The sequence below is a fragment of the Schistocerca americana genome, chromosome 2, assembly GCF_021461395.2.
Source record: "Schistocerca americana isolate TAMUIC-IGC-003095 chromosome 2, iqSchAmer2.1, whole genome shotgun sequence".
NCBI lineage: Eukaryota > Metazoa > Arthropoda > Insecta > Orthoptera > Acrididae > Schistocerca > Schistocerca americana.
Genome location: NC_060120.1, coordinates 769,515,243 through 769,643,216, shown reverse-complemented (window position 1 = coordinate 769,643,216; position 127,974 = coordinate 769,515,243). Strand labels below are relative to the sequence as shown.

General features: G+C 41.5%; 1 protein-coding gene and 1 pseudogene across 1 annotated transcript; both read right to left on the bottom strand.

The window, feature by feature from the left end:
- Nucleotides 1-33,771: 33,771 nt before the first annotated feature.
- On the bottom strand, nt 33,772-127,521 carry LOC124595327 (homeobox protein Mohawk). Its single transcript, XM_047134029.1, has 6 exons — nt 127,227-127,521; nt 87,133-87,232; nt 61,771-61,936; nt 51,594-51,774; nt 41,936-42,421; nt 33,772-34,313 (listed from the first exon to the last, which is right to left on the bottom strand). Exons 2-6 carry the CDS (start codon nt 87,186-87,188, stop codon nt 34,213-34,215), a joined length of 990 nt encoding a protein of 329 aa, XP_046989985.1. The 5' UTR covers nt 87,189-87,232; nt 127,227-127,521; the 3' UTR covers nt 33,772-34,212.
- On the bottom strand, nt 98,904-99,022 carry LOC124597736 (annotated as a pseudogene).
- Nucleotides 127,522-127,974: the final 453 nt, after the last annotated feature.

The following is a 127,974-nucleotide window of genomic DNA, read 5'->3' as shown; positions in this document are numbered from 1 at the left end:
GGAGTAGGTATTAAAATCCATGGAGAAGAAATAAAAACTTTGAGGTTCACCGATGACATTGTAATTCTGTCAGAGACAGCAAAGGACTTGGAAGAGCAGTTGAGCGGAATGGATGGTGTCTTGAAGGGAGGATATAAGATGAACATCAACAAAGGCAAAACGAGGATAATGGAATGTAGTCGAATTAAGTCGGGTGACGCTGAGGGAATTAGATTAGGAAATGAGACACTTAAAGTAGTAAAGGAATTTTGCTATTTGGGGAGCAAAATAACTGATGATGGTCGAAGTAGAGAGGATATAAAATGTAGACTGGCAATGGCAAGGAAAGCGTTTCTGAAGAAGAGAAATTTGTTAACATCGAGTATAGATTTAAGTGTGAAGAAGTCATTTCTGAAAGTATTTTTATGGAGTGTAGCCATGTATGGAAGTGAAACATGGACGGTAAATAGTTTGGACAAGAAGAGAATAGAAGCTTTCGAAATGTGGTGCTACAGAAGAATGCTGAAGATTAGATGGGTAGATCACATAACTAATGAGGAGGTACTGAATAGGATTGGGGAGAAGAGGAGTTTGTGGCACAACTTGACCAGAAGAAGGGATCGGTTGGTAGGACATGTTGTGAGGCATCAAGGGATCACCAATTTAGTATTGGAGGGCAGCGTGGAGGGTAAAAATCGTAGGGGGAGACCAAGAGATGAATACACTAAGCAGATTCAGTAGGATGTAGGTTGCAGTAGGTACTGGGAGATGAAGAAACTTGCACAGGATAGAATAGCATGGAGAGCTGCATCAAACCAGTCTCAGGACTGAAGACCACAACAACAACAACAACAACAACTTCGCTCAGTCTATTCAGAACATTACTTAGTAAAATGTTAGCTTTCTGTAAGTCATTAATTTCATGCTGTAAAGCCTTAGGAACTGGATTAATGATGTCAGATAATGAATTAAAAAGCGCGACATGCACCATAAAATCGTAGTTCTCTGTAATATTAATTATACACTACTGGCCATTAAAATTGCTACACCAAGAAGAAATGCAGATGATAAACGGATATTCATTGGACAAATATAATATACTAGGACTGACATATGATTACATTTTCACGCAATTTCGGTGAATAGATCCAGAGAAATCAGTACCCAGAACAACCGCGGCATTGATATGCCTGGGCATTGAGTCAAACAGAGTTTGGATGGCGTGTACAGGTGCAGCTGCCCATGCAGCTTCAACATGATACCACAGTTCATCAAGAGTAGTGACTGATGTATTGTGACGAGCCAGTTGCTCGGACACCATTGACCAGACGTTTTCAATTGGTTAGACATCTGTAGAATGTGCTGGCCAGGGCAGCAGTCGAACATTTTTTGTATCCAGAAAGGCCTGTACAGGACCTCCAACACGTGGTCGTGCATTATCCTGCTGAAATGTAGGGTTTTGCAGGGATCGAATGAAGGGTAGAGCCACAGGTCGTAACACATCTGAAATGTAATGTCCACTGTTCAAAGAGCCATCAATGTGAACAAGAGGTAACCGAGACATGTAACCAATGGCACCCCATCCCATCATGCAGGGTGATACGCGAGTATGGCGATGACACATACATGCTTCCAATGTGCGTTCACTGCGATGGCGCCAAACACCGATGCGACCATCATGATGCTGTAGACAAAACCTGGATTTATCTGAAAAAATGACGTTTTGCCATTCGTGCACCCAGGTTCGTCGTCAAGTACACCATCGCAGGCGCTCCTGTCTGTGATGCAGCGTCAAGGGAACCGCAGCCACAGTCTCCGAGCTGAAAGGCCATGCTGCTGCAAACGTCGTCGAACTGTTTGTGCAGATGGTTGTTGTCCTGCGAACGTCCCCATCAGTTGACTGAGGGATCGAGACGTGGCTGCACGATCCGTTACAGCCATGCGGATAAGATGCCCGTCATCTCGACTGCTAGTGATACGAGGACGTTGGGATCCAGCACGGCATTCCGTATTACCCTCCTGAACCCACCGATTCCATATTCTGCTAACAGTCATTGGATCTCAACCAACGTGAGCAGCAACGTCGCGATACGATAAACCGCAATCGCGATAGGCTACAATCCGACCTTTATCAAAGTCGGAAACGTGATGGTACGCATTTCTCCTCCTTACACGAGGCATCACGTTTCACCAGGCAACGCCGGTCAACTGCTGTTTGTGTACGAGAAATCGGTTGGAAACTTTCCTCATGTCAGCACCGGCGCCAACCTTGTGTGAATGCTCTGAAAAGCTAATCATTTGCATATCACAGCATCTTCTCCGAAAATGGTTCAAATGGTTCTGAGGGCTACGCGACTTAACTTCTGAAGTCATCAGTCGCCTAGAACTTAGAACTAATTAAACCTAATTAACCTAAGGACATCACACACATCCATGCCCGAGGCATGGCGGCCGCTCGGTTCCAGACTGTAGCGCCTATAACCGCAAGCAGCATCTTCTCCCTGTCGGTTAAATTTTGCGTCCGTTGCACGTCATCTTCGTGGTGTAGCAATTTTAATGGCAATTAGTGTACTTTTGCAATTTTTATTTATAGTCGATTTGGCCCATGTCTTTAAGACCATCTAATAGGGCATACCTTCTTAAGTGTAATTTTATGTTTTAGATATTTATCATCGGTCAGCATTGACCAGCGTTTTATACTATTGCCAAAAAGGTATATATTTTTCTCAAATTATCGGAAAAAACTCAAACTTCAGGAACACGTTTTGCAGCATCATTTAAATGAAATTTGGTGCATGTGCCATACATTGAATATAATCGGCATTTGGCGCATGTTCTTTTAACGGCTTGTAATACTCCATATACACACGACATAACATTTGCTCCATCTTAACCCTGCCCTCTACATTTGGACAAATCAATTACTTATTCTTTCATAGTATTAAAATTTTCAGTTTTAAGTCCTTCTGCACTACAGTCAGCTACAGTATTTCTTTAGGCACAGGATCATAATTTTCTGCTATCGAGACACATCGAAAAACTACAGAAGGTTGGTCAGTTTGTGATAAGTCTTGAGTTGTATCCAAAATAATCGCCAGAAATAGAGCTTTTTTAATTTCTAAAACAATATTTTCTCTAACTGCGGTAGCAAGTAAATCAACAACCTCATTTTGATTCTTGGGGCTTAAGTAATTTATTTCACATTTTGGCTTTAAAAGAAGTTTTTTAAAAAAAGGATCATAATTCGATAGTAAACGTAAAATTGACATGAAATTTCCAGATTCAGAATTATGGCCTCTTAAAGATAAGTTGCATGAAGCTAAAGTAATTATAACATTAATAAAACGATGCAACACATCTCGCCGGAAAGTAATTTTACTGTTGATTTCAGTGAACTCTTGGTGTGTGTTGATGGTAGAACAATGTGCAGGTCGCCGTTATAAATATTTGCTAGTGAACAGAAAAAAAAATGAATTATGTTACTACTTTTTTTATATAAACTTTAAGAAGAAACCACATTCGAAGAAATGGTATTTGAAGCACCAAAAATGAGGCAAACGCATTGAACCAGGTCATTTCTGCAGCCGACGAAACTGCATTGTGGAATCATACTTCCACTAGACGACTGAAGCCAAGACAAATATCGTCTTATAGACATTTCACGGAATAGGTACTGTCAAGAAATATGCTAAATACAGTATATAAAAATAGTGAGCACCTGATAACCAATTATTAACCTGGTAACAAATTATTAAGTCGCATTTATATGCTGCTGTGAGTTTTCATGGTCAGATACATATTGTGTAAAACTGCTTCAAACTGAAACACCATGAACCCATGCTGAGGAGTATGATTTGCTTTGACCATCTGCAAACAATCGACAGAAGTGACAATATGGTTTGTTTAAAATATTAGAATAACATAGCCGTGGCCTTAAAATTTTTATATCAGTCTTATTGAAATATGAATAGTGATAGGCTGAAAAACATCGGCTTGTTTCTGGGTCCCTTGGAAACTGTCGTTATTGTTTAAATGGACCAAATTTATAAATTAATTTTTTGTTTGCATTCGGTAAGGCTGTCACCAAAATTTCCTCTGTCTGACGAATATATATTATGAAATTCCTCAGACTTATTAAGACCTTCGGTATGGGTTTCTTCTATTTCCCGAACCCTGGCAGGCAATGTGTTCCAGATGAATCTAAAAATAAAATGAAGTAAAATTAATATTGAGAATTTTTGGAAATTTATCAAAACTGTAAGATTAAAAATGTTAATCCAACAACCCTTTAATTCCTTTAATTAATCTTTAAACCAGGCTCGGCGAACCCAAAATGTTCCACAGCCTCTTGATGACGTGCAACGTCAAAGCGGGCCATATTTTAAAGGCTGTTCAGTCTTAAGATAGGTGCGGTATGGGGGGTTGCAAAGTGCAGACGGCGGATGAACAACGGTGATGTGGAAGGAGTGAAATAAATAAACCTAATTTGGGCCATCTTATTCAGTGCAAGAAGAAGGGGAAAAAAAAAAACCATTTTCCTGTCGTGCCGCATGACTGCACATTCAACGAATATAAGTGATATTTCGTGGGAACACTTTCTTTGCAGAGTATTGATATTCGTATGTGTTACATTTTTCTGCCAAAGAATAGGACATTAAAGTAAGCCGATTCTGATATAGATACTTCATGAGTGAGAGAAGACAGACATTTAAAATACGGCACTTTCTAAACTTATACGTGCCCTTGAGGCGTTGAAAAAGTAATAGATAATGTGGCTGGAAAAGTTTCCTCACCCATTTAGTAATATTAGAAATTCAACTTAGCGCCCAACAAAGCGATAACAACAATAAAACACACACGGCGAACCTGATATTGCAGCGCATCACGGGCGAGATTCCTTTGGAACATAGGGGGATCGTTAAAATGTGAATAAAATAGTGGAGTACAGGGCTTAATTTGGGCCAGAACACGCCGGAGAGGCGTTTCGGCACCACTGAGGGACGATATTTTGGAAACGAGTGGACCAAGTCCGCACGGGAGATTGAAAGTAGTACGCTTATTTTAAAAAGTAATGTAAAATAGAATTCACCACTGCGAAGGCACCGGTGAACGTAACAGTTATTGACCTGTGGGTTACGAAAGAGTGTTAGCGATTTGCTTGCAATAAACATTCCACACGAATATCAGTTTGGAATAGCTGCAAAACTGCAATGCGCGTTGATTGACCTCTGTATTTGTGCTGTCTCCATTTGTAATCCTCTGAGTTTAGTGTATATCGAGAGACGTCTTTGTTCACTCATTTTACAGTTTTGAGAACTGTTACTTATGTACGTATACTGTAGTCTTTTGTTCTTTTTCGTTATAAAATGTACCTGTCTTTTCTTTGGTGAGCTATTTTTTCATACTCTCAGTTCGTGGCAAATTATTGTTGTAATAAATACTATGTAAGCATATTGACCTATGTTTTCCAAGATGCATCAAGATTAGAAACAAATATTTGTAGCAGCTCTAAGACGTAATTAATGATCTTGAGGAGTATGTAACCAGCAAAGTCACCAAATCGAACACAACATCCTGGAATTTATATCGTTAATTCAGACCTTTTTTTCTAACCTATAATCCATAAATTCGTCGATCTTACTCGAAAAATTCGATTATCGTTCTTAATCGTAACGAATTTTCCATCGGGCCAGTTCTCCCAAGGAACCATTTTTTTTTTTCTATTGGAGGTATCAGCCCTTATTTTGTTCTCATTAAGCGTGACAAAGCGCAAATATCCATAAAACATACTTTTATAACCTTTGGTTACATGTGCCGTACACGCCGATAATCGCGGCTCCCGACCTGCAATACGTTAGGAACTAGTCAACAATCGGTAGTAAGATCTGTATCTACATTTCTAGCATTCATTTCAGAAAAAATTAATGTAACATTGGAAGTTTCTGTTAAAATAAAATTTAATTTCTTGGGACTGAAAAAGAGTTAGTAATTCGCCTTAACCGACAAAATTTACTTTTAGAACTAGTGTATTCCTGCCTGGACCAAATTATCTTTTTTTTTTTTATGTTAACCATGAGTTCGCCTTGAGCGATTTCGCGCTAATGAGGTTAAACAGTAATGCCGTACTATATTGATTAAAATTTTATTTTATTAAATGTGTACTTAATAAAATCTACATTGACTGATTTTATTTTTCATTCCCTTTCCACACCAGATGTGTTGGCTGGAAGATGTATCACCATCTTATTAATCGCTTACAATAAAATTTTTTATTTAATACACTCTGCATGAAGTGCGTAAAATTAAACATCCATGTACATACACTTAATGTGGGAAAACTTGTATATATAAAACTACGCAAAGTATTCTCTTATAAAGACTAGTACTGTGTGCGTACAAATCTAATGAACGCGCTGCTCGCATGTATTTACCTACTGCAATTTGTTCGAATAAACAATAGACCTAGATACAACTTTTCACACGCAGCTGCTCTCGAGCGACATGCATCGCATGTGCCTCTTAATCTAACCCTATGGTTTGTTACCATAATTCAAATAAAATTAGGTATGTTGTACATTTCTGCGATGACGTCTCAGCATATGATTGCTAAAAAAAAATTTTTCTTTATAACTTCCTCCTTCTTCTGTTTATTTCTTCTTTTCATAGCTCCAATGGGGTAATCTCTTTCCTTTCACTCATTTTTTTTCACAATTAAACTTATTAAACACAATTAAACTTATTAAAGTTAAATTAAACTTATTAAACAACAAATAATCGCTAGATTTACAACGTTTGAATGTCATGAACCGCATGTACAGATTGAAATAAACGTTTATATATATCTCATTCAACTGAAAAGGAGAAATGCCGTAATCGTTGTTTTCTTCTAACGTGCGCCTCGGGAAATCTGAGACGTCCAGTGTTGCCAACATTTGGACGCCCAGTTAATTAAGCGTTTAGGGTACGGCCTAAGACTTAAGCATTCACCTTGAGTGAGATTGTGGAAAACGTTTACGAATTTCTGCTAACACTTGTCAGGGCCCCTGTAGCCCCACTGATACTGCAGTACCTGCACCACTGGGCATAACAGCTCGGTTGAGTAGAAGAGTGAAGTTAGTGGCTATCATCTGTGAACAAGTAGAACGTCCTTCTGTAGAGGTAATGATGACACATGGTTGCACCATAAACGCTCGCCAATGTTTCTTTTTCAGTCACTGCAATTTCCCTGATCCTTTGTCAGAAGTTTGGAGGCAAAAGCTGTTGGCTGAACCGTAGATCTGACATGATGTGACAGTATGGCACCTAGGCCAATAGAAGAAGCATTAACTGCCAACACCACTAGTTTAACCGGATCAAAAAGTACGAGGCACGTGTTACTAAGTAGCACCCATTTCAGCTAATTAAAAACCAATTGACGTTCCTTGGTCTATGCTAACGGAACATCCCTCGCTATAACCCATGAAGTGAAGCTCCAACCTGATCAAGTAGCAGTCCAGTTTCCCTTACACTGCTTGCAGTTCTTTTAGATTTTTGAAGGCTCATAAATGAGTCTGAGTGGAGTGACTGTCCTGGACATTGAGGACATGTCCGAGATATTTCTATTTCTGTCTGGAAAAAAAGAGCACTTGTCTTTGCAACACGTGAGGCCTGCTGACAACTGTACTTGAAAAAGACACACGAGATTGACTAAATATTCTTATGCAGGAAGGCCAAGCATAATTTGAGCAAGAAGGCACCTTGGCAGTCACTTGTTCAAAAAAGCATTGAAAGATCACTGATGCTGAGGCACTACCAAAGGGCAGATTTTGAAATTCAGATAGCCCGAGATGAGTGTTCATAACTAAAAATTTCTTTGAGTAGTCAATAAAAGACAATGGGAGGTAAGTATCTGCCAAGTCTGCTCATTAAAAGACAATTGGAGGTAAGTATCTGACAAGTCTATCTTGGAAAAGTAACGAACCTTGCCTAATCTGTCAATCAGTTCCTCTGGACAGGGCACTGTCAGAGAGTTCACAGTTGACTTGAAATCAACACGCAGTCAAAGGCATCCTGAAGGTTTGGGAAGGATGACTGATGGGAAAGACCACTGACTTGCACTGATTGGCTTGATGGAAATGTCGTGTGGCTAGGGCCTTCCGTCGGGTAGACCGTTCGCTTGGTGCAGGTCTTTCGATTTGATGCCACTTCGGCGACCTGCGCGTCGATGGGGATGAAATGATGGTGATTAGGACAACACCCAGTCCCTGAGCGGAGAAAATCTCCGACCCAGCTGGGAATCGAACCCGGGCCCTTAGGTGATGACCTCATCAGCTTGCCATTGCTATAATTGTTCAGTGATCTGTTCGCTAATGGCAATGGTCACTTACCTAGCTTGACAATACTTTGGTTATGCCTTGTCTTTGAGTGACACATGATCAAAAAAATTGTTCATATAACTGAGATCCTTACGAGGTAGGATTGACGGAGGACATCGAAAGGATGCAAAAAAGGGCAGCTCGTTTTGTATTATCACGTAATAGGGGAGAGAGTGTGGCAGACATGATACGCGAATTGGGATGGAAGTCATTAAAAGCAAAGACGTTTTTCGTCGCGGCGAGATCTATTTACGAAATTTCAGTCACCAACTTTCTCTTCCGAATGCGAAAATATTTTGTTGAGCCCAACCTACATAGGTAGGAATGATCATCAAAATAAAATAAGAGAAATCAGAGCTCGAACAGAAAGGTTTAGGTGTTCGTTTTTCCCGCGCACTCTTCGGGAGTGGAATGGTAGAGAGATAGTATGATTGTGGTTCGATTAACCCTCTGCCAAGCACTTAAATGTGAATTGCAGAGTAGTCATGTAGATGTAGATGAGACCATCACTAAAAAGTTCACAAAATTTGTCACACAGAGCTTGAAACTTTTGCAACACTGACTTGTGGATTGACGATCCAAAAATGCCAAAAGAACCTAAGTCAAAAATATTCTGCAAAGATTTGGCAGAAAGCACTGGGAATACAATTGTCTTTGGTACACCTTGAAAAGTAGCTGGCATACTGAGAGTTCCCAGAAATGGAATTTCCTATCCAATATAAGCTGACAACACATGCCTAGCTGGACTCAGTACTGGTGAACCTAATTGGCTCAAATGGCTCTGAGCATTATGGAACTTAACATCTGAGGTCATCAGTCCCCTAGAACTGAGAACTACTTAAACCTTACTAACCTAAGGACAGCACACACATCCATGCTTGAGGCAGGATTCGAACCTGCGACTGTATCGGTCACGCAGTTCCAGACTGAAGTGCCAAGAACTGCTCAGCCACACTGGCCGGCTTGAACCTAATTGTTCATAAGCAAGTTTGTTCAGAAGTGTAACTGAAGTACCAGTGTCCAGTTGCAATTTGACATCTTTCTTAGCTACTGTCAAAGTAACAAACTCCCTGTCCCATCTACATCCCACATCTAAGAGAGAACTATCCTTCCTGCCTGTTGCTCTGAGCTACTACAATACATGACAGATGAAGTCGGCAAGATTTAGTTGTGGACTTGTGTTTGCATCAGCGTGACATGTTTGGCACATGAAAATCACCTGCCTGGAGTTCACAAAGTTTTGTACATGGGCGACCCTTCACAACATTTACTACAGCCACTGTTCCATTGCAGGATGTGGCATGATATCATTTATGATTTGAATTGGTTTAGTGGTATGTTGCTTGGGTATTTGTTGTCCATGCAACTTTTTCATGCTCACTGACTGAAAATGACCTTTTGTGTTGAAAAAATAATAAGTAGCGTCACAAATTTGGCACCGAACATGCTTATGGTGACTAAAGCACTTTGGGCAAGACTTTGCTCTGTTTTTCTGCCTACAGGCTGTCTGCCACTGCGACATGGCATTCTTTGTCTCTGTACGTGATGTCACATGCCGTATCACACATCCTGGGTGGACACAGGACTGTTTATGTCCTGCATCACTATGAACACTGTCACTATGCAGTTAATTAATAGTTTACATTTGCGTCTCATACTTAGCTAAATTATAAGAGTTCTGAGCCCAGTTGACTGTAACACTGTATCTATAGAATGTCATGTTGCTTCAAAATAGTGGCACAAATTCTCTCATCACAAATATTTTTGGTTATAGAGTCACTCAGCATGATATCACTGTATGATTGTCCACAATAACACAAAATTTGCAATGTCTAGTTAAACCTTGTAACTGAATAAAATGCATTAGAAAATGTCTTGTGATGCAGAAGCCACGCCTGCAAGGAATTATAATTGGAAGCTGCACACAGAATAACATACTTGTTTCAGTAGCAGTGTCTGTCCCGAGTCAAAAGTCCACACACTAATGTTTGTGAATTTGACCTGCTGCCCACTGAAGGTGGAAAAACTTGAACTTTGCAGCAGCCATGAATGTCATCAAAATAAGTGGTTAACTTACAAACTAAAGCCTCAAACTCTAACCGATGTACTAGATATATAAAAAGAAACAGCAAGAAACAAATAACAAGAAACAAGAGTGGGTGGAGGTGGGGAGGGGGGGGGGGCAAAAGCAAAAATTAGTCCTGTTACTTGCACAGATCCTATCCCATCCTTGTCGCAGGCTGTTGTATTGTACTTTTGATACAACTATAGAAGGAGATTTTACTCATAGCCATACTCAATTATTTATAGAGTACTGAGAGAAACACTATGAGAGGAGAACACTGAAACACTGATAATGATTAGTGACAGGAACACACACATTTATTGAGAGATACTCAACTTTTTACAAATCAGCTCAGGCAGCAGATCCTGAGGTTCAACTACTATTCCAGAAGCTAAGGCTGGATAGTAAATAGTTCTTATACCATTAGAATGTTAACAGATGAAGGGCTGGTGTGGACTCACTAGAAGCAGATGATGTGGCACGAAGTACAGAAGTAGAGGGCGGTCTTCTTGGTAGTCGAGCTGATTTGGAAATGCCTGCTCTGCTGTGACACTGGCACATTTCACTTCTCTGTTGGTACCACCACTTCAGCTTCTTGGTTCAGCGATGCTGGATTGTACGCCATCTTTGGAGTGGCTTGTCAACCTATCGCTGCCTGTGCCACTACCTGGTGGCGCATGCTGTGCTTATGATGCCACAATTTTTATCACCTGGTAAGCTTGAAGGCAATAGAAAATTTAATCTTCTCTTTGTAAACCAGTGTTTGGTTGCTGAAGCATCACAGTTTCTACCTGCATAACCAGTTTCAACAATAGTGACCATCAGGATCACTACATGCCATCAATACAATGGGTGATACTGTTACAATTGAAGTTAGTTGAGCCTGTCCCAGGTAATTTTTTAATGGGGATATGCTTCCTCTCAAACACATCTAAGCAATTAGGTAAAACCCAGAGTGAATATAAACACTGATCCGTCTCATTCATTCATTCATACATTTCATTATCTTCCTGTAAATTATTTACATGACGTAGGAGTCGTCACAACAAAGTTATCATACAAGTACTACAAACATAACAGTGGAATATCACTTTCAAGGCATTTTTAAAAGTAAAAGTTTAGACATGTAAATTAAAATTTTTGGCAATACATTTACACACAATCAAAGTATTCATCTATGTCATAGAAAGTTTTGCTTAAAAGGTAACTTTTAAGCTCAGTCTTAAATTTTACTTCATCTATTACTTCCTTCATGTATACTGGCAGAGCATTGTAAAGTTTTATTCCAAAATAACTTACATGCTTTTGGGTTTGTGTTGTCCTTACCCTTTCTACATACAAATTCTTAAGACTTCTAGTATTGTGATTGTGGCAGTCCTCATTTGTACACAGATTTTTCATATGTGCTCTTGTACATACAATGCTTTTAAATATATACAGTGATGGTATTGTGAGTGTTTGTAGTTGTTTGAAAAGGGACCTACAATGAGTTCTTGGAGAATTATTTGTTATGATTCATACAGATCTTTTCTGAAATTTGAAGATATCTATTAAGCTTTTGATTAAGTTTTACCCCAGGACACTATGCCATAAGACACGATGGACTGAAAGTAAGCAAAATACACTAGTCTAGTGCAGTCTCTGCTGCATATTCTAGATAATATCCTCAATGCAAAACATACCAAACTGAGCCTGTGGGATAAATACTTGAGATGGTCTATCCAGGTTAAGTTTTGATCAATGCGCTTCCCCAAAAACTTTGTGGATTGCACACTCTCTATCTCCTTATCAATTAGTTTTGACTGGAGGGTCATATCTTGGGTTGCTTTGCCATACTGTATATAATTTGTTTTACTTAGATTAAGTGTTAAATCACTAGCGTTAAATCATTGTTGTATATATTTCAGGACTAGGTCAATTGTGGTGATTAATGATTTTTTTTTGTCACTTATAATTATGTTCTTGTCATCTGCAAGCAACATTATTTTGGTAGAAATATTTGGATTTTTTATGTCATTTATATAAATCAAGAATAATAAGGGACCAAGAACACTGCCCTGTAGGACACCTATTTCCAATTTCTTTGCATCTGAAACTCACTTGATTTTCTGATTTTTATGTTCTGTGATGATTTCTACCACCTGAGTTCTATCTTGAAGGTACGATTCAAACCATTGCCTCACAACTCCCCTTACACCTCTTACCTCCATCTTGTTTAACAGAATTTGGTGATTTACTGTAACAAAAGCTTTAGATAGATCTAAATTAATTCCCACTACACATTTTTTAGTGTCGAGGTTCCTGACAATCTCTTCAATATAGGCATGGGTAGTTGATTCTGTGCTGTGGCCTGAGCGAAAGCCATGTTGATTGCAGTTCAGAAGTTTGTAAGCATCTAAGTAATTTATGAGTTTGGTTTTCATTCGTCTCTCTAGAATTTGTACGGATCTCCTTTTTTAAACAGAGGTCTAACATTAGAGATTTTCAACCTCTGAGGAAACACACCTCCGCTGAAAGACAAATTGGCAATATGTACCACGGGCTTTATAATTTGTTAGGAAACTTCTTTTATTATAGATACAGGCACTTCATACACACCTGCAGACATTTTTGACTTTAGACCCTTTGTCACCTTTAATATTTCATTATCATTTGTGGGAGTTAACAACATACCACTGTTTACTTTTGGAGCTGTTAATTTCTCATGTTTAGTAAAGTTCTTACTTAATGACACAGATACACTCAAAACTAATTATTTATATAATTTGCCAGAGTTTCATCTCTTAATTCCATGTTTTCACTATTTTTAGTACTATTTCCTGATCCTTGAGGCCCTTACCTATTTCCCTTTTCACAATTTCCCAAGTAGTTATTGATTTATTACCCGATTTGCTTATTAATTTGTCATTACTTAATAATTTCGCTTTTGTAATTACTTTTCTATATATTTTTTGTTGTTTGTTACATGGTCTTTAAACTAGGGGTCAGTTCAACTTTCCAGTTTACAGTGTATCATTTACATAGTCCTGGAGGCATTTCTTATTGTGATCCAGGAGTTAGCATGTAAATGCCCATATGAGTTTGTTTTGACAAATTTTTTTAGGAAAACAAATTTCGAAATTCAACATAAACAGGGAAGAAAAAACATTATATGCAGCATTTGTGCTAGTTTGTAACAGTACTTCTGCCCATGATTAGTTAATCAGCGTATTTATGAAGTGACTGCAACTATTTGTGGAAAATGTTCTTTTGTACATTTGATATTGTTGTTATTGAACCTGAAATAGACACACAGTTACTGTTTGAAAATTAACATAAATATTTTTATTAACACGCACAGAAAGAAAGTAACACAAGGGTAGGCAAAACACAACCATGTTAATAGGAATGTCTATAAGGTGTCCTTAGCAACTGCAGCAAAGATAAATATGTAGCAGAGGAATCAATTCTAAATTCCAACACCCCCACTAGAAGAAAAGTCTCTCAGTACTTCATTCTCAGAGTCCAAATTCTTGTGTTAGTTGCTGATGTCTGGTTCTTGGCAGTGGCTTTGTCATCATACCTGCAAGATTTGTGGAAATTTGCTCCTCTGTAATTTCTCCTGCATCTATCTTTTCCATGATGAAATGATGCCTGGTGTCAATGTGTTTAGTGCGACCTTTGTATCCACTTGTCTTTGACAGATCAATTGCACCTTTGTTGCCACAAAACAATCTTATCGGGCCCTCTTTTGGGAAAGGGGATATCTCTCTTTGCAGACGTTGCAGCCAAAGTGCTTCCTGACATGCAGAAGTTAAAGCCATATATTCTGCTTCTGTTGCTGAGAGAGCTACTGTTGGTTGTTTTTTACTATTCCATGAAATTGCTGCACCTTGTGACATAAATAAAAAACCAGTGGTTGATTTTCTATCTCCTATGTCCCCAGCTCAGTTAGCATCGGTGTTACCTGTGATGTCATGATCTTCTTTGGAAAATTGTAGCTTGAAGTCTTCAGTGTCCTTTATATACCTTAGGATTCACTGTACAGCTTGCCAGTGGGATATTCCAGGGTTATTATTAAACCGACTCACAACTCCAATTGTGTACGCTAGTTGTCATCTAGTACCTAGTTGTGCATACATTAAGCTACCTATGGCTTCTTTATACGGGACTTTCTTCATGGCATCTCTTTCTCTCTCTCTGTTTTTGGGCTCATTTCATCAGTTAATACTTGGTTATTGTCAAGCAGAGTGGATACTTGATTACAGTCTTGCATGTTATACTTTTGTAATAATGAGTCTGATCCAACCATGAAAGTCCAAGCTTATGATCTCTTGTCATTTGGGTCCCTAGACAGTTGGATACTTCTCCAAGGTCCTTTAGTTTAAGTTGTTCCTTTAGTTGTTCTTTAAATGCAATTTTCTGTTGCATGTTGTTACAAAATATCAGCATGTCATCTATGTAAAGAGCTACAATTAATATATTACTTCCTTGGTTTCTGTGATAAGCACATGGATCAGTGGTGGACCGGCTGAAATTTAAACTTAGTAGAACTTTGTCCAGTTTGATATTCAAACAGCAACTTCCTTGTTGAAGTCCATACACTGCTTTCTTGAGTCTTTTAATACCTTCATATTTGCCTGTTTTTGTCACGTAGTCAACTGTGGGAATTTGAACGTTAATTTCTTCTTTCAAATCACATTGCAAAAACGCTGTCACCACATCACAATGATGAATGTTCAAGTCATATTTAGCAGCTAGACTAAACAAATATCTGAGTGAATTGTATCGTATCACTGGTGAGTATGTTTCTTCATAGTCTAAACCTTTAACTTGTGAACATCCCTTAACTACAAGTTGAGCTTTATGGCGAATTATCTGTCCTTTTAACTCTCTTTTCATCTCAAAGACCCACCTAGCATCAATCGCTTTTTTGCCTTGAGGCAGGATAGCTGATTCCCAAGTTTCATTTTCCGCATGTGACTTCAATTCTTCTTCTATTGCTTGAAACCATTTCTCTGAATCGTTGGATTGCAAAACTTCTTCCAAAGTTGATGGTTCTGATTCTTGTGAATCTTATTTAGTACAATAGGTCACATAATCATCCATCTTCTTCGGTATGGGTATTCTGCAAGATCCTCTGAGCACTTGTTGAGGCGGTTCTGATTCTTCTTCTATTTCGACTGAGCCTGTTTCTTCTGAAATGCTGTTATCTGATCTGTTGTCCCTTGAGTCATCTTGAATCATAATGTTCTCCTCCTTATTTGTGAACGGAATAGATATCTGATTTGGTTCCAGTAAATGATCACATGTGTCCTGGCTTGTTATTATATTTCACCATTATGTGTACATCTATGTTGCCTACTTGCAGACAATTGCAGAGATTTGCATACCCTCTGTCTTCCCTGCTACCTTATCAACATACATTGTTCCACATTTCTCTCCTCAGCCTTAATGTTTTTATCTGAACAACATGACAGAAACACCCATCTCCATCAGAGCAAAATCATTTCTGCCCCACTACATCGTTCAGCCACTTTCTCAAAGTTCTTCTCAGTAGCAGGAACTTGACTGTGGAATAACCTCCCACATTGTATTAAAGAACTGAAAAATATTCCTGCTTCAGAAGACAGTTAATGACATAATGAGATTTTCACTCTGCAGTGGAGTGTGCGCTGATATGAAACTTCCTGGCAGATTAAAACTGTGTGCTGGGCCGAGACTCGAACTCAGTGCTCTACCAACTGAGCTACCCAAGCATGACTCACACCCCGTCATCACAGCTTTACTTCTGCCAGTACCTCATTTCCTATCTTCCAAACTTTACAGAAGCTCTCCTCCGGGAGACAAGGTACTGGCAGAAGTAAAGCTGTGAGGATGGGGCGTGAGTCGCGCTTGGGTAGCTCAGATGGTAGAGCACTTGCCCGCGAAAAGCAAAGGTCCCAAGTTCGAGTTTTGGCCTGGCACACAGTTTTCATCTGCCAGGAAGTTTCAGTTAGTGACATATTTACTGAAACAACTACAGTGACTACCATTGTACCTGTATGCACTTATTGCTCCTATATATCCTTCTTTCCAAACACATCTTCCTCATTTACCAGTATTCTTAGCTTTTACAATCTCCTTAAACCTCCTTTTCCCATACCTCACTGTATCAGGAAACATCTATTTTGTACACCTGTATATTCTTTTTATATCTGTCACTATAATTATTGTTATTATTCTCATTATCATTATCATTATTAGTGGCAGCAACAGGAGTTGTAGTAGAAGTACTGCCAGTATTAACTGTATTAGTTCATAGTCAGTATTACTTACTCACATTGTCTCTGTAGACACTCAAATCATTTGAGTACTATTTCTCATATTAAAATTGTTATTTATTAGGTAACTATGAGGTAAAAAAAGGCACTGTATATGTGAAACTCTGGTCTGATGTAAGAGAGGGCCTGGTGTCCTTAATCAAATCAGGTTAAATAAATAAACAAACAAACAAACAAATAAAAATCACTGCATCTCCTGAAATTACCAGCATTAGTACTTGTGAGAGTTGTATGGCGACATCCCACATCAAAACAACACTAACATTTCTCGAACTGACTGCCATTCTTGACACCTATGCATCAGTTTGCACACTTGTTCATTGTGATACGCAAGGTATTTGCTTAAAAAGTTTTGTTCAGAGGAAGATAATGCCTAAGAGGTTAATAAATGAGAGTTTTTGGTAAAATGCATAAAAGTTAGAATTAGTGACAGTTGCATTATATAATTTAAATATATAATATCTTTTAAGGTTAAATAGTTCATTGGTTTCTGCAAGTCCAATAATGTAGTGAACCTCCTGGGATTATACTATTGCATATGTGATTTGATGAGTCATGGTCCAAGTATTGCATTCTGATGTGCTGTGCTAATCATATATTTGAAAATGGCTTTACAATTAAAATCAAATTAAAGGAAGTAAAATAAAATGAAATTTTGCAAGGGATAAGTCCCTGCAGTTGCGCTATTCATCTGTGTCCTCGGTGGCTCAGATGGATAGAGTGTCTGCCATGTAAGCAGGAGATCCCGGGTTCGGGTCCCGGTCAGGGCACACATTTTCAACTGTCCACATCGAGGTATATCAACAACACCTGTCGGCAGCTGCGGGTTTCAGTTAGTCATCATTTATTCCAGGGAAAAGCTGCACGGTCATCAACAGTATTCTGTTCTTTCGATAACAGTTACTGTCTTCACATATATAGTTAAAGGCTACCCAGCCATTGACCTTCGTCTGTGTGAATGCGCACAGGTTGCCCAAACTCTTACGGGAATCTCCAAAGCATGTGCGAGTTATGAGTGGATGGGCAAATGTCTATAAGGTACATTACATATGTAGACTTGTGGACAGTTGGGAATGTGAGTCTCATGGGAAGCGTGCAAGGGATAAGTCCCTGCAGTCACGCTATTCATCTGTGTCCTTGGTGGCTCAGATGGATAGAGCGTCTGCCATGTAAGCAGGAGATCCCGGTATTGGGTCCTGGTCAGGGCACACATTTTCAACTGTCCACATCGAGGTATATCAACAACACCTGTCGGCAGCTGAGGGTTTCAATTAGTCATCATTTAAAAATGAAATTTGATTAATCTAATGACAGCCATTGTAGTAAAATGTTGACATTCAGACAATTTTTTTGTGGCTGTGTAACCTGTTGGAACCAAATTAATAAATAAGAAATGTAACAATTAAACAATTATGTAATTTCCATTTTTTTTTTTTTCTTCGGTGACTTAGAGGATATTATTTCAGGTACACATGAGAGCTAAAAACTCCATTTTAATGTACAATATTTCAATTACTGGCTTAATTGTCTTCATAAGAGACATTTTAAGGTATTTGTATTCCAGCCAACTGAGATCCTCAAAAGAATAAAAAGGAATCCTCACCCTAATTCTACACACAAAAATGTCTTCTATTTTCCAGAATGAATTTTCACTCTGCAGTGGAGTGTGCACCGATATAAATCTCTTGGCAGATTAAAACTGTGTGTCAGACTGAGACTCGAACTCAGGAACTTTGCCTTTCATGGGATAGTGCTTTACCAGCTGAGCTATCCAAGCATGACTCACAACCCATCCTCACGGCTTCAAATTGTGTATTGTGCTTGAGTAGCTCAGTGGGTGGAGCACTTGCCCACAAAAGGCATAGGTCCTGAGTTCAAGTCTCAGTCTGGCACATGGTTTTAATCTACCAGGAAGTTTCATATCAGTGCACACACTGCTGCAGAGTGAAAATTTCACTCCCTTAATATCTCCCAGGCTGTGGCTGAGCCATGTCTCCACAATATCCTTTCTTCCAGTTCTAGTTCTGCAAGGTCTGAGGGAGAACTTCTGTGAAGTTTGGAAGGTAGGAGATGAGGTACTGGTGGAACTGAAGCTGTGAGAATGGGTCATGAGTCATTCTTGGGTAGCTCAATTGGTAGAGCACTTGGCTGTGAAAGGCAAAGGTCTTGTGTTTGAGTCTCAGTCTGGCACACAGTTTCAATCTGCCAGGAAGTTTCATGTCTTCTAGTAATTTAGATATAATTATTTTTTCATATGCATAGTTCTATCAAAGAGTGAATTATGCTTTAATCTGTTCAGTGTTGTGTTAAGCACTGATTTCTCATTCATTACACGAGACTCACTAAGGATTACATGTACATATATTTTATTCAATCTGCAGTTGTCATAGCACTGTTATATGCATCTTGAATTTCTGTTTCTCCTTAGAAACAGCCATCCAATAATATGCCTCCTAAACAAATGTTTTGCTTTCTATTTCTTGGCTGTAATAAGTCATTCTGTTACAGGCTGAAAAGACAGCCTGCATGTATTTCATGCAGCCTTTTGTTGAGGGAGGGGGCACTAGAATCAGGAGCAGATTGGAAAGGAAACTCTGCAAAACACGTCAAAAGTTTGAAACTTGCAAGAGATAAAAATACTGTATGGAAAGTTCTGACAATAAGTAAGCAATTTAGGAACAAAGGTCATTTACTGAACAGCAGAGGATGTTGAGTCATTGATAGGCATGCAAACAAGACTGAAAACTTTATTAGCTTTCAGACAAAACCTATTTTGAGCTAGAATGCGCATACACTCAAATATTTGTGTGTGTGGTTCAAATGGCTCTAAGCACTATGGGACTTAACATCTGAGGTCATCAGTCCCCTAGACTTAGAACTACTTAAACCTAACTAACCTAAGGACATCACACACAGCCATGCGCGAGGCAGGATTCGAACATGCGGCCGTGGCAGCAGCGTGGTTCCGGAGTTAAGTGCCTAGAACCGCTCGACCACAGTGGCCGACCTGTGTGTGTGTGTGTGTGTGTGTATGTGTGTGTGTGTGTGTGTGTGTGTGTGTGTGTGTGTGTTTGTGTTACAATGGTATGTAAAACAGAAGGAAGAGAGTGACTTTCACATGATGTGTTATATCACCAAGTATCATAGCTCAATGAAAGTTGTACCATACATAGGAAGGACTGCTATGGTATTGTATAGAAGGTAACAGAAAAACATACACTATCAGATGAACATAAATGGCATTCTTATTCAAAGACAATAATTAGACTGAAATGATTGCAATTTATGGTGGTCCCCAGGACATTACAAAAGGCTGGACATGGTCCATAATAGGATGCATGACCATGGATGGCAATGCATGCTCTGCAGCATGCTCCCATGCAAGCCACAAGTTTTGTAAGGCATTCTTGTGGTGGGGTGTTCCGTTTCACCACCAGTGCGATTGACAACTGCTGTATGGTTGTTGGTGAATGTGGATGTGGTGCAATACATCTCCCCAATGCATCTTGCAACCATTCAGCGGGATTTAAGTTGGAGGAATGGTCAGATCAGTCCATTCATCAAATATCCTCTTGTTCTGTGAGCTGCTCCACCTGCACTATTTGATGCAGTTACACATTGTCATTCATAAAAATGAAAAGATACACATGAGGAGGGAACACAGTGTCACACTAATGTTGAGTGGTGAGTGTACTCTTTTAAAATATTTGGATGTCAATATAAGCATTATGTCTCCCCACACTGTAACAGCTGGACCACCAAGTGATCATGTTTGTGACTGTTCCCGGGTGCAATATGTGTTCCTATTTCTTACTGTATGTGGTTATGTTCAAAATCACTACTCAGACTGAATCTGCTCTCATCTGAGAAGAGCACGTCTGGCCTCATTACTTGTTTCCCAGTCTCTATCTTTTGACACCAATGCAAACCCTACTCATCAGGTAAAGACAACACCCTGCAGTTGATGTGCCTCCATGGAGAGTGATGTTGCTTGTCTTGCAGTTCAGTTAAAAATGGTTGCAATAGCACTCACTGTTTGACATGGGTCCCTCACTGTCTGTTGCACAATGTAGCGACCATCTTCCTCCTCTTCTATGGGCAGCTGTGCCTGCAGTTTAGAATGCTCCCCATGCATGTGAAACAATGCTCTGAGCAATACCAATCTACTGAACTTCACTCATCATACTTCATTCTTCTTCCAGTTTCCTGACAGTTCTTCCTGATGTGAAGCCATCCAAATGTTGTCTCTGATTCACTTTGTAATGAAGAACATTGCCACATTGCACCATAACTATTTGCTATTTTACTCTCTCTGTCTTGTGATGCCCAGTTTTCTGTGTACAACTGAGAGTCCTCTGGGAATATGCACTTTATTCATTTCCTCTAAATTGTTAATATGCTATGTTATTTTATCTATGTTATCCTTAAATTTTGCAGAGTAGTATGCTATGAATTTTAAAGAATTCAAAGTAAGGTACATCATGTAAATAACTGGGAACACAGAGCAACATCATGAACTTATTGAGACTTTCAATACATTTTACTTTGTTATGTCATAACGTCAGTACTTGATGAACAATCCACACATTACACAAGCAGACGTATCATTACATTTGAGAGTCTTGTGTTTATAATGTGGCGCTGACAAGAAATTATTAACATGGCAGTTTAAAACTACTTTGGTTGCCAAAAACAGTGAAGTGCTTGGAAGACATACTCAGATGTCAATGTACCTGTGTACATGTACACACCATCATCTGCCATGTAAATGATTAGAGCTACAATTCTCTGTGACAGGTGGAACAGCCACCAGAGTGTGCTTATGTTGTTGTTATTTAGTTTTGTCACCAGGCCTCACAGGATATACAAGGGGAACTCAAAAAGTAAAGGGACCTTTGAGTAAAGGAATCTCTGTTCTAATTATAGAAAACTAAAACATACGTTATTTTTCCATACAACCTCCCTGCACTTCAATGTACTTTTCCAACATTTCACAAGTTTTTTGATTTCCCCAGAAAAATTTTTTTTGTCGCACCTGTAACCAATTTTGTACAATATGAATGACTTCTGCATTGGCTGCAAATCTTATTCCACTGAGTGCTCCCTTCAATGGTACAAACACATGGATATTGCTTGGAGCCAGGTCTGGACTATAGGGCAGGGTGAGGGGGAGGTGGGGGGGGGGGGGTTTCCAGCAATTCCAATCCCAAATCCTTTATTGTTTTGGTCATTTGTTTGGGAGAATGTGGCTGAGCATTATCTTGCTGCAGGATCACACCTATTCATAGTTTTTTTGTGGTGTTTGGATCTGAATGCAGGTTTCAGTTTAGTTCGCAACACATCGCAATAGTTCTCAATGTTCACAGTTTCGTGTTGTGGTGTGAAATGAACAGTTACCACACCTTCCATGTCCCAGAATAGTGTTAGCATAATCTTACCAGCTAATAGTTGACATTTAAAATTCTTAACTTTTGGTGATGATGGGTGTTTTCAAACTATGCTCGCAGCCTTACTTTCCAGTTTGTGATGAGGCATCCATGTTTCACCCACACTAATGATTTGCTGTAGTAATCCATCTCCCATGCAATGATGACAGGCCAAATGTTTATGAGAGGTGTCGATCATTTGCCCCTTATCCTGCACTAACAATTATTTTGGTAACTGTCTTGCACATACTTTCCGAAAATTTTGCATGTCATGTAAGGTGGAATATGCTGAACCATGTCTGATATGTGAAGTATTGGCAATTTGTCCACTATGATTCATCTGTTTTCCATCACCATACCCTCAATGACTTCCAAATTGTCCTCAGTTATTGACATTGATGGCCTGCCCAATCTTTCCTTACCACGTAGAGAAGTTATTCCCTGTCTGAAGCACTCTATCCATTCATAGATCTGGCTTTGCAATAAACAGCTGTCACCATTCTGTGCTTGCATTTGATGAATAATTCCTGGAGATTTAACACCTCCCGCAAACAAAAAGTGAATCACTGCCCTCATTTCCTCCTTGGTGCAGATCCACAATGGAGCTGCCATGTTTCACAGTCTGCTACAATACAGTGACTTTTGGAGGAATAAGAATGACACATTGTATAGAACTGTGGTGGACAAAAATACTTCAGCCCTGGATACTATCAGTTTTACCAAGCCTTATGGTGAAAAATTGCAAAAGTCACTCTACTTTGTGACTTCCCCTTGCATAAAAGGTGTGAAAAGTATCAGATGGTGTGAGATCACTGTGAAGGACATGGAAATATCATGTACATGTGTGAGACAGCATTATCAGCACCTGACAGTGTTTGAAAGAGGGCTCACTGTGGGTCTCCATTTGGCCGCTGGTTGGATCATGCAGTATCCGGATTTGTGCATCAGTTGGAGTGATGGGGCCCTAATGTTGGACACATGGGAATGTACCTGCTGTCAAGCTTCTGGTTGACCATGACTGACCACCACAAGGAGTTATCCCAATATTGTGCACCAAGCACATTGTAACACCTTCACATGTGCACCTGCCATCTGAGAACAAGGCATGATTCCCTGCAACATCCTGTGTTACCCTGTACCGTTGGTCAGAGATTAGCAGCAGCTGAACTAGGGAATTACCATCACATGTGTAGGCTGCCATTAACACCACAATGTGGATGGATGTATTTGGGGTGGTGCCATGACCAGAAAGCATGGACAGCTGATGAATGGCATAACACTGTGTCTAGCAGTAAATTGTACTTCTGCACTACACCACATGACCATTGTCAACGAGTATGGCAGCAGCTTGGAAAGAGGTCCTATTTCTCCATTGCTTTGGAGAGGCACAATGGTGTTACTCACGGTTCCATGGTGTGGAGAGCCACTCAGTATGATTTCAGGTGATGGCTGGTAGTGACTGAGGGAACTCTGATGGCACGAAGATATGTTACAAATATCCTGTGTCCTTATGTGTTGCCTCTCATGTGACAGTACTGTGGTCCGGTTTTCAACAGGACAACACTCATTCACACATGACATGTATCTCAATTAAATGTCTATATGATATTGAGGTACTGCCTTGGTCAGTGGGATTTCCACGTATGTCCCTGATAAAACATGTATGGGGCCAGCTCAGGTGCCATCTCCATCCCAGTGGCAGTACCAAAGATATCAAGGACCAGTTACAACAGCTGTGGGCTACCTTGCCTCAGTAGAGAATACAACAGCTTTATGATACCCTTCTCAACCAAATCAGTACAAGCATCCATGCCACAAGTGGTGCAACATCATACTGATAAGTGGGCTCATACTGCCAAGTTCTTCATGAATTTGACTTGATTTTGTAATCACTGAAACAACATCGCATATCTTCTGAATGCATGAAGTTACATTTTGTTTCCTCCTCTTCTTCTGGATGCTTCAATTTTTTTAAACAGACAGTGTAGATTTTTTTAAAAGTTTCATTTTTATCTGAGGAAATCTCTTACTTTCAGTGCAGTTTATTGGTAAGTAACATTTCAATGCAGTCAATTAAATAGTTTACAATTTCTTAGTAATTTAAGACAACACTGTATGTTCTTATCTGTTACAGACAGCTTTCCAAGTTTCCTTAAACACGTATAAGAGTCTGTTTACATTGTAATTCTCCTCTGATATTAACTACATAAGTAAGGTGAACAGAGGATAGTTTATGAAACTTCCTGGCAGATCAAAACTGTATGCCCGACGGAGACTCGAACTCGGGACCTTTGCCTTCTGCAGGCAAGTGCTCTACCATCTGAGCTACTGAAGCATGATTCACGCCCGGTCCTCACAGCTTTACTTCTGCCAGTATCTCATCTCCTACCTTCCAAACTTTACAGAAGCTCTCCTGCGAACCTTGCAGAACTAGCACTCCTGAAAGAAAGGATACTGCGGAGACATGGCTTAGCCACAGCCTGGGGGATGTTTCCAGAATGAGATTTTCACTCTGCAGTGGAGTGTGCACTGATATAAAACTTCCTGGCAGATTTAAACTGTGTGCCCGACCGAGACTAAAACTCGGGAAGTTTGCCTTTTGCGGGCAAGTGCTCTACCATCTGAGCTACTGAAGCACGACTCACGCCCAGTCTCGGTCGGGCACACAGTTTTAATCTGCCAGGAAGTTTATCAGTGCACACTCTGCCGCAGAGTGAAAATCTCATTCTAGAGGATAGTTTAGTTTCACCCAATCTCACAATGTTGCATTTATGAAATCATGTCTATTTGTACAACTGTAGAAGATGTAGTTGTTGTCATCCTCTTCACCACATACACACGGTTTTGGGTAGGAGATGATGTATTACAAATCTAGTGCATATGTCTTGTGAAGTGACTATGTTTGAACCTCTAGAGAACATCATAATTTTTAAGTCCATTGAACATCATCAGCTGTCATACCAGTGTCGCACATCATCAGCTGTCATACCAGTGTTGCATTCATACCTTAGACTGTGTCTGTGTGTAAGTTGTACCTCCTGCTTCAGCTGGACTACTGCCCTTCTTTGTTCCTTGCTTACCTATTTCAGATTGTAACACTAAGTACAAAATATGTCACTAGAATTCCACAGTGACTAGTATCTTGATTGTCAGTGGCCTTCTTCGCCAAAACATCTTGTGACATAGCAGTGTGGATTCTTCCCATCTGTTACATTTTTCTGTACCCCTAAGAAAACAATCTTTTTGCTAATTTTTGTCATATTTTCAATACATTTATCTACTGGTACGTAAAATGTACATAAAAATCTCAAGTTATTATTTAGACTTAATTTCACTGGAATTTATTATTCAGATTCTTCTTTTCATTGTTCTGATTCCATTGATGTAATTAATTTTCATTAGGGCAATCATAATTAGAAAATATAATTAACTGCTAGATTGCTGCGTACAAAAAACCTATGAGCTAGTCAACATATTTGAGAAAAGTAGCGTATACCATTTAAGCATTCCAACTTTCTGGTTACATATTTTAAATTACCAAAAATTAATTTTTTACTGAACTTGAAGTTCAGAGCCACTGCCAATTTTCATTGCAGATTTTGTCATTGCCACTGTTGGATTCCAAACTTTTGTTACTTTCTTTTTTTCTGAATAAAAGACACACAGCATTGACTGATTAACTCATTAATTAATAATTTCATGTAATTTACTGTAATTTGCAATATAGTACTCACATATGTAAACAAGGGAATTCACATTGTGTAAGGATAGCTGTGGCCAAGTATTTCTCTAAATTTCTGACCAGCAACATTTTCTATAAGCCAAAATCACATTAGGCCTTGTAGTTCATCAAAATCGGTAAAATCCAACCTACTCATTTTTTGAAGCATTATATAGTTTTCAAAATAACACTTTGTCCATATGCCCATCTATAAGTAGTCAGACTTCATCCAGAATTCCCAGTTTGTGGTTGTAAGATGGTAAGATCTCTCAGTGCTGACTTCAGCCACAAATGTACATATCCTATATACAAAAATACATACACGTGCAACCATGAAACACAAGAACTTTAATGTGTATAATCTTTCCAGTGATATGTGTAACCTAAATGAATGGACATTTAAATAGAACTGTGTTGTCTATAGCAAGAGTGTGAAGGTTATTTCCATCAGATTGAGCTAATGTTGGACTCAGTAATTTGTGTTATGACTTGACTTGAATGAGCCACTGAAGTGTAATCATCTTTAACAAACTGCCGTAGGGCAGTGTTATGAGCAAACTGTGACTTTTTTGTGTAAATGTGAAATGTATTTTAGTGACACAAGAGAAAAACTGTTAGGTATTGTGGCTTCTGATCTTGATATTTGTGTTAATAATTTCTTCATAGCAGATAAACTGGTGACCATACTTAATAACAGAACTTTGTAAGGAATAAAATGTGTATGTGTAAATCCCATCTAAATTAATGCCATCAAAAATATGGTCTCCTGTACATCTTTGAGCATACACCATCCTGCACTCATTTAAACTTTCAGTTTTAAGGTGATGAAGACTGGTGCCAGCAATGATGACACTACAAAATCTAGGTCAGTACCACTATAATCCCTATTTCATTTCTGTTAAAGCCATACTGTCTTGATTCAGCCTGTAGATGGACATGGAACAACATTAGCAGTACCTGTATGCTATGCACAAGGGGATGATTACTTCTTCCGATGCATAAATACTATTGGAGAGTAAACACTGATCTGAAATCTGATAATATGATAATTGTTTTTCACATATTGGTAAGTGTTACGAAAAGGTTGTAAAATGGATGACATTTCTTCTGTCAGAACATTGGTGTTCAGGGGAAGTAAAAAATTTTAACTTGTTATTTATTTGCAACAGGATCTTCAATTTGCCAAGACATATTAACCCATTCTGCTTGTTTCTCTTCTTAGATATCTTGGAGTTTTTGTTGTTTGCTTTGAAGTTACAAATCATATGTATTACTGAAGGTGGTATTAATTCACCCATTCAATTTTCCATGTCCTATTATAGCAATGAAGATAAAATTGTTATTGTTTAAATGGTCTCTGCATTATTTATGGTGGAAAGTGTATCAACAACATCATCATTCAAATACAGGAGGTAGAGATCATCAAAACAAAAATATTTTTATATGGAACATATGATCTCTGAAGTCAACTTGTAATGTTACAAAACATGTTGTTAGTGATGCTGATGTAAGATGTGTCAGTCTCACTGTCTGGAATGTGTTCTGACATTCAAAACTGCTCTGTAGGCAGATGGTTAGTTTTGATGTGAGGTCTGCTTGGAAAGACACTGATTCATTGGCAAGCATCACCACCTTCTGACAACAAATTGTGACATCCTCGTAAACACACCAACTCAGTCACCACCTTGTGACAACAACAGTGAACATGGGGTGGTTTACATATGCTGAAATGGCTGACAGGCCTCTGATATACTGTTCTGTGAATGGAAATGGATAGGTTGCAGAGAGATAGTATTAACAGCACTTCCCCAACTGATGGGTTCCACAACATCAAAAATTCAGATGTTTGTATCAGCTACTACATGAAATAGGCACTTTCTGTGCAATTATGCATGACACAGATCAGAATTGAACAGTGTGAATAAACTCCCAAAATCGAAGATGAGATTCTGTGACATGTTAAAAACACTCCATCTACAAGTACATGATCCATTGCAGCCCTGCACGAGGCTTTATTCACTCATGGAGGCTGTTTCAAAATCCACAGTTTTCATGTTTGGGCATGTGTGAACCCATGAGGTACTCAACCTTGTGCTCATCATCAGTGGTTCAGTGTTAACATGTGGGCTGGCATACTCAGTGATAAGTTCATTAGACCATACAATGTTCTATTCCATCTCAATGGACAGATAAATCACATCTTTGTGCAACAAGTGTTCTCAGAACTGCGAGGGTGTGCATCTGAATGTTAAGTAAGGGATGTACTTCCAGCACAGTTGGGCACCAGTCCATTTCAGCATTGCTGTGAGGAATCATCTGAGAGCCATCTTTGAGGACTGACAGATCAGCCAATGTGTCCCTGTGGTCTGGCCACCCAAGTCTCCTGATATCCATGTTTGGATTTCTCCTGTTGGGGCATATGAAAGCAGCTGTGTATGAAACTGTTGTGGAAATCGAAAACGAACTCATTACTACAATTGCCATTGCTTCTGGTACAATTCCAGACATGCTGATGATATACTGTGTGCTTACAGGCCAACCAGTTCTTGTGAATGCCACTGCTGTAATTAGCAAGCTAAATTGCATTCTGTGTAAATTATCCCGAGCACCAAAAATTGCCATCAGAGATGATATGCACCATAACAAACTATATTTGTTTTGATGTTCTCTACCTCCTATATGAATTTAAATGAATAGTTTTGTAACATCATGTATATCAGATTGACGACATTAGCACCATTTGTAGTGACTGGTGGCTGTTGCAGTGGAATGTAATATTAATTGATATTGCTGTTCCCAGAGTTGTGACCAAATATGGTGGTCCTTACAACAATGTTTGTGATCTTATTTCAAAACTGGAGTTGCCAATAAATGTCAAAGACAAATTTGTAGCAGAAATATCTTTAGCACATTCTTATACTTTCTTGATGGGAAACTTTGAGAGTGACATCCATAAGTGTATGTTTCAGGAATATGAGTGACAAGTTTAAATATTTATTTTCATGTATTGATACTCTGTGTTGTAACAGATGTTGGTGGATGATTCTATTACAAAGACCTAAAGTTCTTGGCAAACATAATATTCATAACAGGAAAAATGCAACTGAAGTAAAAAAATAATAATTAAATAAATAAAAAATTAAAAATATATTATTTTCAACACCCAGTTAGCTCTTTGCAGTTCATTACTCCACACTTATATTTAAGATAAATTCTTTAAACTTTTCAGATGGTTATCCTACTACTTAATTATGTTTGCCTTTTTTTGTATGAATACACAGGGATGGCATCATCATATGTAATGATTCAAAGTGATATTATGAACAAATTTTTCAGATTCCCCAGATTTTCCTTCCTTTCTCTTCTCCGCATCCCCTGTCCCCTCTCTCTCGCTTGTGCAAGAGGGGAAAGAAAACAATTACATCCTGAGTTGTTATTTTGCAAACAAGGTGGACTTTAAACATTTGAATATCAAACATTATAATTATATCTAAAAATAAAGATGCTGTAACTTACCAAACGAAAGTGCTGGTATGTTGATAGGAGACAATAAAAAACACACACACAAATTTCAAGCTTTCGCAACTTGCGGTTGCTTCATCAGGAAAGACGAAAGGATGCGGGTTTTAAGGGAGAGGGTAAGGAGTCATTCCAATCCCGGGAGTGGAAAGACTTACCTTAGGGGGAAAAAGGGACAGGTATACACTCGCACACACACACATATCCATCTGCACATATACAGACACAAGCAGACATTGTAAAGGCCCAAACTCTTTGCCTTTACAATGTTTGCTTGTGTCTGTATATGTGGGAATGGATATGTGTGTTTGTGCGAGTGTATACCTGTCCCTTTTTCCCCCTAAGGTAAGTCTTTCTGCTCCTGGGATTGGAATGACTCCTTACCCTCTCTCTTAAAACCCACATCCTTTCGTCTTTCCCTCTCCTTCCCTCTTTCCTGATGAAGCAACCATGGGTTGCGAAAGCTTGAAATTTGTGTGTGTGTTTGTGTGTTTTTTATTGTCTCCTGTCAACATACCAGCGCTTTCGTTTGGTAAGTTACAGCATCTTTATTTTTAGATATATTTTTCCCACGTGAAATGTTTCCCTCTATTATATTCAAAACATTATAATTAAATGTACTATTTCTTATTCATTCAGAAATAAATCATCTGAAAGCAACAAAAAAACTTAGAAAATTTGATTTTAGTCTTGTGATTGAGATAACCTGATAACTGTATTTAAAAAAAAAAAAATGTAACTGAAAAGTTATTGGACTGAATTTCTGACCATTACTTACCTTCAGGAGACAAAATTTGTAGTAATTCCAGTAAACACACAATAGAAAGTACAAGATGGCATATCAAAAATCTGGAAATGATAGACTGCTACTCGTCACATAGTTGTAGACAGGCAAAATTAAAAAGAATGCTGCTACACATTCAGTATTCAGACTAAGTTGTTTTTCATAACATGCACATCCACACAAGCACAGCTCAAACACACAAAACTATTGGCATCTTGGTGCTAAGGTCAGGCTGTGACTGCAACTGATGTGAGTAGCAATCTAGTGTGGGTGGATTGTGGGGGCAAGGAAGATGCATGGGTTGGAGAGAGTGAGGGTTGGTAGAGTTGGGGTGGGGGAAGATGTCAGTACTCCCTGTGAGAGCATGCAGGGTTGTGGTGGGAATAGGATAGAGCTGCTAACTGGAGAATCAGGAAGCTGTGCTGTGAGGGGGGCAGGGGAGGGAGTGGAGAGAAAGGGTGAAGGGGAAATGACTATGTAGGTGCATTGGCAGGATAGATGGCATGTGTAGTACAGGTGCAGAAAGGGGATATGCAAGTGGAGGACAGGAACTAGTGAAGGTTATCGGAATGAAGAGGATGTGTAGAATGCAGCACAGTAGATGCAGCTAAGTTGATAGATTACAATGGCTGCTTTCACCAGTGGCCTTGCCTTTGGTGGGGTAGGAGATGTGTGTGACAAGGCTAGAGTTTGATAGTAGTGAGTAGCATTTAGATATATTGCAGGGATATAAGCCATGAGGCAAGGGATTGGGAGCAGGGGTGGAATAGGGATGTACAAAGACGTTGTATAGGTTGGGGTGGGGGGTGGCAGAATACCATTGCTGGATGGGTAGTGAGTTTAGTGGGGAGGGTATTTCTCACTTCAGGGCACAATGAGAAATTGTCAAAACCTTGGCAGAAAATGTGATTCAGTTGGCTCAGTCCTGGGTGTTGCAGAGTGCGAGAGGAGTGTACCTTTGTGGCCAGACAGTGGGTATGTGGGGGGTGGTGGGTGACTGGAGAGACAAGATGTGGGACATCTGTTTCTGGACAAGGTTGGCAGGATAACTTCAGTCTGTAAAGGCCTCAGTGAGACTCTTGGTACATTTGGAGAGGGACTGCTAACTATTACAGATGCAATGACAACAGATTGATAGGCTGTCTAGGCTGTATGAAAAGGACTTCCTGGTGCGGATTGGGTGACAGCTGCTGAAGTGCAGGTGTTGGAGATGTTTAGTAGGTCCAATGTGGATGAGATACTGATGTAACCATTCTTGAGGTGAGTGTTTACTTTGAGGAAGGTGACTTGCTGGGCCAAAGAGGACCAGGTGGAGATGAGATTCAGGAGGAATGTGGATAGGGTGTCATCACCCTTGGTGCAGATGATGAAGATGTCATCAATGATTCTGAATCAGATGAGGGGTTTGGGATTCAGGGTGGCTAGGAAGGATTCCTAGATTGCATATGAATGGGCTGGCATAGGTTGGTGCCCATGCCATAGATTTGTTTGTAGGTGATGCCTTGAAAGGAGAGTTAATTGTGGGTGAAGTTAAAGTTGGTCATGGTGACCAGGAAGGAGGTTGTAGGCCTGTAGTCGGTTGGGCATTGGGAAAAGTAGTATTTAGTAGCAGCAAGGCATGGGGTATTTGGGATGTAAGTGTAGAGAGAGGTGACATTGGCAGTGCTAAGCAGGATGTGGGGTGATAAACAGAAACTCTGGAGAGTTGGTGGAAGAAATTGCTGGTGTCTTTTATGTAGGGTGGTAATAGGCTGAAGGTGTTGTTTCACAAGGGCAGAGATTCTCTCTGTGGGGGCATAGTAACCAGCAGCAATGAGGAATCTGGGTTGTTGGATTTATATACCTTAGAAAGCATGTAGAAGGCAGGAATGTGGGGAGTGCTGGGGATGAGGAGACAGACATTCAGCATGAGGTTTTGGGATAAACTTAAGGATTGGTGGAGGGACAATGCATCCTGCTGGATTTCTGGAATGGGGTCACTGTGGCAAGGCTTGTAGGTGGACGTACCTGACACCTGGTGGATTCCCTCCACCAGGTAATTCCTTCAGTTCATAACAATAGTGGTGGAGTCTTTGTCAGCAGGTAAGGATCAGTTGTTAGGTGGTGGATTGTGGTTCCTTCTGTGGATGTGAGGACAGTTTCAATGTAGACAACTTGGGGAATAATGGAGAAGCAAGGCTTAAGGTTAGCAAATCCTGGAAAATTAACCAGGTGATTTTGGAGCTGTCAGGGTGTATCACAGCTGAATGGAGGAATAAACACAGTCAGGGAGAGTTTGGTATTGGTTTTGGAAAGAGTCTGGTTGGCCAGGAGACAGCTGGATTATCCATTTGCTGAACAAACTGCCCAATGTGATGTGCTTCACGACTTTAATTACTGCTTAACAGCCTGTGCCATCTGGATTCTTCCCACCAACACAAGCTTTTCTGAACTTCACAGCTGCCAACTCTCCCTACAACATATCCTTCATTCGCATAACAGCCTTGGCTTCAACCTTCACTAGTCCCTGTTCTTCACCTTCCTATCCCCTGTCCTGCTCCGACTTTAGTACTATACTACACACACCTTCTATCCTGCCAACATATGTACACAGTCTTTTTCTCTTTATGCTTCTCTCCTCTGCCTTTGCCCCACCCTCCCAACAACACAACCTCTGGATGCTGTGCCTAGCAACCCTATCCTGTCCCCACTATATCTGTGTGCACGCTCCCACGGGCAGCAGTAACATTTTCTCCCATTCTTACCCTGCCATTCTGCCCCCTCCTCACCCAATACCTCTTTGTTACCACTACTACCTACCCCATCTAGATAGCTGCTCCTTGTCAGATGCAGTTTGTAGCTGGGCCTTATGGCTTGGAGACATCTATAACCACGTGTGTGTGAGTTGTGCTTGTGTGAATGTTTGTGAGCTTTCAATTTCTGAAGAAGGACTTTGACCAAAATGCAAAATGTTTCTAACACCGTTTTTCATTATGCCTGTTTGTGGCTCATCATTTCCTCTGTGTGGTGAGTAGAATTCTATCCTTTCCATGTTATTGTTATTTGGTTTAATATTTTGGAAGATGAATGGCAGCTAATAAGTAGCCATAAGAAAGTTTCATTTCGAACTCCATTAAAAACCTCTGTAATATCAATATTCAAATCATTTTCTTGAAAGAAAAACATCTGACTACAATCTTTTTTTTTCTTTTCCCTGCGAGCTGGGGGTGGGGGGGGGGGGGGTGGAGGTGGGGGGGGGGTGTCACCTCCCCTTGCCACTGGGCTTGGATGTCCTTGGTGAGGACAGAAGGGAAATAAAGATCTTAATCTATTCCTCTGTTCTTTGCATGTGTCTGTTGGCAACACGAAAAATTTCACCTTATTTAGGTAAATGTTCTCTCTTGAATTTTTATAAATAATCTGGTACCATATAGTAGATGTATCCAATGTATGCTAATCACTCAGGCTCCTCTATGTGTATTTCCCACAAAGAAAAAAAAAAAGGTATTAAGTCAGACAGTACACTTTAATGATCATTTGTCAAAAGTATTATTTGTTATTGTGTGCCTGGTGTTGTTATCATAATGTCAAGAACAAGGAACTGAGTAAATAATATATAATTCAGTAACTTCAGTCTTTTTTTCTGGTAAGAAAGAAAATACATATTTTACATGAAATGCTGTCAAGTGTTAGTAGACTAATAAACTTATTTGTAAGTGCTATTAGAAGTAGATACTGACAACTAATTTGTGTAACAATTATTATTAACAAATTGTGGCAAAAAAAGACTCAACAGAAAAATAAACGTCTGTCTACAACAGGAACTGTTTGTGTATTTTGCTTTTTACTTTATAGTTTCAAGTAACAAGAAAAAATCTTGAAATGTGCATACAATCTTTGTTTATGCATGGAACTTATTGGTTATCAATGCAAGCCCAAATGTATGATGAGTGATTCAATCTTTTCTCTCCAGATAAAGATGTTTATGTTAGAGTGTAGCAAATATCACAGTAGGCAATCTGAACATCAGACTACAACTGTTAAGAGATCATATATTATGCAGCTGAAGCAGGATCAGAGACTTCAATGCTGTGTTTGAGAGAGGCAGGTAAGTGCAAAAGCAGCATCGAGCTCCTCTCGGTGGTGTCCAGCTGTTGATAACACAGGCTCTTCTGCTTGTAGTGCTGTTGAGAATGGAACCATTTAAGTATTCTAATACAGCCAACACTTGACAGGCAATAAAACTTAAAGCAACAAATTTCATCATATAAGTTCTAATACATAAGTGTGCAACACATACACACAGATATGGAAATTCCAGAATGGAAACCACAAATTAATATAAGAAAAGGCAACTACTTGCCGGTGTGCAGTTGACGGGTCATGTACAGAAATGTAACAGATCAGGAGAATTTTTCTACTTCACAATTTATAAATATAACAGGGATTAAAAAAAAAAAAAAAAAGACTTCAGAATGAGTCAAACCAAAAGTAATTTCATGCTGAGGCACCTGAATGAGATACTGCAGTACTAGTATCAAAGCTTATAAGTTATTTCAGATTTATTAAAATCAAACAACTCTTCTGTTTTTAACTCTTAGATGGTATGTATCTGAATTGTTTCCTCTTCACAAAATAAATCTTTTGGTTACTCTCCTGATACAACTTTGCAGTTTATCCCTCCACTGGATTCAGTGCACCATTTCTGTGCATAAATATTACAAATGAAAAGCAGTTCCATATCAGAAAGATATTCACCTGCAACTCAAGTCTTCGTGACTGATATATTTACCTAGGGGTATAATATCTTGTATACAACTCTAAAGAAACCCCCCGCTCCCCACAAGCTCTTGGTTTGCCTTACTGTCACCATCAGAGATTAATGTTTTGATTCTCTCATACTGGTAGTGCTGATGTGCATTGCTGCCCCACTGATATAAATGCCCACTGTAGTGCCTGTATCTATAATGGTGTCCACATTAGAAGGTGGGTCAATGCGCAGCAGCAGTGGGCAATAAACAGCATGCTCCAACCAACAGCATAGTTCTGTTGTTTCTCTCTGTAGGGCACACTTTAGGGCGAGCATAGAATATTTAGTGTTGGTTGTTAATTTAGGTATAACAAAAATACTTAGTTACTGTGGTGTTAATTACAGTTTGCATAAAGCATACATATGAAGTATTACTTTAACAAGCAATGCCAGTAGTTGTCTAGGTGTAAGAATTTTTGCAGGGAGAGTCAGAATCAGAAGCAGTGGGGCAGCAGGGCACTCACCCCAGCATTATCAGTGATCAGGGTAGGCTACATATAAAGTGTGTGATCTAATACAGAGACAGAGAGCACACTTCTGATGCTGGAAAGTATTTTTCGTCTCTCTCTGTGTATTGTGCATCAGTCAGATGCCTTCTTACACACACACACCACTCTAGTGTCAACTGCTGAGGTATTGAAGTTTACATCAGGAAATGCCTGGAAGCTAAAAGAACATCACATATAGACAAATAGTCTAATATGGCTACAATTATTACCAAAAAGTGATTAGGTTTTGATGTCATCCTGAACTGCATCAAGACCTTCTTTACATTACAGTATCAAATCAGTGAGCATTAGGTGTGTTTCTGTTGTTTTGGATTACAGGCTAAACAGAGGGAATGGCTCTGATACCAGTAAGTTTTTATACTTAGAAATTACTGTTTGAAACACATATCATTTTCATTACATTTGACATGTTCTTTGACATCCATCTACATCTACATACAAACTTTGCAAACCACAGTCAAAAGCGTGAAAGAAGGTATTTCCCATTGCACTATACATTGGGATTACTTCCTGTTCCATCTGTATATGGATATTGGAAAGAATGACTACTTAAATATCTGTGTGCACCATACTGTAATTAGTCTAATCTTGTTTTTGTAAACCCATTCAGAACTTCACGTAAGGGCATTTTGTATATTCCTACATTCCTGATTTAATATACTCTCTTACTCTCCCCTGATTCAGACGAAACTATGACCATGTGTGCTGCCATCTTTTGTATATCCTCAACATTCCCCATTAGTCATATGTGGCATGGCTCCCACACACTTGAGCAGTATTCTAATAGAGGTCACATCAGTGTCTTGTAAACAATCTCCTATGCAGACTGAGTGCATTTTCACAGTTTCCTACTAATGGACTGCAGTCTACAACCTACCTTATCTATAACTGACCCCATGTGATTATTTCACTTCACATAATCAATATCCAAAGCTGTATCCATCCTGGTGTTAATTAGATAAACACTGAAATAGAAACACAATGGTTACCTGATGCTTGTGTAGCCATTGCTGTTAGCACAAGTAAGTAGACCTGTTCAACAAATCTTTTTACTTATTTATAGAGCCGTTCACCATACTTAAATTGCATCATTTGTAATTTGAAGTAATGTTTCAATGCACATTTTGAAGCCTTGTACTGAAAGAGTAATGGGCTTGGTATTAGTATAATTGATTACCGTCAATTATAACAACTCCTGTGAAGAGCAATTTCTTTGTGCTTCTTTCCAGATAGCATGTAAGTTTTCCAGTCATATTGCCATCATAGGAGGAGACTTTAACCATCCAACAATCAATTGGGAAAATTACAGTTTTGTCAGTGGTGGGCATAGCAAGACATTCTGCAAAACATTACTAAATGCATTCTCTGAGAACTACCTAGAACAGATTGTCAGAAAGTATATTGACACTGGAAATATACTGGATCTTATAGCAGCAAACAGACCTGATGCCTTTGGGGATATCTACATACACTGAGCAGTCAGAACATTGTGACCACTGACCTACTATTGATATAAACCCATCCAGCCAAAAGCAGGATCACCTGGCAAGGAATGACTGCTAGTCAGACAAATGCACAGTGCATTAGTATCAGTGAGTGTGCTGTCCATATGTAGAATGGGAAAGGTGTGCGATCTATATGAATTTGACAGAGGACAGATTTTGATGGCTTAGAGGCTTGGCATGAACATTTTGGAAATTGCATGACATGTTGGGTGTTCAAGGAGTATTGTGGTGAGTGTTTTCAATGTGTGGTGAAACAAAGGTGAAACCTTGTGCAAACATCATGGGGTTGGGCAGCGTCCCCTCATTACAGATGTTGGACAGGCTGATAAAACAGGACAGGTAGCAAACTGTAGTGGAACAACATCAGACTTTAATGCTCGGCAGAGTTCAAGTGTGTCTGAATACACTGTGCACTCTGAACAATAGACCTCTGCAGCCGGTGACCCATGCATTTACCAATGTTAATTAACACCACATTGGCAGTTATGACTGAAATGAGCACATGACCATTGGCACCAGACATTGGTGCAGTCACAGAGCATTGCATAGTCATAGTCTGATGAATACTGAGACCTTCTTCAATATGCCAATGGGAGAGCACAAATACATCATTTTCCAGGGGAGAGCTCCTTGTTGCATGTACTGCAGGACCGAGACAAACTGCTGGCCGCTCTATTATGCTCTGGGGAACATTTTCATGGGCATCCATGGATCCAATGGAGCCTGTGCAAGGCACCATGATGGCCAAGGAGTATTGTATATTGGTTGCATACCACATACACCCCTTTATGACGATCATGTTTCCAAGCAGCAGTGGCATTTTTCAGTGAGATAATGCACCACATCACAAGGCCAGGAGAGTGTTGGAGTGGTTTGAGGAACACAGTGGCAAGTTCCAATTGATGTGCTGGCCCTGGAGCTCACCAGATCTGAGCCCGATTGAACACATGTGAGATGTGATTAAAAGTGGTATGAGAACTCATTGCCTCCCTTCCCAGAATTTGTGAGAATTAGGTGATTTTGCAAAAACAGACATAATGTCTTGTGGGATAACAGCAATCAGTGATTTTATAATGTTACTTAAAATCCGTCTTGATTGCAATTTTTTTATTTTTTATTAACCATATGACCGGTTTCGGTTCATTCAGAACCATCTTCAGATCTGATATTACAGTTACAGAAGTAACCAGTCCAAATCCAGCAGACGTAGCATGTGAAAGTTGCTGGATTTGGACTGGTTACTTCTGTAACTGTAATATCAGATCTGAAGATGGTTCTGAATGAACCGAAACCCGTCATATGAATAATAAAAAAAAAATTTGCAATCAAGACGGATTTTAAGTAACATTATGGAATTAGGTGACTTGTGTGTGCAGCTGTGGTGCCACCTACCTTCAGTGACCTACCAAGGCCTCATTGTTTTCATGCCACAATGTGTTACCACTGTTATCTTTGTCAAAGGTGGACACACTGACTATTAGATAGATGGTCATAATGTTCTGGATGATCAATGTAGAAAGGGCATCAGTGGCTATTAAGCAGTTGTAGCGGCAATGATTACCAAACTACAAGTGGTAACTGAAACAAATGGAAGGGTTCATATGTCCAGCAAACTGGATAAAGAGGCAGTAGTATCATATCTCAATAAGGAATAGGGAACATTGAGCTCTGGATACAGAGCATGTAGAACTGTGGCTCAGGTTTATCAAAGTGGACCATACGATTGCTAAATATATACCTAGTAGAACAGTTCATGATATGAGGGACCCTCCATGGTACACAGTCACTGTAAAGTAACTTCTAAAGAAACAGAGACTACTGTGTAATAGATGTAAAACAAAGCATGGGACTGTACATAGGGACATACTGAATGAAACACATTTGGCTGTGAAGAGGACAATACAGGAAGTCTTCAACAACTACCATAGCAAAATATTATTGAAAGATCTCTCACAAACCTTAAAGAAATTCTGGGCATATGTAAAGGCTATTATGGGTACCAAAGTTATTGTCAAGACAGTCATAGACAAGACAGGTACTGAAATTGAGGGTAGCAAAGCAAAAGTAAAAACAATGAACTCCAATTTCAAATATTCCTCTACAGATAAAAAATTCGGTACAATTGCTCTAATTTAATTTTTACACTACTGTGAAGATGAATGATATAGCTAACAGTGTCAGTGGTGTTGAGAAACAGCTGGAACTGCTAAAATTGAACAAAGCTCCAGGGCCTGATCAACTTCATATTAGGTTCTATACCCAATTTGTGGCTGAGTTAGCCCCTCTTTTAATCATGATCTACCATAGATCCCTTGAAGAAAAACCCATGCAGTAGTTGGAGGAAAGCACAGGTCACAGTCATCTTCAAAAAGGGTAGCAGAAGTGATGTAAAAAACTATTGTCCAATATACATGACATCCATTTGTTGTAGTGTCTTAGAACGTATTCTGATTTCAAACGTAATGAGGTATCTCAAACAGAATGACCTCCTCTGTGCCATCCAGCATGGTTGCTGAGAACATTGATCATGTGAAACCCAAATTGCACTTTTCTCACATGGTCTCCTCAAAGTGATGGATCAAGGTAGTCAGGGAGATTAAGCACTTCTCAGTTTCTAAAAAGCCTTTTAATCTGTACCATACCTACACTTACTGTCAAAAGTGTAGTTATATGGTGTATCATGCAAAATTTGTGAGTTGATTGAGGATTTCTTGACAGGGAAGCTGCAGATGTTATCTTGGATGGAGAGTAATTGACAGATGTAGATGTAACTTCGGGTGTACCCCAGTTAAGTGTGTTGGGTACCACATTAATAACAGTCTCAAGACATTTTGCAGATGATGCAGTTGTCCATAATGAATTACTGTTTGAAAAAGCTGCACAAATGTCCATTCAGAAGCTTGATAAGATTTAAAAGTGGTGCAAAGATTGGCAACTTGGTTTAAAATTTCATAAATGTAAAATTGTGCACTTCACAAAACAAAAAAACATATTATCTTATGATTATGGAATTAACAAATCACAACTGTAATTGGTCAACTCATACAAATACCTGGGTGTAACCCTTTTTAGGGATATGAAATGGAGTTATCACATAGGTTCAGTTATAGGTAACACAAGTGGTAGACAGGTTCATTGGTTGAATACTAGGGAAATGAAATTAGTCCACAAAGGAGACAGCTTACAAATCACTCATGTGACCCATCATAGAATGTTCTTCAACTATGGGGAACCTGTACCAAATAGTACTAACAGGGAATATTGAACTTACACAAGAGAAGGACAGTATGAATGGTCACACATTTTTTTTATCCAAGGGAAAATGTCACAGAGATGCTGAAGAAAGTGAATTGGTAGACATTTGACAATAGATGGAAACTACACCACAAAAGTCTGTTTACAAAGTTTGGAGAACCAGCTTTAAACAATGATTTTAGTGTTATATTATAGCTCCTACTGTATCACTTCCATAGGAATTGTGAGAACAAGAATAGATTACTTACAATACACACACACACACACACACACACACACAAAGGCATTTAAACAGTCATTCCTTCCATGCTACATGTATGAATGGAAGGGGAAGAAGCCCTAATAAACTGGTACAATAGGAAGTACCATCTGCCATGCACTTCACAATGGTTTGCATAGTGTGAGGGAAGATGTAGGTGATGTCCACGTAATAACAGTGGGGAATGACCATTCTTAGGCTATCCATTTGTCAGGCTGCACATGTACAGCTTTGGTCACTCAGCAACTGACATACAAGTTTTTGCATACAGTCAGTGCCAGATGTGGACCCGAAGGGAAGCAGACTGTTAATCACAACCTGAGAAATAAATTCAGTGTTATGACAGAAAGAAATTGGGATCAGTGTATCATAATTTCAGGTATTATTAACAGTTAAATACTCAGTGTTTTGATTCTGTAAATCAACAATTTTAAACTGTTGCTTAGACTAAAAATAGTAATTTTCTGGCATCATTATCATTTTTACCGCTGTATTTAAGTCATTACTGTCACAGATAATGAAACTGATTCATCCAATGTGCAAAATGGGATCACTATTGGTTTTTGCGAAAAAGTGAACACTGTTAATCTATGGGCATTGCTTTGCTTATTTCTGTCATTTTACTCATCTGACTGTCTTACCATACTTTACAGTGAGTGTGATGGGAGGAGGGAATGGAAGGAGCAGGTGTTAGCTGCTTTTGTCTGGCACATCTCTCTCACCACACACATCCTTCACCTTAAGTCTCTGTTTTAATCATTTTGTTGTCCATGATGAATGCACTAAAGGAACCATTTGACCAACTATCTTGTCCCTCTTAGAGGTATCTTTCTGATTTGACTCCCACAGGATCAAGTGAATGATGACCTCATAGTTGGATCCCTCTCGTGGTAATCCTTTTGTTGATAAGCACTATGAGTTAGGTGCAGCATCATTGTGTTTTGAATGTTTTTGTTGTTGCCTTTAGGACCATTATCTCTTCTTGAGGCATTCTTGAAGAATTTTTTTCTTGCAACCTGTCCTTGAATACTACATTTACTGTGAAACTAACTCCCTGTGAGAAGGCTGGAACTATTGGCAAAATAGTATGTCTTTCCATATGGTAAAGGCACCTGCAAGCAGCTGAAAGAATGCAATACAGACCTCAGTGTATTTCCCTCCCTAAAAATTTACAATTTCAGTATCTGTGGTAATACATCAACTATCAAATTCACTGTGTGATTCCCCACTATGCTTTATCAACAACTGTGGAACACTAGCCCTAGATACTATGTACATTTGATAACTTCCTGGTAATCTAGCTCCTAGCTGATGCAACAGTTTCTCTGTGTACTATCTGGTGCTCAGAACCATATGATTCAACAATCTACCTTGCACTGTGAGGCTACAGATTTTGATAAATAACACAAATGGCAAGAAATCTAGTCAAATAATTATGGTAGTATGAGAATCACTTTCTTCTTATTACCTGGGACATTCAGCCTGTGAGCCTTCCTGTAGTCTTGATTCGCCACTGCTTTCCATGTTATGTTTCTGGCTGACCATGTCACAAAACTATTACTAGGTTGGAATTTTTGAGCACTTTCAAGCCATTTATCTCTGAGGCACATGTCCGCTTTTGGAGGCAATCCTGTTTCCATGTCAATGATTTGGACAAGTTGATCACTGTTTTCACTCCGCCTGCTGTCATTGAGGAATTTGTGCATCATGTGACTTTTGTACTTGTTCCTTGGTGGTAATGTTCTGAGATCAGACATGTGAGAATCGGTAGGAGGCGAGGTGACGTTGCATGACTGGTGGTGTACACTGGAGGCATCTATGACATATGGCATTTCGGCTGCAGGGAGCTGGTGGTCACGGTGCAGTGCTGAGTAACTGTGATCCATTGCTGTTGCGTTAGCAACATAAGATAGTGCAGGTAATCCATCTGAGACCTCTACTTCACCATCTTGCTCTGAAACCAAAACCACGAAGTCAAAAATTCTACTCAAAATGATTTTGTTAGCTGTACATTAGATAAAAACTGTTAGTACTTCATGGTGAATTAGTCTGCTGAAAAAAGACATTTGAATCTGTGAAGGTACCATAGCATATACATAATATGTACACTACGTGTGACTAACAGTGATATGGAAATGGGAATGAAGTCCCTTGCTTCTTGACAGAGTGTAGGGGAACGATGCGGGAGATCCGCACTGCCGTACTAGGCAAGGTCCTATTGGAGGTGGCTTGCTGTTACCTTCCTCTGACTGTAATGGGGATGAATGATGATGATGAAGACAACACAACAACACTCAGTCATCTCGAGGCAGGTGACCCAGTGGGGAATTGAACCCAGGACCCTGTGCTCGGGAAGCAAGAACGCTACTGCCAGACCACGAGCTGTGGACTATAGTGATAAAAGATGTGTAATTGAAGGTGGAGGGAGGGTGGGGAGGGAAAGGAAAGGAAAGGAAAGGAACTAATCGTATCAACATTGAGACTTTGTGTGGAATCAGAGGCAATGGTGAAAATGTGTGCTGGATTGGGATTCGAATCTGGGATCTACTGCTTAGTAGGCTGTTGTGTTAACCAGTCCTCCATCTGGACATAATGTTATCGCAGATATGTGGACTATCTGGAAATTCTCCCCAGCTGACTCACATTCCCAGCTAGTGCCACTATCTGCTGTCCCACTAGATAGGAATGTGAGTCGATCAGGGCACATGTCAAGAGAGTCTGTGCATTTGTGATAAACATTGTGCCTGGATGGTGCAGTGGTTAACACAAATACCTAGTAAGCAGGAGATCCTGGGTTCAAATCCTAGTCTGGTATAAATTTTCACATGCCACCGCTGATTCCACACAAAGCCTAAAGGCAGCTGATGTCTTTAGTTTCTTCCCTTTACTTTTTTTCTCTCTCCCCCCCCCCCCCCCCCTCCTCTCCTTACCCCCACTCCCCCCTCCTCTCCTTACCCCCACTCCCCCCTCCACTATCAATTACATAACATGTATCACAACTGCAGATTCTGTGAGGTCTCTGTTCTTTTGGACACATTCAAAAGTACAGAAACCACACATTCATATAGTGTTATAAGTCCCTGCCAGGTCATCAGTTCAAACCAAAAGATACCATTTTCATGATTGTTTGCCATATATAAAGAAAGACTGACATAGAGAATGTGTCTCTCTTAGCACATTGTTTAAGGACATATTTTTGCCATATGACTGACTGTAAAGGGTGCTTGTACAATATAGTCTTGTTTTGGTAGATGATCACAGAAACGAAAAAAGAGGGGAGTTGTTGAAATGTGAAATTGGTACAAGGTCCATTCCTCTTGAGTATCAGTAAACTCTGCTGACTTCTTTGTCTTCCATCAACAAAAGAATTACCCTTAACAGTGTTACATGCCCACGCTTCATGAGGTGGTCACTAGAGATATGGAATTTGGCACACCGTATTCATGCATGTTTTGATGAGTAGGGAGCATTTGCTAGCTCCTCCCCAAACACTGTAAATTGTACTTCAAAATCGAGAATAGTGACACAAGCTGTCCCTTAGAGCTCTGTTCTCAGTACTATTCCCTTTTTGCTCTGTCTTAATGATTTGCCCATCAGTGTCAGCACTCCATCAGTTCTGGTTCCAGATGATAGGTCTGTTTTCACTGAAAATTCTGAAGTGGGAAATATCCATGATTGTGTGATGAATACTCTTGATAGTTAAGAAACACATTTCCAGTGAAACAGGTTGCCTCTGAATATCTCAGAATTGTATATGGTACAATACAAAACCCAAAGAGGCAAAGTGCCAGGAAATTAAAATAAGTTATAAAAATAAGGACAGAGCAGAAATGGAATCTGCCAAATTTCTAGAACTAAATATAGATAAAAATTTAAATTGGAATACACACATTGAGTACCTTTTGAGTAAGTTATGTATTTTCACACAAATTTCATGCTGATGTCAATGGTGGGTGGTAATCACCATTTGTATTTATCTCGCTAATGGCATGTTTGTGGATTCATGTTTACTTGAACATTTTTCCTTCTGTTGCCATGTACCTTCAGCTGTGTCAGTTCTCACTATTCATTACACTACTGGCCATTAAAATTGCTACACCACGAAGATGATGTGCTACAGATGCAAAATTTAACCGACAGGAAGAAGCTGCTGTGATATGCAAATGATTAGCTTTTCAGAGCATTCACACGAGGTTGGCACCAGTGGTGACACCTACAACGTGCTGACATGAGGAAAGTTTCCAACAGATTTCTCATACACAAACAGCAGTTGACCAGCGTTGCCTGGTGAAACATTGTTGTGATGCCTCGTGGAAGGAGGAGAAATGCGTACTATCATGTTTCCGACTTTGATAAAGGTTGGATTGTAGCCTATCACGATTGCGGTTTATCGTATCGCGACACTGCTGCTTGCGTTGGTCAAGATCCAATGACTGTTAGCAGAATATGGAATCGGTGGGTTCAGGAGGGTAATACGGAATGCCGCGCTGCGAACTGGATCCTCGTATCACTAGCGGTCAAGATGACAGGCATCTTATCCGCATGGCTGTAACGGATTGTGCAGCCATGTCTCGATCCCTGAGTCAACAGATGGGGATGTTTGCAAGACAACAATCATCTGCACGAACAGTTTGACGACATTTGCAGCAGCATGGACTATCAGCTTGGAGACCATGGCTGCGGTTACCCTTGACGCTGCATCACAGACAGAAACCCCTGCGATGGTGTACTCAACGATGAACCTGGGTGCACGAATGGCAAAACGTCATATTTTTTGATAAATCCAGGATCTGTTTACAGCACCATGATGGTCACATCCGTGTTTGGTGACATCGTGGTGAACGCACATTGGAAGCGTGTATTCGTCATCACCATACTGGCGTATCACCCAGCGTGATGGTATGGGGTGCCATTGGTTACATGTCCCAGTCACCTCTTGTTCGCATTGACGGCACTTTGAACAGTGGATGTCACATTTCAGATGTGTTATGACCCGTGGCTCTACCCTCCATTCGACCTCTGCGAAGCCCTACATTTCAGCAGGATAATGCACAACCGCATGTTGCAGGTCCTGTACGGGCCTTTCTGGATACAGAAAATGTTCGACTGCTGCCCTGGCCAGCACATTCTCCAGATCTCTCACCAATTGAAAACGTCTGGTTAATGGTGGCCAAGCAACTGGCTTGTCACAATATGCCAGTCACTACTTTATATGAACTGTGGTATCGTGTTGAAGCTGCATGGGCAGCTGTACCTGTACACGCCATCCAAGCTCTCTTTGACTCAATGCCCAGGCATATCAAGGCCATTATTATGGCCAGAGGTGGTTGTTCTGGGTACTGATTTCTCAGGATCTATGCACCCAAATTGTGTGAAAATGTAATCACATGTCATTTCTAGTATAATATATTTGTCCAATGAATACCCGTTTATCATCTGCATTTCTTCTTGGTGTAGCAATTTTAATGGCCAGTAGTGTAAGATGGGCCCTGCAGAACATATTGGCACATTCTGATCTTGTTCAGTATTATTCTGCAGCCACTCGAGGTCATTGGTCATCTTATCATGTCACCATCAACACAAAAAGTATTCTCTAGTAATCCAGTGCATTCAAACATCCATTTTGATGCAATCCAGGCAAAGTCTGGTGATACATGGTGCTAAGGCTTTTCTTGGATGTTCATCTGCTGCGAAGTAAGAGGAGCAGTCATCTCAGTCACACTGAGATGACTGTTTCACAGCCTGTGCCTTATGGATCCTTCCCACCAAAGCCAGCTTTTCTGAATTGCACAGGTGGGAACTTTCCCTGCAATACATCCTATGTTCCCGTAACCCTCCTGGGCTCAACCTTCGTTAGTCCCTGTCCTCACCCATCCAGCTCCCTCCCTGTTCCCATTCCAGCACTACACAGCTTTAGTTTGTAATTTAAAAACTGACGTATTCAGAAGAATAATCTGTATGATGTCCTTAAACTGTATTATTTCTAGGGATTGTATCTGATTATTAAATGTTGAATAAATATTATTATTAGTATTATTATTATTTCATTGCCACACCCAGTCTTTCAATTTCTTTTTATTTCTCTCCTTTCTGCTACTTAGCCCCCCACGCCCTCCCCACCTTCTCTCCTGCCCTCCATCTAAACTGCAGCATTTCACTGTCCGCCACTCCCGCCATACTATCCCTCCCCCTCACCACCCCATCCTCCTCCTTACCCCCACCCAGTCACTACTCTCATCATACACTGGTGCTGCTACTTGCAGTATGGTTTCAGTTGTCTGAGACTGCAGATGTGTGTGTAAGTTGTGTTTGTGTGTGTGTGGGAGGGGTGGGGGTTGCGTGTTGTATGTGTGTCTGTGTGTCTGTTGCTGACAAAGACCTTAATGGCCGAAAGCTATAATTGTGTGAATCTTTTTGTTGTGCCTATAGCGACTCAGCATCTCTGCTATATGGTGAGTAGCAACTTTCCTTCTCTAATATTGTTATAGTTGATGTAGCTAGATTGGGTTGTTACACAGTAAATCACGTGTGCTAAATGCTGTGGACTTATAACTAAACACATGGCAACCCACATGAGACATAGCAAGATGAGTTCTACTGACTAAAGCGAAAGCATATAGCTTTACCTGGACAGCAGAAGTTGTTAACTGTTAGAGTGGTTGCCATGACCCCATTTCTACCAAACCAGAATAGATCCAGTGTACAACAAAGTTTATGTTAGAATGAATGTTTTGAACTCATGAAAGAAAGTACAGGGTGTCCCAGTGGGAACAGTCAGTATTCAGAGATATGACAGGAATGTTTGCATGAAGCAAAAAAATTCATATGGACATATGCCCTATTCCGAATGGTTTCTGAGATAGAAAAAATTTAATGTACACTTGCTATAAGGCTAGTGATGCCCAATGTATGTGTATTACTCAAGTAACCTCTTTGATGTTTTATTCAAGCCCAGTCTATGCCATTGTTGTCAGTCTCTTTGCTCACGATGTGTTTCTCCCATTCCTCCTGGGGTGCCCTGTATACATCATAATTACGGTATAATTAATTGTAGTGTCCTATCTTATATTTTTTCTCTAAACCATTAATCTTTTTCTCTTTACCTTTACTAATATGATACAAACTGGAAAATATCATAACATAATACTATGTACACTTAGGTGTATAGTGTCCCCTTTGCTTTTCAATGTGGTCCTCAATTACATCATGACAATCTGGCAAAAAGAAAATCCATGTAAAATCAAAATTGGAGGAAAACCAGCAATAAGAGCAAACTGCCTTGGGTTTGCTGATGATTTAGCTCACTTAGTCTTTGACATGGAAGAATTTCATGCTCAGATCACAAGCCTCCAGAAAAGTGCTTCAAAAATAGGATTACAAATATCCTTTGAAAAAACTGAAATTATGCCTATGAAACCTCTTTGCATAGATAAAATCTTCATAAATGATCACGCAATTAACATAGTTCTACAATTTAAATATCATGGAGAAATTATTTTGCACAACTTGAGTGAGAAAGCAACATGGATAAATAGAATCAACAAAATGAAAAAAAGCACAATTTCTAACCTGGTCAACATATAATAAGAAATGCCTGTCAATAGACACTAAGACCAAACATTATACAACTGTAACTCTCCCGGAAGCAACTTATGCTTATGAAATTCTGTTCCAACTTAAAAATGAAAGAAGGACCAATCGCATCAATAAAAAAATACCAGGTTGATGGAGTTTGGAGAATCCTCCCTAATGAAACTGTCTATTGTGAGATTGACCCAATCACCAGCACAATGAAGGAGAAAAGAATCTCATATTTCTTTCATGTCTTTTGACTGCCTGACAACAGGATTTTAAAACAACTAGTGATGAGGAGTCTCTGGAAGAAGACAGGAGGACAGAGGGTCAAAGAAATTCAGAAAGATCTTGAAGCAGTTGGACTTAGTATTACTGATGCAGAGAACAAAAACAAAATTAACACTCTCCTTAAGAATCATAAATTTCCAGCAGAAATGATGCAAAGAAGACTGGTAGTGATTTCAGATGAGCTAAGAAAATTGCGTATGGAATGAATGAAAAAGCACTGGGCTGAGCACAAGAAGCAAGTAGCCCAATCTTCAAAGAGAAAGTGAACAAGGAATGACTCAAGTGGTCCAATGTAGCCAATCAAGTTAATAATAGTAATAATATACACTCAGGTAATGGAAGTCATGGGATAACAGTACATATATATACAGATAGCAGTAGTGTCGCAGACAAAAGGTATTAAAAGGGAAGAGCATTGGCAAAGCTTCTGTTTGTACTCACGTGTTTCATATGAAAATGTTCCCGATGTTATTATGGCAACATGATGAGAATAACAGACTCTGATTAGAGAATGGTACTTGGAGCTAGATGCATGGGACACTGTATTTCAGAAATTGTTAGGGAATTCCATATTCCAAAACCCACAATGTCATGAGTGTGCTGAGAATATTAAATCCAGTCATTACCTCTCAACATGGGCAATGCACTGGCCAATGGCCTTTACTTAATGGCTTAGAATAGCAGTGTTTGCTTAGAGTTGTTAGTGCTAACAGGCAAGCAACAATGCATGAAATAATCACAGAAATCAATGTGGGACATACATCAAACATATCCTTTAGGATAGCACAGTAGAATTTGGCACTAATGGGCTGTGGCAGCAGATGATCAGTGCAGAGGCCTTTGCTAACAGCAAGACATCACCTGAAGCATCAATCATGGATTTATGACCATATCGGTTTGGTCCTAAATGACTGGAAAACCATGGCCTGGTCAGATGAGTCCCGATTTCAATTGGTAAAAGCTGATGGTAAGATCTGAGTGTGGTGCAGACCCCACAAAGCCATGGACCCAAGTTGTCAATAATGTGCTCTGCAAGATGATGGTGGCTCCATAATGGTGTTGGCTGTGTTTACAGGGAATGGAACCAATCGTTGGATACAAATGATTATGTTTGGCTACTTGGAGACCATTTGCAGCCATTTGTAGACTTCATGATCCCAAGCAAACAATGGAATTTTTACAGATGACAGTACGCCATTTCACTGGGCCAGAGTTGTTTGTGACTGGTTTGAAGAATATTCTGGAAAATTCAGGTGAGGGATTTGTCACCCAGATTGCCTGACATGAATCTCATTGAACATTTATGAGGTGTAATGAAGACATCAGATAGTGCAGAAAATCCTGCACCAGCAACACTGTCACAGCTATGGAGGGCTACAGAGGCAGCATGCCTGAATATTTCTACAGGGAATTTCCAACAACTATTTGAGTTCATGCCATCTTGAGTTGCTGCAGTATGCCTTGCAAAAGGGTGTCTGAGACAATATTAGGAGGTATCCCATGAATATTCTCACCTCCTTGTACGTTTTGTAGAGTAGCAAGTGGATGTGGCATGAACTTGACAAGTCATTGGAAGTCTCTTGCAGAAATACTCAGCTGCCTCTATAGCTGTCCATAATTGCAAAAGAGTGTGGTGCAGGGATTTATGTATGAACTGATCTCTTAATTATATTCCATAAATTTTTGATGGAATTCGTGTCAGGCAGTCTGGGTGGCCAAATCATTAGCTTGAATGATCCAGAATCTTCTTTAAACAAGCCGCGAACGATTGTGACCCTGTGACAACGTGCATTGTCACCCTAAAAATGCCATTCTCCAAGCAGCCAAGCATAATCATTTTCATTTAATGATCAGTTGCATTCCATGTAAACACAGCCCACACCATTAAAGAGCCAGGGTCCATGGCTTCATGGGGTCTGCACCACACTCGAACCTTACCACCAGCTCTTACCACCTGAAACTGGGACTCATCTGACCAGGCCACAGTTTTCCAGTTTTCTATTGTCCAACTGATATGGTCACATGCCTTGGAGAGGTGCTGCAGGTGATGTAGTGCTGGTAGCAAAGGCACTCACATTGGTCATCTGATGCTGTAGTCCATTAATGACAAATTTCACAACAGTGTCCAAACGGGTACATTCATTGTACATCCCACATTGATTTCTGTAGTTATTTCATGCAGTTTTGCTTGTCTGTTAGCACTCTCTACAACTCTACACAAACGCCACTGCTCTTGCCATTAAGTGAATGTCATCAGCCAATACATTGTCAGTGGTGAGAGGTAATGCCTGAAATTTGATATTCTCAACAGACTCTTGATGCTTTGGATCTCAGAATACTGAAATCCCTAACGGTTTCCAAAATGGAATGTCCTATCTGTCTAGCTCCAATACCATTCCACTTTCAAAGTCCATTAATTCCTGTCGTACGGCCATAATCATCTTTTCACATGAATCACCCGAGCACAAATGATGGCTCCACCAATGTATTGCCCTTTTATATTTTGTGTATGTGACACTAGCACCATCTCTATATATGCATATTGCTATACCATGACTTCTGTCCCCTCAGTGTTTATTTAGTTAATAGCACTAAAACATTTGTTTAGAGGACCTTTCACAGGCAACCAGGGAACATGTCAGTAAATTGATAGCCCAATAAAAGAAATGAACTGTAAATATATTGGTAGATATTTGGCTTGCTGCCAATAAGGCCGTTTCCTGGCCCATTGCATGTGATGTGGCTGCATGATCCTGTGTGGCTGAGTGTCAACTCCATATCTACATGGCATTCATGGGATCCTGATGTAATATTACATAACATTAAACTGCAGTCTCTATAGGCCAAAATCTTGATGCTACCAAATTCTGACATGTGGTGGTAGATGTTTTTCTTTCTTATAGGGAGCATGACACAATCTTCTCAAAAACAACCCAATATTCAAACGTGACTTCTGAATGAGCAACCCTCTGCATAAAAATTTCTTAGGTACAGAATGTAGATGGGATTACTCCTAACTACTTTGTGTGGTATCACTTAAATGCCAATCTGCTGCATTGCCAATCATGCACACCAAATTTGTGTTTCTTGCATTACAACTTCAAGGTTTTACAATTTTAACTGCCAGTTGTACCATATGAACACTTGTCAAATGGGCTATCACATCATAAGCAGTAAGTACCAAAGATATATGAGTTGATATTTAAACAGCTAGTTGATTACTCAATTACAGCATCCTGATTGTGAGATGCTCGCTGACTTACCAGTATCGACAGTGTCGCATTCATCCCAGATACTGTCATCTGAGGCGATGCTGAATCTCTCGATGTTGCCTTGTGTCTTCCTGCTGTAATTTTTGATGAGTGATGTCCATGTGCAGTGGTGTTCTGTTCCACAGCCTGCATTCTTCAACTTCCTTCTCCAGTTGGCAAACCAATTGCAGATCTGGAAAGGAAAGAAGTATGTTACTTAACAGTGAAAAAGGGTAACAAGAAAATAGAGCCACATCTGATACAACTAATGTGAAATAAAATGCTGACTTGAATGTTACCAGAAAACACATTATCTCATTCTAGTGTTTTGTATAGAATATTTTACAAGGCACATTTTAGATGATTTTTGTCCCTCTTTTTTGGCACGGAAGACCTTTTCATAAGCTAAAAAACTAAACTCGCCCTAAAAGGCCACGAATGCCCAATGGTACCACTAGCTGCCATGTCATCCTCAACCAGTAAGCACCACTGGATGCAGGTATGGAGAGCCCTGTGGTCAGCACGCCACTGTCCCAGCCATATGTCAGATTACGAGGCAGGAGCTGCTAGTTCTCAGTCAAGTAGCTCCTCAGTTTGCCTCACAAGGGCTGAGTGCAGCCCACTTGCCGACAGTGTTCAGCAGACCAGATGGTCTTCCATACAAGTGCTATCCCAGCCTGACAATGCTTAACTTTAGTGATCTGAGAGGAACCAGTAGTACCGTTGTGGCAAGCCTGTTGGCCTAGACCTTTTCATACGTATGATAAATTGAATTCTTGATAGTATAATGTCATTGGAGCTACATTATCTCTTTTCTCTTAATCAAAATAGGCAAATAAAGTGAAAATCATGTTTAAGAACCCAGTGCAGTATCACTCCTAGTGTTAGTGAAGATTGCATCAAGAAGTATGTTCTCATTTTAAATGAAGCTCTGTAGGAGCTTAGCAAACATACATGGAAAATAATATTTTTTTACTCTTAAGTCTTATAGTATGACTTGAAACAACTTAGTTCTTAAAACTGCTTATAAAATATTTCCTGTCATCAAGGTTGTTATTCAGTCACTGATACAGCCACGAACATGATGCCAGATGGTTCATGTTACTCAAGGCAACTGGGCAGAAATAGCAATAAAACTTTTTCCTAGTCCATGAGCTACAGTCTACATATTTTGGATCCTTAACATACTTACAAGTTTTTGTTTCTTTTAGAGGAAGTGACTCAATGAAAACATCAATTGAAGGGTAGGGTGAGTGAATTTCTGTTTGCTAAAGTCCATACTATCACCAGTATGCCGCTGCCTGGAGATATGTTAAATAATGCACACACTCATTGGGCAGATTAAAACTGTGTGCTAGATTGAGACTCAAATTTGGAACTTTTGCCTTTTGCAGACAAGTACTCACTGACTGAGCTACCCAGGCAAGCTTCACATCCAGCCTTCTCAGCTTTACTTTCTGCAATAGCTTATCTCCGTTTTTTTCCAAATTTTGCAGAACTTCTCCCGCACATCTTGTGGGGCTAGAGAGACTAGCACTCCCTTTATTTCCAGTGTGTCAATTCAGTAAAATATGGTGAAGAACTTCGGTGAAATTTGGGAAAAAAGGAGGTAAAGCATGGGAGAAAATAAAGCTGTGAGGGCAGGTTGCGAGTCATTCTTGGATAGCTCAGTCAGTGAGCACTTGCCTGCAGAAGACAAAATGGTTCTGAGTACTATGGGACTTAACATATATGGCCATCAGTCCCCTAGAACTTAGAACTACTTAAACCTAACTAACCAAAGGACATCACACAACACCCAGTCATCACGAGGCAGAGAAAATCCCTGACCCCGCCGGGAAGAAGACAAAAGTCCCACATTCGAGTCCCTATACGGCATTCTGTTTTAATGTGCCAGAATATTTCAAATCATTGCACACTCCACTGCAGAGTGAAACTTCATTACGGAAACAGAAACATTTGATAGTTACTCCAAATTATCTTTATAAAATCCTGGAGTCGTCCTATCAGTGCTACAACCATCTGGTTCCTAGATTCATAGTGATGAATGCTCTTTGAAAAAGGTACATCAAACTTCTGTATGAATCATTGATAGCCAAAGCTGGAGAGTAATTAATGGTCTAGTTGTAATTGGTACACGGTCTTTCATTTTGGTACTGTTGTTACCAGTTCTCGACCAGTTGCTTTTACAATATATTGAAAACAGTGTTTCATCATTTCGGAAAAGGTATGTATCCAGCGTCAGTTCACTAGTTAAAGTTTCGGAAGCTGTTCACTCACTACTCAATCAATCACTCACAACATTTGCAAAGCTTCCTGCTTCATCTGGTTGCAGATTAAGCAGCGTTTGCTGTTCCTGCTTCTGCCTTGGGTTGAGTGTTGTGCGGCCTCTCGACGTTGACCTCTTTCTCTCATTGTCACATGTTGTTTTCCCATCCTCTTGTTGCATGGCATGACTAAGACGCACCACGTCTGGACACCTCATAGTTGACCGCCACTGTAGTTAGTTGCCCAGCCCAATGACGAGTCGGTTGTTCGATTTCTCATGCTGCCACCTAGAATTTTCTTGCAGAATGCCAGAATCGGTCTTGGAGCGTCCGAATTCCTGCAATCTGATGTAATTCCCTCGTTGGGAAATCTGTAGGAAGATGTATCACCAGGAGAAGAGCTTTGTTCTGTACCATTTGCAACATCTTGAATGATGTATTAGTGGCGTTTCGCCACAACTTGGTGGCGTACTCGAGCAGTGCCCTGATAACTCCTAGGTACAGTGTGATGCCGCAGTGTGAGGGCAGCAGCATCGTATGATTTGGCAGGGTGGAAAGTAAGTGCAACCTTCCCAGCACTTTACTCTTGCCCACCATATATGCGCCTTGCACATCAGGCACCAGTCCAGGGTGATGTCGAGATACTGACTATTGAGTGGCCAAGGAATAGGACCACTCACAATTCACACTGGCTGTAGATTAGCTGGCAACTTCTGCTTGGTGATGACCACTGCTTGGTTTTTGGCTACATTGAACTTGAGCTGCCATTTGGTGGCTCTGGCCCCAAGCTCATTGCAGGTCATCTGTAGGTGACAGTACGCTGAGGCTCTGTACAAGTAATGCAGTATCATCGACATATAAAGCCATTTGAATTCCCGGGTCTTTGGGACTGATAAGAGGGAGTACAAAAGGGGCCCGAGCAGAGACCCCTGTGGTGGTCCCACTGTGATGTGGCTTGCTCTTGATGTGAAGCCGTTGGCACACACATGGAATGTGTGTCCACTCAGACAGATTTGCAGCAGGCAGGCATGCGACACAGGTACCCCCTGCACAAGCAGCTTGCGTAGAAGACCTTCGTGACACATGCTGTAGAAGGCTCTCGAGACGTCAAGGGCAGCGCCTCTAGGTGCTTGCGATACTCCATTGTCCCCATCGTCTGCTCCACCAGCCGTAGGAGTTCATGTTGCGTGGAATAGCCTCTGGGAAGTCAGATTATATGTTAGGAAGCAGCCCTTTCTCCCTGCCATTGAGCCTCAGTCACTTGATGTAGAGCTTGTGAAAGACCGTGGAGAACGAGGGCAGCAAGCTGAAAATTCTGCACTAGGGTGGCGTTCTCTCCCGCCTTTGGAATGGCTACTACTTCCGTGTGTTTCTTTGTGGAAGGGTAGCGGCAGGTTCGGAGGATGTTGTTGAAGGTCGCCACCAGGATATGCATAGCATCTGCTAATGGCTGCTTCAGTAGGTTGTTGTCCATTTGGTCGCACCCTCCTGCTTTCCTGGGTTTCATGTGAGCGAGCTGTTATCGATGACGCCTCTGTTTGCCAGGTACACCTGCAACATCCGCTTCCAGGCGGATGTGGTCTGTCGAGCCAGCGTGAAACTAGCCGCGAATACGTCGGCTAGGACTTGGCTTTGGAGTCTGGTTCTGGGATAACATCGCGCCCCACTTGCAGCGGCGGTATGCGCTGGCTCCATCTCAGGAACTGATTCGTCATAATCCAGGCGCTCTTGCCGTCGATCCTGAGCGTGGCAATCTTGCCAGCCCACTCTCGATTCCAGTGGTTGGCGACTGCAGCTGTAATGTCACGACGGAGTCGATTTAGCAGCCGTTTGATGGCGGGATTCCTCGTGATCCGCCACTCACGAAAGATCCGCTTCATCTCGTTTATGACCTGGCGGATGTCCGGTGGAAGTTGTCGAGATTTGTCCTTTAGCTTCCAAGGTCGGCCAGGAACGGCCGCATCAGCTGCGCCCAGGACATGGCGCGAGAATGCAGCGAGTACTGCGTCTGCATGGCGGCGACTGTCTTGGCCAAGTACACTCGGAAGTGCTCCCAGTGGACGTCTTACTGTTCGCTTACTTAAAATAGTGCGCTCCCGGAAAGCCTGATTTCTCTTTTTATTGTCGAGTTATTTCCAGAAATATAAGCACTTCTGGTCCGGAAATGTACTGCCACAAACATTACTGGGAAACAGTGTCTAGCAATATTGCTGAACATGGCCAGTAGTGTTGACAGTCAACAGTGCCAGGTCATATTGGTGGCAAGGTGCAATTTACTGACCCATCAAAATGCTCTTTGGGCGGTGATCTGATGGCGTCAAGACTCGAGACTTGCACGGTTACATATAAACTATTCGGATTGTTGAGCTTGTCTGAATTTGAAAATATACTGTTTTGGAGAACTAAAGAACGAATAACTTTCGAATGATGTGTCACTACCTAGTACCATAGCTCGACGGAATTTGGACCAGACATAGAAGGATGTGCCTTGGTATAGTACAAAGATAACTGAAAGATATATGCAATGAGACGAACAGAAATGATGCTTTTAGTCATTGCTTCATAGATGAACAGATGAAACAGTTCGAGCGAATCACAACTTCCCTGTTTCACACCATTTTTAATCCAAGCACTGTGTTCTTGGTCTTCCACTCTTATTGTTCCCCCTTGGCTCTTGTACAATTTGTACATTAGCCGTCTTTCCTTATAGCTAGCCCCTATTTTCCTCACAATTTCGTACATCTTGCACCATTTGATATTGTTGAACGCTTTTTCCAGGTAGACGAATCCTGTGAACGTGTCTTTATTTCCCTTCAGTCTTGCTTCCACTACCAACTGCGACATCAGAATTCTCTGTGGTACTTTTACCTTTCCTGAAGCCAAAGTGATTGTCGCCTAACACAACATCAGTTTTCTTTTCCATTCTTCTGTATATTATTCTTGTCAGCAACTTGGGTAAGTGAGCTGTTAAGCTGATTGTGCTATAATTCTCGCACTTGTCGGCTCTTGCAATCTTTGGAATTGCGTGGATGATGTTTATCTGAAATGGTACATCGCCGGACCCATACGCTCTACACATCAACGTCTACAGTCGTTTTGTTGCCACTTCTCCCAATGACTTTAGGAATTCTGATGGGATGTTATCTATCCTTCTGTCTTATTTGATGTTCAGCCTTCGAAAGCTCTTTTACATTCTGATTCTAGTACTATTTCCCCTCTCTTCTATACTGAGTTCTTTTTCTTCTTCTATTACATCATCAGACAAGTCTTCTTGCTCACAGAGACCTTCAATGTACTCTTTTCACCTACCCTCTGCGTTTAACAGTGGAATGCCCATTGTACTCTTAATGTTACCATCCTTGCTCTTAATTTCACCGAACGCTATTTTGACTTTCCTGTGTGCTGAGACAGTCCTACCGACAACCATTAATTTTTCAGTTTCTTCACATTTTTCATGCAGCCATTTCGCCTTAGCTTCCCTGCGCTTCCTATTTATTTCACTCCTGAGTGACTAGTATTTCTGTGTTCCTGAATTTCCCTGCTCATTTTTGTACTTCCTTCTTTCGCCGACCAACTAAAGTATTTCTTCTCTTACCCATAGTTTCTTTGCAGTACCTAAGCTTTTCTTTCCAACTTCAGTGATTGCCCTTTTTAGATAAGGGAAAGTCGGGAAAGAGGACGCACTTAGTATTTAACCGCTTATATCTAGCAGATGAGAAGGTTAAAACAAACTTTTCTTATAAAAAATTATTGCTGGTTTATTTAGGAATAACATATATCACTTACAGCTGCCTAACTTTTAACACAAACCTTAAATGTCAACATATGTAAGATACTGCACATTCGTACTCTTTCCGTATGGTCTGGTAAGAGTATGCAACATATAGTCAAAGAGTACTCACTAACATAAAACACAAAAAAATTCACAATGTCCTTCACAACCTATGCATTCTTCATGCCACCGTTGGGAGCAATTATCATACTTAGTCTAGTCTTCCGTGATAGACTCCTTCTTGGATTTGCACACGGGTGTTCCTGAAAACGATGACGCTGTTAAGTCCAGATTAGCTCCAGAGATCCTGCGTTGTTCGTTACTGGTACTTTGTCTATTCCTGTTTTTTTTTCCTGGTTTAGCTTGTTTTTCTAACAATGCGTTATTGTATGGAGACCCAGACAAAATGTCGGATTTTTTTGCCATTTTCTTCTTTGTTGTGGTCGGTCATACTTTGACAGTGGATAAATAGTGAATCGGTCTACACCTGTTCGTACATCAGCACTCTGAACTTCAGTTGTATCACGTTCTTGGTTTTCTCCTAGTGGCTGCAGAGCCATATCTGTCACTGAGGAGCAACATTTGTCCGTGGGTCCCTGTTCAACTCATCTGCCTTCTTCAGTTGATGGAAATTCGGCGCTCTCAGTGATTTCTAATGCACCAGAGTCTTCTGCTGTGAAGACATCCGGACTGAACGGGAATATTCCCGATTACTCGAAAGACTTCGCAGCTGTTTGGATTGTGGCTACTCTGGGATATGCAGCTCGAAACGAAGGACTTAGTAACCATTAGAAACAAAGAGGGACGGGAGGGGTGGATTAAAAGTGCGCGCATAGTCTTTCCCGCTATATTACAGCTTACTCTTAACTGATGCCCCAAAGAGTTCAAAAAACATCATAAATGGCAGTCACTGCTTGGTTCCATTGTTCGTCGTTAGTTCCTCAAAGAACGGTGATTCTTTTCCCAAATAATTTTATTTTCTAGTGCAAAATTAGATATCGGTTATTTCTTACAATATACAACTAAAAGATTACATAATTTGAACAAAAACTTATATTTACCTGCTATAATCAATAAACATGGCGGAGCTCTTCAAGATTACATGTGATGGAGTCGCTATAGAAGCAGCAACTGAATATGCGAGGGTAGCCCAGAAAGTAATGCACCGCATTTTTTTTCTCAGCCGAAAGGAATGCTACGAATGCGAAACGTTACGTGTGTATTATTTGAAGTCTCCTGAGTGAGCGCGCCAAGTTTCCATCGCTTCTGACAGATAGCATAGCTGCAAGACAGTTTCAAAATGGCGTTTGTAGGTGATGTACGTTACAAGCAACGTGCAATCATGAAATTTCTCATTGCAGAGAAAGGAACTGTGGGGAATATTCTGTGCAAAATCTGTGGAGCATCTGCTGACGACAGAAGTAGGGTCAGTCGTGGGCTCGGAGGGTGAGCCCGTTAGAATGCGGTTCGGCCGATCTCCACGATTTGCAGCGGTCGGGGAGACCATCCACGGCTGTCACACCTGACCTAGCCCCCTTGGACCATTTGTTTGGGCTATTAAAGGATGCCGTTCGTGGAAAACATTTTTAGGACGATGAGGAGGTGAGTCTCAGGGTGAAGTACTGGCTTCGCTGTCAGGACAAGGATTGGTACCGACAGGGCATACACGGCCTTGTTTCACACTGGAGGAAGGCCGTAGAACGGGATGGACATTACTTGGAAAAATAGGGTATGCAGATAAAACACCATTCTTTCGTGTGTGGAGTTCTCATTATGTTCAATAAAGAATTGTTGAAGAAAAAAAATGCGGTGCATTACTTTCTAGGCAACTCTCGTAGGTTTTTGTTGTCGGTCACCCTTGCCAGTGTAGAGAAAATGCCAATGCGAACTCTTACCAGACAAGTACTCTAACCCAGCCTTACCCTATGTTCATACCTCGTCAACTGAACTGCCTTTTGAACTCTTCCTTACCACAGTATCTATAGCCTCAGAGAACTTCAAGCATGTCTCTTTATTCGTCAGTACTTCGATATCCCTCTTCTTTGCATGTTATTCCTGACTTGTCTCCTAAACTTCAGCCTACTCTTCATCACTATTAAACTGTGATCTGAGTCTATATCTTCCCCTGAATACACCTTACAATCCAGTACATGATTTCGGAATCTCTGCTTGACTACGATGAACTAACTGAAATCTTCCCAGTATCTCCCGGCCTTTCCCAAATGTACCTCCTCCTCTTGTGATTGTTGAACAGCGTATTCACTATTATTAGCTGAAATTTATTGCAGAACTCAATTACTCTTTCTCCTCTCTCATTTCGAGTTCCCCGGAACCCTTCCTTCCACTCCTTCCTGTACAACGGCGTTCCTGTCCCTCAACACTCTTAGATTTTCATCGTCCTGTGAGTACTGAATTACACGTTCAGTAACCCCGTGTACTTTCTATGTCTCTTCACCTTCAGCTTGCGACGTCGGCATGTACAACTGAACTATCGTTGCCTTTAAACATGCTACAATCACCGATCATGAGAAAAAGACTAAATGATCAACAAAAGGGAAACGTTCTACGAGTCGGAGTGTCAGAGTTTGAACACGATACGGAATAATATCTCATCAAATCCCGTTTAGTTCATATTTTTTCCACAAGCGGCGCCGTATCTGCCACTACATGAAACTAGTACGTACACTACTGGCCATCAAAATTGCTACACCACGAAGACGACGTGCTACAGACGCGAAATTTAACCGACAGGAAGAAGATGCTGTGATATGCAAATGATTAGCTCTTCAGAGCATTCACACAAGGTTGGCACCGGTGGCGACACCTACAATGTACTGACATGAGGAAAGTTTCCAACCGATTTCTCATACACAAACAGCAGTTGACCGGCATTGCCTGGTGAAACCTAGTTGTGATGCATCGTGTAAGGAAGAGAAATGCGTACCATCACGTTTCCGACTTTGATAAAGGTCGTATTGTAGCCTATCGCGACTGCGGTTTATCGTGTCGCGACATTGCTGCTCGTGTTGGTCGAGATCCAATGACTGTTAGCAGAATATGGAATCGGTGGGTTCAGGAGTGTAATCGGAATGCCGTGCTCCGTCCCAACGGCCTCGTATCACTAGCAGTCGAGATGACAGACATCTTATCCGCATGGCTGTAGCGCGTCGTGCAGCCACGTCTCGATCCCTGACTCAACAGATGGGGACGTTTGCAAGACAACAACCATCTGCACGAACAGTTCGACGACGTTTGCAGCAGCGTGGACTATCAGCTCGGAGACCATGGCTGCGGTTACCCTTGACGCTGCATCACAGACAGAAGCGCCTGCGATGGTGTACTCAACGCCGAACCTGGGCGCACGAATGGCAAAACGTCTTTTTTGCGGATAAATCCAAGTTCTGTTTACAGCATCATGATGGCCGCATCCGTGTTTGGCGACATCGATGCCAACGCACATTGGAAGCGTGTATTCGTCATCGCCAGTATGGCGTGATGGTATGGGGTGCCATCGGTTACACGTCTCTGTCACCTCTTGTTCGCATTGACGGGACTTTGAACAGTGGCTCTACCCTTCATTCGATCCATGCGAAACCCTACATTTCAGCAGGATAATGCACGACCGCATGTTGCAGGTCCTGTACGGACCTTTCTGGATACAGAAACTGTTCGACCGCTGACCTGGCCTGCACATTCTCCAGAGCTCTCAGCAATTGAAAACGTCTGTTCAATGGTGGCCGAGCAACTGGCTCGTCACAATACGCCAGTCACTACTCTTGATGAACTGTGGTATCGTGTTGAAGCTGCATGGGCAGGTATACCTGTACACGCCATCCAAGCTCTGTTTGGCTCAATACCCAGGCGTATCAAGGCCGTTATTACGGCCAGAGGTGGTTGTTCTGGGTACTGATTTCTCAGGATCTATGCACCCAAATTGCGTGAAAAGTAATTATATATCAGTTCTAGTACAATATATTTGTCCAATGAATACCCGTTTATCATCTACATTTCTTCTTGGTGTAGCAATTGTAATGGCCAGTAGTGTAGATTCTCCGGCATAGGCACTACCACAGCGGAAAAATACTGGAGTTTAACATTTTCTCCCTGCCGACAAGAGCCTCGGAAGCTTGTACCGCACAGCTCGACACACCTGTGTGTAGGTGAGTCCCGTCTGCAGGGCGAGCGCCCGCTTCTCCTCGCGGCTGGGGTACGGGTTGTCCCGGCGGCGCAGAAGCCAACGCTTCAGCTGCTGCTTGATGTCCGCCGTGAACAGCCGCTTCGCCAGCCGCTGTTCAGCGCCCGAAGTGCACGCCCTCCTGCAACAAGCGGGAGGTGTGCACCAGCGTACACTCTCACACACAACACAACACAAAACTGTTATCTTGGTCTGGGTCAGTGGGCAACACTGTCCCAGATACAAATTAATCGTGAAAAGTATGTTGTGTCAAAATTAAAATTAGAGAACATTTGACGTGCCTTGGAATTAGGCTCAAAATCATATACAGCAGCTGGCATGTGCATTTTCAACTTCCCGCAGCGTAATTAATAGTCCATTAAATTTCGGGCATGCAGCCGCGCAAATAAAATTTCTTCCACTGATATTTCTGCCCCGTATCGTCCGGCCATCCTCAGAGTGAGTCACGGACAAAGTATGGAATCCGACTCTTGGGGTAATTAAACTGCAGAGAAGTCGTCATGGTATCACCGCCGCCGATCACACATCGATAAGCGAATCGAATGTCTATACTCCTTCGCCACAGGCGGCGCATGTGTAAGCGTATTTCTTTGCCGCTGACCAGCTTCTGTGACCCGCATGCGCATTACCGCCGCGGTGAAGCATATAACGCCGCGCTTGGCATCTTGTCGTAAGTCGTGTGACTCACTCTGAGGATGGCCGGACGATGCGCGCCCGAAATATCAGTGGAGGAAATTTTATTTGCGCGGCTGCATGCCCGAAATTTAATGGACTAAGCAGCTAGGATGTTCATAGTACCCTTTTAAACTTCTAGACTTCTAAGTTGAACATTGAACTTCAGATTCTCAGTCGGCACTTCATATATGGTACATGTTTTTGAGCATTATTTCAAATGCACATTCGATGTTTGTCTAATATTTTTTATTACTTACTTTGAGGAAGCTACCCAAGCACCACTCACGCCCACTCCTCACGGCTTTACTTCCGCCAGTACCTCGTCTCCTACCTTCCAAACTTCACAGAAGGAGAGCTTCTGTGAAGTTTGGAAGGTAGGAGACGAGGTACTGGCGGAAGTAAAGATGTGAGGACGGGGCGTGAGTCGTGCTTGGGTAGCTCCTTTGGTAGAGCACTTTCCCGCGAAAGGCAAAGATCCCAAGTTCAAGTCTCGGTCAGGCACACAGTTTTAATCTGCTAGGAAGTTTCAGGTCCTGTATGCTTTTCAAGGGACTTTTATACCATTCCTTCCGCAAAATACAAGTTGACTTAAACCATAACGGAGATGCACAACAATCACACACACTTCTTCCCAAAGTAGACCACAAAGGCTCAATAAAATGGAGATCTAGTGACTGTTGTGCCCAGGAGAGATGCGACAACTCATCCTCGAGCTCACATATCCAGTCCTGGGCTATGCGAACTGTGTGAACTTGGGCCCTGTTATCTCGGAACACAGTAATACCATTAGGGAACATAGTACCACAGGATGGACCTGATCAGCCAAAATGGTCATATAATCCTTGGTAGTAAAGCGACTTGCAGAGGAATCATTTGGCCCAGAGAATACCTCGATATGGCTGCTCAAATCATCGCCTAGCCCTCGCCATGTTTCACTCTTTGGTCGTAGACTCTACCAGATGTTGGGAACAGTTTGAAAGTAGATTCATCCTACTAAATGACTTTCTTCCTTTGCTCCACACCTCAGGTTTTATGGCTTCGCTGCCACGTTTACCCGTTATAGACATTTGCATCGTTGGTGACTGGCTTTGAAATTGCAGCTCGCCAGCAACTTCCAGCTTATGGAGTCTCTTCGTGTTGTTTTGGTGCCGACAGGGTTCGCGAGTGCGACAGTCAGTTCTGCAGTGACTTCTGCAGCTGCCATTCTCTTATTTTTCGTAACAATCCTCTTCAATGGCCATCTGTCACTATCACTCAACACACATTTTCAGCCGCGTTGTGACTTAGCGGATGACGTTTTTCCGCTTTCCCTGTGTGAGACATAAATCTTCGACATGGCGCCTTTTGAAACACCAGACACTTCGGCTAACTTGGTTGCGAAAGCACCCACCATACCAGCACCACCAACAATTTTCCAACGTTCGAATTCACTTACCTCCAAGATAATGCACTGACAACACTGTTCTGGCCTCGACTGACACTTGCGACGGATTGAGGACAATGGACAGGTGTCGTTCGTGGTACATACAACAGCGTCACCTGAGGTTCGGCTAGCATCTGCACTTATGTTCAAGCATCCACTTCTCGTGGTTCAAAATGGTTCAAATGGCTCTGAGCACTATGGGACTTAACATCTGAGGTTATCAGTCCCCTAAAACTTAGAACTACTTAAACCTAACTAACCTAAGGACATCACACACATCCATGCCCGAGGCAGGATTCGAACCTGCGACCGTAGCGGTCGCGCGGTTCCAGACTGAAGCGCCTAGAACCGCTTGGCCACTCCTGCCGGCCTTCTCGTGGTGTTTCCATATTTTTGTCCAACCCCTGCAGATTAAGAGAAACCGTAGACATTTCAGTTTATGCGGTGATTTGATATCTTTTGACACTACATTTACGGAGCACCTGTTCGTGAAATATTTCAATTTTCCATCAACACTGATTACTAATTAAATCGTTCTTAATTACACGGATTACTTTCAAGAAATTAATTAATTAATTTTTTCGAAACTAGACTTTAAGCTGGTCAGTTTGATACCCTATTTTCCGATGTCGTACTTCCCGTTTGGCTGCAAAAATTCGGTCAAAAAGCTACCCTAAATTCACTATTTTTTCTTAATTATTACCCTGACTACATTCGAGCAATTAATCCTTCTTTTTGAAAAACTCACCCTCGTCAATCTGGTATGCCTTTTTTGTTCAATCCCCAACTTTAGTTTGGCTCTGAAATTACGGTCCAAAATCGACTGCGTAATTTCTAGGGAGTCTTGATTTCGCTCCGGTCAAACATTTGACCAAAAATGAGTCCAGTCCCCCGGTTCCGATCAAGGTTTTTGGGACTTACATCCTATGTAGATAATGTGCAAAGTTGGTCTGCTCTATTATCACACTCAATGAGCGAGATTTCGCTCTGAGCCGAGACGCGAGAGGTGGAGGCATGGTTAACAACGACAAAACAAGCCGCGACCACCCGTCAGGCATTCCACTGGACGAGTGCCAGAGGAGTACCGTGCCAGCGACGCATTTGCTGTGTTTCTGTGTTGCACGTGCTTATAGGAGCCGTTCAAGTAACCCTAATTACCTCAGTGCGAGGCACACCTTAAAATACCGTTGAAATTATACTGTTTCTCCTCTTGACTCAATGAACTGAATTTGTGCAATCAACGAGTGGCCAGGAAGCTTCTTCCCTGTTCTACACTATCTTTACACAATACCAGTAAATCCCTCATTCGGGCATAAAACGCCTTCGTCCGCAGCTCGTGGTCGTGCGGTAGCGTTCTCGCTTCCCGCGCCCGGGTTCCCGGGTTCGATTCCCGGCGGGGTCAGGGATTTTCTCTGCCTCGTGATGACTGGGCGTTCTGTGTTGTCCTTAAGTTAGTTAGGTTTAAGTAGTTCTAAGTTCTAGGGGACTGATGACCATAGATGCTAAGTCCCATAGTGCTCAGAGCCAAAACGGCTTCAGATTTCTGTTTACAAATGAATTACTGCAATTAATATTTTATGTCAAGCGTGTAAGCGTGAAAAAGTGTAGAAAAGGTTAGACATCTTGCTAAGTGCTCTCATTATCAAACAGAGGTCGAGTGTAGACTGGGTGATTTGCATTTCGTTTCAAGCAACAGCGCGTCTCAATGTTTAGGTCACCATATCTCCTGAATTATGGGTCGTACAATGATATAATTTTGCAGATACATTCATTGTTATATGGGAATACTGTCTGCAAAATGTGTTATGGTTAGAGTTAATAGTAATGAAGTAATAAATTAAAACGCCAGGCCTGATGCAGCAGTTTTACTGCGTGAGAAGCGAAAATCTAGTAAGATACACTTTTTTCCTTTTATGATTTTGTGGAGGTTGTCAGCGAGAAAAAGCTTCCTAACGGTTTGAGACTATGTACAAAGTTTGTTGCAAATCACAAAATGCTCTCATTCTCAAATACTGGATGAGAAAAGTCCGAGTTACCTACGCTGCCTCAAGTGTCTAGCAGTAATAGTTGTATTACTGTGTTAAGCGTTTAACATAAGATTACACCAGTAATGAGAAGGTTACGACAGCGTTTCAAGTTTTTAAATTCGGTCAGTAATTATATGAAATACTGAAAATCAAATTTGTTGCCCCCTGGAAGATGTTAGATAGACCATCTGCAATTTGCACTGGATGCCACGGACCGGGTTAGCCGTTTAGTAATATAGACTGTTTTCCAATTTTTTAAAGGATTTTGTTTTTAGAGATACCACATCCTCATAACCATTTAGACAATGTCTTGTTGCAACTATAGCCTTCTCGTCATGAATCTCTCTTGAAACCCCCAAATGTTGGGAATTCTGGGATGGTTATTCTTGATGTTCCCCAGGAAATCTTTTTCTGGGTGTTCATCTCCTCCTTGTCTCAAGATCTTCTCACCTACCGTGTTATCTTACAGCCTATCGTGCCTCGTGACGTAGTCTACAGATGCAGTTTTTACTTCCTCGGCCTGCTCCAGTACAAATCGAATTACTCTTTTTCCATCTACTGAAGATGTTCTGATATGTTTCTTCCTTGTCCACACTGCCACTGAGGCCATATTGTATCTGCCTGGCATTTTTTGTCCAGAATTCACTGTAATGTAATAATAAGACAAAAAACTTTTATGTCTGTATGTGCAAAATTATTTCGAATTATTTTCCCCTCCTTTCACAGATCAATACGGTACTGTAAAAGTCTCATTCTTTTCCATTTCTTCAGTATTTCTATTGTGGTCTGTAATGGTACCATCCAGACAGCACAGCACGTATGTTTCTGAAGTAACTTTTTACTGTTTGTGTTTTAGGTAAAAGCTGAACATATATTTTGTCTTATTAGCTAAATTTTCTGCCAACTTCTTTCAGAGATAACGAGAAGGACTTACGAATCTTACTCATCCCTCCGGGGTAGACTGCTAAGATTCCGATATCATGTGCAAATCTTATTAGCTGGGATTTCTTATAATGCATATTGCCCCACTAGTATTTGCTTTTCTTATATTACGGCTTCTTCCACGGATAGGTAGAATAAATAAAATGAAACAGGCAATCGTAGTATACACATTTTCTAAGATTCGTTATCGCTGAAGGTCCTCTGGCTCAAAGTTAATTCTGTACCATATTTTTCCATTTTTTGAAAACACTGAACACAAAATAAGTTCACATAACAACGGACATTTTACGTCTATAATTACTGACTTCTTGTGAGAGTGAAAATGTACCCTAACTATACTGTATTGGAGTAAAACTTCTATTCTGATACTGCTACAAAGTGACACAATCTTTTACGCTAACTTTAGACTAGTCTTAAAAAACATAACATTTTTCATATGTTTTAGTGCTCTGTGTAAATTTGGATCATGCTAGAAGGAATTCAAGTTTTTTAAGAAGAAGTGATAACAGCGTTAAGTCAGTATTGGAGCTTTACTTCGAAATATCAAGACGTTTGTTCAACTTGAATCACTGTCGCCAGAAATTGTCTTCACAGCCAAAGGCCATTAAAGAATAATCACAAGCCTGAGAGCTTGTGAGAAGGTGGAAAGACAACTTGAAACTACGAGTATAGAGGTATCGAAACTGTTACTTTCAGTCCCAAATAATGCAAGTAGGTGGAGCTGCAGCCATTTGATACAAAAGTAGTAACTGGTACCGGTAAAAAGTTACTCTGATTTACTTTTACTCAAATGACACTCATGATGCAGTATCTGACAGCAATATAAAGTCATTTGCAGAAGTATCTCCAATTCTAGATACTAGCAACGCCCCTAAGAATAGACAGGGAAAGAAACAATAGCACTCGCTAATCCTGAATCCCCTATGAAGAAAATGACACTAAGGGCAGGGAGGGGGGGGGGGGGGCCGAGGGCAGCTAACGGCCATGCTAGATAATCCTGTCTGCATGGTCATTCGATCAGATAAGTGTATTGTTATCGAGAACTACATAGGTAGGCCTATTTATGAAGAATTTCAGGATAATTCGACGAGTGTAAGTGGTTCAAAATAGAGATGTAATATTGGAGGTAAACAAATAAGCTGTAAACTAGGACTGCTGAGGTGTAGGGGTTCTCTTCAGCCCACAAACGAAAAAAGTTTCGGTCTGTTGTCAGACGCGACAGGTACTAATGAGATCGATGATTTTCCAATATGTAGCAGTAATGTCTTCAGCACGCACTGATTTGTTATTTCATATACTGGCCACCAGATATTATGTGTTCTGGATCGTTTGTCACAGTGAAAAATTATTGTTTCGTTTACTTCTCAACTTTCATCTATATGCGCATCATCAAAGGATATAGGTTGTTGGTAAGTGATGTTTTTTTTTCAAATTTAACACCTTTTACAATTTTATTCATAGTCATTTTAATGTTTTTATTAAGTAAATTGTAAGAACACGTGGATTAAAAAACTTATCGATATACTATAACATGCAGTACCGTAATTGAGCTACTTCAACCCCTTTTTTTGGCACGTGATTTGGGGTCAAGTGACCCTGAATAACATAACTAGCCTTCACATGCGATACTATTGTGGAATAGTGTTGCCTACAAAATACATTCATTTGCAAAACTAGACTGATGTTTGTAAAAAGTAGTTTATTCAAGGATTTTCGAGTAATTACCAAACAGAAGACTAGGGACCTCTAATGGAAGGCACGAGGCCCACCAGCAAGACCTGTAAGTGGCCAATGTCGAAGGATACTTCGCTCTACGAATGGGAGGACATAATATCTCCAAAACGTGTGAAGAAAGGACTTTTTACAGTCATTTTGAAGTATCGCGTACCAGGCCCAGCGATTCATGTTTTATGTGACTGATAGTTGTCCAGAAAGTGACCACCCCCCCTTGTAAATGTAATTAAAAATAAGTCTGTTTATTTCATTAAATTCTGTTCAGTACAAAAAAGTCAATTGCATATAGCAACAACTGTACTGCACCTTGTGAATGCAGTTAACGAATCATCTAAATCTAGTTTATCGGTAATATCGCATTAATATGCAAAACAAAACAATATGATGGGATCGATATAGCACATTATTGATCTTAAATAAGATTTGAAAGGACGTAAAAAGGAAAACTTGGTTTATTAGAACAGGATAATCTATGAATTGTAATAAGTAAGCGAGCAAAGCCCACAAGCTGAAGAATTAGCCCTCTTGATCATTCATATGTTTTTAAGAACTCCACAACTTTCCTCACGTCTGCTCGTTTTGTCTCTTCACGAAATGCAAAAACATGTTTCTATCGCTTATCTATCTCTCCCAGTCAAAATCATTTTTGTAAAATTGTACAATTTTATCGTTGCCTGTAGGATGTGCCAGAATAAATTTTTCACACGATTTAAAAAATATTGCAGAATCGTTGTCGAGTCTATTCTGAGTGATTTACTGAAAGCTTCAAGAAATGATTTTTTGACAAATTCTTCTAGTGTTTTGAATCTGATGTATTATTTATTTCCTTGATCGAGACGTTTTGAAGTTTTATGCTATTGCAGAAACGTAGGTTGGTCAAGATCAAGATCAGCAACAGCTTGATCATTTTTATGACAAATTTCCGAAAATTTAAAATAAAGCGAAGTACTTAATATCAGTAACTGATTTTGTTTGTTCATAAGATTCGATAGCACATGTATTAAACTTCAGTAATTCCGCGTGATTCGATGAAAAACTTAAGTAGGCATTGTTAAATTAAAATAAAACTCCAACCTTTGAAGTAATGACAGAAGCTTGATGTTTTGGCTGATGCCATTCTATCAGCTCGCTTTAAAACCGCAGTCACAATACAATAAAAATTTTAAGTGTAATACACACCTTGCTGGAATGCAGGTAAATATTTTCAATTTCTTTCTCAATTTCAATTTGCAGGTTTTGAATTCAGCACAATACTTCAATCTGTTCCATACAAAGTTTATTAAATTTTTCATTAATTCAATAAATTTCCTTTGTGGTAAAAGATTTTCAAAACTATCCTGCACGATCAGATTAAGATTACGAGCATTGCAATGCATAGACAGTGCTCGGTAGTCTTCTCTGTGTTTTCGTGACTGCACACCTGAGATTTGGCCAAAAACATTTGTGCCCCATTGGCTTCTGAGATTCGAAATTGGTAACTTGTGTAGGGTTAAAACGTCTTTAACGAGATCAAACTACATTCCTGCCGAAGTACTCACCATAGAACAAAATCTAGTAACATATTAATTCGCTGTCAGATCCTCAGAAACGACGTCGAATTAAACAGATAGTTGCTCGCTTTGAAACAAATCCTATAAAACTGAAAAATATTCAGCAGTTTTTACATCGTCCGTAATTCCAGACAAGGTTGTTGTGGCCATCAGCTCGCAAACTTCATTTTGATTATAGTTGGGAAGCCATTTCTAACCCTCTCTTTGTAAACCACACTTTAATTCTCCCACATCTGCTCGAGTCTTTAAGAACGTGACAAAGTTGTTAATTTTCATCATTGTTGAGTCCACGTCTTGGAAGACCCTGTTTCGCTAGTAACTTTAAGGCTAACTTCTCATTTAAAATGGTCGGAAATTCGATTTTTATTGTATTTTTTGACAGGTATGTGTGTCTAGAATATTAGGACGAAAAGGTTTTTTTATCAGTGCGTTACAAAATTATAGAGCCCAATGTTCGAAAGAGCGTCGGCGTCGCCATGGGACGCTCCCAGCCAGACACACCCAGCTCAGCTAGAAAACCTGAGCCGTAACGCACCTTCACAAAATGATTTATTTTGCAGTATGCAAGCATATTCGCCAAAAAGCTGAAGAACAACGTGTGCAGTCTGCCGAACGCAGCATATTCAGCGCAGCCAGATCGGCTTTTCTCTCCAGGAAGAACGAGGGAATTTCTCTCCAGGAACAATTCGAGTTAGAGGAAGGGTTGATATACGGTCCTGGAATTGCAGACTAAACGTAAGTAACGAAACACTTTTTTTGTCAAATTTTGGTCATAACTAGTCAGAACATAACTTTTTGTCCGCCATATAGGATTAGCCATATTGAATTTCGCAAATCTAACAAGGCCCCAGGAGTAGACAACATTCCATCAGAACTACTGACGGCCTTGGGAGAGCCAGCCCTGACAAAGCTCTACCATCTGGTGAGTAAGATGTATGAGACAGGCGAAATACCCTCAGACTTCAAGAAGAATATTATAATTCCAATCCCAAAGAAAGCAGGTGTTGACAGATGTGAAAACTACCGAACTATCTGTTTAACAAGTTACAGCTGTAAAATACTAACGCGAATTCTTTACAGACGAATGGAAAAAGTGGTAGAAGCCGACCTCGCAGAAGATCAGTTTGGATTCCGCAGAAATGTTGGAACACGTGAGGCAATACGGACCCTACGACTTATCTTAGAAAATAGATTAAGGAAAGGCAAACCTACATTTCTGGCATTTGTAGACTTAGAGAAAGCTTTTGACAATGTTGACTGGAATATTCTCTTTCAAATTCTAAAGGTGGCAGGGGTAAAATACAGGGAGCGCAAGGCTATTTACAATTTGTACAGAAACCAGACGGCAGTTATAGGAGTCGAGGGGCATGAAAGGGAAGCAGCGGTTGGGAAGGGAGTGAGACAGGGTTGTAGCCTGTCCCCGAAGTTATTCAATCTGTATATTGAGCAAGCAGTAAAGAAAACAAAAGAAAAATTCGGAGTAGGTATTAAAGTCCATGGAGAAGAAATAAAAACGTTGAGGTTCGCCGATGACATTGTAATTCTGTCAGAGACAGCAAAGGACTTGGAAGAGCAGTTGAACGGAATGGACAGTGTCTTGAAAGGAGGATATAAGATGAACATCAACAAAAGCTAAACGAGGATAATGGAATGTAGTCGAATTAAGTCGGGTGATGCTGAGGGAATTAGATTAGGAAATGAGACACTTAAAGTAGTAAAGGAGTTTTGCTAATTGGGGATCAAAACAACTGATGATGGTCGAAGCAGAGAGGATATAAAATGTAGACTGGCAATGGGAAGGAAAGCGTTTCTGAAGAAGAGAAATCTGTTAACATCGGGTATAGATTTAAGTGTGAGGAAGTCGTTTCTGAAAGTATTTGTATGGAGTGTAGCCATGTATGGAAGTGAAACGTGGACGATAAATAGTTTGGACAAGAAGAGAATAGAAGCTTTCGAAATGTGGTACTACCGAAGAATGCTGAAGATTAGATGGGTTGATCACATAACTAATGAGGAGGTATTGAATAGAATTGGGGAGAAGAGGAGCTTGTGGCACAACTTGACTAGAAGAAGGGACCGGTTGGTAGGACATGTTCTGAGGCATCAAGGGATCACAAATTTAGCATTGGAGGGCAGCATGGAGGGTAAAAATCGTAGAGGGAGACCAAGAGATGAATACACTAAGCAGATTCAGAAGGATGTAGGTTGCAGTAAGTACTGGGAGATGAAGAAGCTTGCACAGGATAGAGTAGCATGGAGAGCTGCATCAAACCAGTCTCAGGACTGAAGACAACAACAGCATCAGATTTGTGTTCAGCGACATCAAAAATTTTTAATTTTATGCAAATAGAACTAATAATACTTATAAAAGTTTTCCCTTAAATTTAAACAGGCTTTTCTCGAGAAACGATTTGTCAGAACTGCATGTAGCATTAAAAAAAAATCGGTTCAACCTATTAATTTCCACTTTCGGCCCGCGAAAATTAAACGCTTTTCTTGAAAGCTTATACCATAAATTTAATGTAGTATCGACAGATGTTATCCATTTTTGGTTTCAGACAACTCCTGAGGGGCTAAACTGTACACAGTCTGTGTATTTCAAATTCGCAGGCCCTTGATCAGTCCTTAATTATGGGTGCCATTTTTTTTAAATTGAAACTATAAAATAAAGTTCAAAGTATGGTCAATCATAATCCTCAAACAGACCCTTTGAATGTCTTTTCATTGTCTCAATAAAAACTTCCAAACCTCGCCTACTTTTTGCTCATTTTAGTGTGAACCTGGCCTTAATGTGCTGAATATTTTCAATAACGCTGTCCGAATGTGTATCATTTGTTTCATCGACTGAACGATGTTAGTAGTTTCGACATTTTCTAATATTTCGGTGCAATTTATGTGAAAAGAACTTTTTTGCTTTAGTCTGAATCTGCTCAGCTCCATGTTTCCAGTTTGAAGATTGGTCGTCAACCAAACATTGTTTCAGTTCTAAGGCCTGCCTGTCGAAAGTGACTATTAACTATCGTTTACACAGTTCAGTAAAGATTTGGCAATTTCTTTATTATGTTTGTTGAGTTGAAACTAGGGGTGTCTTGCGTCCTATATAAACAATACGAATGACGCAGACGTTCTGTAACATTATAATTCCTTCACTTGCATTTCAGATACGTAATACATTTCGAAAGTCGCCTGCATGTCCGGTAGTGGGCAATAACTTGTGTGACCACCTTCACTTAGGCGTGAAACCACACTGGCGCTATGCAACATCAAACGGTGCGTACGCGTCAGTCTCTCTGCCAACAGATGGCGCCACCATACCCGCAGATGCGTGGTGCCACCTTACGTGTAAGGCAAAGGTAGACGCATTGATCAGGTTTCATTTTTTTTTTTTCTTTTTTTCTTTATTGAATTTCAATTCCCCCCAAAGGGGGCGGGCTGGCAGCAGCTTAGGACGCCGCTCTGCAGCCTACAGATTTTCTGTCAAAGAGCAGGAGAATAAATAATAATAAAAAACAGGCGATAAAATCGGGGACTTAGTGGGTAACAAGGTGAAAAGAAAATGGGGAAATTAAAACAAGCAACAGAGGGATGATGAAGCGAATAAAAATACATACGGAGCAGACAGGGAAAACAATAGACAGTTAAAAAAAAACACGGCGACAGTCTGGATTCTGTTCGCAAAGTATATAAAATTCACACCCAGCGACAGCATGGTTTCTGTTCGCAACACAACACTGAATAGGCACTAGAACACAGCACGAAAAAGTCGGCAAAGGTGACACCACAGTCGAGAGCAGGTGGGGGGAAACTGGACAAGAGATGGGAAAACAAAAAGGGGGGAAAGGAGAGTAAAAGCTAAGGGGGGGGGGGGGGGGGGGGGAACCGGGAAAGGAGCTGATGGAGGATGAGGACCCATAAGAGGGGTAGGGGGCAGACGCGACAGGGAGGGGGGTAGGCAGAGGAGGGGAATACAAAAGGACTGGGGGGGAGAAGGGAGGTAGGGAGAGCCCAGGTTTCATTTGAATGAGCCTCATATTTGTGTCAGCAGCCCTTCCAAAAGCAGGAGAGAACTCGCGTGAGACGTAAGTACGGGGGTGGACGAAAATATGGAAGTACCAAAAACACAACACATTACCCTGCATAATACGTTGCAGGAAAACCGTTGACATTCAAAATAGCTTCCAATCGTCTCGTAACGGGTAAATACATGTCCTGCATGATTTTCAAGTAACTATTATACCATTCCTCCCGCAAAATAGTGAAAACGTAACGATGATGGAGATGGATGGCGACGGCGCACCCTTGTCTCCAAAGCACACCACCAAGGCTAAACAATAGTGAGGTCTGATGACTTGGGCGGTGTGACAGTTGATCCTCGTGCTCAAAAAATTAGTAATGAACGGTACGAACTGTGCCAGTCGATGCTCTGTCTTATCGGAAAACAGCATCACCATTGGGAAACTAACACTTTACCGTGGGATGGACCTGGTCAACCAAAATGGTCACATAATCACTGGCAATAATGCGACATTGCAGAGTAACCATGGGGCCTGTGGAACATCAGATATGGCTGCCCAAATCATCACTGAACTACCGCCATGTTTCAATCTAAGGACGTTAACTCCGTCAGAAGTTAGAAACAGTTGAAAAAAGTCTCATCCGACCAAGTGACTTTCTTTCCTCGTAGGTTCAAATGTTACAAAGATTTTATTTGCCATTGCATGCATGTATATATTTTCTTTGTTGGAACTGTCAGGTATATCATGTTTTTCTTTGCTGTTAGGACGACTCACACAAATAAGTCATTTGTTCAGAATAATAGAAAGCAAGAAAAATATACGAGGAAAATAAATTGAAACGTCCCTTTCTACTTTAGAAAGGCATTAACGAAATATTGATACGTACTGTCAACGGTCTCTCTTACTTTTTTGCTTAGTTTCGAAAATGGGAAGGAATCGGCAAACTGGGGCACACACTGGGTGTCAGAAAACCATGCTAAGCCACTGCGGGAAAGGCAAACAAGGAGAAATTGGAAGACTTTGCAGAAGAGAAAACCGATCCTTCGGAAGAAAATTGCATTCTCAGGAGAAATTTAGCTGTTGCATTTGATGATACTACATCAGAGAGTGACTTTGACAACCTGAGTGACGACAATTCGGACGACAGCATTGAAACTGGCGGGGAAAAGTGTCTAGTTTATGCAGTACGGCGAAGTTCAGTATGGTACATGTGTACAGTCTGTGGACTATGGGCATATTCAGACACTTCGGGATGGAATGAACTAGCGTGGTTTTCCATGTTTGTGACCATGTGACATTTATTCCTTAAACTTAATTCCATAAAGATTTCTCTGACCTCTGACCGTTGTTATCTTTGGTTACTGCAGTATTTTCTTTGATTCACTCTGCACACTAGAGCTGATAATAATATCGCAAGACAACATTATTTCTAAATTTTATATTTCAGTGAATATAAACATGTCATTTAGTAAATAAGCACTTGAGTTTTAGATATTCTAATTTTGATTCGTGCTTAACTGACCGCCATTTCCCCCATTTCTCCTATACTATTTTTTATTTCTCATACAACTAAAAAAGCAAACCCCTGCTTGCAATAACGAGTAGAGGAATGTATAGATTACACACTAAATAAGTCTACAAAGTGAGGCCATGTTCGTTACGGCTCAACATTCACCTGCATAAGTACAAAATACACTCTTTGACAAAGTGATGCACGCAAGAGGGGAGGACAAGCCGAAATGAAACTTCAAGGGTTGAGAAGGTGTGCAATGTTATTGGGTGATTAGAAAATCGAGTCAAATTTAGGAAGAGGGGTTGGGTTGTTTGGGGAAGGAGACCAGACAGCGAGGTCATCGGTCTCATCGGATTAGGGAAGGATGGGGAAGGAAGTCGGCCGTGCCATTTCAAAGGAACCATCCCGGCATTTGCCTGGAGCGATTTAGGGAAATCACGGAAAACCTAAATCAGGATGGCCGGACGCGGGATTGAACCGTCGTCCTCCCGAATGCGAGTCCAGTGTCTAACCACTGCGCCACCTCGCTCGGTAAATTTAGGAAGAACGTAGCTCTATGAGCCATACTATCAATAAGATACTGAACTCCTCGGGCTCGGGCTGCATGCGCTAAGTCGGTTGTGAAGGGTGGCATAGTCAAGCTGGCCCACAACTGTTGTACTTGATATCATGGATACTGGAACTGAGATGGAGTCGAAGTCCGAGCTGGTCCCATTCATGTTCTATGGGGAACGTATCTGCGGATCGCGCTGGCCACAAGGGTAACTCAGCCACACACAGACATTTCTTGGAGACACGTACCATGTGTGGACGAGCATTGCTGTATTGCAAAATGGTCCTAAGATACTGTGGCATAAGAGGAAACACATGAGGACGGAGGATGTCCCTGACATTTCGTTGTACCTTCAGAGTTCCCTCAATCACTGCCATCTGTGACCTGAAATCATACCTGATGGCTGCCCACACCAAGGCGCTAGGAGTAGCTCTGCTACTCTTCTACGACGGTTGTCCAGAAAGTAATTCACCGCATTCTCAGCCGAAAACAACGCCACGAATGCGAAACGTTACGTATGTATTACTTGAAGTCTGTTCAGTGAGCGCGCCAAGTTTCCGTCACTTTCGACAGATAGCATAGCTGCAGGACAATTTCAAAATGACGTCTGTAGGTGATGTACGCTACAAGCAATGTGCCGTCATTGAATTTCTCACTGTGTAAGGAGGCTGTTTAGGTTTTTAAGTTGGTGACGCCACGTAGCGCTCTGTATTAAAATTGCTGACTGCGCTGTGTGCAGTCTGTGGCTATATTCTTTACTCATTGTTGTATGTGGGGAGAGAGATACCAGAGTTTTGAGAGGTTACAATGAGCGGACGATCTGGACGTGTGTCCGCCAGAAAAAAGGATTAGCTGTCAGTATTTTGGAACAATACTGTGTTCGAACATTATGCGCTACCGCGAAGAAAAAGATTTATTGACAAACAGACGCCGCGCGGGATTAGCCGAGTGGTCTAGGACGCTGCAGTCATGGACTGCGCAGCTGGTTCCGGCGGAGGTTCGAGTCCTCCCACGGACATCGGTGTGTGTGTTTGTCCTTACGATAATTTAGGTTAAGCAGTGTGTAAGCTTAGGGACTGATAACCTTGGCATTTAAGTCCCAAAAGGTTTCACACACATTTGAACTTTTTTTTTTTTTTTTTTTTTTTTTTTGACAAACAGACAACAAGGATTCAGAAAATATCGTTCTTGTGAAATACTAACTTTATTCTCACTAAGTAATGAGTGTTATCGACAGGGGATGTCAAACTTATTCCATATTTTTAGATTGACCGAAGGCTTTTGACACCGTTCCTCACAAGCGACTTCTAATTAAATTGCGTGCCTATGGAGTATCGTCTCAGTTGTGCATCTGAATTCAAGATTTTCTGTCAGGAAGGTCATAGTTCGTAGTTACTGACGGAAAGTCATTGAGTAAAACAGAAGAAATATCTGGCGTATCCCAAGGAAGTGTTGTAGGACATCTGCTGTTCCTGATCTACGTAAGCCATTTAGGAGACAATCTGAGCAGCCCTCTTAGATTGTTTGCAGATGATGCTGTCATTTATCGTCCTATAAAGTAACCAAATGATCGAAAAAATTGCAAAACTACTTAGACAAGATATTTGTATGGTGCGAAAAGTGGGAATTGACTCTAAATGATGGCAAGTGTGAAGTCATCCACTTGAGTACTAAAAGGAATCCGTTTCGGTTACAGTATAGAATACGCAAATCAAAAGGCTGTAAATTCAACTAAATGCTTAGGGATTACTGTTATGAATGTCCGCCCCCGGTAGCAGAGTGGTCAGCGCGACAGAATGTCAATCCTAAGGGCCCGGAGATTTTCTCCGCTCAGGAACTGGGTGTTGTGTTGTCCTAATCATCATCATTTCATCCCCATCGAGGCGCAAGTCGCCGAAGTTGCATCAAATCGAAAGACTCGCACCCGGCGAACTGTCTACCCGACGGGAGGCCCTAGTCACACGACATTTACATTTTACTGTTATGAATAACATAAATTGAAACCATCATATAAATAATGTTGCGGGGAAAGCGAACCGAAGACAACGATTTATTGGCAGAACGCTTGGAAAAACAGTTCTACTGTGGAGTATTACTGTGCGGTGTGAGATCCACATCATATAAGATTGAAGGAGGATATCTAAAAAGTTCAAAGAAGAGCAGCTCGTTTTGTATTATCGCGAAATAGGGGATATGTGACGCGAATTGGACTGGCAATCATTAAAGCAAAGACGATTTTCGTTGTGACACGACGTTCTCATAAAATTTCAATCACCAACTTTCTCCTCAGAATGCGAAAATATTTTTATGTCACCCACCTACGTAGGGAGGAACGATAAAATAATAGAAATATGAGCTTGCACGGATAGATTTAAGTGTTCATTTTTCCCACGCGCTGTTCGATAGTGGAACGGTAGAGAAATAGCTTGAAGGTGGTTCGATGAACCCTCCGCCAGTCACTTAATTGTGAATCGTAGAGCAATTATGTAGTTGTAGATTGCAGATGTAGATGCGGCACTGAGAGCAGATTACACGCTCGAACGGTGTCCAATGGTCGAGATATACGACGTACGGAGCTTCATGTGGAGCGTGCAGACACGAATATACACGATGTTTACAGATATGGACACATCATGCCTCGCGTCACGGAAACCAGATACAGGCTCTCCTAAACACACTACAGACAAGAAAAATAGACAACTTCGTCGTCGTGCAGTAGCGGTCAGAGAGATTCTGGAACTATTAGAAAGAGCGTTGGACTTACCAGTATGGAAGGAAGGTTAGAAGAAAAAGGAAGTCTAATGTTTCGTCGATGTGGACGCGATCAGACATAGAAGTTCAATTGTAGCATAGCTGAAGAAAGAAAAATGTAACATAATAACAATAATAATGATTCTTATTATTATTAACCGTGTGAGGCACAAGAAAGGACATTTTTCAGACTTCTGATTTATATTTTCTTTATACCCCTATTATTTTTGTTCCCTCAGAATGGGCTTTTTCCTGGCGTCGTACCATGCTGTTCCGGTATTCGTGGGTCTTTCAGGCAAGTCAGCTATCCAATCCTGAATATTCCGCGTAAATTTTTTTCTGTCTGATGTATAAAGTTGTGTTACTCATGCTTTGGTTCTTCTTTTTCTGTACCGATGCAGTTTATTGTTTCAATTTTAGTTTTTTTTTTTTACAATTTCACAACCTTTCTAGTTAATTTCGTTGGTTTCATTCGTTTAATATGTCCACAGAACAGCCTGTGTTTTTTTTCATACCCAAATAAATGCCGCTATACTTCTCAATTTCAATGAGGTAATAATAATAATAATAATAATAATAATAATAATACATATGTCATTTCACGCCACACTTTTTGCCATTTGTTTTACTTTTCAGTAAAAACTTTCACCAAAGCTCTGTAATGTATTGTATGAACACCTTATCTCCATTTTGAACTTAGTTACTAAATATGGTTTTCCAAAATTGCTCCCAAAGAAGAGTAAATACATATTCCAAGAATCCGAATCAAAAACTGCTGCTAACATGAGTAACTTAGCAGATGTCTTCGATGTAGCAAAGCAACTCAAATTACTTAATAAAGGGAAGTCTCCCGGTCCAAATTGTATAGCAATTATGTTCCTTTCAGAGTATGCTGATACAGTAGCTCGATACTTAGCAGTCATATACAACGCTCGATCGACGAAAAGTGTGTACCTAATGACTGGGAAGCTGAATAGATCGTACCAATACTCAAGAAAGGAAATAGGAGTGAGTCATTGAATTAGAGACCTATAACACTGACGTCGATTTGTAGTAGGATTTTGCAACATATACTATGTTTGAACATTATGAATTACTTCGAAGTAAAGATCTACTGAAACGTAGCTAGCACGGATTCAGAAAATATAGTTCTTTTGAAACACAGGAAGCTCCATATACAAGCTAAGTAATGAGTGATATTGACAAGGGATCTCAAATTGATTCCATATTTCTAGGTTTCCAGAAGGCTTTTAATACCGTTCCTCACAAGCGGCTTATAATGAAATTTGTGCCTATGGCTTATTGTCTCAGTTGTGTGACTGGATTCGCGATTTCCCGTCAGAAAGGTCATCTAATAAAATAGTAGTGATATCAGGCGTTCCCTCAGGTCCTCTCTGGCGATCTAGGGGTAAACCGTGTGCCTTGCAATCGAGAGGTCGCTGGACCGAACCACGGTCGGACCATGGAAATTTCTAGTCTGCAATTAACGTAGCCTTCACCTGTCAACGCTGTGAGGAGACGTCAGGTTGGATTTGACGTTAAACTATAGGTCCCTTTTGTCCGTGTCGGTAATTGGGGTTGATAGGGACACGAAAGTCGCCGAAGTGGCGTCCAATTGAAAGACTTGCACACGGTCAATGAGCCACACGCAATATTTCTTATCTCCTCAGATACAAATTAGCTGGCAAGCAGATGTTGGCTGATGTGGAAGTCCGTGGATATTCTAAATGATTGGAAGAGCGAAGAAATGATTACCTTCGGCCTAGTGGCCGAGTGGTTCTAGGCGCTTCAGCCCGGAACCGCGTGACTGCTACGGTCGGTCGCAGGTTCGAATCCTGCCTCGGCCATGGACGTGTGTGATGTCCTTCGGTTGGTTAGGTTTAAGTAGTTCTAAGTTCTAGGGGACTGATGACCTCAGATGTTGAGTCCCATAGTGCTCAGAGCCATTTGAACCATTTGATTACCAAAATGTCTCGCAGCAAGGCTTATTCCATGCGAGAAAAAGATTAAAATTGAAAAGAAGATAAAAACAGATCCAGTGGATTCGGTTACTGACGACTTGTGGTCCGGGTGGAGTATCTGCGACAGTATAGTGAACTACAAAGCGAGGACTGGCTTAGAGAATTGGCATTCTAGTGCTGGTCGATGGTAATGTACCAGTTGTATTCTGAAAGGTCATCAGCTGTTCTGCAATAGGTGCTGTTCTTACGAAGCTTATCAAGTATTTTGCCGCCAGAATTCTGCATGTAGAAAATGTCTTTAGTAGTTCAGCTAATCCTGTCTACTCAGTAGTTTGCTGTATATGTTTAGCTTAATGAACTGTCCAAGTAACGACATACAACAGAATGTAAACGAACTCTACTCGAGAGACAGTCTTCAGATGAGGGTCTTTTTTTTTTTTTTTTTTTTTTTTTTAAGTCACCAGTCTTCTGACTGGTTTGATGCTGCCCGGCACGAATTCCTCTCCTGTGATAACCTCTTCATCTCAGAGCAGCACTAGTAGCCTTTAAACTCAATTATTTGCTGGATGGATTCCAATCTCTGGCTTCCTCTACAGTTTTCACTCTCTACAGCTCCCTCTAGTACCATGGAAGTTATTCCGTGATATATTAACAGTTGTTCTACCATCCTGCCCCTCTACTTGATTGTGTTTTCCATGTATTCTTTTCCTCGACGATTCTCCGGAGAACCTCCTCATTCCTTAACTTATGAATCCATTTACTCTTCAATATTCTTCTGTAGCACCACATCTCAAATGCTTCGAGTCTTTTCTCACAGTCCCTGTTTCACTATCATGCAATACTGTGTTCCAAACGGATATTCTCAGACATTTATTCCTCAAGTTAAGACCTATGCTTGATATTAGTAGACTTCTGTTGGCTAGGAATCGCCTTTTTGCCAGCGCCAGTCTGCTTTTTATGTTATGCTTGCTCCGACCGTCATAGGTTATGCTGCTGCCTAGGTACCAGAATTCCTTAACTTCATCTACTTCGTAATCAACAATACTGATGTTAAGTATCTCGCTGTTCTCATTTCTGCTACTTCTCAATACTTTCGTCTTTCTTCGATTTACTCTCTATCCATATTCTGCACTCATTAGACTGTTCATTCCATTTAGTAGATCCTGTGATTCTTCTTCACTTTCACAAAGGACAGCAATGTCATCAGCGAATCTTATTGTTGATATCCTTCCGCCTTGAATTTTAATTTCAAGCTTCGCCCTTTCTTTTATTTACGTCATTGCTTCTTTGCTTTACAGATTGAACAAAAGGGCCGAAAGACTGCGTCCCTATATTACACCCTTTTCAATCCGAGCACTTCATTCTTGGTCTTCCACTCTCATTGTTCCCTCCCGGCTCTTGTACGTACTATACACTCCCCGTCATTCCCTACAGCTTACAGCTATTTTTCTCAGTATTTCGAACATCTTGCACCGTTTGACATTGTCGAATGCTTTTTCATGTCGGAAATCCTATGATTTTTCTTTAGATTTTCTTCCATTATCAAATGCAACATGAAGATTTGTGCATGGGGATGAAATGATGATGATTAGCACAACACAACACCCAGTCCCTGAGCGGAGAAAATCTCCGACCCAGCCGGCAATCGAACTCGGGCCCTGAGGATTGACATTTTGTCGCGCTGACCACTTTTTTTTTTTTTAATCTCATTTTGTTCGTTTTCGTTCGTTGTATCTGCTCGAGGCGGACGTCGCAAGACACCCGTTTCAGTTCGCCGTTGATCAATTAAGTCAGTTTTTTTTATTGCAGAGGGCAGCTAACCCCATGACCGAGCACGCTGAGTGACCGTGCCGGCTAAAAACTCTGCTGATTGCAGCAACTGTATAACACAGCACTCAGCTACCAGGGGCGGACGAAGCCAAACTGATCGTCATTTAACACATCTTCAATTTTCTTTTCCATCCTTCTGTACATTATTCTTGTCAGCAACTTGGATGCATCAGCTGTTGAGCTGAGGGTCCGACAATTCTCGCACTTCTCGGCTATTGCAATCTTCGGAATTGTTTAGATGATGTTTTCCCGAAAGTCAGATGGTATATCGCCAGACTCACACATTCTATACACAAATGTGAATAGTCGTTTTGTTGCTACTTCCCCCAACGATTTTAGAAATTCTGATGGAATGTTATTTATCCTTTCTGCTTTGTTCGATCTTATGGGTTTCAAAGCTCTTATAAATTCTGATTCTGAAACTTGATCTTCTATCTCTCTATATTTTCGACTCCTGTTTCTTCTTCTATCGCCTCATCAGACAAGTCTTCTCCCTCATAGAGGCCTTCAGTATACTCATTCCACCTATCCTCCCTCTCCTCTGCATTTAACAGTGGAATTCTCACTGCACTATTAATGTTACCATCCATGCTTTTAATGTCACCGAAGGTCGTTTTGTTTTTTCTGTATGCTTAATCAGTCCTTCCGATAATCATTTCTTTTTCGATTTCTTCACATTTTTGATGCAGCCATTTCGCTTTAGCTTCCCTGCACTTCCTATTTATTCCATTCTTCAGTGACTTGAATTTCTGTATTTCTGAATTTCCCTGAACATTTTTGTACCTCCTTCTTTCACAGATCAGCTAAAGTATTTGTTCTGTTACCCGTGGTTTCTTCTACCTTTCTTGTGCCTATGCTTTTCTTTCCAACTTCTGTGATTGCCCTTTTTAGAGATATCCACTCATCTTCAATTGAACTGCCTACTGAGCAATATCTACAGTATCAGAGAACTTCAAGCGCATGTCTTCATTCCTTAGCATTTTTAGTGCTTTCATATCCTATTCCTTTGCGCATTGATTCTTCCTGACTAGTCTCTTAAACATCAACCTACTCTTAATCATTACTAAATTGTGATCTGAGTCTGTATCTGCTCCTGGGTACACCTTACAATCCAATATATGATTTCGGAATCGGTACCTGACCATGATGTAATTTGATTTCGTAGACTTTCCCGGCATAATAGCAGCTGATATTCTTCACGGGTTTGCAGCCGGATCATGTCGTCGTCTAGACACAATATTTCGGCGGACCATCTGGCCGCCATCTTCAGGTGAGTTAATGCTCGTGCACTGCCTCGCCGGAAACTGTATTCCAACCTCTTTCTTCTTAGAGATGGGACCCCTCCACGCCCACACCAACGTGGTGACCAAACCAAAAGTTGAATTCCAGCCACTACGACGGAAACCTTTACACACCGTGGACAGAGCACCGCGCGTGCGTGAGATGATGGGCAGCGTCTCCAGGCGGCTAGTAGGCACGCAGCGCGCCGGTGGGAGAAGACGGCAGAAACGATAAATCGCAACAGCACTAACTGGAAGAATCCTGTGATAGAAAAGAAGACCGTTGTTGTTTAATGTCGGACAAAATCAGATTCCATGTCTTACTTAGAGGAAAACCTTTATCCCTGTTAATAATATTACTTGATAATCTAATTTCAGTGGATTCTTTAAGAACACATTCCCAATAGCGAGCAGCAGAAGCCATCAATTTTGTCTTGTCATACATCATCCTGTGTCCTTCGTTAAGGCAGTGTTCCGCCACTGCCGACTTCTCAGGCTGGAACAACCGACTGTGCCGATGATGTTCCACACACCGGTCCTGAAAAGTTCGAATAGTTTGACCAATATACTTCTTTCCACAGTGACGCGACATAACCCCCGGGCTTCCTCAAGCCCAAATCATCTTTAACTGAGCCAAGAAGGGCTCTAGTCTTGGCCACCGGCGTAAAAACACTTTTAATATCATATTTTCTTAAAAAAATTTCAAATTTTGGATGATATACTTTACGCAAAGGGTAAATAAGCAACAGCTTCAAAAGTATCCTCTATTGGCTCGCGTGACGGACCAAACTGAAGATCACGGCATATTTGTTGTTCCGTATACGCATTCTGTTTAAAAACAATCTTCAAATGATCAAGTTCTTCTTTCAAATGTTCCTCGTCAGAAATGGCATAAGCTCTTTTCACCAGAGTCCGAAAAACTCCACTACGTTGGTGTGGTGGATGACGGCTGGTCGCATGAAGAAAGCGGTCAGTATGAGTAGGTTTCCAATAAACACAGTGTCCAAAAGTCCCTTCGTCCTTTCTTTGAACTAAAACATCAAGAAATGAAAGTTTACCATCACTTCCAATTTCCATAGTAAATTGAATACTGTGATGTAGACAATTAAAATGAATCAAAGCGATTCAAAGCATCAATTCCATGTGGCCAAACCATAAAAATGTCATCAACGTATCTCAAAAAACACTTTGGTTTAAGAAACGAAGTTTTGAGTGCCATGTCCTGAAAGTCTTCCATAAAAAGGTTGGCGACTATGGGGGAGAGTGGACTCCCCATAGCCACTCCGCTGTTTGCTCAAAATATATATCATTAAAAAGAAAATACGTTGAAGTCAACACATGACGACATAACTTGGTAGTTTCTTCATCTAATTTCTCACCGATTAGTTGGTTCAAATGGCTCTGAGCACTATGGGACTTAACTTCTATGGTCATCAGTCCCCTAGAACTTAGAACTACTTAAACCTAACTAACCTAAGGACATCACACAGCACCCAGCCATCACGAGGCAGAGAAAATCCCTGACCCCGCCGGGAATCGAACCCGGGAACCCGGGCGTGGGAAGCGAGAACGCTACCGCACGACCACGAGATGCGGGCACCGATTAGTGACAGGAACCCGAGTAAAGAGAGAAATAACGTCAAAGCTGACCAGCAAGTCAGAAGGACCGCAGTACAACGATTTTAATCGTCGAATAAAGTCGGACGAATTTGATATGTTATGTTCACATTTTCCCACATACGGCTTGAGGACTGAAGCTAAATATTTGGCCAAATTATAGGTAGGGGCGCCCAAGTTGCTGACAATGGGAAGAAAGTTCAGAAGTAAGGAGTGCAGCAATCAACTGATTTACAACCTGTAAGTATAGTGCACACATCTGAACCTGTTTGGTTTTAAATAGAGTTGTAGCGTGCATGTCAAGCAAGTGCTGCAGTGAACAGAAGTAATGTCTACCGTCATTGTGGATAGTTAGCTTTCTTATCTGAGGAGGAGCTGTAGATAGCCCTTGCGATACATCACGGATGCCTTCGCCATTCATTCTAACACGCACACACACACACAACAACAATAACAACAACACAAAAACTAAATATCAATTATCTTTCATCATTTTAAAAATAAATTGTTCCAAGAAAAGTCTTTCATTCTACAGATTACGTAGATGCTAAATTGTTGATAATGTGGGGGAAAGGAAGAGGCAACAGTCGTCAGGTGGGTGGGTGGGGATACTGTATAATGTTTGATTGCATGCAGGGGTAATGGTCGAAGAAAGGTTGGAAACCACAGAGCTATAGCATGAGCCCCACGCTCTCGAGATGTCACGCCAATAGGTTCTTTTTGTGGAGCGTGTACATAATACCCGTCAATGACACTGCTACCCTTCGTGCTCGAGGCAGTGAGGCACTCAGAAATGTAGATGCTGCAATGCCGATCTGTTCATGGGCAATAATCGAATATTGCCTTGATGTTTCATGAGCGTGCAGATCACAATTTTTTGAAAGGATAATGGCTATTTTTGTCCAGAACCATTTCGTTGCTATATCAGTCCCCACCGGAATGAATTATCGGAAGCTAAGGTACGTGACCCGTCCGCCTCCATAGCTGATTGCCCTGCAGAGAACCTGTGTTCAGTTACTAGCATTGCCAGGACTTCTCCTTGGTGGAAGGACTTCAATGGGGTGCTGACCACATGCCCCTTCATACCGCATCAAAATGGTTCAAATGGCTCTGAGCACTATGGGACTTAACAGCGGAGGTCATCAGTTCCCTAGAACTTAGAACTACTTAAACCTAACTAACCTAAGGACATCACACACATCCATGCCCGAGGCAGGATTCGAACCTGCGACCGTACCGGTCGCGCAGTTCCAGACTGATGCGCCTAGAACCGCTCGGCCACACGGGTCGGCTATACCGCATCAAAATGACGTCATATATCAGATGGTGACGTGGCAGGTGCTTAGCATCGTGTGGTTCTCTGGCCTAATCGCAGGTAAAAAAAGAAAAATATTGTTGACGTCGACGGCTTGTAAGGGTTTAGCAGTTGGCAGCCTTGTCCTTACCTGTTCCTGCGGGAGCGCAGCACGCGCCTGCCCACCTGCGGCGACGCGGCTTCCATGGCCGGCGTCGGGGGCGCCCCTCACTGCCACTCCCTCATACCTCCTGCAACACAAACGGCACCGCCCGCTGTCACACACGTCTCTCCCTGGAACAGCTACGCGGCCTTCCACAAGTCAAGGCAGACTGCCAAAAACAACAGAAAATTTTAATGCTATTCTTAAATTCATTTAGCAGCTAGTTGAGCTGCCTTCCTAATGTATCAACTCATTCAATACAAATTCGACACACACTATCACAGGCCGTTAAGTCTTTCGCCCCCACAATATTCACTCTCAATCACTATTTCAGTACAACTTACATACAGTTTTCAGCAAAAATCTACATGGAAAACAGCACATAACTGATTTGGGGATTTGGTTTTTAGCAAAGATAAAGGCACCAGAAGGTATTTCTGATGTCGCATTTGATTTTGGAAGCCAGACTTCAGAAAAATCAAGACACATTCGTGGGATTTCCCAACCCAGAATAAGAATTCAGCAAGGTAAAATTGTGCTTGAGCTTTGATATACTCTTGATGTGGGGAAAAACAGGCAATACACAATAATAGCGAATCTGGCAATGCTTCGCAGTTCCTGAATGTCTATGTGAATTGTATATACATCCTCATCTTCTTCTCCACCCTCTCTCTGTCCATTCCTCCTCCCTATCTCTTTGTCCATCTCCCCCTTTTCGCCCTCTTTTTGTCTATCTCCTCCTGCTCCCTTTCACTGACCATCTCCTCTTCATTCCTCTCTCTGCCCATCTCCCCTTCTCTCTCTCTCTGGCCGTTTCCCCTCTTTCTCCGTGCTTGAGCCTCCCTTATCGTTATTCCAAACAAAACATTGATTGAGAAGTGAAGTCACTTAAAATGAATGGGTAAATCGGTTGGGATCATTAATATAAGGCATATAGGAGACGCCTCTCTAGCTGCTGAACCTGTGAGGATAGTAGCTTCAAGGTCAGTGTTTCTCATAGTTTTAATCTGTGAATGGGTAGCATTGCAAAATAGCATTCTAATCATAAGTCGATAAGTTATAAATACAACATTCGTTTTTCCTCTTAAGGCTAACTACGACGGAGAAAACAAAACAGCACATTGTTGTGTTTACAATTTTTGTTTGAAAGTACATATAAAGAGATAGAATATACTCGGAAGAAAAACTTTGTCTGATGGTTTAAGTGCCCTGACATCTAAGTTAAAAGTCATTGTGAGAAAGAAAACGAAACCGTACATTTTCACAGCACAGCAATTTCTTTCTCGCAGTTGTTTTAACACAAAATCTGTACATCTTTGTTTAAAAAAATATACAGTCTGCATCTGTTTGAATTTTCGTGGGTTATCGTGTAACAAACTAAAACCGTCAAAAAGCCTTCGAGATTTTTGTTAACAACGTTTCCCGTTATGTGCTACACTGCAACATATCTATACCTATGCCTGTCCAAAATTTTAATGGAGTGTAGTGTAAAAATTGGAATAAAATCGGTCAACGACTTTTCGAGATATTTACTAGCTACGTTTCCCTTTAGGTATTACATATATATTTGTGTACCATGCATGTAAAAAAATATGTAGTCTATGTCCATTTGAACGTTTAATAGAGTACTATGTAAAGATTTGAAATAAATTAGTCAGGAACATTTAGAGTTTTTTGCTAATTATGTTTCCCCTTTATGTAGTGCGTGTTTATATACCATAGATATTAAAAAATATACCATAAATATCATCAAATGCTTCTCAGGGGACACAATTTTAACGTAGCACTATCCGTGCGGGCAAGGAGGTTTGCGTGCTCTGGATCTGAAGGGCTATGCCGGCGGTAGCTTAGCTACCAGCGGATCACACAAGCCGGGTAGACCGAAGGGGAGGAACCAGACTTGGTGTGTCTCACAACTGTTTATTGGTCTCTTTCTCGTATACTAAGCCTGTCCTTCCTATGTCCCTTTTCCTGTCATCTTCAGTTATAAGTAAAGGGTATGGAGGACTCTCAGATGTAGGGAAGTCAGAGTAAACCCTTAAAAGAAAATCAAGCGGGTAGAAAGGCCGCAAATTGGCAGTCCCACTGTCCAACCATACTTGAGCAGGCCTCGTAAAGCGGCCATTACTACTAGTACCCAAAACAGCCTCGGATCAAGATCAGACAAACCGATGACGAAGCCGGCGTAGAGAATGGTTAAGAATAAATGGGTTGCTAATACAAACAAAGTAGCTATATGGAGTGTCAAAGGGTTAGCAAACAAAGGAGATAGCAGAAATTTTTAAAAAGGCCAAGATAGACATAGCTTCCATAACAGAAACAAAGAAATAGCTACAGGGTAACAAGTATGTAGAAGAATATTAGATGTTACATAGCGGAACACGAAGGCTGGGGTTGCCATTTACATACATAAAATATGGGAAAAGAGAATTCTAGAGTACATTTTAAATGAAAGAATTACAGTTTTAACTTTACACACTTGATGAAGGAAAGAAGGGGAGTCTGTAGATTTCTATGATAAACTGCGATCTGTTTTGGACAAGTATAACAATAAGTATCAAATAATATTGACAGGCGATTTATATGCAAGGGTGGGGAATAACCCCATCCCAAACATTGGGGGAACGATGGGAGAAAACGTCATAAAAAACAATGGAAGATTGGTTAGAGAATTTGTTTCTTTCACCAACCTAAAGATAACAGACACATCCTTCCACTGAAAAGATATCCATAAATGTACATGATCAGCCCGAGGATTTAAGCGTCTTATTGATTACATTATGATGAATGAAAAATTAGAAAGCAAAGAAAGAGACACAAGAGTGTACTGGGGTATAACATAGGTTCGGACCATTTCTTGGTGATATATCAAATAGATATGTACTCGAAATGGTGAAAGAATAAAAAGTTGACAGAAGAAAAGATGAAGGAAAAAAATCTATAAATTACATCTACTAAATGAACAAAGCATAAGAGAACTCTACCAGAAGAGACTTAGTCAAGAGCTAGAGAAGGAAGAATAAGACGAAGAAGTAGAGAAGGAATGGAACAATACAGAAACTGCAGTTAAAGAAGCTGTTCAAGAAGCCTTAGGAAAATAGAAAAAGATAAGAAGGAAGAAAGGGTTAAAAATTATGACACCAGAATTGTTATAAGAAAAAACAAGACGCATATCTTAAGTATCTCAATGAACCAACAGAGAAGAGTCATCGAATTTTCGAACAGAGAGAAATGCAGCAAATCGAGCAGTGAAACGAGCTCGTCAAGAATCTTGGGACGGTTTATAAGCGTAAGTGAAGGCGATATTCACGGAAGGTAAATGATAGCTTATAAAACAACGAAAATGCTCAATCAAACGGAAAAAGAAGTTGCTAAAATACATAGCACCCGACAAGCAAAATGGAGAGAACATTACAAGAACTTGTGGTATGAAGAAAATTGCTCCACAGAGAACATAGAGAATGAGCTTGAAATAGGACGTGTAGACGAATGTATGTGGATGAATTAAGACTCCACAAACAACGGATAAGCGATTGGTATGAGCTAAAATATGGAGGCGCCTTACTACAAAAGAGATTACTACATTTATTTAATATGTGCTGGAGAAAGGGAGCTATTCCAAAAGCATGGTAATTTCACTACTCAAAAATGAGTCGGCAATATCTGCGATAACTATAGAGGAATCAGCTTCCTTGACACCTCATACGAAGTTTATGTAAGAATACTGAACTGGAGGTTAAAGGTTATAGGCGAAGAACAAACAGGATTTCAAAGGGGCAGTTCGACGACAGACGCAGTATTTATAGTAAATCAAATAATCGAAAAACAGAGAGAGCATACTAGGGAAGCCCATTTAGCGTTCATTGATTTTATCAAGGCATTCGATAATGTTGGTGGAGAGAAACTGTGGAGAATTGTGAGGAAAAAAGAATATCCACAACACCGAACAAACATTTTAAAAGGTCTGTACAAACACACTACACAGCCTATACTCACAAACAAAAGAGTAAAACAAGGGTGCAGCATTTAACGCGAACTTTTTAACATTTATTTACATGACGCAGTTCGGAAATGAAAGGATATTTCTAACGGGGGATTAAGATTAACAGTAATTACCGCTGGAACTGTCTTTGATACGCAGGCGACGCCACACTTCTGGCGGATAATGTAGATGACGTACAAAGGGGACTATATTTATTAAGTAAGATATGTGAAGAGTATCATCTGAAGATTTTAGAAATGTAGAATAAATCAATGCCTTTCAAAGGGAAACATCCTGTAAGGACAAAAATTGTGATCAACAACAGAACAGATCAAACAGCATAATTATTTAGGTTGTGATGTCATACATGAGTATGATGGAGACATAGAGAAGAAATTAGCAGACTTTGGGAACATCAGTGGAACAATAAACAATATCTAAAAATTAAACGAGATTGAAATTTTATACGACAATGGCAGTTCGAAGGCTTGTTTACGAAAGTCAGTCGTGGGCTACAAGAAAATGTCAAGAATATCGCATACAAAAAAAGGAGATGAAGTTTCTAAGAGCAGAAAAGTGTCGCGAAAGAGCCAACAGAGTTAGAAATTCGGAAATTAGAGAAAAGCTGAATATATTTAACATTCGCAAAAAAATATAAGGAACTAGAATGAACATCTCGAAAGAATGAGTGGAGAAAGACACCTCTCTAAATAAGGAGAGTTACGCTAGTTGTGAGAAGTCAAGGTAGACAGAGGAAGGGTACCGTAACAAGTCCTAATGCTTGACGTGAAGTAGAAGTTGATTATGTTAACAAATATGTAGACTTTGTCTGACTGAAAGTTAATTAGAGTTACGTGTAAAAATTATAAATAATCGTCAAGAACTTATGGAGATTTTGTCTACAAAATTTCTCTTATCTATAGCTGGTGTGGCCTCGGCTGCCAAAGACTGCATCATGTGTGTGTAAGTTGTGCTTGCGTGAGCGTATGTGTGTGTGACCGAAATATCGCTTTCCCACAGTCTTTTTTGTTGTGCCTATCGGCGACTCAGCATCTCTGTTTTATATGGTGAGTAGCAACTATCTTTTTCATAATATTGGAACAATATAATCTTTTAAATAACTGAAAATATTAAACTTACTTCACAATATCTTGGCATAGATTAGAATTACGCTGCATCATATTCTACACCTCTTCAATATTAAAGCAATTATAGCTCTTAAAATGTTCTTACAGTTTTCCTATCAAGTTAAAAACTTGTTTTAGTAGTCTACTGTCCGAATACTGGTTTGACGTCAGCATGTCATATGGAAGCCACTTCATTTCCGCATAACTAGTGTCGCCTACTTTCATCGCAATCTGCTTAGCGTAATCATCTATAAATTCTACCTCATACACTTTCCTCCGTTACCGGTTTCATTAATCCTAGACGCCTCTTGATATATCTTGTCAACCTATCGGTGTCTGTACTCAGGTTGTGCTTTAAAGCCTTTTATCCACAATTCTGTTCAGTGCCTTGACTGGTTATTCTATCTACCATCCAACCTACAGCATTCTTCAGTAACATTAATTTTTGGTGAATCCAACCTTGAGCAGTCCCGGCCCAGAGATCCAAAAGGGGACGATTTTACGTCCGACCCAAAAGATTGCCACCATTTAATCATGCAGTACAACTGCATTTATCGGGAAATATAACTGCTGTAGTTTCCCTCTAGTTTCAGTCCTTCCGCAATATCAACATAGCAGGGCCACGTTGGCTGATGTAACAAGGTTAGATCAGTGCTCCATCCAGACTTACCGCTGCACTTACTGCAAAGGCTACTGGTCCTCTTTAGATACCCTCTTCGACGTGGGTCTATGTCATAGAGGCACACAAGCCCCACCATGTGTCTGTGCGTATGTGGGGCGGGGTGGGGGGTAAGAGTGATAGCGAAAATTTTGGTACAAATCCCTTTTAGCAATATTTATTTACATTAAAACTGCCTGTCCTTATCGAAAGCAGGAGAGAATTTCAGTTGGCTTGCATCACTGAGGCAGAAGTGCTTTTGGGTTACCGAGGTACATTTTGGCTGTGGTTCCAATGTGCATCATCAGTTTCTCTTGCTTGTGGTAGAGGACAGATTACACATGGCAGTCAGCGTCTTGCTGATATTTTGGTGAGTAGGCAGTCGACTAACTGTAAAAGTATTGAATTTTTGTTTTGCTTAGGATGACAACTAAAACAATACATAACTTGTTTCATTATTAAATCTTGTTGCTGCTGGAGATAGCAACGCCGATGCAACAGAGAGCAGCAGAAATTAACCTCTGCTTGTTTGATGATTCTGTCGCAAATTGCAAGTATTATTGTAACATTTATGAACTATTCCGTCGGTGCTTAGAGGAACATAGACATACACTATGTGATCAAAAGTATCTGGATACCTCCAAAAACATACGTTTTTCGTATTAGGTGAATTGTGCTGCCACCTACTGCCAAGTACTCCATATCAGCGATCTCAGTAGTCATTAGACATCGTGAGAGGATAGAATGGGGCGTTCCGCGGAACTCAGGGCTTTGAACGTGGTCAAGTGATCGGGAGTCACTTGTGTCATACGTCTGAATGCGAGATTTCCACACTCCCAAATATCCCTAGGTCCACGGTTTCCGATGTGACAGTGAAGTGGAAACGTGAAGGGACACGTACAGCACAAAAGCACACAGGCCGACCTCGTCTGACAGATCCCCGACAGTTGAAGAGGGTCGTAATGTGTAATAGGTAGACATCTATCCAGACCATCACACAGGAATTCCAAACTCCATCAGGACCCACTGCAAGTACTGTGACCGTTAAGCGGGAGGTGGGAAAACTTGGATTTCATGGTCGAGCGGCTGCTCATAAGCCACACATCACACCGGTAAATGCCAAACGACACGTCGCTTGGTGTAAGGAGCGTAAACATTGAAGGATTGAACAGTGGAAAAACACTGTGTGGAGCGACGAATCACGGTATACAATGTGACGATCCGATGGTAGGGTGTGGGTATGGCGAATGCACGGTGAACGTCTGCCAGCGTGTGTAGTGCCAACAGTAAAATTCGAAGGGGGTGGTGTTATGGTGTGGTCGTGTTTTTCATGTAGGTGGCTTGCACCCCTTGTTGTTTTGCGTGGCACTATCACAGCACAGGCCTACATTGATGTTTTAAGCACCTTCTTGCTTCTCACTGTTGAACAGCAATTCGGGGATGGCGATTGCATCTTTCAAAACGACCGAGCACCTGTTCATAATGCATGGCCTGTGGCGGAGTCGCTGCACGACAGTAACGTCCCTGTAATGGACTGGCCTGCACTGAGTCCTGACCTGAATCCTACAGAACACCTTTGGGATATGTTGGAACGCCGACTTCGTGCCAAGCCTCACCGAGCGACATCGATACCTCTCCTCACTGCAGCACTCCGTGAAGAATGGGCTGCCATACCCCAAAAAACCTTCCAGCATCTGATTGAACGTTGCCTGCGAGAGTGGAAGCTGTCATCAAGGATAAGGGTGGGCCTACACCATTTTGAATTCCAGCATCACCGATGGAGGGCGCCACGAAGTTGAAAGTCATTTTCAGCCATGTGTCTGGACACTTTTGATCACATAGTGTATTAAAAATGTAGTACACAGTGTTAATGTTGCACAATTATTAAAAATGGGTGGAACATCTTTGAAACTACCGAACAATGTGTAAAATGTGGTGAAACTTAGCCAAACTGTAAAACACGAGAAAAAACGTAAATAATGAAATGAAAATGTAGTTCCAAAGAATGTATGCCGGACCTATAATAATATTTATACATATAGGGTGCACGTATTTCTTTGGCATAGCGCAGCTAACGAGAATGCAGAGTGCGATTCCCCCTAAGAGAAAATACGCCTCATATAACGGCGTGCCCCATCCAGGCCATCGGCGGATAAGGGACATCATAGTAGACAGAATATCTGCGTGAACTTGCAACAATACAGTCTCTTTTCATTACAGAATGTTATCAAAACTACCACATGTGGTTTGTATGCAGACATTCTTTGGAGAATCTCACAAACTTTAAAAACTACCAGAAGATTTTTGGATTTATCGGCAGCCATTTTGCATACAAGGACGATCTATTTGGATAGAGTCAAGTGTTTCTGATCACGAATTTTTCCTTTTGGAGGAAAGCGTAAGAAGTGGATTTTCTTCTCCTCCGTGATGAGCGTTTCGGAAATTGTAAACTCCGTATCTGGTGACAATATGTATTACATTGGTAGATTATACACTGTTTAGAAGGTGCGCAAAATGAAACTGGCCTACAAAATGCTTGCAGTAAGACTGACGCGGGTTTAACGTTTGTTTATGAACATCACAGCAGGTGCTGGGATTGGTCACTGTTGACGTCGATTCGCCGCTGTGCTCTTTTCGAGGGGTCCCTGCAAGAGAGTGCCGTGGCAAAAATCTTAGTAGACGGCACAGTTTTCAGGTTTCTGTTCTTGCCCGAATCCTTTACGTATCTTCCGTATCGGCAAGCCAATGTCAAGCAACACAGCGAATTTGATGATGATGACTTCTAGAAAGAAGCTGAACTCCTCTACGGAAAACAGTGATGAAGACACAGACGCTAGTTCTCACTCTGAATATCTACCACGTTCTGAGGACGAATTAACATCAGAAAGTGAAATTCAGCAATGTTTTGTTTGGCATTATACTGTTCTCATAGATCATCATATGTATTTGCTGGTTGGACAAAGTGTTGATTTCTTTTTACAAGACACGTTTCTGACACTTATGTACTTGTCTTTATGAAATGATTACAGTATACATTACGTCATACCATTTAGGTTCTTTAATTTTATATTGTATACATATTAATATGCCGGCCGCGGTGCCCGAGCAGTTCTAGGCGCTTCAGTCCGGAACCGCGCGACTGCTACGGTCACAGGTTCGAACCCTGCCTGGGGAATGGATGTTTGTGAAGTCCTTAGGTTAGTTAAGTTTAAGTAGTTCTAAGTTCTAGGGGACTGATGACCTCAGATGTTAAGACCCACAGTGCTCAGAGCCATTTGAACATATTACTATGCCAAAACTAAAGTTGTTGCTTGGCGCTTTCATGACAAAAAGATTAGAAATCTATAGTCATGAAAAATTTAACAGGTGTTCTGAATAGTATAAACATCTGAAGTACACTACTGGCCATTAACATTGCTACACCACTAAGATAACGTGCTACAGACGCGAAATTTAACCGACAGGAAGAAGATGCTGTGACATGCAAGTGATTAGCTTTTCAGAGCATTCACACAAGTTTGGCGCCGGTGGCCACACCTACAACGTGCTGACATGAGGAAAGTGTCCATCCTATTTCTCATACACAAACAGCAGTTGACCGGCGTTGCCTGGTGAAACGTTGTTGTGATGCCTCGTGTAAGGAGCAGAAATGTGTACCATCACGTTTTCGACTTTGATAAAGGTCGGATTGTAGCCTATCGCGATTGCGGTTTATCGTACCGCGACATAGCTGATCGCGTTGGTCGAGATACAATGACTGTTAGCAGAATATGGAATCGGTGGGTTCAGGAGGGTAATACGGAACGCCATGCTGGATCCCAACGGCCTCGTATCAGTAGCAGTCGAAATGACAGTCATCCGCATGGCTGTAACGAATCGTGCAGTCACGTCTCGATCCCAGAGTCAGCAGATGGGGACGTTCGCAGGACAACAACCATCTGCACGAAAAGTTCGACGACGTTTGCAGCAGCATGGACTATAAGCACGGAGACCATGGCTGCAGTTACCCTTGACGCTGCATCACAGACAGGAGCGCCTGCGATGGTGTACTCAACGACGAACCTGGGTGCACGGATGGCAAAACGTAATTTTTTCGTATGAGTCCCGGTTCTGTTGACAGTATCATAATGGTCGCATCCGTGTTTGGCGACATCGCGGTGAACGCACTTTGGAAGCGTGTATTCGTTACGCCATACTGGCGTATCACCCGGCGTGATGGTATGGGGTGCCATTGGTTACACGTCTCGGTCACCTCTTGTTCGCATTGACGGCACTTTGAACAGTGGACCTTACATTTCAGATGTGTTACGGCCCGAGGCTCTACCCTTCATTCGATCCCTACGAAAACCTACATTTCAGCAGGATAATGCACGACGCATGTTGCTTGTCCCGTATGGGCCTTTCTGGATACAGAAAATGTTCGACTGCTGCCCTGGCCAGCACATTTTCCAGATCTCTCACCAATTGAAAACGTCTGGTCAATGGTGGCCGAGCAACTGACTCGTCGCAATACGCCAGTCGCTACTCTTGATGAACTGTTGTATCGTGTTGAAGCTACATGGCCAACTGTACCTGTAAACGCCATCGAAGCTCTGTTTGACTCAATGCCCAGGCGTATCAAGGCCGTTATTATGGCCAGAGGTGGTTGTTCTGGGGACTGATTTCTCAGGATCTATGCACCCAAATTGCGTGAAAATGTAATCACATGTCAGTTCTAGTATAATATATTCGTCCAATGAATACCCGTTTATCATCTGCATTTCTTCTTGGTGTAGCAATTTTTATGGCCAGTAGTGTAGTTGGAAGGTAGAACTTCGATACTTTCTTAAAACATGCATCAACAGTCAGTATAAAACTATCGCTGATCTCATTTCTCTTGCAATTGCGCTGTATTTATTAGACTAAAGTATTTACGTCTTACACGATTAGCTTGACGGCCATTATCAAGTTATCAATAAGCGTTCTACAGTTTCTACACACACTGGTCAGTTGATAATGGTCGTAGAGGTCGAACATATTAGACATATAGATTGTCATGTAATTTATACAGCCTAATTAAGTGATAAATAACGTCAATCAGCAACTTCGTCGGTGATGAGCGCTAGTATCACACACTCACAAGCCGCGCGGAATGGCCGCGTGGTTTGAGGCGCCATGTCACGGATTGCGCAGCCCTCCCGTCGGAGGTTCGAGTCCTCCCTTGGGCATGGGTGTGTGTGTTGTTCTTAGCATAAGTCAGTTTAAGTGCTGTGTAAGTCTAGGGACCGACGACCTCGGCAGTTTGGTCCCTTAGGAATTCACACACACACACACACACACACACACACACACACACATACACGGCATGTCCCTTAAGAAGGTCAAGCATTAGCGCCTTCAAGTTGTATGAATATCATTTATGGGCCATTCAGATTATTATTGATGCACTGAGTTCAAACAGGTGCCGACGACTACTGGCAACCTCGCCGTTGGACACGTGGTCATAGGAACATTTTGTACTCTTTTGAACCAGTAACTTCATATTCTCCGTCCCCCGCTCTCCAGCACTTGTTATGGATGTGTAGATACATCTTATACACTGTACTAATTATTAATCATGTATTTTCAAGTAATTGGAATCCATATTAGCGCTGAGAGTAATAAATGTCCTAAAACAGCTGGTGAGTGCAATAGGAGAACACTAAATGTCAGTGTGAAAGAGACAACAGTAATCATCATCTCTGAGAAACTCAACTTGTTTCCAAATTACAACATAACGTTTAATTTGCAGAAGGAATCAAAAGCAAACACCGTCCGAACAGGTCCTGAAGGACCAACGGTACTGACCGGCCGCCCTGTCATCCTCAGGCTGTAGCCGTCACGGGATGCGGAGGGGTTGCGGTCAACACATCGCTCTGCCGGCCGTTGTAAGTTTTCGTGACGGGTGCCGCTGCATCTCACGTCAGTCAAGTAGCTCCTCAATTGGCCTCACAAGTGCAGAGTGCGCCCCGCTTGCCAACAGCACTCAGCAGACGCAGACGGTGACCCAGCAACCTGCTATCCCAGCCCGACAGCGCTTAACTTCGGTGATCTGGCGGGAACCGGTGTTACCACTGCAGCATGGCCATTGGCTGTAGAAGGAATCAGTGGGTTTAATATCTGAGCACATGGCTTTTAGAAGAACTGACATCCGATTATGAGGTAAAATGCCGCATTGAACAAGCTTGGTAGAAATTCTAATATTTTTAAAAAGTGGCTATATGTTGAAATTTTGACGTGGGTTTAAGGCTAAGGTTGATACAATGTTTGTTTGGCCTGTACTTACTTATGGCGTAGAAAAGTTGAGATTAAAATTGTACGCCATCAACAAAATAAAAGCTTTAGAGATGTGGTTACACTGCAGTGCTTGATGTTTCATAGACAGCGAGAATGACAAACGAGGGAGACAAATTTAATGTGTTAGCATAGACCGAGAAATAACACGTAATTGATAAGAGAAAGGCGGCGTATTTAGGATCCATGAAGTGAAACGAGCCGGCCGTTGTGGCCGTGCGGTTCTAGGCGCTTCAGTCTGGAATTGCGTGACTGCTACGGTCGCAGGTTCGAATCCTGCCTCGGGTATGGATGTGTGTGATGTCCTTAGGGTAGTTAGGTTTAAGTAGCTCTAAGTTCTAGGCGACTGATGACCTCAGAAGTTAAGTCGCATAGTGCTCAGAGCCATTTGAACCATTTGAAGTGAAACGAAAAATGTAGATATTTTCAGCTAATAATTGAAGAGGAAGATAAAGATGAAGGAAGAAGAAGAATCGGAAGAAAGAGGATATTTTCACTACGAAACTTTAGACAACGGAAGCGGCTACATGGTATTCAATGATTGATATGCAGTCTGCTCAGAAACAGTCTGAAAAGCTTGTAAGGGTATTGCAGGGCAGATTGTGCTGAGGAGCAATAATTAAGAAAAAATTCGACACGTTGTGCCGTTCCCGAGTCATTTAGAATTGAAATTTGCCAATTAGACCTTTGCGGGCAAACTGAAGCACTTGCACGTGCTGAAACGCCCAGTCATCTGTGAGTCCGGCAGACACCACTTCTTCAATTGCTCATTGCCGGTCAGAATGTGCCTTTGTCTAAAGTGATAAATTTAAGCTACGCGAGCAAAAACCACGTTTGTTCAGTTTGAGGAAACGAAGCGAAGAACATGATTGGCTATACTATGGCAGGCTGCTTGAATTTGAGCGCGCGACGACCTGATCGGCTAACTTCAGTGCTAAATAACTCGGAAACGGCGTAACGTATCGATTTTTTTCTTAACAACTGTTTCTCAGCACTACTTGCCCTGAAACACCCTTGCAAGCCTTTTAGACTGTTACTGATCACCATTTACGTCGAAGGAAACCGGGAGCTATGGAAAATTTGATCGCAAACATCCGTTATTGGATAGCCACAGAAGGAGTAATAGTGCTAAATTAATGATAATAGCTATAAAGTTCGAATTTTCCTTCATCTGCGGTTCACATTTTCTCAGGTTCGTTGGAAAGCAGCTTATGTGCCTACACTTGCGTTCCTTGGTATTCAATGAGAACCTTGTCGGTGAACTGCAAATAAATAGGTGATGAAGAAGAAAAGCAAAGTTTCTGATGTTTGCTTAACTTGTGGCTCACGGTCTGCACGTATCTACATCTACATATACATCCCTACTCCGCAAGCCACCTGACGGTGTGTGGCGGAGGGTACCTTGAGTACCTCTATCGGTTCTCCCTTCTATTCCAGTCTCGTATTGTTCGTGGAAAGAAAGATTGTCGGTATGCCTCTGTGTGAGCTGTAATGTCTCTGATTTAATACTCATGGTCTCTTCGCGAGATATACGTAGGAGGGAGCAATATACTGCTTGACTCCTCGGTGAAGGTTTGTTCTCGAAACTTCAACAAAAGCCCGTACCGAGCTACTGAGCGCCTCTCTTGCAGAGTCTTCCACTGGAGTTTATCATCTCCATAACGCTTTCGCGATTACTGAATAATCCTGTAACGAAGCGCGCTGCTCTCCGTCGGATCTTCTCTACCTCTTCTGCCAACCCTATCTGGTACGGATCCCACACCGGTGAGCAGTATTCAAGCAGTGGACGAACAAGTGTACTGTGACCTACTTCCTTTGTTTTCGGACTGCATTTCCTTAGGATTTTTCCAGTGAATCTCAGTCTGGCATCTTCTTTACCGACGATTAATTTTATATGCTCATTCCATTTTAAATCACTCTTAACGCCTACTCCCAGATAATTTATGGAATTAAAAAAAATGGTTCAAATGGCTCTGAGCACTATGGGACTTAACATCTGTGGTCATCAGTCCCCTAGAACTTAGAACTACTTAAACCTAACTAACCTAAGGACATCACACTCATCCATGCCCGAGGCAGGATTCGAACCTGCGACCGTAGCAGTCGTGCGGTTCCGGACTGAGCGCCAAGAACCGCTAGACCACCGCGGCCGGCTATGGAATTAACTGCTTCCAGTTGCTGACCTGCTATATTGTAGCTAAATGATAAAAGATCTTTCTTTCCATGTATTCGCAGCACATTACACTTGTCTACATTCAAATTCAATTGCCATTCCCTGCACCATGCGTCAATTCGTTGCAGATCCTCCTGCATTTCAGTACAATTTTCCATTGTTACAATCTCTCGATATACTACAGCTTCATCCGCAAAAAGCCTCAGTGAACTTCCGATGTTATCCACAAGGTCATTTATATATAATGCGAATAGCAATGGTCCTACGACACTCTCCTGCGGCACACCGGAAGTCACTCTTATTTCGGAAGTTCAACTTGTTTGATCCAGCACACTTTTATCGACACACTTTTTTGCTACAAAAGCCAATGAGAATGAATAAAACGAAAATGACTGTGCTAAGAAGTAGAAAAATTTGCACTTACTGAGATTCGTTTTCGCTTCTGATTCAGGACGCACCTTCTTTTAATCATTTGTTGCGCTTCTTTCTTTTTCCAGGCACACCAGTGGTTGAACATGTGGTGCCGTTTCCGGTACTGGCTATTGTATTGTCCTTATCCTAGTATCGTCATACCTGGCACTAAATTCGTCTGCATGGCGTCACATTTGAGGGCTAGGCCTAAGTAACTTCGTACCGGGCTACGGCTTGGCCCTAACGAATGTTCTGAATTGTCGAAACACACTGTCGTATCGTCTTTCAAATGGTTCAAATGGCCCTAAGCACTATGGGACTCAACATCAGTCCCCTAGACTTAGAACTACTTAAACCTAACTATCCTAAGGACATCACACACATCCTTGCCCGAGGCAGGATTCGAACCTGTGACCGTAGGCAGCAGCGCGGTTCCGGACTGAAGCGCCTAGAACCGCTAGGCCACAGAGGAAGGCTATCGTCTTTCCACCGCTGAAACGGCTATATGTGCACATATCGATAGCCAATAAATTTAAAAAATAAATAAAACCCCCCCTCTATTACTGTTTCTATGGGAGAGACATAGTGACAACAGTTGTTGGGTCTGGTGTCGAGTACACATACTGAGGGAGTCGGATCTCAGAGCACCGGAGAAGCGCTTACTTGCGTGCGGCTGAGCGGCCGTACGTGCAGCAGAGTGCAGTAGCCCACGCCTGGCGTGCCGCCAGATTAACTTCAGAGGCGTGCATCCAGGGAGCATCGCGTGACGCATCTTGTCATCACTGCCGCCGACTGCCACTGCTAAGCGGAACCGCATTCGCCGCGGCGCCATTGTAATTACATAGCGCTAAACCTGTGGTTGAGAGTGCCACAAGGTAGACAGACAGAATTACACTGACGGAGAGTGTTATATCTGAACACCTTGGCCGGGCGCTATCGAACTGATATAACAGAATTTACATCCTTTTGGAATACGTTGAATAAAATTTCATCATTAGGAGAGATTCTTTTCAGTACAGAAGTAAGTCATGCCTATAGATGTAGAGGTGAGTACATGACGGCTGGCGAGTGCGTTGAACGCTACTGGAACTTTCCTGGCACGAGATCGCAATACATCATGCCCAAAAGGCGTGAATTCGCAACTTGTCGATTACGATATTGCAGTGGCTGTGTTGTTCAGAATTACGATGCAATATTCCTTCGAAGAGACACTCGTGTTTGAGGGAACAGGCACTGCAGCGAGTACAGTCATTATGAAACACATGTAATGTATTCGCAGTTGCGAACAAGGACGACCATCAGCTGTATAATGGAATTACGACAATGAAAACTTGTGTCGCATCAGGACTCGAACCGGATTTCCCGCTTATCGCGAGCGTTCGCATTAGCATTAGGCTGTCCGAACACGCTCCACGGCCAGACCCTAACATCCATTTGTTGTCAGTCATGTGTCTGCAACCTGCAAGGTCTCAGAGCTGATTGTTCTGGTATGCAATCGGGTAGACAGGACGACGTGTACCACATCAGACGGTCACCTGTATGGACTACCTCTTGTGGAGTCGTATTCAAAGTTTTATTTACGAGACCCCTGTACAGACATAGGAAGATCTGCTGGCACGAGTTTTGGCAGCTTCACTAGAAATTGGAGAGGCACTATGTGGGATGGAGAGTGAGTACCAAAACATTCTTCATAGGTGCAATGTCTGTAACAAAGTTGGTGGACGCCACGTCGAGCCGCTGTTGTAATGCATCAGTACTGTTCTTGTAGAATGCAGGGATCTATTTTTGTTTTGGAATAATGTAAACCCGTAATCTTGAATTGTTAATACAGATAAATGTGCTTAAGTGATAAATGGATGTTTCGTTATGTTTCCTTTCGAAATGTTTTATAGCAATTGTACTGCGTCACGCCTAATTTAATTCCTCAAGCAGAACTGGATGAGTTAAACATCTGAACTGGAACCGTCATAGAAGGGAAACGGTACCTTTCCGGAAATGCGTTCCTATTCAGAATATCATGTACTCACTCCCCTCTACAAGTGCTAGAAGTTTGTAACGGGAATTTCCGAACACCTTGTAGACAAATAATTTATGCAGGAATAAATGTTTTTAAATTTGTTCATTTATTCTAGTAGCAATATAGATATAAATTTATCCAAATAATGTCCGTCTCCCTAATGACCCGGCCGGCCGAAGTGGCCGTGCGGTTAAAGGCGCTGCAGTCTGGAACCGCAAGACCGCTACGGTCGCAGGTTCGAATCCTGCCTCGGGCATGGATATTTGTGATGTCCTTAGGTTAGTTAGGTTTAACTAGTTCTAAGTTCTAGGGGACTAATAACCTCAGCAGTTGAGTCCCATAGTGCTCAGAGCCATTTGAACCATTTTGAACCTAATGACCCGATAGTGCGTGGCGGGGAGCTGACAATGTACTAGTAGGATTTTCATCGCTTTTAGTTCCATTCACGGATATTACGTCGGAAAACGTTTTGCTTGTACGCCCCTGTAGAAGCCAGCTTGTATGAAGTGTTATACTCGTGGATATGTAAATTGGACGAAGCGAGGAAGTAATGCGTGTCTCGATTCGTATTGCTACGACGGCTTCCGGGATTTTTAGAGATGCCACCAAAAGCCACTTGTCAATCTATTGTAGCGTGTCTCATTATACAATAGTTTGCCGAATACTTCCGCGGCGCTCTCGCGCTGACTAAACAGGTCTGTGGCGAATCACACAGCAGTTGTTTTGTCCTGTTAGTGGCTGGCTCTGAGCACTATGGGACTCAACTGCTGTGGTCATCAGTCCCCTAGAACTTAGAACTACTTAAACCTAACTAACCTAAGGACATCACACACATCCATGCCCGAGGTAGGATTCGAACCTGCGACCGTAGCGGCCACGCGGTTCCAAACTGACGCGCTTAGAACCGCACGGTCACACCGATCCTGTTAGTACAGCTCCCAAACCATCACTTTAGAAGGAAATAGTCGATTTTGGAAGGGCTGTCCTTTCTAGATGACTTAGGGATTCTTCCTATGGCTATTGGTCTGGAATGTACGTTGTATAGATTTCAGTGAACGAAAGCGCACATAAGAACGCGGGAGGCAAGTAAGAATGTTATGTATGTACTAGTGTTTCAGGTCCACACTCAGAGTGTGGGACCAGTCATCCTTCCACAACGCCTCACAGGCGAGGCATGACCACACGTCCTGTGGCTTATAGTGCCTCCCCTGGCTGGAAGACGCGCATTTGGTGGTACTAAGGGTAATGTGGCTGCTATATGAAGGCGTTACAGCTCTCTTCCGCATTTCCGTACGAAGGCATCTCGACAACACGTATGCCGGCAAAAGGATCGGACGAGGTCCCGAGTCTCGCCCACTCGCCGGAACTCAAACTTTCGGATTTCTCCTGTTGGAGCACCCCATAGAAATGTATGTGGAGCCCATTCCGAACGTGCAGCCACTGGAACAACGCATTCATGCTGCCTGTGACGCCATTCAGTTGCAGGATGGCACATGCGTCAGTCGCTGCTCTGTCGTAGTCACGCATGCTTAGAGCCCCGTGGACTCCGGTTCGGATACCTTCAGCAACGGTGATATCATCACAGCACCTCTTACAATACAGCACCTCTTACAATGCATTTTGTTGTACCGGAGCGAAGAATTCATAAATACACTAGATCGTAGACACCATGCATTCCTGGCCATATGTCCATACGACCTTTCCTGCACGTTATCCTCTCATGGGTAGTTTCCTGCTGTTTGTGACCATTTAGCAAAATCGCCTCGTGTAGTTCCTCCTTAAATCGCTGTGGACAAATGCTCTCAGACATGACACGGATATCATTTGTTTTCCAGTGACTGATTCCAGAGCATATAGTCACTTGAGATGAAACGTATGAGTAGTAATTCAACACGTGGAGGAAGTACATGACGTGGATGGCATGGGTATGTGTAGTGACCTTTGAGAGAACGTCAGTAACGAAAAATCTCCTAGATAACCACCCTAAGACAAGGCTACGTTTTACACAAATGAATTAATTCATTCACACACACACACACACACACACACACACACACACACACACACACACACACATATATATATATATATATATATATATATATATATATATATATATATTAATAAACACCATTATATTACTCTAAAAGCAGTTACTAAAACCTATAATTCCTTACACCCTGCGCTATTAAAACCTCATACAGATGTCGCCACAAGTGCCGGGTAAGGACTAACAACAGCAATAAGCAGTACTTGTGCCTAGGGATGACTGAGATTATGAGTTGCACAGTTTAGTTAGTTTTGAGATTTTCTGAAATTATGAATTCTCCCTCTTAAGGCCTCCATAAATGATCAAAGAATTTTTCAAACTTCACTGTGTTTGTCAAATATTTGACCGTGTACGGGCCGTTTGACGTCTTCAACAAACACAGAGCGTTTTGACATGTTTGTCAAAATATAGCGCGTTTGACGTGTTTGGAAGAAATTATTAAAAAGATGGCAAGATGGCAGTCGTTGTCTGTGTTGATGTATGTTTAGTGAAAAAGAGTTTAAATACAATTTATCTCTTGGTATCGTGAGTCTCCACAACTATGAAAATTCTGATCAAGGATAAAAACAAAATAGTACTGACAATTACCGAAATAGTAGAGCTGTCACGTTTTTCCCAGCCGCACATCACGCATGAAAAGGTTAAGGAGAAAATCAGTTTTCTACACACAACATACAAGCGGGAGTCCAAAAGATAAATAAAATCGAAGCTCTCCGTTTCTTCAACGATCGATGTAGGCTGTATATTTCCAGGCTATGGTATTTTAATGGACTGTTGTTAGATGACCAAGTAGAAGAGAATAAATTTTCGCATACTTGTGCCTTCTTTTCCGTGTGGAGGTGAAGTAAGTCTAAACAAGTTATTAAAAGTTTCACTGCCCATTCGGAGAAAGTTGATGTAATCATCAGGTTTCGAGTGTAACATTTCCTTTACGAGATTTTCACGTGTATATTTCTCTCTCATCTAAACTATTATAAAGAACGATGTCTTGTTTTCATCTTCTTCTTCTTTTTCTTTTAAGAGAGTGCCAAGGCCAGTGCTAGAAATGTTTTGTCTGAATTTGCAGCCATTCCCACTAGGGTCAAAATACTGCATACATGAGCAGCGTTTACTTCAAAAGTGAGATTAAATTGACAAACTTTTCTGCTGGTACGTGCACGGGCTTGCTCGACAAATCCGTGGCTAGATAAGAGCGAATTTTACAAAGAAGATTAATCGCTTACGAGGACCTTTATGAAATTCGGGATTGCAGGGGGGAAAGTACAAACAATAGAAAAGCGAATAAGATACCAGAGAAATGAGCTCTCCCAGATTTCTAATTTGTTGCCAACAATATGCTACCAGTACTAATGATGTTATACAAGCAGGCAAATATTTAGGAAAGGACAAAAATTTATTCGTATTGGAGTCGCCAGTGATTGTTCGAATGCTTATTTCGAAAATAAATTGTTTGCAGCGCAGACACAACAACGTCAGTGAGAAATTACCTGTCTCAGGCGTCACCGCCCATCTTCAGATCATAAGACAGACGTTGCAGTTCACTCTGACCACTGAGGAAACCAAGTTGTCTGTGCGGTTCCTCAGTAGCTGGGGCGAAATTCAGCATCTGTCTTATGATCTGAAGTTGGCCGGCGACGCCTGAGACAGGTGATATCGTATTGAAATTTTTATTTTATTTCATTTTCCACGTTTATTTCTATAGGATCAAATTGAGGTGCAAATCGCCATGGTCATGGAACGAGTAAATACATGAGATTAAAGATTACAAGCTGCGCGTATATATTACCATAATCTACACTATAAGGCAGGAATTAGGTTATTTTTTCCCAAGAACTCTCCGACAGAAGAGAAGGAGTGAACCATAAGGAAATTCCTCAGCTTATAACTGAATGTGCAAGGATTACTGGTAAGGCCTTTTAATTCATGTGGTAGCTTACTGAAAACAGTTGCAGCAGAATACTGTACACCTTCCTGCACAAGAGTCAAAGAAATGCGATACAAATGCAGTTTGGACTCCTTCCTAGTATTAATTGAGTGAAAGCTTGTAATTCTTAGGAATAACCGATATTGTTAACAACAAACGACATCGAAGTATTTATATATTGAAAGGCCGAAGCTGGAATTTCGGACTCCAGGATAGGGTTCGATAAGATGTTCGCGAACATATACCTGATTTTGCTCGAACTGCCCTTTTCTGTGCCAAAAATACCTTTTTGAGTAGGAACAGTTACCCCAGAATATAATGACGTATGTCATAAACGAATGAAAGTAAGCAAAGTAGACTAATTTTAGTGTTGGACCCTAACTTATTGCAGATACTGGTCTAGTGGTAAATACAGCAGAATTCAGTATTTGAACAATATCCTGAACATGGGCTTTATATGACACTTTACTGTCTATCTGGACACCATCAAATGTGAACTGTTCAGAGTTACTAATCAAATGCCCGTTCTGTGTAATCAAAATGTCAGTTGGTTTGACTGTGCAGAAAAATAAATTCTTTCCGTAACAAGACAAATCTTAACTTGCTTGCTTCAGACACGACACTAGTCTGTAGTTATCTTTTCCGAAATTCCTTCACCAGAGAAGACGAAACAAATACTTCTGAATTCGAGTCAAGAACTACTGCCGATATGAGTAACACAGAAGTAGATATCCTCGATGTAGCGAAGCAGCTTAAATCACTTAATAAAGTAAAGGCCTACGGTCCATTGTGTATATCATTCAACTTCCTTTCAAAATATGCTCGTTACTTACCGATCAAATATAACAGCTCGCTCGTGGAAAGATCCGTACCCAAAGACTTGAAAGTTGCACAAGTAACACCAATACCCAAGAAAGGAATAGGAGTAATGCGCTGAATTACGTACCCACATCGCTACCGTCGGTTTGCAATAGCATTTTGGAACATATACTATGTTGGAACATTATGGGTTACCTCGAAGAAAAAGATTTATTGACATACAGGCAACAGCAATTCAGAGAATAGTTAGAACTTTGTTCTCACAAAGTAATGAGTACTATCGACAGGGGATGTCAAATTGATTCTGATGGCTTTTTGACACCGTTCCTCAAAAGCGACTTCTAGACAAATTGCCTGCCTATGAAGTATCGCCTCAGTTGTGCGACTGGATTCGAGATTTCCAGTCAGAAATGTCACAGTTCGTAGTAACTTAAAGAAAGCTGTCGAGTAAAACAGAAGTAATATCTGGCGTTTCCCAAAAAAAGTTTTGTAGGCCCTCTGCTGTTCCTAATCTTCATAAACGAGTTAGGAGAGTATCTGATCTGTCAGATTGATTGCAGATGCTGTCATTTACCGTTATCAAACGATAAAACAAATTGCAAAACGATATAGACAATATATCTGTATGCTGCGAACAGTGGCATACATAATGAAAAGTGTGAAGCCATCCACATGAGTATTAAAAGGAATCTATTTCGGTTAGAGGGTAAGTCACACAAATTTAAAGGCTTTAAACTCAACTAAATACTTAGGGATTACAGTTACGAATAACTTAAATTGGAACGAACACGTAGATAATGCTGTGGGAGAAGCAAACCAGGGACTGCGATTTGTTGGCAGAACACTTAGAAAATGTAACAGGCCTACCAAAGAGACAGCTTACACTACGCTTGTCTGCCCTTTTGCCGTGCGATGTGGGAACCGCATCAGAGGGAAGTGACGGAGGACATCGAAAAAGTTCAAAGAAAAGCAGTTCGTTTTGTACTATCGACAAAAAGGGTAGAGAGTGCCACGGATATGATACGCGACTTGGCATGGCAATGATAAAGCAAAGGTGATTTTCGTTGCGACAGGATCTTCTCATAAAGTTTGAATCACCATCTTTGTCCTCAGAGTGCGAAAATTTTTGTTGGCGCCCACATACATAGGGAGGAATGCTTATCATAATAAAATAAGAGAAATTGGAGCTCGCACGGAAAGATTTAAGTGTTGGTTTTCCCCACACGGTGTTCGAGAGTGGAAGGGTCGATAAATAGCTTGAATCGATTCCAGGAACCTGCAGAGTAATCTTGCTTCAAATGGCTCTGAGCACTATGGGACTTAACTTCTGAGGTCATCAGTCCCCTAGAACTTAGAACGGTTGTTGTTGTTGTCTTCAGTCCTGAGACTGGTTTGATGCAGCTCTCCATGCTACTCTATCCTGTGCAAGCTTTTTCATCTCCCAGTACCTACTGCAGCCTACATCCTTCTGAATCTGCTTAGTGTATTCATCTCTTGGTCTCCCTCTTCGATTTTTACCCTCCACGCTGCCCTCCAATACTAAATTGGCGATCCCTCGATGTCTCAGAATATGTCCTACCAACCGATCCCTTCTTCTAGTCAAGTTGTGCCACAAGCTCCTCTTCTCCCCAATTCTATTCAATACCTCCTCATTAGTTATGTGATCTACCCATCTAATCTTCAGCATTCTTCTGTAGCACCACATTTCGAAAGCTTCTATTCTCTTCTTGTCCAAACTATTTACCATCCATGTTTCACTTCCATACATGGCTACACTCCATAGAAATACTTTCAGAAACGACTTCGTGACTTTTAAATCTATTCTACTTAAACCTAACTAACCTAAGGACATCACACACATCCATGCCCAAGACAGTATTCGAACCTGCGACCGTAGCGGTCGCGCGATTCCAGAGTAATCATGTAGACATGGATGTAGACGTAGATGACGAAGTCCAGGACTCAGACATGAGCCATGTTTTAAGCAGCTGACATTACGTCAGTAATGAGGTTGTCACGAGAACTTCATTTTAAAAACATTAATTTTCTATTAAGGGTTCTCCCGTACTTACCGCTAAACCTTGAGTGACGTAGCTGCTGTTGGTACTGACAGTCGTCAGTGTACAGAAGCGACCACGGCTGGGAGTTAAATGTCGTTGCGTGCAAACTGAACAGCCGTGCGGAGCGCTCCTCCTTGGGTGCCGGTGCGGACGGGCGGGCAGTACGGCAGGTCGCTGCCGGCAAGTTCTCGCCTCGCTTGCTCCACGCCCACCAGGCAGCGCAAGCGGCACCTCGCACCAGTCACCGGCCGAAGCGTCAGCTTCAGGTAATCGAGAATGCTGTTCTAGGGAACCAAAGCGAGTCAAATACACAGCGGGGAACAGACAACTTCCACCGGTACAGCCTAACTGCGTTTGCTTCGGTGCCCCACTGCGGACTCCTAACTAAGGTACGAGCATATGGGATTGGTTCCCAAATATGTGAGTGGCTCGAAGACTTCTTAAGTAATAGAACCCAATACGTTGTCCTCGATGGTGAGTGTTCATCGGAGGTGAGGGTATCATCTGGAGTGCTCCAGGGAAGTGTGGTAGGTCCGCTGTTGTTTTCTATCTACATAAATGATCTCTCGGTTAGGGTGGATAGCAATGTGCGGCTGTTTGCTGATGATGCTGTGGTGTACGGGAAGGTGTCGTCGCTGAGTGACTGTAGGAGGATACAAGATGACTTGGACAGGATGTGTGATTGGTGTAAGGAGTGGCAGCTAACTCTAAATATAGATAAATGTAAATTAATGCAGATGAATAGGAAAAAGAATCCCCTAACGTTTGAATACTCCATTAGTACTGTAGCGCTTGACACAATCACGTCGTTTAAATATTTGGGCGTAACATTGCATGTAATGGCAGTTGTGGGGAAGGCGGATAGTCGTCTTCGGTTCATTGGTAGAATTTTGGGAAGATGTAGTTTATCTGTAAAGGAGACCGCTTATAAAACGCTAATACGACCTATTCTTGAGTACTGCTCGAGCGTTTGGGATCCCTATCAGGTCGGATTGAGGGAGGACATAGAAGCAATTCAGAGGCTGGCTGCTAGATTTGTTACTGGTAGGTTTGATCATCACGCGAGTGTCACGGAAATGTTTCAGGAACTTGGGTGGGAGTCTCTGGAGCAAAGGAGGCGTTCTTTTCGTGAGTCTCCACTCAGGAAATTTAGAGAACCAGCATTTGAGGCTGACTGCAGTACTGCCGCCAACTTATATTTCGCGGAAAGACCCCAAAGATAAGATAAGAGAGATTAGGGCTCGTACAGAGGCATATAGGCAGTCATTTTTCCCTCTTTCTGTTTGGGAGTGGAACAGGAAGAGACGATGCAAGTTGTGGTACGAGGTACCCTCCGCCACGCACCTTATGGTGGATTGCGGGAGTATGTATGTAGATGCAGATGTAGACAACGTACAATTCAGCCAAGCAGTTATACTGAGTTAATCGCAAAAATAAACCTGATGTAAACATTACTCCATGTATTCTTCCGCGTTTGCTAGAATCTCATTGGATTTCGCTTCACGTGGAGCGGAAACCAAGCTGCGTCGAGTGCAGGCAAGTAGTATAATGAGGTTACGGTTTATGCTGTCTGTTACACGCACATCGACTCATCGATAATATGGAACAACAGCTGTACCGGCGCTTTGAACTTGGACAGCACTGGCCAGCCAGCTGGTCCTACTAACCAGCCGTGATGTGAGCAGTCGCAGTTAAGATATACAGGGTGAAAAATATTTAAACCGACAAACTCTGGGAGGCTGTAGGGGACATCAAAACAAATATTTTTCCCTAATGTCATTTTTTCCTATGAGGAGTATTTCAACCGGTAGAGGAAGATTTATCTGGCAGCAAATTAATTAAACCAACAAACACTTTTCCATTTTTTATGACCAAGATACAACACATTAACACAACCCAATTTCAATTACAGTAGATTTTCAAAAATGCCTCCATTGACACGTAAACAAAGTTTACACCGTCGGATCATGTTCTGTCTGACAGGGGCAAAAACCCCAGGAGTATCTTGAATTGTTCCTGCTGCTACTCCTACTATCCGGGCAACCAGATCCTCTTCTGACGCAACAGGAGTTGCATAAACAACGTTGCGCATCTCTCCCCACACAAAAAGGCCCAGAGGGGACATATCTGGGGATCGAGCAGGCCATGGTACAGGACCACCTCTGCCAATCCACTTTTCTGGGAACCGTCGGTCCAGAAATCGACGCACACGACGACTGAAATGTGCCGGCGCCCCCTCATGGTGGAACCACATGCGTTGTCTTGCAGGGAGCGGGACGTCGTCCAGCAGTTCTGGCAATGCTCTGGCGAGAAAATTGTACTAGTGCCTGCCATTTAATGGCCTAGGTAGCAGATACGGCCCAGTTAAAGAGTCCCCAACAACACTGACTCACACATTAACGAAGAACCGCACTTGATGAGCGCTAGTAACTGTGGCATGTGGGTTATTCTCACTTCAAATATGCAAATTGTGCATGTTGAAGACTCCATCACGCCCGAACGTTGCTTCAGCGGTAAACAACACAGAGGATGGAAATGTAGGATGCATTTCACACTGTTCCAGGTAACACTGCGAAAACTGTGCTCTGGGTGGATAATCAACTGGTTCCAGGATGTGGACACGCTGTAAGTGAAATGGACGTAACAAGTGTTCTAGAAGGGCTGTTCTTACATTCGTCTGATTCGTCCCCATGTTACGTGCAATTGCACAAGTGCTGATTGAAGGATCCCGCTCCACATGCTGCAAGACAGCTTCCTCAAATTGCAGCGTTCTTACCGTGCGACGGCGTCCCTGTCCAGGTAATCTGCTAAATGACCCGGTCTCACGCAGACGTTCGTACACAGCAGCAAAGGTCGTATGATGCGGGATACAGCGATTAGCATATTTTTGTTGATAAACCCGCTGTGCAGCTCGTCCGTTATGGTGTGCTACGTAGTACGCACCAACCATATCAGTGTACTTACTCCAGATGTATCGATCCATTAGTAAACAGAGTCAATGCACTACTACACTGGTGGACAGCAATTGCCTACAACTGAAGAGCGTAATACGCCCTCTATGAACTGAAGATCGTAATACGGCCTCTAACAACTGAAGAGCGTAATATGGCCTCCACTGGTTTAAATAATCCTCATAGGAAAAAATGACACTAGGGAAAAATATTTGTTTTGATGTCCCCTACAACCTCCCAGAGTTTGTCGGTTTAAATACTTTTCACCCCGTAGAAAGGGACGAGCAGAGAATACAGCTTCGAACGCCATTCAATTTTTAAAGAGTACGAAATAATATTCGGTAAACCCCACCATTACCGCATGCTTCGGAGGGGACCAGACGGACAACATGACATGCTCTCGTTCTTAGCTAACATGGTACTGGTTCAAATGGCTCTGAGCACTATGGAACTTAACATCTAGGTCATCACTCCCCTAGAACTACTTTAACTTACTAACCTAAGGACGTCACACACATCCATGCCCGAGGCAAGATTCGAACCAGCGACCGTAGAACCGCTCGGCCACACTAACAAGGTACTGTACTTAAAAAAGAAAAACTGATGAAAATTCCTAACCTAACCTCAGGGTAATTTTTCTGAACGAGCTGTGTACGACGCGAAAGCGTACTGCAGGGATTTCACCGTATTGTTAAATATTGAAGCCACTGCAGGTATTACTTAGGGTCGGGCGTCTGGTAATCTCTAAACTCCCTCCATATCAGTTCTGTTCGGTTCACATTGCAGTGGTACGGTGTGAACTATAAAAATGCGGCTTTTATGTCGTGTGCTCGATGCTACGGAAATTCTTTTTCATCTTTATACGATGCTCATCATCCTGTTTCGTCTGAGACCACATCTCTGGTAAAACAAGGGACGTAGTTCAAGTAAAGAATACTTGCTTTTTCATTTTTAACCCAAAAAATTTAATTTCTTATGTTTTCTTATTTTAAGCAACCTTTATTAAAAATCTTTTATAAAATATCGATGATCAAGAACTTATATTTGCAATGAAAAGTGGAATTTTACGTGCAGCATGTAATTATAAACAAGAAGACGTGCATTTTTCATAAAATATATGGTTAAATATGTATTAATTAACATAAATTTCATGAACTAGACTTTTAACAGATACAGGTATTCCTAACTGAAAGAAAAAAATAAAGACCAGAGCGAGTTTTGAACTAGCAGTCTATGAACTGTGTGATTACCATTCTACAACGCTACCGATTTTTTCCAGCATGTGAACAAAACAATCAGTTTATGAATTCTTGTGCACATTGTAGAATATCAAACTTGAATCTCAAGTATTGACAGTTATGGGTATATACTTTCTTTTTGTTTTATCGAGGTCTGCGCGTTTAAAACTTTAACTTTTAATGTATATCCGTTGGCGATGAAATGTACGATTGGTGGATATCTGTTGAAACTTTCCAGATTAACTTTTATTCAGTTTTCTTTTTTCCAGTCGATTTCAGTGAGTTACTTTTTTTGTTAATCATAAGTTTTAAAAAATTTGCAAATTTTTTTTTTCGGTTTTCCTCAGATTGCTTTTATTTTCTTCTGTCAGAATGTAATGTGTAGTACGTCCCTTGATCCAGTTCACACCATTGCGTTTTGTGATTGGATACGGAACATCACCTGGGTTTTATAAAACCTGTTAGTGTCAGCTACGCATACCGTTTAAAAATAATGTCTTCACTGTAGTAAATAAAGTTCCTCGGAAAATTTCAAAGCCGATTTTTTTCTGTAGACTTGAAAAAAAACCACTAAGGACAACCTTTTTAACGGTGCTCGACGCGCGTGTTTCACTACTGAGCAGGAAGCAGCGTTACCCATTTTCACACTGCTTGTTGCCAGCGCGACAATCAGACCACAACAGTGCAGAGACTGTGGCTGTACACGATTTTTGAAATAAAAACTGCATAGCTAAAACATGATTAAGAGAAACACTGATGGCTTTTAATACATTAAAATATCTGAAAGTTGCATTTACCGTAACTTAGTAGTAAGATATCTAATATGTAAGTAAGACTTACTTCCAAGACGGTAACAACGCCAATGTAGGTACGATTCGGTTACTGACCAATCATCGCGTTTGTTACTCATTACATCAGGTTTATTCTTATGACGAACAAACTATAGTTGTACTGGTGAAACGTCTCGGTTTCCGACGTGTATCTAGTGTGCATGCGTCCTTAATGTGTGAGTTCCTGAACATATTCTGTTCGCCTAATCAAAGTGGTTGTATTATTTATGTAGCTTCCTGTCACATTTACATACAAGAACTGTCCGTCCAAGAAGTTCCGAGACTTTTTATTCCTGGCTTATAAGCGACATCAGCGCAGTATCTACGGTGGCAGCTTGAACTAACAACTGTAAACAACAAACATGCATTCGACCACTTAGTTGAGAGCAGACAGTGGTGAGCAGTGAACGTTCTCCGGCAAGTGCGTCAGCGTTGTTGTGTCACAAATCATGCTGCAGTAACATCTCTAAACCAAGAGTTCACAACATTCCCCAGAAGTTTTTGAAGAAGAGAAAAGTTGTATGCAAAGTTTGTGCCGTGCACCTTGACTCTGGAACAGAAACAATGACGCATGGACGCCTGCCGCGACTTGAGTTAAATGGAAACCGCGGACAAATCTTTTTTGGGTAAAAGCCGACACGGGTGACGAGACTTAGCCTTAGCAACATGAAGCTACGACAAAATACGGAGATTCACATGAAGGGTCAACGCTTTGACGACATAACAGATATTCAAGTCAGTGTGACGCGCGAGTAGAACAACATCACAAAGAAAGACTCACGTGGTTCTATGAACGTTCTATGCTTTGTATCCAAGTGTGGATAGACTATATAGAACACTTGAAGCATTAAAACCACCATCTTGACTTTTCTCTATTCATTTTCAATCCAGTCTTGAAGTTCTCCTGACTGACTAGCTTCTCACGAGTCTGTTCGTTTTCGAACCATTCCCTGCGTCTTTACCTTGTAATTGCCAAACAATTACAGTATGACACATAAAAGTTTGGTTTTGTTCATCTTGTTAAGTTGACCTAGTGATAAAATTGTACCTAGGACAGACAGTTCAAATGAATATTCTCTACCAGCAGCGTTAAGCGAATATCATTAGGTGGTAAGTGAATCTTTTGGGATGTTTCGGCGTGTATCAAAACAGTTTCAATTACAAATATGCTGCTGAAACTTTTGTGGTACGTGCTGAAACTACAAGGTCTTATGTACTTATAAGATGACGGTGTTCGATGAACGCACCAGACGAAGAAGTGAAATTTGCTTGTTTATCAGTTTGTTTGGATTTTGCCTGTGTATTTTACAAATCATTAGCGCATTAAAGTCTGGTATCTAGTGATGAGACAGAAGCGTCTTGTATAGTGAACAGTGTTTCGAATTTTATTGTTAGGTTCACCTGGTCTAGAAGTCCTCCAACCGTTTATGGAGGAAGTTTCCACTTAAGCCATAAAATGAATTAAAATATGAAAACGACCAGGACAAGATTTACTCGATTCAAAGTCAAATGACATATAGTACGGCTTTCTACAGAACACTGAAAAAGATGATGTTGTTTGAAGGTCACTCAGCAGCAGAAATGAATATCAGCTTCCTTGGTATGCGAATGACCATTAGAAACTGCGAGTGGCAAATGGTTCAGAAGGAGGTGGAGGAAGATGGAACGCAGGCGATCAACATAATTATAGTGATGATGATAGTGATGATACTATGATGATGATAATGTAAGGTGGCTATAATTTCGCACCTTACAAGTACTCATCTATACACTTTGCCGTGATTTACAACCGGAATTAGGTACCATTTGGTAGGTTGTACATCGTATATATGAATATTTAAAGAAGACTGACATTGTCACGTACACCTTGTAAATAATTGTTAACGCTTATTGCATGAAAGGTGACGGAGTGTCTTTATTTTCAAATAGGTGTAATGAATGATTGCCTATACTTCAAATGGTTCAACTGGCTCTGAGCACTATGGGACTTAACATCTGAGGTCATCTGTCCCCTAGAGCTTAGAACTACTTAAACCTAACTAACCTAAGGACATCACCCATACCCATGCCTGAGGCAGGATTCGAACCTGCGACGGTAGCAGACTGAAGCGCCTTGAACCGTTCGGCCACAACGGCCGGCGATTGTCTATGCTAGTAGAGGTTGGAACGCCAGTCGAAATGAAACAGCAGGCGTATCTCATGCCCTGGGTGGAAAAGCCCGCACAGGTGTGTTGGTCCTGCTTCACATAGTAAGTGCCAAGACGGACGGTCTGGGCACCTGAGCGCGGAAGCACAATACAGCGGCGGTCGGCCGATATTGTAGCGGGGGCCGGAAGGATAACCGGATAATACTTGGGAAACTCCGAAAATCTTGGACGCAGCAGAGAGGAACGGGGAAGCGTTACCTCGGAAATCGCAGGCTGCGTTATTTCCGAGGATTTTTACTCTGAGAAGCGTACCATTGTATGAGTATAGGTATCTCCTCGCAAACTTTCCGTGCTGGACGACAAAAAGACTAAAAGATGGTTGGTCGGCGTTCGGAAGAGTCCGTAGAGAGGGAGAATATTCCGTGGTTTAGAGAATATGATTCGCCTTCTGAGTTCTGAGGGAGGGAGCCGAGCTATGCTGGGAAGCCAGAGGTTCCGTTTTGAGTGCCCGTGTTTGACGGTCACTCAGTATCAGCTTTTGTTGATACAGACGGATTTGCTGTCTTTGCTCTCAGGAGATTTTATGGTTAGAACAGTTAGGCACTGTACTGTTGCGAACTTATACGATTATGAACTTCGCCTCCGGGTAGGGAGTCGTCGTTGAGTATGCAGCATTCAGTGATTGAGAGCACTTCTCCTGTCTATACTCATGTAGAGACGTTATCTGAATTCCGTCCTTGTGGTTGGGAGTTCGCGTTTCTTGTCTGTAGAACACAGAGAAGAGAAGACAGTATTAAACTACAGGGTGATTCAAAAAGAATACCACAACTTTAAAAATGTGTATTTAATGAAAGAAACATAATATAACCTTCTGTTAGACATCATTACAAAGAGTGTTTAAAAAGGTTTTTTTCACTCAAAAACAAGTTCAGAGATGTTCAATATGGCCCCCTCCAGACACTCGAGCAATATCAACCCGATACTCCAACTTGTTCCACACTCTCTGTAGCATATCAGGCGTAACAGTTTGGATAGCTGCTGTTATTTCTCGTTTCAAATCATCAATGGTGGCTGGGAGAGGTGGCCGAAACACCATATCCTTAACATACCCCCATAAGAAAAAATCGCAGGGGGTAAGATCCGGGCTTCTTGGAGGCCAGTGATGAAGTGCTCTGTCACGGGCTGCCTGGCGGCCGATCCATCGCCTCGGGTAGTTGACGTTCAGGTAGTTACGGACAGATAAGTGCCAATGTGGTGGCGCTCCATCCTGCTGAAATATGAATTGTTATGCTTCTTGTTCAAGCTGAGGGAACAGCCAATTTTCTAACATCTCCAGATACTGTAGTCCAGTTACAGTAGCACCTTCGAAGAAAAAGGGACCAAAAACTTTATTGGCTGAAATGGCACAGAAAACGTGCACCTTAGGCGAGTCACGTTCATACTGAGTTGTTTCCCGCGGATTCTCAGTGCCCCATATACAGACAATGTGACGGTTGACTTTCCCAGCAAGGATAAAATCACAGAAATCGATTCTTTTCATCTTATCAGCTGCAGACAGTGCTTGAACCAATTTCAGACGATAAGGTTTCATAACTAACCTTTTTCGTAGGACTCTCCATACAGTTGATTGTGGAATTTGCAGCTCTCTGCTAGCTCTGCGAGTCGATTTTCCTGGGCGGCGAACAAATGCTTGCTGGATGCGTGCTACATTTTCATCACTCGTTCTCGGCCGTCCAGAACTTTTCCCTTTGCACAGACACCCATTCTCTGTAAACTGTTTATACCAACGTTTAATACACCACCTATCAGGAGGTTTAACACCATACTTCGTTCGAAATGCACGCTGAACAACTGTCGTCGATTCACTTCTGCCGTACTCAATAACACAAAAAGCTTCCTGTTGAGCGGTCGCCATCTTAGCATCAACTGACGCTGACGCCTAGTCAACAGCGCCTCAAGCGAACAAATGTACAACTAAATGAAACTTTATAGCTCGCTTAATTCGCCGACATATAGTGCTTAGCTCTGCCTTTTGTCGTTGCAGAGTTTTAAATTCCTAAATTTGTGGTATTCTTTTTGAATCACCCTGTATAATAGTCAGTGGACCGCCTCCTGCCGTCCTAGTGTTCGAAAGAGTCTTATTTTGTGGATGGGGTTCTTCCATCGTTGCAGATGTGTACGAGAACCATCACTCAAATGCACCGGATGCAGTACATACGGTGATATTGCTAATTGATTCTGCTTATTAAGGCTATAAAGCTAAACAGCTGTGATCACGTACATCTTATATCCGTTGAAGTTGCATACCACTGTAGATGATCTTTGAAAGTAGTGTCTTCTAGTGTTTGGTTTGTAGATGATGTCAGTCATCTCACGTTATTTATATTAGCTCACGTAGCCTTAAAAAGGGGCAGATTTGGGCAATTGATCAATCGCATTAGTTAGGAAATTCATGTGTATCTCCTTATGTCCATTGGACATTGACATTTGTAATGTAAAGGGGTTTTAATCTACAATGAATGTGTAACCGGAAAAAGCATTTATCATTTGGTAGTTACTAGTTCCCTTAATCATTCATTTTTGTTTATGTTGTAGTTTATATGTTAAAGTGCAAGAAGGAGATAATCACCATTAACAGATACTAAGATCTGCTTCAGGGGGTAGTCAAACAGGGCCAAATCTTCATTTTCGCGTTCAGTATTTCCGTTGCTCACATTCATTTTACACCCGACTGGAGTAGCATCTTGGAATGATGATGACGATTATGATAATGACGACGTTGTAAGGCATGATTCGAAAGAAACGTGATAAGGAAAGTTGTTTCTGATCTCACAAAGCAGCACTGCCTCAGAGAAGAAAGAAGGGAGTGAAATTCAGAATTTAATGATTCATGGTCGACAAGATCATTAGATGTACAGTGGACTGCTGCCAAGACAAATAAATTTGTAGCGAGTTCATCAGAGATGGAGCGCCACATATGATCGGACAAAATCGGGAAAGAAACCAATTGTATGTTGAGGTAACCAAACCAGCATTCTCTTAAAGTGATTTATAGACATCACGTGTCAGTAATTATTGGGTAGAGATTTCGATCAAAATAAAAGAGTGTATTACCTGAAGAAATATGTCTTACCACTATTGCCACGCAACGTATCTTTAAATGCAGTAATAAGTCCTAAAAGTGGTAAAACGTAGCACAAGCTGTCACAAATAGCTGAAGATAGTCTCAGTAGGTTACACGATTTAAGCAACACGTGCGAACCACGCAAAAATAAAAACTCAAATACAGAGATTTTATAAGGAAGCTTCTTTCTACTTGTACATATCGAAGCTTTACAGAATACTTTAAAATGTTACAAATTTGGGCATAAATATTCCTGTTAACTTAAGAGACCAAATATAGTTGCACATTTGCCCCTTGCTGCACTTCTGCTGAATTCTTAACTATATTTGACAATGAGGAGAATTGTCCTTAATATGTGCACGTCTTTAGTCTATGCAATTAACAGTAACGAAAAACTCGAAATTAGTAACATTACAGCTTCGTTTGTCAGTTGTAATCATTTGAATACACCACCATAAAATAATTAATGTAGAGTAATGAACTTTCGGGAATATATTTATCTAGGTAACATGATTAAGTGATTAAGATTGCAAGATCACAGGTTGAAGTAAGAGCGAGATAAGCCATTGCAAAAGTGAAATGCTGGTACATTAATAACCGGTGTAAACGCCAGAAAGTCGAATGCAAGGATGCAAACCTGTATGCACTGTGTTGTACAGGTGCCGGATATGAGTTTGTGGAGTACAGTTCCACGTCTGTTGCACTTGGTCGGTCAATTCAGGGACAGTTACTGTGTTCGGGGATGACGCTGGACTTACCGTCTGATGATGTCCCATACGCACTCGATTGGAAACAGATCTGATGATCGACGCTCTGTAGAGCATGTTGGGTTACGACAGCAGTATGTTGGCGACCGTTATCCTGTTGGAAAACACCCCCTGGAATGCTGTTCATGAATCGCAGTACAACAGGTCGAACCACCAGACTGTCGTACAAATTTACTGTTAGTGTGTGTCCTATAACCACTAGAGTGCCCATGCTGTTATACTAAATCGAACCCCAAACCATAACTCAACGTGTAAGTGCAGTCTGTCTAGCCAGTCTGTCTAGCTCACAGACAGGTTGGTCGTAGGCCTCCTTCTAATCAACTGGCACCGAGGCAGAATCACCTTTCAGCACAAAACACAATAGACCTCCACTCTACTCTCCAATGAGCTCTCGCTTGACAGCGCTGAAGTCGTAAATGGCTATGGTTTGGGGCAGTGGATCACGCGCTACAGGGCGTCTGGCTCGGAACTGTCCTTAACGGAACCGATTTGTAACAGTTCCTTGTGTGGTGCCAACTGGTGCTCAAATTGCTGCTGCAGATACAGTACGGTGTGCCAGAGCCAAACGACGAATACTATGGTCTTCTCTCTAGGTAGTGCCACGTGCTCGTCCGGAATCCGGTCTTGTGAGGGTACATTCTCATAAACACTCCCGCCAGCCATCATGTACCGTGGCCACATTCCTCCCAAGTCTTTATGCAGTATCAGAGAAAGAACTTCCAGTTTCTCTTAGCCCTATTTCACGTCCCAAATCAAAGTCAATGAGAAGTTGATAATGGCGTCTTTGTCACCTTAAATGCAATCTTGACTAACATCAGCTCACCACGTCCAATCTCAAAGGTAACTAACGCTGACGAGCGTTACAGCATGTATTTAAAGCAACCCTGATTTGCACCTTCATAGTGGCAGTGGTAGCGTCTCTCCTATGTGACTTACGCGAAATTTCAATGGAGATCGTCTTTCAGATGTAGAAACACACTTACAAATTTTCGTTCACTCAGCTCCTTCTTGGTGCTGCGATTTTTTTTTCCGCCAGTGTAGTAAATGCCAACGGCCTTGCCGCAATGGTAACACCGGTTCCTCTCAGATCACCGAAGTTAAGCGCTGTCAGGCTTGGATGGGTTACCGGCCGGGTCTGCCAGTGCTGTTGACAAGAATGGTGCACTCAGCCCTTGCGAGGTCAATTGAGGAGCTACTTGACTGAGAAGTAAAGACACCAGTCAGGAAAACTGACGCCGGCCGGTGTGGCAGAGCGGTTCTAGGCGCTTCAGTCTGGAACCGCGAGACCGCTACGATCGCAGGTTCAAATCCTGCCTTGGGCATGGATGTCTTTAGGTTAGTTAGGTTTAAATAGTTCTAAGTTCTAGGGTACTCAGATGTTGAGTCCCATAGTCCTCAGAGTCATTTGAAAGATTTGAAAACTGGCAATGGTGTGCTGGTGCTGACCACATGCCCTTCCGTACCCGCATCCTGTGACGCCTAAGGGCTGAGGATGATACGGCGGCCGGTCGGTACCTTTGGACCTTCAGGGCCTATTCGGACGGTGTTTGTTTTTGTCAGTGTAGTGAGTAGCTTCGTAGTAACGTCTATGTATATGGCCCTCTATCTATGAGTTTGTTTACGTGGATTTCGTAAACCGATTTCCCAGTATCCCTTCTGCCTGGTTATGTAAAGACGCCAAAATCGGTTCTGGTAATTCGGTTCCAGCTGCCGGTTTTCCAATTCCAAATCGATTTTCGCTCCCATGTAAACGCACAAACGATTTTGAGACAGTGCTTCGGTTGCCAGGTTACTTCTCATTTTTAAAAATTTTCAGATAATATAAGCGAAATGAAGGAAAAGTAGAAATATTGGACTGAGCATGAAGATGTCTACACCTCTAATATTTAACTGAAGAGCACTAGCGATTGTGCTGACTAAATCAGAATCTAGAACAGCCGTTTTCCAGAGGCCATGTTTAACGGGGCTAGCAAATCCTTTTCAGGCTTTATCATGTAAACAGAACAACGAGAAACGGTTTCCGAAATTCGGCTTTCATGTTCCGGAAGATGTGTCACATGTAAACGTAGTTTATGAGAGATTTACATGTAAGGTTTGCAGCGTGTGCCGTCCTTAGTTCAAGTTCTACGATTATATGCTGCTTCTGACTAACTGGCTGCATCCAGAGATATAATTCTTTGCCCATTGGCAAAGAATGGTTCTTTTGTCAACAGTCATCTGTCTCGACGGGTATGTCTACACACATTCTTAAAGACTCTTTTGTACGAGGTTAAGTGGATCTATACAACATGAAAACGGAAACGTATTCAGTGTCAGTGAAAGTTCAGTGTACTAAAATCGAATACCGATGTGTAGAAGAAGATTAGAAATGAAGTATAAAAATTCGTGAGTAATAATTGTAAATTAATACTGTTTAATAGTAGTAACTTAAACTTGAGAACTGTTTATAATCTTGTAAGGAAATCCACATTGTTACAGTGGCCACGGAAGATGCACGGAATTAAAGCGAAAGGCGTTTGACCTAAATATGACTTTCATTACAGTTGTAAAATAGGGTCCTTCCCCTCCCTCATCATATATCTTTACTTTTTCCCCTTCATCCCCTTCTCGCTCTTTTGCTCACTATCTCTCGCTCACACTCGATCGTTGTCCCGCTCCCTCCCTAGCCACGCTAAGCTTACCAGGAACTGTTTGCGCTCATCCCACTAGTCTGTTTGGTACGACTGTATTCGTCTGTCGCGTATGTCTGTGTAGCTCATTCATTAAACTCCAGGAATGACCCACACAGTTAATAACACAATTTTCCAAGCGCTCGTGGGCATTTTGCTCCAGTCGATCTCTATGGATCTTAGATACTCAGTGTACGTTGGGGAAGGTGGAGCAAAAGTTAGTGTATTACAGTTCTTTTCCATGTTTCCATGCAAATACATATTACGATAGATCTTTCTAATAGCTACTCATACCTTCACAGCCACAATCTCTATGTCTATGTTGACTTACAGTTTTGTTTCATAGATCAGATACACTAGGTGTACACACAGTATTGTTATAAATATAGTTCACAGCCTCTAGCTCTGATTGCCACTTCAGAGCAACTTTTCTCGGTTAAAAAGCAACTAAAAAAAATTGGCAGAATTTTTTTTTTTTTCTATCGCGGAGGAGGCTATACCAAAACCAACTTGAGAACTGCCTCAAAACAATAGCGTGCCTTCCTAACAAAGAAAGTAATAAACATCTAACATAAATTTAAAAAACCTGTACCTTCCAGTTAAGCACATGCTCAGTTTGAAGAAATAGAGGGAAGTCCTTCAATCAATTTTCTTTCACAGTATGAGTATTAGACATTCACCACTCTACAAATCAGTTAATATCCTCAATTTTCACCTAATATGGGAATGGAGTAGTTATCACATTAAGCGCTCTTATGCTGTCATGCATGAATTATTGAAGGTGCATGCACTTCGAGAACTTAATAGCTGTCTGCTGTGTATTGTGCTTTTATATTTACCGATCCCGGAAATTCGAAGCTAATAAATGAGTGTAGAAATATATTTGTGCTAAGGAAAATGAAAAATTACTTCTCATTTTTGTTGTAGGCAAGATATGTGAACGTGATAAAATAATCCGTCTTTGGTTATGCTGAACAGTTGCACAAAGACAAAATAATTATGAAAAAGTACAAAAGAGTTCGTATTTCTTATTTTACAATGATATATGTGACTGGCAGGAGCTCCATGAAGTGATTTATTTTGCGAGTGCACGGAATAAGCCAGAGAAAGAGCGCTGATTATTCAACAACTCCTCAATGTGGCTATGACTAATAAACATGTCAAGTCTGACTCTAAATTTGTTTTCCTTTGATGTTTCTGAAGGCAGGAGCTATAGATGGTTAGTTGGCATTTTTCAGACAGTTATTTTAGTTTTTATTTTCAAGAAAATTACTAAACTGTGACGGTCACATACACGATACTAAAAAAGAATAATAAAGCGGTTACATGCAAAAGTTACCGGCGGTACATTTCGTTAATGGCTCCAGTTCTTTAACAAGTAGGGGGTGAAAGCATGTGATATTAATGGTTCACAATATGTGTGTACGCACAGTGAAGAAAAACAGTGCCAGCTGTTCCGTGTGCTGGTGATGATAATTTAACCCTTGTATGGGCAACTCTTTCTTTAATAGAAACGTAAATTCAGGCTATATTGTGAATTAATTTCTGTTAAAGTTTATTATGAGGCGATTCATTTATTCTAACAGTAATAAACGGCACTGTTGACGAAGTATCATTCCGAGAGAGAATAACGCTACAAACTCCCCTGGATCCGACAATGTTATAGAGGTTACTTCTTTGAAAGGAAGTGTAGCTAGAGGTCGAGAGAAAACATATCACAATACTGAGTTCATAAGTAAAACAGATCAAAGTGTTGTTAAATAGAAAATTTGATACAAATAAGAATTTATTGACTGCACAGTTGACACCATCAGCAACTAGTGTGACTTTCTCCGGATAGGATATGTATCAAACAGAGAGAAAAAGAAAGAAACATGCTATGTGATACGTCACGTGAGTTTAAAATTAGACCCTTTTTTCAGCATGCACCAACTTCCAGAGATTTCTGTCTTAATTAGTTATAGGCTGTAACACGTAATTGTTGGACGCAACGTGTACCTAAAAACATTTCAGCCTTCGTAAACTAAGGTAAGAACTAAGTACTTGTTACAAAAAACTCTCTATTTTACGTTAAGTGTATGTAAAATGTTTGTGAAAAAGAGGACTTAAAAGCTATATCCAAGTAAACGAAAGCTCTTTATAGTAATTAGCGGTGAAGTATTTCGTTCATTGCAGAAGTTCACAAACGCAAACTATTAACAACATATGTTGTAGGCGAAATTATATTAAAACAGTTTTCCAAGATGGCAGCCCGCCACAGAACGAGCAACATGTAAGCTATCTTAACGACCGTATTTTGTGTTTCTAAAACAATATTGCTTATAATTTCGTGATGCCTTATCTGTACACGTTTTTTATTGGTATCTGAGATAGGAACAACCGTTTAATAGTGGAAAAAACTATTCTTAAAACTTCTTTACATCGGCGTTCAGCTGACGTCACGCTCGCAAACATGGCCGCCGGCCGTTTTTTTGGCCCCGTGTGAAGAAATCGTGTAACACCAATCAGAGCCCGTCACACAGCTCTCAGCGAGGCGATCTGCACGCGAATACACATGGCGGACGTGATTCTACAAACGGAACATCTCGTTAGACGCGCCGAGACAGATGCGTTGCCGTAAAGTGAGAAAACATTGGTCGTAACAGATGTATCCCCCTCTCGTTTTCAGCAGTTCGGCAGGATTGTGCAGCGGTGACTGGCGTTTGTGTGGCACGATTCGTTACCTAGCACTCGGTGGATGCTTGTGCAACTGCACTTTCGCGGAATGCGCTGGTGAATAATTCGCGAAGGCAGGACGGAGACAGATATGTGGCCGTGTCTTACCTGACCTTTAGTCCCACGCCGCAGTTCTTGTAGTCGTAGTGGTATGTAAGGAGCTGTTTTTTCCTCAGGTGCGTAGCTGAAATGATTTAGGGCTCGTCACCGAGTACGGGCGAGCGCAAAAATCCGGCCCGCGAGAGCGGCGCTAGGGGCCGGCTAGCACGAGCAGAGTGCAGAGCAGAGGGTGCTGGTGATGGTGACGGAGACTTGTGTCCTGGTGACGGGTCCGCGGCTGCAGGTGCAGACGGCACTCGGCTCACGCCTGCGCCTCGGCCAGAGTCTGACTGCTGTTATTTCGGTCCGCGGCGCCCGCGGCCAGCCGCTCACACACCGTTGGCGACATCTCCCGCTGAGATACCGCCGACGCGGTGCCGACCTGCCCCAACAGCCATCTCGCGCCTTCCTCCGCCCCCGTCGCGCAAGTCTCCATCCGGGGCAGCCAACTCTCAGTGGGCCTTAATAACCACTCCTTGTGCTGTTTAGCAGGGGGCATCGTCATAAGCGAAAGTAGCGCTAGCCTACCTCGAGGTACTGTGATCAACGCACTACTGTTGTTGTCGAGAACGGTAGTGGCTTGAAACGCGTTTCACGTTAGTAGCGTAGGTCAACAGCCTTGCCGCGGTGGTAACATCGCCGAAGTTAAGCGCCGCTGCCGTTTGATGGGTTACCGTGCTGTCTGCCGAGCGCTGTTGGCAAGCTGGATGCACTCAGCCCTTGTGAGGCCAAGTGAGCAGCTACTTGACTGAGAAGT

Excerpts from the sequence above, each read along its gene's own strand:
- LOC124595327 (XM_047134029.1), bottom strand. The coding sequence starts at position 87,188 with ATGGAAGCCGCGTCGCCGCAGGTGGGCAGGCGCGTGCTGCGCTCCCGC. Across the intron at positions 61,937-87,132 it reads CTGCGCTCCCGCAGGAACAG|GAGGGCGTGCACTTCGGGCG; the intron begins GTAAGGACAAGG and ends CGCTTGTTGCAG. Across the intron at positions 34,314-41,935 it reads TCACAGGCTGAATGTCCCAG|CACTACAAGCAGAAGAGCCT; the intron begins GTAATAAGAAGA and ends CATTCTCAACAG.